Source organism: Oncorhynchus tshawytscha, linkage group LG18, assembly GCF_018296145.1.
Source record: "Oncorhynchus tshawytscha isolate Ot180627B linkage group LG18, Otsh_v2.0, whole genome shotgun sequence".
NCBI lineage: Eukaryota > Metazoa > Chordata > Actinopteri > Salmoniformes > Salmonidae > Oncorhynchus > Oncorhynchus tshawytscha.
This window is the reverse complement of record NC_056446.1, coordinates 28557194-28701372: the sequence shown is the minus strand read 5'-3', so window position 1 is coordinate 28701372 and position 144179 is coordinate 28557194. Positions and strand designations below refer to the sequence as shown.

Genomic DNA, 144179 nt, shown 5'->3' with positions numbered 1-144179 from the left:
GCATACAGTAGAGGCTGAAACACACACCCACACACACACACACACACACACACTCTCTCTCTCTCTGACACATAGGCATACAGTACAGGCTGAAACACACACACTCTCTCTCTCGCTGACACATAGGCATACAGTAGAGGCTGAAACACACACACACACTCTCTCTCTGACACATAGGCATACAGTAGAGGCTGAATCACACACACACTCTCTCTCTGACACATAGGCATACAGTAGAGGCTGAAACACACACACACACTCTCTCTCTCTGACACATAGGCATACAGTAGAGGCTGAAACACACACCCACACACACACACACTCTCTCTCTCTGACACATAGGCATACAGTAGAGGCTGAAACACACACACACTCTCTCTCTCTGACACATAGGCATACAGTAGAGGCTGAAACACACACTCTCTCTCTCTGACACATAGGCATAGAGTAGAGGCTGAAACACACACACACTCTCTCTCTCTGACACATAGGCATACAGTAGAGGCTGAAACACACACACACTCTCTCTCTCTGACACATAGGCATACAGTAGAGGCTGAAACACACACACACACACACTCTCTCTCTGACACATAGGAATACAGTAGAGACTGAATCACACACACACACTCTCTCTCTGACACATAGGCATACAGTAGAGGCTGAAACACACACACACTCTCTCTCTGACACATAGGCATACAGTAGAGGCTGAAATACACACACACTCTCTCTGACACATAGGCATACAGTAGAGGCTGAAATACACACACACTCTCTCTCTGACACATAGGCATAAAGTAGAGGCTGAAACACACACACTCTCTCTCTCTGACACATAGGCATACAGTAGAGGCTGAAATACACACACACTCTCTCTCTCTGACACACAGGCATACAGTAGAGGCTGAAAAACACACACACTCTCTCTCTCTGACACATAGGCATACAGTAGAGGCTGAAAACACACACACACACTCTCTCTCTCTCTGACACATAGGCATACAGTACAGGCTGAATCACACACACTCTCTCTCTCTCTGACACATAGGCATACAGTACAGGCTGAATCACACACACACTCTCTCTCTCTCTGACACATAGGCATACAGTAGAGGCTGAAACACACACACTCTCTCTCTCTCTGACACATAGGCATACAGTACAGGCTGAATCACACACACTCTCTCTCTCTCTCTGACACATAGGCATACAGTACAGGCTGAATCACACACACACTCTCTCTCTCTCTGACACATAGGCATACAGTACAGGCTGAATCACACACACACTCTCTCTCTCTCTGACACATAGGCATACAGTACAGGCTGAATCACACACACACACACTCTCTCTCTCTCTGACACATAGGCATACAGTACAGGCTGAATCACACATGCTGATCTTTTTAATTACCACTCACTGCAGGGAGCTGGCAGAGGGTATGTAGGTAAAGGGTGTGTGTGTATTCTTGGTTTTACAATCCTTTTGGGGACCAGAAGTCCTCACAAGGATAGTAAAAGAAGGACAATTCGGACAAGTGGGGACATTTTGCTGGTCCCCAAAAGGAAAAAGGCTGTTTCAAATCAAGTCCGGGTACCTATTTGGTTACCTACTTAGCAGCCGTATGGCTTAGGGGTAGAAGCTGTACATTAATACAGTTTACATACACTTAGGTTGGAGTCATAAAAACTTGTTTTTATACCACTACACACATTTTTTGATAACAAACTATAATTTTGGCAAGTTGTCTTGTCTGTAGTCAATGAACAGCATTCTCAGCTGGGTGTTCCTCTTGTCCAAGTGGGAGAGGGCAGTGTGGAGTGCAATACAGATTGTGTCATCTGTGGCTTAGGGGTTAGGTTTAGGTTAGGTGGGCAGTTAAGTTTAGTGTTAGGGTTGGATGAAGGGATAGGGTTAGTCAGTTAAGTTTAGGGTTAGGGTTGGATGAAGGGATAGGGTTAGTCAGTTACGTTTAGGGTTAGGGTTGGATGAAGGGATAGGGTTAGTCAGTTAAGTTTAGGGTTAGGGTTGGATGAAGGGATAGGGTTAGTCAGTTACGTTTAGGGTTAGGGTTGGATGAAGGGATAGGGTTAGTCAGTTAAGTTTAGGTTAGGGTTGGATGAAGGGATAGGGTTAGTCAGTTACGTTTAGGGTTAGGGTTGGATGAAGGGATAGGGTTAGTCAGTTACGTTTAGGGTTAGGGTGTGATGGAGGGATAGGGTTAGTCAGTTAAGTTTAGGGTTAGGGTTGTGATGGAGGGATAGGGTTAGTCAGTTAAGTTTAGGGTTAGGGTTGGATGAAGGGATAGGGTTAGTCAGTTATGTTTAGGGTTAGGGTTGGATGAAGGGATAGGGTTAGTCAGTTACGTTTAGGGTTAGGGTGTGATGGAGGGATAGGGTTAGTCAGTTAAGCTTAGGGTTAGGGTGTGATGGAGGGATAGGGTTAGTCAGTTATGTTTAGGGTTAGGGTGTGATGGAGGGATAGGGTTAGTCAGTTAAGCTTAGGGTTAGGGTGTGATGGAGGGATAGGGTTAGTCAGTTATGTTTAGGGTTAGGGTTGGATGAAGGGATAGGGTTAGTCAGTTAAGGAAAATAGGATTTTAAATGAGAATCAAGTGTTAGGTCCCCACAAGGATAGTAAAACAAACATTGTGTGCGCGCTTGTGTGTGTGTGTGTGTGTGTGTGTGTCTGTGTCTGTGTGAGTGTCTGTGTGTGTGTGTGTCTGTGTCTGTGTGTGTGTGTGTAAGAGACAGAGAGAGAGAGAGAGATGGGGGGGTGTAGAGTAAAAGAGGGCACATTTTTTAAATCTAATTCAAAAGACTTGATTACCTCTGGCCCTCTTCTCTGTAGATTATTCTGACACAATACACTGCAACAGCCATCAAGGGCTCTGCATGGTCAATCCGACATCTGCAGTGGCTGTACAGCATTTACTGTGATGCAGCCTCCGCAGAAGTCAGAGCAAACATACTTTTTGCGCTTCTCGGAGCTGAGCAGAGCTGTTGTGAAGGAAGTTGTCAAGGAAGGGAGTTTGTATTTATACCGGACCTCCCACGGCCACCTACCGTCAACCAATCATGTCAATGCGGAGCGCTACAGCGATGTGGTACGTAGCTCAATTTGGCCTCCGCAAGCCTCTAAGAGGCTCCGCAATTGCATCACACCGTCCTTAGTTAAGCAGCCTACGGATCCCATTTTCACAGCACGCATAAATGAGCATTTAGGAAAACAGTAATTTATGACGCTTGATGGTGATGCAGTACAGCTCAAGAGCCCTCCCTCCTTGCTCTCTGTCCTACCTTATCACAGCTTTACGTAACTTCACCAGTTTACAACTAATGTTAACACAGCTTCCATTTCATTATGCAACCAATGTGTGAGGACTTACATTTGCAAAGTGGAGAATAACTAGGAGAAAAAAGTATTTAACATATTTACTAAATAATAAACAGGAGGAAAATCAACATAAACTGGCCAAAGCACTGACCTAAACCCAGACGTCAAATTCAGGCATAGCTGATAGCAATTACATGAGCTACAACAAGTGTTGACAAACCTTCCCTGTCTGGCCACAACAGGAAATTAGGTGTTTAGGCCTACCCACAATGCATTTCACCATGGAAGCATTCCATAGATAAATGATCAATTAACATAAAGGGCACGAATGACAATATAAACATATTCATTCAATAAATATAGGCCAACACACATTTACCAGTAAGATATTCTTTGATCAATCAATGTGCTAAACCATGGCTTATGTTACACATTTCAATGTTCAATTTATCAATGATCTTCCCCCTGGGACCAACAACACAGTTAAAAACATTGCGCTCTCAAACGTACCCCTGTTTGAAGTCACAATCTCCTACCAGGCAACTTGATGAACACCTCTACAATTACAAGGAAAAACAAAGCACCCCTTTACATTTAAATTACCTGAAGAGATGATTCTTAAAACAAGATGACTCTGTCGTTGTATAGAGTATCTTGTGGGGACGCAAAGAAATGTTTGCCACCAAAATCAAATTCATTCTGTGCAACTACAGAAACTCTCATACATTCATTTTTCGTTTCACGTGTTCAACCATCAAACTATCGGAGGAAAATGCTGCAAACATCAAAATGTCTTCTAAAAAAACTGTTTTACTGCCTGAATTCGAAAGATACAAATTCCACAGCTTGGAAGTGTACTGTATCTCTCAGCCATGCCTCTGCCTCATTTCTAGGAGTTAGGATTTTCCAACAATTAACTATAGTTTACTTCAAAGCACGCAGCTGTGGAACTACAAAGCACTCACCTGTGCCAGTTCAAAGTGCACAGTGAATGGATTCCACCTGGAACCAAGCCTTACAGTAAACCTCAAAGGACCAAGAAGATCCATATAATTCAGCCGCAGGGGTTGAGCTACAGGGTTGCTCAGGCTAGGGGTAAAGGCTTGAAAGGTAGGATCATGGTACCCTCATAAGCAAAGGATATTCCAGAAGCAGGGAATATGAGGCTAGGTCCAGCCCCATAGTTTCAGGGTCTCTGTGGTGCATCGAGGAGTGAGGGGGCTGCCATGGAACTGGAGTTACAGTCACTTGAATTATACTTGGTAGTCACCCCTAGCACACACACGCACACACACACACACACACCACTAACCGCACACTCCAATACACATCAACCCAAACCATTACGCTTCGGGCTAGATCGATGGCCCGCATGCTTTCAGTGCTAAATTACATTTCAGAATTCTCTCACAGGGAGGTTTAAGTGCATCAGTTATATATATATATAAATCAACTACAGCTGGCTAGAAGCGTTATGCGATTAATGGGGACTGCTGGAGACAGAGAAATTACCTAAACCTGTCTTTTTCATAGTATGTATACAGACACCAACACTACCTAAACCTGTCTTTTTCATAGTATATATACGGACACCAACACTACCTAAACCTGTCTTTTTCATAGTATGTATACGGACACCAACACTACCTAAACCTGTCTTTTTCATAGTATGTATACGGACACCAACACTACCTAAACCTGTCTTTTTCATAGTATATATACGGACACCAGCACTACCTAAACCTGTCTTTTTCATAGTATATATACGGACACCAGCACTACCTAAACCTGTTTTTTTCATAGTATATATACGGACACCAGCACTACCTAAACCTGTCTTTTTCATAGTATATATACGGACACCAACACTACCTAAACCTGTCTTTTTCATAGTATGTATACAGACACCAACACTACCTAAACCTGTCTTTTTCATAGTATGTATACGGACACCAGCACTACCTAAACCTGTCTTTTTCATAGTATGTATACAGACACCAACACTACCTAAACCTGTCTTTTTCATAGTATGTATACGGACACCAACACTACCTAAACCTGTCTTTTTCATAGTATATATACGGACACCAACACTACCTAAACCTGTCTTTTTCATAGTATATATACGGACACCAGCACTACCTAAACCTGTCAAAGTATTTTTTCATAGTATATATACGGACACCAGCACTACCTAAACCTGTCTTTTTCATAGTATGTATACGGACACCAACACTACCTAAACCTGTCATATTTTTCATAGTATATATACGGACACCAACACTTCCTAAACCTGTCTTTTTCATAGTATATATACGGACACCAACACTACCTAAACCTGTCTTTTTCATAGTATATATACGGACACCAGCACTACCTAAACCTGTCTTTTTCATAGTATATATACGGACACCAACACTACCTAAACCTGTCTTTTCATAGTATATATACGGACACCAGCACTACCTAAACCTGTCTTTTTCATAGTATGTATACGGACACCAACACTACCTAAACCTGTCTTTTTCATAGTATATATACGGACACCAACACTTCCTAAACCTGTCTTTTTCATAGTATGTATACGGACACCAGCACTACCTAAACCTGTCTTTTCTTAGTATATATACGGACACCAACACTACCTAAACCTGTCTTTTTCATAGTATGTATACGGACACCAACACTACCTAAACCTGTCTTTTTCATAGTATATATACGGACACCAACACTACCTAAACCTGTCTTTTTCATAGTATATATACGGACACCAACACTACCTAAACCTGTCTTTTTCATAGTATGTATACGGACACCAGCACTACCTAAACCTGTCTTTTTCATAGTATATATACGGACACCAACACTACCTAAACCTGTCTTTTTCATAGTATATATACGGACACCAACACTACCTAAACCTGTCTTTTTCATAGTATATATACGGACACCAACACTTCCTAAACCTGTCTTTTCATAGTATGTATACGGACACCAACACTACCTAAACCTGTCTTTTTCATAGTATATATACGGACACCAACACTACCTAAACCTGTCTTTTTCTTAGTATATATACGGACACCAACACTACCTAAACCTGTCTTTTCATAGTATATATATACGGACACCAACACTACCTAAACCTGTGTCTTTTTCATAGTATATATACGGACACCAGCACTACCTAAACCTGTCTTTTTCATCTGCATGGAGTATGTATACGGACACCAACACTACCTAAACCTGTCTTTTTCATAGTATATATACGGACACCAGCACTACCTAAACCTGTCTTTTTCATAGTATATATACGGACACCAACACTTCCTAAACCTGTCTTTTTCATAGTATGTATACGGACACCAACACTACCTAAACCTGTCTTTTCATAGTATATATACGGACACCAGCACTACCTAAACCTGTCTTTTTCATAGTATATATACGGACACCAACACTACCTAAACCTGTCTTTTTCATAGTATATATATACGGACACCAACACTACCTAAACCTGTCTTTTTCATAGTATGTATACGGACACCAGCACTACCTAAACCTGTCTTTTTCATAGTATATATACGGACACCAACACTACCTAAACCTGTCTTTTTCATAGTATGTATACGGACACCAACACTACCTAAACCTGTCTTTTTCATAGTATGTATACGGACACCAGCACTACCTAAACCTGTCTTTTTCTAGTATATATACGGACACCAACACTACCTAAACCTGTCTTTTTCATAGTATGTATACGGACACCAGCACTACCTAAACCTGTCTGTTTTCATAGTATATATACGGACACCAGCACTACCTAAACCTGTCTTTTTCATAGTATGTATACGGACACCAGCACTACCTAAACCTGTCTTTTCATAGTATGTATACGGACACCAGCACTACCTAAACCTGTCTTTTTCATAGTATATATACGGACACCAGCACTACCTAAACCTGTCTTTTTCATAGTATGTATACGGACACCAGCACTACCTAAACCTGTCTTTTTCATAGTATATATACGGACACCAACACTACCTAAACCTGTCTTTTTCATAGTATGTATACGGACACCAGCACTACCTAAACCTGTCTTTTTCATAGTATATATACGGACACCAACACTACCTAAACCTGTCTTTTTCATAGTATATATACGGACACCAACACTACCTAAACCTGTCTTTTTCATAGTATATATACGGACACCAGCACTACCTAAACCTGTCTTTTTCATAGTATATATACGGACACCAACACTACCTAAACCTGTCTTTTTCATAGTATATATACGGACACCAACACTACCTAAACCTGTCTTTTTCATAGTATATATACAGACACCAACACTACCTAAACCTGTCTTTTTCATAGTATATATACGGACACCAACACTACCTAAACCTGTCTTTTTCATAGTATATATACGGACACCAACACTACCTAAATATGTCTATACTATACTCCCTTCTATACTTCCCAGCAGTAATGAGTGAGTCTATTCTCACGTTAGTCTGTGGTTAATGGTTGGCTTACTCGTTAAAGAGTTTAACTCACCAGTGTGACAACAGCAGATTAATTCGAGACGACACTGCTGCTCTCTGATCACAGTCACAGTAAAGACTATCAATTAGAGGTCGACCGATTAATCGGAATGGCCAATTAGTTAGGGCCGATTTCAAGTATTCATAACAATCGGTAATCGTCATTTTTGTGGCCGATTACATTGCACTCCACGAGGAGACTGCCTGGCAGGCTGACTACCTGTTACGCGAGTGCAGCAAGGAGCCAAGGTAAGGTGCTAGCTAGCATTAAACGTATCTTATAAGAAACAATCAATCTTAACATAATCACTAGTTAACTACACGTGGTTGATGATATTACTAGTTTATCTAGCTTGTCCTGCGTTGCATATAATCGATGCGGTGCCTGTTAATTTCTCATCGAATCACAGCCTACTTCGCCAAACGGGTGATGATTTAACAAGCGCATTCGTGAAAAAGGACTGTCGTTGCACCAATGTACCTAACCATAAACATCAATGCCTTTCTTTAAAATCAATACACAAGTATATATATTTAAACCTGCATATTTAGTTAATATTGCCTGCTAACATTAATTTATTTTATCTAGGGAAATTGTGTCACTTCTCTTACGTTCTGTGCATGCAGAGTCAGGGTATATGCAGCAGATTGGGCTGCCTGGCTCATTGCGAACTGTGCGAAGAACATTTCTTCCTAACAAAGACCATAATTTATTTGCCAGAATTGTACATAATTATGACATAATATTGAAGGTTGTGCAATGTAACAGCAATATTTAGACTTAGGGATGCCACCTTTTAGATAAAATACGGAACGGTTCCGTATTTCACTGAAATAAACGTTTTGTTTTCGAAATTATAGTTTCCGGATTTGACCATATTAATGACCTAAGGCTCGTATTTCTGTGTGTTATTATGTTATAATTAAGTCTATGATTTGATAGAGCAGTCTGACTGAGCGATGGTAGGCAGCAGCAGGCTCGTTAGCATTCATTCAAACAGCACTTTCCTGCATTTGCCAGCAGCTCTTCGCTGTGCTTCAAGCATTGAGCTGTTTATGACTTCAAGCCTATCAACTCCCGAGATTAGGCTGGTGTAATCGATGTGAAATGGCTAGCTAGTTAGTGCACGCTAAAAGCTTTTCAATTGGTGACATCACTCGCTCTGAGACCTTGGAGTAGTTGTTCCCCTTGCTCTGCATGGGTAACGATGCTTCGAGGGTGGCTGTTGTCGATGTGTCCCTGGTTCGAGCCCAGGTAGGAGTGAGGAGAGGTATGGAAGCTATACTGTTACACTGGTAATACTATAGTTCCTATAAGAACATCCAATAGTCAAAGGTTAATGAAATCCAAATGGTATAGAGATAAATAGTCCTATAATCCCTATAATAACTACAACCTAAAGCTTCTTACCTGGGAATATTGAAGACACATGTTAAAAGGAACCACCAGCTTTCATATGTTCTCATGTTCTGAGTAAGGAACTTAAACGTTAACTTTTTTACATGGCACATTTTGCACTTACTTTCTTCTCCAACACTTTGTTTTTGCATTATTTAAACCAAATTGAGCATGTTTCATTATTTATTTGAGGCTAAATTGACTTTATTGAGATTAAGTAAAAGTGTTCATTCAGTATTGTTGTAATCGTCATTATTACAAATTAATTAATTAATTAATTGTCCGATTATATCGGTATCGGCTTCCTTTGGTCCTCCAATAATCAGTATCGGTTTCGGCGTTGAAAAATTATAATTGGTCGACCTCTACTATCAATCAGCAACTAACAGGAGACAGTAATAACATCACAGAGAGAGAGAGACAAAGAGAGAGAGAGAGAGACAGAGAGACAGACAGACAGAGAGAGAGAGAGACAGAGAGACAGACAGACAGAGAGAGAGAGAGACAGAGAGACAGACAGACAGACAGAGAGAGAGAGACAGAGGAGGTGGGGCCTCTATATTCATAACAATAAGAGAATACTATCTAATACATTGTCTCTATCTTGTGGCTTTGAAGAGCTAAAGAAATGCAAAGAAAAGAAAGTTCACTTGAAACATGAATTGGAACACAAAAAAAACCTACACATACACACCATGACAAGCCAACAGGCTGAAACCGTGAGTGCACACACGTCAACACACAAAACTATGTCCACCACATATCCACACACACACGTCAACACACAAAACTATGTCCACCACATATCCACACACACACACGTCAACACACAAAACTATGTCCACCACATATCCACACACACACGTCAACACACAAAACTATGTCCACCACATATCCACACACACACGTCAACACACAAAACTATGTCCACCACATATCCATACACACACACACACGTCAACACACAAAACTATGTCCACCACATATCCACACACACACACGTCAACACACAAAACTATGTCCACCACATATCCACACACACACACGTCAACACACAAAACTATGTCCACCACATATCCACACACACACACACGTCAACACACAAAACTATGTCCACCACATATCCACACACACACACACACACACACACACACACGTCAACACACAAAACTATGTCCACCACATATCCACACACACACACACACACACGTCAACACACAAAACTATGTCCACCACATATCCACACACACACGTCAACACACAAAACTATGTCCACCACATATCCACACAAAACTATGTCCACCACATATCCACACACACACGTCAACACACAAAACTATGTCCACCACATATCCACACACACACGTCAACACACAAAACTATGTCCACCACATATCCACACACACACGTCAACACACAAAACTATGTCCACCACATATCCACACAAAACTATGTCCACCACATATCCACACACACACGTCAACACACAAAACTATGTCCACCACATATCCACACACACACGTCAACACACAAAACTATGTCCACCACATATCCACACACACACACACACACACACACACACACGTCAACACACAAAACTATGTCCACCACATATCCACACACACACACGTCAACACACAAAACTATGTCCACCACATATCCACACACACACACGTCAACACACAAAACTATGTCCACCACATATCCACACACACACACACGTCAACACACAAAACTATGTCCACCACATATCCACACACACACGTCAACACACAAAACTATGTCCACCACATATCCACACACACCGTCAACACACAAAACTATGTCCACCACATATCCACACACACACGTCAACACACAAAACTATGTCCACCACATATCCACACACACGTCAACACACAAAACTATGTCCACCACATATCCACACACACACACGTCAACACACAAAACTATGTCCACCACATATCCACACACACGTCCTGAGAGAGCCACCTTCTTCAACACGTTCACATCTCACCTTAATACACATAATATTATTACTATAACTGATAAACTGCTAATAAACTTAACATGTAATAACATGCCTCAATCTGGTCACGGAGAATTTCGTATTATTCTGTACGTAAATCCAATCAAGTTTATTTAGTATGATATGTTTGGGGCATCCGGAAAAAAGCTTGTCTGGAGAAGACAAGGTGAGCGCTACCATCAGTCCTGTGTCATGCCAACAGTAAAGCATCCTGAGACCATTCATGTGTGGGGTTGCTTCTCAGCCAAGGGAGTGGGCTCACTCACAATTTTGCCTAAGAACACAGCCATGAATAAAGAATGGTACCAACACATCCTCCGTGAGCAACTTCTCCCAACCATCCAGGAACAGTTGTGACGAACAATGCCTTTTCCAGCATGATGGAGCACCTTTCCATAAGGCAAAAGTGATAACTAAGTGGCTCGGGGAACAAAACATCAATATTTTGGGTCCATGGCCAGGAAACTCCCCAGACCTTTAACCCATTGAGAGCTTGTGGTCAAACCTCAAGAGGCGGGTGGACAAACAAAAACCCACAAATTCTGACAAATTCCAAGCATTGATTATGCAAGAATGGGCTGCCATCAGTCAGGATGTGGCCCAGAAGTTAATTGACAGCATGCCAGGGCGGATTGCAGAGGTCTTGAAAAAGAAGGGTCAACACTGCAAATATTGACTATTTGCATCAACTTCATGTAATTGTCATTAAAAGCCTTTGACACTTATGAAATGCTTGTAATTATACTTCAGTATTCCATAGTAACATCTGACAAAAATATCTAAAGACACTGAAGCAGCAAACTTTGTGGAATTTAATATTTGTGTCATTCTCAAAACTTTTGGCCACGACTGTACGTAGCATGTTAGCTACCCTTTCCTTAACCCTTTTAGCTAACCCTTCACCTAACCCTAACACTTTAACCTAACTCCTAAACTTAAACTTAACCCTAACTTTAACACTAACCCCTAATCCTAACCCCTAGCCTAGCTAACATTAGCCAGCTAGCATGAGTTAGCCAGCTAGCATACGTTAGCCACCTAGTTAGAATTTGTAACATATCATATGTTTTGCAAATTCGTAATGTATAATATGAATTGTAATTCGTAACATATTTTACGAAATGGGGGATGGACATCCACAAATTAATACATACCATACAAAACGTAACATCTACTAAATGGAGTGTCTCTGTAACGGTTTTCTAGGTGTGAAGGAGAGTCGGACCAAAATGCAGCGTGTAGATTGCGATCCATGTTTAATGAACAAACGTAACACGAATCTAAATACAAACACTAAAAAACAATAAACGTAACGAACGAAACGAAAACCGAAACAGCCTAATCTTGTGTAAACTAACAAAAACAAGGACACTAAGGACAATCACCCACGACAAACTCAAAGAATATGGCTGCCTAAATATGGTTCCCAATCAGAGACAACGATAAACACCTGCCTCTGATTGAGAACCACTTCAGACAGCCATAGACTTAACTAGAACACCCCACTAGCTACAATCCCAATACATATACACCACATACAACAAACCCATGCCACACCCTGGCCTGACCAAATAAATAAAGATAAACACAAAATACTTCGACCAGGGCGTGACAGAACCCCGAACGCACCTCAAAACAATAGGGAGGGTCCGGGTGGGCGTCTGTCCATGGTGGCGGCTCCGGCACGGGACGTGGACCCCACTCAATCAATGTCTTAGTCCCCTCTCCTCGCGTCCTTGGATAGTCCACCCTCACCGCCGACCATGGCCTAGTAGTCCTCACCCAGAACCCCACTGGACTGAGGAGCAGATCGGGAGTGAGGGGAAGCTCGGGAGTGAGAGGAAGCTCGGGAGTGAGAGGAAGCTCGGGAGTGAGAGGAAGCTCAGAAGTGAGAGGAAGCTCAGGCAGGTTGATGGATCTACCAGATCCTGGCTGGCTGGTGGCTTTGGCAGATCCTGGCTGACTGGCAGATCTGGCCGACTGGCGGATCCTGGCCGACTGGCGGATCCCGGCCGACTGGCGGATCCCGGCCGACTGGCGGATCCCGGCCGACTGGCGGATCTGGAAGATCCCGGCTGACCTGGAAGAGTCTGGCTGACTGGCAGATCTGGAAGAGTCTGGCTGACTGGCAGATCTGGAAGAGTCTGGCTGACTGGCAGATCTGGAAGAGTCTGGCTGACTGGCAGATCTGGAAGAGTCTGGCTGACTGGCAGATCTGGAAGAGTCTGGCTGACTGGCAGATCCTGGCAGACTGAAAGATCTGGCTGCTCCATGCTGACTGGCGGCTCTGGCTGCTCCACGCTGACTGGCGGCTCTGGCTGCTCCATGTAGGCTGACAGCTCTGGCGGCTTCTTACAGACTGACAGCTCCTTGCAGACTGACAGCTCCGTGCAGACTGGCAGCTCCTTGCAGACTGGCAGCTCCGTGCAGACTGGCAGCTCCGTGCAGACTGGCAGCTCCGTGCAGACTGGCAGCTCCTTGCAGACTGGCAGCTCTGGCTGCTCCATGCAGACTGACATCTCTGGCTGCTTCATGCAGACCGACAGCTCTGGCTGCTCCATGCAGGCTGGCAGCTCTGGCTGCGCTGAACAGGCAGGAGACTCCAGCAGCGCTGTAGAGGAAGAAGGCTCTAGCTGCGCTGAACAGGCGGGAGACTCCGGCAGCGCAGGAGAGGAGAAAGGCTCCGACAGCGCTGGAGAGGCGGGAGACTCCGACAGCGCAGGAGAGGCGAGGCGCACTGTAGGCCTGATGCGTGGTGCTGGTACTGGTGGTACTGGACCTAGGACACGCACAGGAAGCCTGGTGCGGGGAGCTGCTACCGGAGGGCTGGGGTGTGGAGGTGGTACTGGATAGACCGGACCGTGCAGGCGCACTGGAGCTCTTGAGCACCGAGCCTGCCCAACCTTACGTGGCTCGATGCCCACTCTAGCCCGGCCGATACGAGGAGCTGGAATATACCGCACCGGGCTATGCACCCGCACTGGGGACACTGTGCGCACCACTGCATAACACGGTGCCTGCCCGGTAAGCACAGGGAGTTTGCGCCGATCTCCTACCTGGCATAGCCATACTCCCTGTGAGCCCCCCCCCAATACATTTTTGGGGCTGATTCTCGGGCTTCCATCCGCTCTGCCGTGCTAGCTCCTCATAATGCCGCCTCTCTGCTTTTGCTGCCTCCAGCTCGGCTTTGGGGCGACAATAATCTCCAGGCTGTTCCCAGGGTTCTTTCCCGTCTAGAATCTCCTCCCAAGTCCATTTCTCCAAGTAGTGCAGCCTCTCCCACTGTAGTTGCTGCTGCTCCTGCTGCTGCTGCCTCTGTTGCCTCTCCTGCGGCTCCTGCCTGTTGACACGCTGCTTGGTCCGGTTGTGGTGGGTGATTCTGTAACGGTTTTCTAGGTGTGAAGGAGAGTCGGACCAAAATGCAGCGTGTAGATTGCGATCTAAATACAAACACTACAAAACAATAAACGTAACGAACGAAACGAAAACCGAAACAGCCTAATCTTGTGTAAACTAACAAAACCAGGAACAAGGACACTAAGGACAATCACCCACGACAAACTCAAAGAATATGGCTGCCTAAATATGGTTCCCAATCAGAGACAACGATAAACACCTGCCTCTGATTGAGAACCACTTCAGACAGCCATAGACTTAACTAGAACACCCCACTAGCTACAATCCCAATACATATACACCACATACAACAAACCCATGCCACACCCTGGCCTGACCAAATAAATAAAGATAAACACAAAATACTTTGACCAGGGCGTGACAGTCTCGGATTCATATACTGAATAATACGAAATTCTCTGAGACCAGGTTGCATGACTGGGGCACAGACTTAAATATTATCATGCCTTATTTTAATATAATCACCCCACCCCCTCAACACACCCTGTGGGAAGTTTAATTCAGATAATTAATGTATTTGTTCCATTTAAGCAAAACCCCATACACTTGGGGTTAGTCGGATAAAAAAAAACTATATTAGTGATGTGAAATTCACCATGAATGTGACTGAATGCAGGTCAGTGTGTGTGAACCAACAGTGAGAAAAGCTTTTAGTCCAGTATACTGTAGGTTAACTCTGAATGGAAACAGTGTCTACATTCCAAATGGCACCCTATTCCCTATGTAGTGCACTTTATAGGGAATAGGGTGGTAATTGTGATGCAACCAGTGAAGTTCTGAGTCTGTAACCTTGACTAATGTATGTTTGACCTGTAGAGATTACTTCATCTGGTTAAAATCAATGGCCATTTAAGTCACTGTTAGAGAGACCAACAATCACTTACTGGCCTACACACATAGCATGGAGAGGGTCACGTGTTGAACATTTGTCACAATACACAAACACACACAGACACAATCAATCAAGAGCTTGCACACTGACACGCGCAAACAACCACGCGAACACACACTCACACCCTAAAACACCCAAACACATTACTACAGATTAAGAATGGTTGAGCCACAGTCAATGTTGCCACCTACTGTACAGCTCTATAACAGTGTAGGCTACATGAGTTTACATCCCCAGCCAGACATACTGTATATGACGGTCACAGACATTATATAACCATTGAAGTCAGTCAGTTTGTTAGGGTCAGCTCATGGCACAGTAAGCCTACAGGGTTCGAGCATACAAAAACAGTTGATGAAAAGTGTCTTAGGTAGGGTATATGCTATGCTCAATGCCAGGGTGGCAGGGAAGGGGAGAGGGTAAAGGAGAGACAGGGTGCATGGGAGAAAGGGGTGGAGATGGGGATGAGGGAGCAGTGTGATAATGGAGGGGGAAAGAGTAGGCTGGAGGCCTAGGTGAAAGAAGGGGAGACAGAAGGAGAGGTGAGGAGGGAACAGGGAATACTGCCCTGTGGGCATAGATAGAGGGCACTGTCTGGCTGTGGGCATTCTTGGCACACTCCCACTCTGACCTTGGGAGATACAGCCTAGACACACACACGCACACACACACACACACACACACAGAAAGAGAGAGACTGACTGCCCAAACACTGCCAACGACAATTAGCCTCAACCTGGGGTTCCTCTGCCTGCAGCAGACCTGTGCCAAAGGCTGGCAGTCACCACAGAGCGACAGTAAAACCTTGGTGGATTGGCCAGTTCTGATTGGGTTGGTGATCTGATTCGCAGGCAGAACTGTCCCTATTGGTTTAGTATGGCTGTGTTCGGCGTGAGATTTGATAGAACAACTGAGTTCTGGGTAAGGCTCAGTGAGATAATACTGGAACTGGCTCAGTGAGATAATACTGGAACTGACGCAGTGAGATAATACTGGAACTGGCTCAGTGAGATAATACTGGAACTGGCTCAGTGAGATAATACTGGAACTGGCTCAGTGAGATAATACTGGAAATGGCTCAGTGAGATAATACTGGAACTGGCTCAGTGAGATAATACTGGAACTGGCTCAGTGAGATAATACTGGAACTGGCTTGGTGAGATAATACTGGAACTGGCTCAGTGAGATAATACTAGAGGCTCAGTGAGATAATACTGGAACTGGCTCAGTGAGATAATACTGGAACTGGCTCAGTGAGATATTACTGGAACTGGCTCAGTGAGATAATACTAGAGGCTCAGTGAGATAATACTGGACCTGGCTCAGTGAGATAATACTGGAACTGTCTCAGTGAGATAATACTGGAGGCTCAGTGAGATAATACTGGAAATGGCTCAGTGAGATAATACTAGAACTGGCTCAGTGAGATAATACTGGAACTGGCTCAGTGAGATAATACTGGAACTGGCTCACTGAGATAATACTGGAACTGGCTCAGTGAGATAATACTAGAACTGGCTCAGTGAGATAATACTAGAGGCTCAGTGAGATAATACTGGAACTGGCTCAGTGAGATAATACTGGAACTGGCTCAGTGAGATAATACTAGAGGCTCAGTGAGATAATACTGGAACTGGCTCAGTGAGATAATACTGGAACTGGCTCAGTGAGATAATACTGGAACTGGCTCAGTGAGATAATACTGGAACTGGCTCAGTGAGATAATACTGGAACTGGCTCAGTGAGATAATACTGGAGCTCAGTGAGATAATACTGGAACTGGCTCAGTGAGATATTACTGGAACTGGCTCAGTGAGATAATACTAGAGGCTCAGTGAGATAATACTGGACCTGGCTCAGTGAGAAAGTACTGGAACTGGCTCAGTGAGATAATACTGGAACTGTCTCAGTGAGATAATACTGGAGGCTCAGTGAGATAATACTGGAAATGGCTCAGTGAGATAATACTGGAACTGGCTCAGTGAGATAATACTGGAACTGGCTCAGTGAGATAATACTGGAACTGGCTCACTGAGATAATACTGGAACTGGCTCAGTGAGATGATACTAGAGGCTCAGTGAGATAATACTAGAGGCTCAGTGAGATAATACTGGAACTGGCTCAGTGAGATAATACTGGAACTGGCTCAGTGAGATAATACTAGAGGCTCAGTGAGATAATACTGGAACTGGCTCAGTGAGATAATACTGGAACTGGCTCGGTGAGATAATACTGGAACTGGCTCAGTGAGATAATACTAGAGGCTCAGTGAGATAATACTGGAACTGGCTCAGTGAGATAATACTGGAACTGGCTCAGTGAGATATTACTGGAACTGGCTCAGTGAGATAATACTAGAGGCTCAGTGAGATAATACTGGACCTGGCTCAGTGAGATAATACTGGAACTGGCTCAGTGAGATAATACTGGAACTGGCTCAGTGAGATAATACTGGAACTGGCTCAGTGAGATAATACTAGAGGCTCTGTGAGATAATACTGGAACTGGCTCAGTGAGATAATACTGGAACTGGCTCAGTGAGATAATACTGGAACTGGCTCAGTGAGATAATACTGGAACTGGCTCAGTGAGATAATACTGGAACTGGCTCAGTGAGATAATATTGGAACTTGCTCAGTGAGAAAGTACTGGATCTGGCTCAGTGAGATAATACTGGAACTGGCTCAGTGAGATAATACTGGAACTTGCTCAGTGAGATAATACTGGAACTGGCTCAGTGAGATAATATTGGAACTGGCTCAGTGAGAAAGTACTGGAACTGGCTCAGTGAGATCACTGAGATAATACTGGAACTGGCTCAGTGAGATAATACTGGAACTGGCTCAGTGAGATTTTACTGGAACTGGCTCAGTGAGATAATACTGGAACTGGCTCAGTGAGATAATACTGGAACTGGCTCAGTGAGATAATACTGGAACTAGCTCAGTGAGATAATACTGGAACTTGCTCAGTGAGAAAGTACTGGAACATGGTCAATTCTTTTGAACCAGTAGGAGCTGCTGGTCACCAAACGGAGACCACAATCAACACAAGACACAGAGGGGAAAGCATTCCCTCTATTGAAGTAAACACTGATCACAGACCAGTTAACCTCGGTCTGTGTGTCTTGTATGTGTGTTCACCTGAGCATGATGCAGAATCTGATGGCCTGATGAACTGGCTCAGTGAGATAATACTAGAGGCTCAGTGAGATAATATTGGAACTTGCTCAGTGAGATAATACTGGAACTGGCTCAGTGAGATAATACTAGAGGCTCAGTGAGATAATACTGGAACTGGCTCAGTGAGATAATACTGGAACTGGCTCAGTGAGATAATACTAGAGGCTCAGTGAGATAATACTGGAACTGGCTCAGTGAGATAATACTGGAACTGGCTCAGTAAGATAATACTAGAGGCTCTGTGAGATAATACTGGAACTGGCTCAGTGAGATAATACTGGAACTGGCTCAGTGAGATAATACTGGAACTGGCTCAGTGAGATAATACTAGAGGCTCTGTGAGATAATACTGGAACTGGCTCAGTGAGATAATACTGGAACTGGCTCAGTGAGATAATACTGGAACTGGCTCAGTGAGATAATACTAGAGGCTCAGTGAGATAATACTGGAACTGGCTCAGTGAGATAATACTGGAACTGGCTCAGTGAGATAATACTGGAACTGGCTCAGTGAGATAATACTAGAGGCTCAGTGAGATAATACTGGAACTGGCTCAGTGAGATAATACTGGAACTGGCTCAGTGAGATATTACTGGAACTGGCTCAGTGAGATAATACTAGAGGCTCAGTGAGATAATACTGGACCTGGCTCAGTGAGATAATACTGGAACTGGCTCAGTGAGATAATACTGGAACTGGCTCAGTGAGATAATACTGGAACTGGCTCAGTGAGATAATACTGGAAGGCTCTGTGAGATAATACTGGAACTGGCTCAGTGAGATAATACTGGAACTGGCTCAGTGAGATAATACTGGAACTGGCTCAGTGAGATAATACTGGAACTGGCTCAGTGAGATAATACTGGAACTGGCTCAGTGAGATAATATTGGAACTTGCTCAGTGAGAAAGTACTGGATCTGGCTCAGTGAGATAATACTGGAACTGGCTCAGTGAGATAATACTGGAACTTGCTCAGTGAGATAATACTGGAACTGGCTCAGTGAGATAATATTGGAACTTGCTCAGTGAGAAAGTACTGGAACTGTCTCAGTGAGATAATACTGGAACTGGCTCAGTGAGATAATACTGGAACTGGCTCGGTGAGATTTTACTGGAACTGGCTCAGTGAGATAATACTGGAACTGGCTCAGTGAGATAATACTGGAACTGGCTCAGTGAGATAATATTGGAACTAGCTCAGTGAGATAATATTGGAACTTGCTCAGTGAGAAAGTACTGGAACATGGTAAATTCTTTTGAACCAGTAGGAGCTGCTGGTCACCAAACGGAGACCACAATCAAACAAGACACAGAGGGGAAAGCATTCCCTCTATTGGAAGTAAACACTGATCACAGACCAGTTAACCTCGGTCTGTGTGTCTTGTATGTGTGTTCACCTGAGCATGATGCAGAATCTGATGGCCTGATGAACTGGCTCAGTGAGATAATACTAGAGGCTCAGTGAGATAATATTGGAACTTGCTCAGTGAGATAATACTGGAACTGGCTCAGTGAGATAATACTAGAGGCTCAGTGAGATAATACTGGAACTGGCTCAGTGAGATAATACTGGAACTGGCTCAGTGAGATAATACTAGAGGCTCAGTGAGATAATACTGGAACTGGCTCAGTGAGATAATACTGGAACTGGCTCAGTAAGATAATACTAGAGGCTCTGTGAGATAATACTGGAACTGGCTCAGTGAGATAATACTGGAACTGGCTCAGTGAGATAATACTGGAACTGGCTCAGTGAGATAATACTAGAGGCTCTGTGAGATAATACTGGAACTGGCTCAGTGAGATAATACTGGAACTGGCTCAGTGAGATAATACTGGAACTGGCTCAGTGAGATAATACAGTGAGATACTGGAACTGGCTCAGTGAGATAATACTGGAACTGGCTCAGTGAGATAATACTGGAACTGGCTCAGTGAGATAATACTGGAACTGGCTCAGTGAGATAATACTGGAACTGGCTCAGTGAGATAATACTGGAACTGGCTCAGTGAGATAATACTGGAACTGGCTCAGTGAGATAATACTAGACTGGCTCAGATAATACTGAGAGTGAGATAATACTGGAACTGGCTCAGTGAGATAATACTGGAACTGGCTCAGTGAGATAATACTGGAACTGGCTCAGTGAGATAATACTGGAACTGGCTCAGTGAGATAATACTAGAGGCTCAGTGAGATAATACTGGAACTGGCTCAGTGAGATAATACTGGAACTGGCTCAGTGAGATAATACTGGAACTGGCTCAGTGAGATAATACTGGAACTGGCTCAGTGAGATAATACTGGAACTGGCTCAGTGAGATAATATTGGAACTTGCTCAGTGAGAAAGTACTGGATCTGGCTCAGTGAGAAAGTACTGGAACTGTCTCAGTGAGATAATACTGGAACTGGCTCAGTGAGATAATACTGGAACTGGCTCAGTGAGATAATATTGGAACTTGCTCAGTGAGAAAGTACTGGAACTGTCTCAGTGAGATAATACTGGAACTGGCTCAGTGAGATAATACTGGAACTGGCTCAGTGAGATTTTACTGGAACTGGCTCAGTGAGATAATACTGGAACTGGCTCAGTGAGATAATACTGGAACTGGCTCAGTGAGATAATATTGGAACTGGCTCAGTGAGATAATATTGGAACTTGCTCAGTGAGAAAGTACTGGAACATGGTCAATTCTTTTGAACCAGTAGGAGCTGCTGGTCACCAAACGGAGACCACAATCAACACAAGACACAGAGGGGAAAGCATTCCCTCATTGGAAGTAAACACTGATCACAGACCAGTTAACCTCGGTCTGTGTGTCTTGTGTGTGTTCACCTGAGCATGATGCAGAATCTGATGGCCTGATGAACTGGCTCAGTGAGATAATACTAGAGGCTCAGTGAGATAATATTGGAACTTGCTCAGTGAGATAATACTGGAACTGGCTCAGTGAGATAATACTGGAAGGCTCAGTGAGATAATACTGGAACTGGCTCAGTGAGATAATACTGGAACTGGCTCAGTGAGATAATACTGGAAGGCTCAGTGAGATAATACTGGAACTGGCTCAGTGAGATAATACTGGAACTGGCTCAGTAAGATAATACTAGAACTGGCTCTGTGAGATAATACTGGAACTGGCTCAGTGAGATAATACTGGAACTGGCTCAGTGAGATAATACTGGAACTGGCTCAGTGAGATAATACTAGAGGCTCTGGTGAGATAATACTGAGATAAACTGGCTCAGTGAGATAATACTGGAACTGGCTCAGTGAGATAATACTGGAACTGGCTCAGTGAGATAATACTGGAACTGGCTCAGTGAGATAATATGGAACTGGCTCAGTGAGATAATACTGGAACTGGCTCAGTGAGATAATACTGGAACTGGCTCAGTGAGATAATATTGGAACTTGCTCAGTGAGAAAGTACTGGAACTGGCTCAGTGAGATAATACTGGAACTGGCTCAGTGAGATAATACTGGAACTGGCTCAGTGAGATAATACTGGAACTGGCTCAGTGAGATAATATTGGAACTTACTCAGTGAGAAAGTACTGGAACTGGCTCAGTGAGATAATACTGGAACTGGCTCAGTGAGATAATACTGGAACTGGCTCAGTGAGATAATACTGGAACTGGCTCAGTGAGATAATACTGGAACTGGCTCAGTGAGATAATACTGGAACTGTCTCAGTGAGATAATACTGGAACTGGCTCAGTGAGATAATACTGGAACTGGCTCAGTGAGATTTTACTGGAACTGGCTCAGTGAGATAATACTGGAACTGGCTCAGTGAGATAATACTGGAACTGGCTCAGTGAGATAATACTGGAACTGGCTCAGTGAGATAATATTGGAACTTGCTCAGTGAGAAAGTACTGGAACTGGCTCAGTGAGATAATACTGGAACTGGCTCAGTGAGATAATACTGGAACTTGCTCAGTGAGATAATACTGGAACTGGCTCAGTGAGATAATATTGGAACTTGCTCAGTGAGAAAGTACTGGAACTGTCTCAGTGAGATAATACTGGAACTGGCTCAGTGAGATAATACTGGAACTGGCTCGGTGAGATTTTACTGGAACTGGCTCAGTGAGATAATACTGGAACTGGCTCAGTGAGATAATACTGGAACTGGCTCAGTGAGATAATATTGGAACTAGCTCAGTGAGATAATATTGGAACTTGCTCAGTGAGAAAGTACTGGAACATGGTCAATTCTTTTGAACCAGTAGGAGCTGCTGGTCACCAAACGGAGACCACAATCAACACAAGACACAGAGGGGAAAGCATTCCCTCTATTGGAAGTAAACACTGATCACAGACCAGTTAACCTCGGTCTGTGTGTCTTGTATGTGTGTTCACCTGAGCATGATGCAGAATCTGATGGCCTGATGAACTGGCTCAGTGAGATAATACTAGAGGCTCAGTGAGATAATATTGGAACTTGCTCAGTGAGATAATACTGGAACTGGCTCAGTGAGATAATACTAGAGGCTCAGTGAGATAATACTGGAACTGGCTCAGTGAGATAATACTGGAACTGGCTCAGTGAGATAATACTAGAGGCTCAGTGAGATAATACTGGAACTGGCTCAGTGAGATAATACTGGAACTGGCTCAGTAAGATAATACTAGAGGCTCAGTGAGATAATACTGTGGCTCAGTGAGATAATACTGGAACTGGCTCAGTGAGATAATACTGGAACTGGCTCAGTGAGATAATACTAGAGGCTCTGTGAGATAATACTGGAACTGGCTCAGTGAGATAATACTGGAACTGGCTCAGTGAGATAATACTGGAACTGGCTCAGTGAGATAATACTGGAACTGGCTCAGTGAGATAATACTGGAACTGGCTCAGTGAGATAATACTGGAACTGGCTCAGTGAGATAATACTGGAACTGGCTCAGTGAGATAATATTGGAACTTGCTCAGTGAGAAAGTACTGGAACTGGCTCAGTGAGATAATACTGGAACTGGCTCAGTGAGATAATACTGGAACTGGCTCAGTGAGATAATACTGGAACTGGCTCAGTGAGATAATACTGGAACTTACTCAGTGAGAAAGTACTGGAACTGGCTCAGTGAGATAATACTGGAACTGGCTCAGTGAGATAATACTGGAACTGGCTCAGTGAGATAATACTGGAACTGGCTCAGTGAGATAATACTGGAACTGGCTCAGTGAGATAATACTGGAACTGTCTCAGTGAGATAATACTGGAACTGGCTCAGTGAGATAATACTGGAACTGGCTCAGTGAGATTTTACTGGAACTGGCTCAGTGAGATAATACTGGAACTGGCTCAGTGAGATAATACTGGAACTGGCTCAGTGAGATAATATTGGAACTGGCTCAGTGAGATAATATTGGAACTTGCTCAGTGAGAAAGTACTGGAACATGGTCAATTCTTTTGAACCAGTAGGAGCTGCTGGTCACCAAACGGAGACCACAATCAACACAAGACACAGAGGGGAAAGCATTCCCTCTATTGGAAGTAAACACTGATCACAGACCAGTTAACCTCGGTCTGTGTGTCTTGTATGTGTGTTCACCTGAGCATGATGCAGAATCTGATGGCCTGATGAACTGGCTCAGTGAGATAATACTAGAGGCTCAGTGAGATAATACTGGAACTGGCTCAGTGAGATAATATTGGAACTTGCTCAGTGAGAGATAATACTGGAACTGGCTCAGTGAGATAATACTGGAACTGGCTCAGTGAGATAATACTGGAACTGGCTCAGTGAGATAATACTAGAGGCTCAGTGAGATAATACTGGAACTGGCTCAGTGAGATAATACTGGAACTGGCTCAGTGAGATAATACTAGAGGCTCAGTGAGATAATACTGGAACTGGCTCAGTGAGATAATACTGGAACTGGCTCAGTAAGATAATACTAGAGGCTCTGTGAGATAATACTGGAACTGGCTCAGTGAGATAATACTGGAACTGGCTCAGTGAGATAATACTGTAACTGGCTCAGTGAGATAATACTAGACTGGCTCTGTGAGATAATACTGGAACTGGCTCAGTGAGATAATACTGGAACTGGCTCAGTGAGATAATACTGGAACTGGCTCAGTGAGATAATACTGGAACTGGCTCAGTGAGATAATACTGGAACTGGCTCAGTGAGATAATACTGGAACTGGCTCAGTGAGATAATACTGGAACTGGCTCAGTGAGATAATACTGGAACTGGCTCAGTGAGATAATACTGGAACTGGCTCAGTGAGATAATACTGGAACTGGCTCAGTGAGATAATACTGGAACTGGCTCAGTGAGATAATATTGGAACTTGCTCAGTGAGAAAGTACTGGAACTGTCTCAGTGAGATAATACTGGAACTGGCTCAGTGAGATAATACTGGAACTGGCTCAGTGAGATTTTGAACCAGTAGGAGCTGGAACTGGCTCAGTGAGATAATACTGATCTGGAACTGGCTCAGTGAGATAATACTGGAACTGGCTCAGTGAGATTCACTGGCCAGTGAGCATGGAATGCTCAGTGAGAAATACTGGAACTGGCTCAGTGAGATAATACTGGAACTGGCTCAGTGAGATAATACTGGAACTGGCTCAGTGAGATAATATTGGAACTTGGCTCAGTGAGAAATACTGGAACTGGTCTCAGTGAGATAATACTGGAACTGGCTCAGTGAGATAATACTGGAACTGGCTCAGTGAGATTTTACTGGAACTGGCTCAGTGAGATAATACTGGAACTGGCTCAGTGAGATAATACTGGAACTGGCTCAGTGAGATAATATTGGAACTGGCTCAGTGAGATAATATTGGAACTTGCTCAGTGAGAAAGTACTGGAACATGGTCAATTCTTTTGAACCAGTAGGAGCTGCTGGTCACCAAACGGAGACCACAATCAACACAAGACACAGAGGGAAAGCATTCCCTCTATTGGAAGTAAACACTGATCACAGACCAGTTAACCTCGGTCTGTGTGTCTTGTATGTGTGTTCACCTGAGCATGATGCAGAATCTGATGGCCTGATGAACTGGCTCAGTGAGATAATACTAGAGGCTCAGTGAGATAATACTGGAACTGGCTCAGTGAGATAATACTGGAACTGGCTCAGTGAGATAATACTGGAACTGGCTCAGTGAGATAATACTGGAACTGGCTCAGTGAGATAATACTGGAAGGCTCAGTGAGATAATACTGGAACTGGCTCAGTGAGATAATACTAGAGGCTCAGTGAGATAATACTGGAACTGGCTCAGTGAGATAATACTGGAACTGGCTCAGTGAGATAATACTAGGCTCTACTGGAACTGGCTCAGTGAGATAATACTGGAACTGGCTCAGTGAGATAATACTGGAACTGGCTCAGTGAGATAATACTAGAGGCTCTGTGAGATAATACTGGAACTGGCTCAGTGAGATAATACTGGAACTGGCTCAGTGAGATAATACTGGAACTGGCTCAGTGAGATAATACTGGAACTGGCTCAGTGAGATAATACTGGAACTGGCTCAGTGAGATAATACTGGAACTGGCTCAGTGAGATAATACTGGAACTGGCTCAGTGAGATAATACTGGAACTGGCTCAGTGAGATAACTGGCTCAGTGAGGAACTGGAACTGGCTCAGTGAGATAATACTGGAACTGGCTCAGTGAGATAATACTGGAACTGGCTCAGTGAGATAATATGGAATACTCAGTGAGAAAGTACTGGAACTGTCTCAGTGAGATAATACTGGAACTGGCTCAGTGAGATAATACTGGAACTGGCTCAGTGAGATAATACTGGAACTGGCTCAGTGAGATAATACTGGAACTGGCTCAGTGAGATAATACTGGAACTGGCTCAGTGAGATAATATTGGAACTGGCTCAGTGAGATAATATTGGAACTTGCTCAGTGAGAAAGTACTGGAACATGGTCAATTCTTTTGAACCAGTAGGAGCTGCTGGTCACCAAACGGAGACCACAATCAACACAAGACACAGAGGGGAAAGCATTCCCTCTATTGGAAGTAAACACTGATCACAGACCAGTTAACCTCGGTCTGTGTGTCTTGTATGTGTGTTCACCTGAGCATGATGCCGAATCTGATGGCCTGATAAAATTACATTTGTAGGTTATTTTTGGTGATGAGAAATCCTATGAGTTATGAGTTAATGTGTGCACTACAATCCAAAAAGGCCCATAGAATCAAAACCATAGAATCAAAATTCCAATTTCATGGCATTCTGAACCATTTATAACCCAGAATAGAATTAGAATGGATTGAATTATATTTCTATATTAGAGCCACCACTCATAACCATGTTACACATGACGCACGTGTAGTCTGGTTTCTATGACAACAGATCCATCTGCAGACTACTCCCTCGGTGTTGGTGACACATCACAGAGATTGTATGGGAGCACGAGCAAGAGCTGGGTTGAGACGTTTGCTGCTTGTGTGTTTAATCAATGCTTTCTCCCCTGTGTCTATGGCCATGCTCGTTGCTTTTTGACACTGAAGCAGATTCCTTTTCCCCTATTCACATGGAGAATTCACAGCCCCACATCATAGGCTCAAATAAAGGTAGAGTCGCCGGTCATCCTAAAAACAACATTTGACTGTAATAAAAGCCTGGCTTTAAGAGCGGCATATTTGCTAATTGCGTCCTCGACAGCACGAATAAAATGTTATACTATTAATTTGATATTTTCGGTTTATCCGACTCGATCCCTTACAATCCCATAAAATCCGTCCTCGAATCTCATCCAGTCTTGCAGTAGCAGCAGCAGTCTGTGTGTGTGTCGTTCATTGTGCATTAATAACGCGAACGGGCTGTATCAAAAAGCCAGAGCATGCTTTGCTTACCTCATCTTCTTCTCTCCACCGTAATGATAAATGAAGAATGACCTGTATTCAATATGTCACCCTTTCTGGACGATTCTCTCAGTCCAGAATATAGTCGATGTTAATATTATAATATGTATTATCTAGCTATAGCCTAGGCTACGCCAATGCTACGAAGCCTGCCGGCGATATGCAGAGCAAGGCAGACGCTAGAAAGGCGACAGGGTGGGGTAAATGCCACAAAACGATGCCACAGTTTTAGTCTCTTTTAAAGTGAATCTCTAACCAGTCCCTTTCGAGGTCCTGCCAGTGTTTTCGGTGCCATTTCAGAACACTACGGAGAACTGTCCTGGCGAGAGACCGGTCTGTGCGGCTGACAGCGGCTTCTGGGGTGCCATCTTCCCTTCGTCCAGCACACGGAGAGTGGACGTGCAGGAGGGAGAACGGAAGGGAGGGATATGGGGGGGGGGGCTGCTGTAGGCTAAATCTATACCACCCTTCTGTTTCCTCTCCAAACCAATGATATTCAATGGTCGTCGGGTTCAAACTCAGGTTTCTTTTTTGAAGTGTGACCACTAAGCCTGTGACCCTGACAACACCACCAGGTAATAATGTAACATGTCTATCACTTAATGAAAGACAGTAGTAGGCCTACTTAAATCCATGATGAGAGGAATTGGATGTCCATGTGATATCCATCCTTGTTGAACCCATCGTAGTTGGCTACACTACAGGTGTGATGGTCAGCGGTTTGCCGGTTCCCCTCGGCAGGTAAAACAGATGGGATTGTAAGGTCAAAAGTTATTGCACTTTTGTAGGCTAGGTTTTGGGTTAGGACACCTGAAACCTGTTTTTATTTTATTTATTAATTTAACCTTTATTTTACAGGACTAAGATCTTCTGACCTGCATGCAGACAAAGTACAGGGCCAAGGACATAACATCAATGGGACATCGACAGAATCATTGAACATAGCCTGCAAGATGGCAGGTGTGAATGATCTGTACCCAACTAAGATGTGGGTGTGGTCACAGACATTCACTTCCACTGTCTAGCCTTCATTTTCAAGCCACATATTCTTCTGATACCATTAAAGAAGAAATATCCTTGAAGTTGAGCCAACTTAAAGGGGCATTCCAATTAAATTGTGATTTTACAGTTTTTTCTAAAATTATGTTTCCACACTATGAGGTCGAAATAACACAGAAATTATGAAAATTATGATAATGCCTTTTTTGTTTAAGAGCCTGGAATTTCAGCCTGTTCAGGTGGAAGGGAACTTTTGGCCCACATCGTGACATTGACAATGTGATCTGTTTATAATAGGCCAATGACTCTAGACCATCCTATCAGCCAATCAGGTCTGTGCATATAAATATTTTCTATTTTGTTTCGTAATGCCTATACTATCAGACTGAGCGTTTCAAGGGCCAAGGAGGCTCAGGGAAATTAAGTAGTTTTATTAGACATACAGTGAAGATTTAAAAATACAATTACAAAGATTGCATGGGGGCTTTGAAGTGTCTGGGAAAGGAAACAGAGGCCCCAATTATCTTCTGGCCAGCAGAGAGCATCCCTTACCCACTTGAACCCCATGTTGCAAGTGTGAAGGCAACACACTAAGTTCATCTAGCCTTCTGACGCTCACGTACGCTGAGGCCAACAGTTTCTGTGAGCCGAAGGCAGAGATTTCTGCCCCACTATGCATCCCCATAGAGGTTTCTAACAGAACTATGATACTATGTACTAAACACACACACATTCACTCACACATAGTAGAACTCCAAACAAGATAAGATATGGACATATCTTGTAATCATTTGTTATTACATTGTTATTATTACAGCAGGCCATAGGGGGCGCCAGGTAGCCTAACGGTTAAGAGTGTTGGGCCAGTAACCGAAAGGTCACTGGTTTGAATCCCTGAGCCGACTAGGTTAAAAATCTGACAATGTGCCCTTGAGCAAGGCACTAACCCCTAATTTCTCCTGTAAGTCGCTCTGGATGAGAGCGTCTGCTAAATTACTTTTAACATTTGTGTTGTAAGAGAAAGGAGAAAGAAAAAGTAGTCGAAGCAGGTGATCACTGAAATGTTTATTAATGGCTGTCAACAGAGACGGAGATACACACAGACATCGAATAAGAGAATTCACTCATACTGTACATCCCCCTCAAAGTCAGGGAGATTTCAATGAAAACTCATACATCCATATTTTACTGACATAAAGCCACAAAATAAAATAAACTGGATATGAGTGTCTGCTAAATTACTAAAATGTAAAACATAAATGAGACATTAAGACAGAAAGAAACAGCAGAAAAAAATAGAGGCTTCAAGTTGACATAAATATGTAAGAAATGACAGAGAACAAAGTGAAGAGGACTATGGTCACTGATGGTGCTAGGAAATTCAACAAAACAATCAAATAAACTCACTATTCTCTTTTCTGGCCAAACAAAAATCTCAAAACCCAAACTTTGTAACTATCAGTCCATCTCAAACATTACTAAAGACAACCTCCACTTCTACAGTAAATACCTCACTGCTATACATTTTCAAATATCTGGAAAACCGATTTCTCTTACAGGCCTACACTTGTAATAGCCCAAATATAAATTGCCCTTAACTACAGATCTAGGATTAGATTACCCAACCCTAACCATTATGAGGATTAGAACAATATCTGACCCAAGACCTGTGTTTAGGAGCAACTTCTACATCCTCATAGCCTACTCTATTGCCTAGTAACAGATTTGGAAGTAATGGCTTGGTGATTTGAAGGGGCTTTTGTAATTGAACGTGTCCAGAGGAGAATATGTATTCTGATTGGTGCTTTTCTGCATGGGGAGGGTGAAGGCAGGGTGTGTTTTGCGTGTCTTGGGCTTGGTCCGGTCGTAGGTCGGGGGGACTCCTTTGGTCTGAGGGGAGGTGGGGGTTCTGGTTGGTCTGGAGTTGGGGACCGTGGGGGCTGATTTGTCCACTTCAGAAGACCCAGTCCTTTTTGTTTGGGGGCTCAGATAGATCTGCATAGTCACTAAGTGAAGAGGTGAAATGAGGGGTAAAGGTTGAGGGTGAAAGTAGGGGACGAAGTGAGGTATGTTAGTGTGAGCAGATGGTGAGGGGTTGAGTTGGTGAAGTGTTGGGGTGTGAGGAGGTGGTCAAGGGTTGAAGTGTTGAGGTGGGAGGAAAAGGTGTAGATGTGTCGTGGAGAGGGATTGGGAAGGGAAGAGAAGTCATGATGATGCATGGTGAGAAAATGAGAGACAAGGATAAAACAAGTGTTCAAATACAGTGCTTACTTGTACTTTAGAAACCAGAAGATGTATTTGCCACAGATTAGATTTGAGCTTTTAGTAGATATTATTCCATAAACTTGACAAACTTGACAGACGTTGTCTCTTCTGAGATAGATAATGCATGGGATCAGTAACAGGTGGTGGAGAAAACAGTCATAGTATGTAGAACTCAGTGGAGGCCGCTGAGGGAAGACATCTCAAAGTAATGGCTGGAATGGAGTCAATGGAATGGTATCAACACCATGGAGGAAACCATATGCTTGATACCATTCCATTGACTCCATTCAAGCCATTACTAGGAGAGCTAGACTAAGACATATCCAGTTGAGGTTGAGAATGTTATTCCAGGAGGTTGGACTGAGGCCTACCTTTACAGTGCGTCACACGCCTCGACCCTGTAGAAAACAAACACAGAAACAGAGAGCAGGTCACTCGATGTGGGAGTTATAGTAGCCACTCTAACCATTTGTCAGTGGTGTAAATTACTTAAGTAAAAGTACTTTAAAGTACTACTTAAGTTGTTTTGGGGGGTATCTGTACTTTACTATTTATATATTTATTTTTCTCAACTTTTACTTCACTACATTCCTAAAGAAAATAATGTACTTTTTCTCCATACATTTCCCCTGACACCCATAAGTACATTACATTTTCAATGCTTAGCAGGAGAGGAAAATGGTCCAATTCATGCACTTATCAAGAGAACATCCCTGGTCATCCCTACTGACTCTGATCTGGCGGACTCACTAAACACAAATGCTTCATTTGTAAATTATGTCTGACTGTTGGAGTGTTCCCCTGGCTATACGTAAATAAAAAAACAAGAAAATTGTGCTGTCTGGTTTACTTAATATAAAGAATTTGAAATTATTTTTTACTTTTAATACTTAAGTATATATTAGCAATTACATTTACTTTTGATACTTAAGTATATTTAAAACCAAATACTTTTACTCAAGTAATATTTTACTGGGTGACTTTCACTTTTACTTAGTAATGACTGTCATTTTCTATTAAGGTCTCTTTACTTTTACTCAAGTATTACATTTGGGTACTTTTTCCACCACTGCCATTTATCAATGGTATGTTTCAGTAGGATCAATCTAACCAACAGCTTGTTTCCCATTTCATTAACCTTAAATAAAAGGTTAAATCATTTTTTTATTTTTTTATTAAACCTGGCCATTACTCTACCCAAGCCCTGTTGTCCATCTTAGTGCTGCTCCCTGCTAGTGGACAGTAGACATTAAATCATTGTCTTACCTACACTGGCTGCAGGCTCCTTGGTTTTGCTGCAAGCAGAGAGTGAGGAAGGAGAAGTTAGGCCCCATCCCACAAGCATGGAAATGATTCTCAATCACATCTATTGTCAATCTCACGCTCGTCTAGAACAAGGATGGACAACTCCAGTCCACGAGGGCCACAGTTCTGATGCTTTTAGTTTTTACACCAGGTTACCCAGACACAGATATAAACCAGATTGACGAACAAGGATGGAAACCAGCAGACATTCAAGGACCAGAGTTGTGACTCCTGCTCTAGGGATGTATTTGAAACTACGTAATAGCCTTATAGACTCAGTACAGAACAGTTATAGCCACGGGAAGATGTTTGGGCATGGGGCTGCCGCTAATGCAGGACTTATAAACAGTGCACTACTGTTGTGAGAAATCCCAACAAAAATGTGATTTGTTTCAGGGCATGCTACAGCCCCTTCATCACCCTTACTTTCCGCGGCTATGTTCAGAACACATTTAAACACCCCTTCCCTCTTACTGACACAGACGTCTAAGTTCCTGTGCAGTATATGCCTACTAACCTACCTATCGCCTTTCTTACTGCCGGGGGCCGCTGTTGAGCCTGAGGGGCCAGGTCGGGGGCCTGGCCGAGTCTTAGAGGTACAGTCCTTCAGACTGCCTGCTGAACTCTTCACACCACTGAGGGAGAAGGGGGGGGGGGCGTTAGAGAGAGTGGGACAACAGCAAGTGTATGATTAATTTGTTGAAATGTATCTAGCTAGAGTAACAGTAGAGGTTTAGTAATCATACTGTACCTCTCTGTGTTTGCAGGTGACTGTTAGTGATTGTGTAATGTACCTCTTGGCTGATGCTCCTGGTAAGGGGCTGTAGTTCTGTGCGGTGGAGGTAGAGGGCATTGTAGAGCTTGTGGAGCTTTTCTTCAGAGAGGCAAGGCTGTTCATTGATGGTCTGGATGGCAGGGCAAGAGACACAGGCCTAGCTGCTGGTGCATAGGGGAAATGTGGGTGAGGAGGGTGTGTGTGTGTGTAGCATTGCCTCAGAGCTATACAAAACATACTATACACATTTCTGAGCACTTCCAAGACGTAGGATACTGATGTACTAATGATTTTGTTACTTTAGACAGAAACAAAAGTAGGGTGGTTGGTCGTGAAGGATGGGCAGGTGTAATCAACGACTGTCTATCAATCCAAAGGTTGTGTGTTCGAGTCGCGTTGGGGACAACTGTAGCATTTTAGCTAACCCTTATTCTAAACCAAACCCAATTCACTTAACATTTCATGTAAATTCACCTAACCTTTGTCTTAATTTTTTTTAATTAACCTTTATTTAACTAGGTAAGTCAGTTAAGAACAAATTCTTATTTACAATGGACAACCTAGGAACAGTGGGTTAGTTGCCTTGTTCAGGGGCAAAACGACAGATTTTTACCTTGTTAGCTCAGGAATTCGATCTAATTCTCCCCATAATTTTCCTTTGCTGTTATGATGAAACAAGCAACTCGGTCTCAGAGAAAGACGCATAATACTATACATCCTCCAAGATCTATGTAGGTTACATCATCCAATTCGTGCTATTGTACAACTGGGTAAGACGCATGATACTGTACTTCCTGTAATTCATATGCTATTGTGTGACCCCTATTCCATTCATAATGTAACCTAACAATGTAACATACAGTATCATACTATTTATTTATCTTTTATTTCACCTTTATTTAACCAGGTAGGCAAGTTGAGAACAAGTTCTCATTTACAACTGCGACCTGGCCAAGATAAAGCAAAGCAGTTAAACACATTGTCACGTTGTTCGTAATAATGATCGGACCAAGGCGCAGCGTGAGTATAGTTCCACATCTTTAATTACAAAGTGAAACTGGAAACAAAATAACAAGACTTACAAAGACCCGTGACAACATAGTGCTCAAACACACTAACACAAACAATATCCCATAACCCACAGGTGGAAAAAATGCTACTTAAGTATGATCTCCAATTAGAGACAACGATAACCAGCTGCCTCTAATTGGGAATCATACAAATCACAGAGGTAGAAAATCAAACCTAGAACCCCACATAGAAAATATAAACTAGAACAAAAAACCCTAGTCACGCCCTGACCTACTCTACCATAGAAAATACAGGTTTTCTATGATCAGGACGTGACAGTACCCCCCCAAAGGTGCGGACTCCGACCGCAAAACCTGAAACAAAAAGGGAGTGTTAGGGTGGGTGTCTAGTGGCGGTGGCGGCTCTGGTGTGGGGTGAAGTACCCACTCATCCACCAGCATCAGGGTGGCTCTGGTGTGGGACCAAGTACCCGCTTCATCCTCCAGCATCAGGGGCGGCTCAGGTGTGGGACCAAGTACCCGCTCATCCTCCAGCATCAGGGGCGGCTCTGGTGTGGGGTGAAGTACCCGCTCATCCACCAGCATCAGGGGCGGCTCTGGTGTGGGGTGAAGTACCCGCTCATCCACCAGCATCAGGGACGGCTCTGGTGTGGGGTGAAGTACCCGCTCATCCTCCAGCATCGGGGCGGCTCTGGTGTGGGGTGAAGTACCCGCTCATCCACCAGCATCAGGGGCGGCTCTGGTGTGGGGTGAAGTACCCGCTCATCCACCAGCATCAGGGGCGGCTCTGGTGGGGTGAAGTACCCGCTCATCCTCCAGCATCAGGGGCGGCTCTGGTGTGGGGTGAAGTACCCGCTCATCCACCAGCATCAGGGGCGGCTCTGGTGTGGGGTGAAGTACCCGCTCATCCACCAGCATCAGGGCGGCTCTGGTGTGGGGTGAAGTACCCGCTCATCCACCAGCATCAGGGGCGGCTCTGGTGTGGGGTGAAGTACCCGCTCATCCACCAGCATCAGTGGCGGCTCTGGTGTGGGGTGAAGTACCCGCTCATCCACCAGCATCAGGGACGGCTCTGGTGTGGGGTGAAGTACCCGCTCATCCACCAGCATCAGGGACGGCTCTGGTGTGGGGTGAAGTACCCGCTCATCCACCAGCATCAGGGGCGGCTCTGGTGTGGGGTGAAGTACCCGCTCATCCTGCGGATCCAGCCATGGACCTTGAAGTTCCGGGCCTAGGACCGTCGGAGGTTCCGGACCGTGGAACGTCGCCGGAGGCTCCGGAACGGGAACTGTCGCCGGAAGCTCCGGACCGGGAACTGTCGCCAGAAGCTCCGGACAGGTGATCATCGCAGGAAGCCTGGTGCGTGGGGTCGGTACTGGTGGTACCAGGCTGGTGACACGCACCTCAGGGCAAGCGCGAGGAGCAGGAACAGGACGCACTGGACTGTGGAAACGTACTGGAGACCTGGTGCGTATAGCTGGCATCAATGGTATCGGTTCGATAACACACTTCGCACAGAAAGTGCGTGGAGCTGGCACAGGACATACCGGGCTGTGGAGGCGCACTGGAGACACGGTGCGTAGAACCGGCACACATTGTATAGGAACGATGACACTCTTCACGCGTTGAGTACGAGGAGTTGGCACAGGACGTACTGGGTTGGGAAGGTGCACTGGAGACCTGGTGCGTATAGCCGGCATCAATTGTTCCGGAACTTTAACACACTTCTCAGGATGAGTACGGGGAGCTGACTCAGGTGCACCAAACTGACAACACGTTCCTTTGGGCAAAATCCATGCGTCCTCCACCAAATCAACAACTCTCCCATTTCTCTCTCCTCCAAATTCTCACTCTTCTCCCAGACTGGCTCTGGTTCACTCCTCGGCTCCGCCGACTGCTCCATGAGCCCCCCAAAAATGTTTTGTTGGGATTTCTGTGGCCTTCCTCCCTGACTTCGTCACTGTCCCTCCTTCGCTGCTTCCATGGCAGGCTCTTGTCTCCTGCCATTATGTCGTCCCAAGTCCAGGATGTTCTCTCCCTGATCTCCACCAAAGACCAGGATGCCAATACCTCCCGGGCACGCTGCTTGGTCCAACGATAACCAGCTGCCTCTAATTGGGAATCATACATATCACCAACATCGAAAATCAAACCTAGAACTCCACATAGAAAATATAAACTAGATCAAAAACCCCATGTCATGCCCTGACCTACTCTATCATAGAAAATACAAGTTTCTATGGTCAGGACGTGACACACATACAACAACACAGAGTTACACATGGAATAAACAAACTTACAGTCAATAATATAGTAGAAAAAAATCTATATACAGTGTGTGCAAATGAGGTAGGATAAGGGAGGTAAGGCAATAAATAGGCCATGCAGAAGATGAATGTGCAAGTAGACATACTGGTGTGCAAAGGAGAAAGATAAATAAATAAATACAGTATGGGGATGAGGTAGTTGGATGGGTTATTTACAGATGGGCTATGTACAGGTGCAGTTATCTGTGAGCTGCTCTGACAGCTGGTGCTTAAAGCTAGTGAGGGAGATGAGTCTCCAGCTTCAGTGATTTTTGTAGTTTGTTCCAGTCCTTGGCAGCAGAGAACTGGAAGCAAAGGCGGCCAAAGGAAGAATTGGCTTTGGGGGTGACCAGTGAGATATACCTGCTGGAGCGCGTGCTACGGGTGGGTGCTGCTATGGTGACCAGTGAGCTGAGATAAGGCGTGGCATTACCTAGCAGAGACTTGTAGATGACCTGGAGCTAGTGGGTTTGGCGATGAGTATGAAGCGAGGGCCAGCCAATGAGAGCATACAGGTCGCAGTGGTGGGTAGTATATGGGGCTTTGGTGACGACACGGATGGCACTGTGATAGACTGCATCCAATTTGCTGAGTAGAGTGTTGGAGGCTATTTTGTAAATGACATCGCCGAAGTCAAGGATCGGTAGCATAGTCAGTTTTACGAGGGTATGTTTGGCAGCATGAGTGAAGGATGCTTTGTTGCGAAATAGGAAGTCGATTCTAGATTTAATTTTGGATTGGAGATGCTAAATATGAGTCTGTAAAGAGAGTTTGCAGTCTTACCAGACACCTAGATATTTGTAGTTGTCCACATGTTCTAAGTCAGAACCATCCAGAGTAGTGATGCTAGGCGGGCGAGCAGGTGCGGGTAGCGATCCGTTGAATGCGTTTTGTCCAATGAGAGGTCAGATACGTGTGTGCACAACTTGGGTATGTAGTGTTTTTCTCAAAGTTGTCACGTGTCCTACTTATATCAGTACACTCGTAACAACCTAAGCCAGAGACGGGCAACTGATAGGGGTGGGGGCCACAAAAAAACTCATCATGGGGGGTTGCGTACCCACACCATGCCCAACTTGCGAACAAAACATTTGAGTTTTAAAGTTAATTTCCTGAAACACATTTTGCCTTGGGGTGGAGAGAAAATGTTGCAATTTTATAACTAATTTCATGCAATTCTACTTATTTTGCTATGGGAAGGAAAGAAAAATGTGCTGTTTTACAGCTAATTTCTTACAATTCCACACATTTTGCCATAGGTTGGAGGAAAATGTTTGCAGTTTTAATATGATAACTGATGATCAATAGGCCCCAATTCAGTCGGTTTTACTAAAAGTTTACATAGCTGGCCGCTAGACTAACTTACCAATCAAACGTTAAAAATAATTGCTGACATGGGCTAACTGAGTGACTACTGTTGAACAAACAAATGTCAAAATTGCACCATGTGTATTTTAAGTCAACAGTAAATTGAGACCCCAACGGAAGGAGAGTTGTATGGCATTGAAGCTTGTCTGGAGGTTAGTTAACACAGTGTCCAAAGAAGGGCCAGAAGTATACAGAATGGTGTCGTCTGCGTAGAGGTGGATCAGAGAATCACCAGCAGCAAGAGCGACATTATTGATGTATACAGAGAAGAGTCGGCCCGAGAATTGAACCCTGTGGCACCCCCATAGAGACTATATGGAGTGTCACAGAGTTACGTACAGAATAATACAAAGATTCTCTGGTCTGATGAAACCAAGATTGAACTCTTTGGCCTAAATGCCAAGCGTCACGTCCGGAGGAAAGCTGGCACCATCCCTACGGTGAAGCATAGTGGCAGCATCATGCTGTAGGGATGTTTTTCAGTGGCAGGGACTGGGAGACGAGTCAGGATGGAGGGAAATATGAACTGAATAAAGTACAGAGAGATCCTTGATGAAAACCTGCTCTAGAGCACTCAGGACCTCAGACTGGGGCGAAGGACAACAACTCTAAGCACACAGCCAAAACAACGCAGGAGTGGCTTCGGGACAAGTCTCTGAATGTCCTTGAGTGGCCCAGCCAGAGCCCGGACTTGAACCCGATCAAACATCTCTGGAGAGACCTGAAAATAGCTGTGCAGAGACGCTCCTCATCTAACCTGACAGAGCTTGAGAGGATCTGCAGAGAAGAATGGGAGAAACTCCCCAAATACAGGCTTGCCAAGCTTGTACTCTCATACCCAAGAAGACTTGAGGCTGTAATTGCTGCAAAAAGTGTTTCAAGAAAGTACTGAGTAAAGTGTCTGAATAGTTATGTAAATGTGATCTTTCTGTTTTTTATTTTAAATAAATGAGCAAAAATGTCTAAAAACCTGTTTTTGCTTTGTCATAATGGGGTATTGTGTGTAGATTGTTGAGGGAAAAAACTATTTGATCCATTTTAGAATAAGGCTGTAACCTAACAAAATGTGGAAAAAGTCAAGGAGTCTGAATAATTTCCGATGGCCCTGTGTATACTGAACAAAAATATAAACGCAAAATGTAAAGTGTTGGTCCCATGTTTCATGAGCTGAAAAAAATTATCCCAAAAATTTTCCATATGCACAAAAAGCTGATTTTCCCAAATTTGGTGCAGAAATTTGGTTACATCCCTGTTAGTGAGCATTTCTCCTTTGCCAATATAATCCATCCACCTGACAGGTGTGGCATATCAAGAAGCTGATTAAACAGCATGATCACTATACAGATGCACCTTGTGCTGTGGACAATAAAAGGCCACTCCAAAATGTGCAGTTTTGTCACATAACATAATGCCACAGATTTCTCAAGTTTTGAGGGAGCGTGCAACTGGCTTGCTGACTGCAGGAAGGTCCACCAGAGCATTCGCCAGATCATTTTATGTTAATTTCTCTACTATAAGCGACCTCCAATCCTGTTTTAGAGAATTTGGCAGTATGCCCAACCATGTAGCATGTACAAAAATATAAACACAACATTCAACAATTCAAACGATTTTACTGAGTTACAGTTCATATAAGGAAGTCAGTCAATTGAAATAAATTCATTAGGCCCTAGTCTATGGATTTCACATGACCGGGCAGGGGCCATCCATTGGGGAGCAAGGCCTAGCCAATCAGAATTTGTTTTTCCCCACAATATGGCTTTCTTACAAACAGAAATACTCAGCTGTCCGGGTGGCTGGTCTCAGACGATTGTAAATAAGAGTAGAATATCTTTCTAAACACTTCTACATTAATGTGGATGCTAAAATAATTATGGCTAATCATGAATTAATCATGAATAAGGATGAGTGAGAGAGTTACAGAGCATCAGAGATCATACTCCCAAGACATGCTAACCTCCTCTGTTATTGGTAATGGTGAAATGTTAGCATGTCTTGGGGGCATGATCTTTGACGCTCTGTAACTTTCTCACTCATCCTTATTCACGATTCATTAAGGATGACCAGTAATCATGGTAGCATCTACATTCATGTAGATGTCTTCAGAAACACATTCTATTCTGATTTATAGTAAAAGTGAATCCAAAATGACACAATACATGACTTACTAATTGGGCACAAAATAATCTCAAACACAACCAAAACAAACTGCAAATACATTCAACAAGTTTGTAGAGTCACGAGCTTGATGTAGTCATTGCTTGCTAGGAATATGGGACCAAATACTAAACTTTTTAAATGTTTTAAATTTTAGCCCTTTTTCTCCCCAATTTCGTGGTATCCAATTGTTAGTAGCTACTATCTTGTCTCATCGCTACAACTCCCGTACGGACTCGGGAGAGACGAAGGTTGAAAGTCATGCGTCCTCTGATACACAACCCAACCAAGCCACACTGCTTCTTAACACAGCACACATCCAACCAGGAAGCCAGCCGCACCAATGTGTTGGAGGAAACACCGTGCACCTAGTAACCTTGGTTAGCGTGCACTGTGCCCGGCCCGCCACAGGAGTCGCTGGTGCGCGATGAGTCAAGGACATCCCTACCGGCCAAACCCTCCCCAACCCGGACGACAGTAGGCCAATTGTGCGTCGCCCCACGGACCTCCCGGTCGCGGCCGGTTACGACAGAGCCTGGGTGCGAACCCAGGGTCTCTGGTGGTACAGCGCCCTTAACTACTGCACCACCCGGGAGGCCTCAAATACTAAACTTTTGACTACTTTTTTTATAAAGAATCCTTAGGGGTGTCAATCATTTTGACTCCTACCATTTTGAGGGGAAAAAAATATAACTTGTTAAACATAATCTCTTTCTCTGAGCAATTGCATTAGTATAAAATAATATAATTTCCCAAATTCTTTTTGCATACAATATAGCTCATTTTTTGAATTATTTATTTTATACAGTCATTATTGCTCATCTTTATCGAGGATGTCAATCATTTCGGACCCCACTATGTGTGTGTACCTTTCTCAGCAGGTCCTTTCTTGGCGTTGGTGGCCTGGTGTTCCTCTGAGATGTTGAGTCTCTTGAGGACGTCTGCCAGGGCCATCTTCAGAAGCTGGATCTCATCGTCCTGCATCTGCATCCGCTGCTCCAGGTATGTCAGGCGGTCTGCTACATCTATCCCGCTCGCTGCAGAGCTGCGGTCATCTGGGGAGCACAACCACACACAGAGTTAGCCCACTGAGCTAAAGCCACTGCTTCAGGTACGTCAGATGGTCCACTATGTCCATCCCGCATGCCACCAAGCTACGGTAACATAGACAGCTAAAGCCATTTGTACCCAACCAGCGCCACTAACACTGTCTTAGTCCACTGAGCTAAAAAGCCACTGGCCATTGGGCAATTCAAGACCATGTTAACACAAACACACACACACACACACACACACACACACACACACACACACACACAGTTACTTATGCTTCCAGGTGATTGATATAGACTCAAATAGACTCTGAATAGAGTCACAGATTCATTAAAGAAGACTCAAACAGACTGAATATTCACACAGATTCAAACAGACTGACCAGTCACAGACTCAAACAGAATTCTTCACATATCACACAGACACCTTACACAGTAACATAAATACTTTAGACATAAAAGCTGAAACAAACAATAGCACATGCACTATAATTCACACATAACAACCACCACACACACGCCACAAACAACAGACACACACATCACTCGGATAAAAACCAAGACAATAGGTGCCATCCGTGTCCTTTTAGTAGACTCTAATCCCTATGAGAGTGATGCTCGTAAGTGACTGGTGTAATGGTAAAGATCAGAATCTGTCGAATACCTCTGGAAAACCTGTCTAGTGAGGAGATGTCATAAAGATTCCTCATACTGGGTAACCCTTCCTCCACTCTAGAACTCCTCCTCCTCCTCCTCCTCCTCTCTTCCACTGTCTGACAGAGAATATCTTCCTCCATCCTAGTGATCGCCAGCTCTCTCTCTCTCTCTGTGTTCCACTGTCTGACAGAGAATATCTTCCTCCATCCTAGTGATTGCCAGCTCTCTCTCTCTCTCTCTCTCTCTCTCTCTCTCTCTCTCTCTCTCTCTCTCTCTCTCTCTCTCTCTCTCTCTCTCTCTCTCTCTCTCTCTCTCTCTCTCTCTCTCTCTCTCTCTCTCTCTCTCTCTCTCTCTCTCTCTCTCTTTGTGTTCCACTGACTGGTGTTCTCATCTCCACTGTTCCATCCTCTGTTCCAGTTCTGTCACACAGTAGAACACACACGGAGCTCTTCTCCCTTCCTCTCTGCTCCAACCAGCCTCACACCAAGATCACAAAATGTATATCGCAACAACTGTCCTCTCCTCCTGTCCTATTTTCCTCTGCAACAGCATCAAATCCAGGTCACAAAGACTGAGTCCATGGTGAGGTTATGAAACATTATTAAGGGTTTTTTCTCTCGGTCACTCCTTTATCACGCTCCCTCTCTCTCTGGGTAGTGTCTGCTGTTGTGGGGCATGCTGATGTTTACAACATTGCTTCAAGCCTTGATCTGAGATTGCGTGTGCATGTGTGTGTGTGTAGGGGTGTGTGTTAGTGTTTGATCATGCCTATACACTCCTATCCTCTCCAATTCGGCCTAAAGTGAGGGGTGTGGTGTGTGTGTGTGTGTTATACAATAGCACAATGATAATCCCTCAGACTGAGCCTCTTTGGCATGAGAAACCCCACCCCCACCCTGATTAACCTTCTGTCAGACTGACAGACAGAAAGAGGAAGTGATAGAGGGAGAGGTGGGCAGAAAGAGAGAGAGAAAGGAGGAGAGGAAGAGGTGGACAGAAAGAGAGGAGGAGAGGAAGAGCGAGAGAGAGACAGAAAGAGGAGAGGAAGAGAGACAGAAAGAGGAGGAGAGTAAGAGAGAGAGAGAGAGACAGAAAGAGGAGGAGAGTAAGAGAGAGAGAGAGAGAGACAGAAAGAGGATGAGAGGAAGAGAGCGAGAGAGACAGAAAGAGGAGGAGAGTAAGAGAAGAGAGAGACAGAAAGAGGAGGAGAGTAAGAGAGAGAGAGAGAGAGAGACAGAAAGAGGAGGAGAGTAAGAGAGAGAGAGACAGAAAGAGGATGAGAGGAAGAGAGAGAGAGACAGAAAGAGGATGAGAGGAAGAGAGAGAGAGACAGAAAGAGGATGAGGAAGAGAGAGAGAGAGAGCGAGAGAGACAGAAAGAGGATGAGAGGAAGAGAGCGAGAGAGACAGAAAGAGGATGAGAGGAAGAGAGAGAGAGACAGAAAGAGGAGGAGAGGAAGAGAGAGAGAGACAGAAAGAGGAGGAGAGGAAGAGAGAGAGAGACAGAAAGAGGAGGAGAGGAAGAGAGAGAGAGAGAGGAGAGGAAGAGAGAGAGAGAGACAGAAAGAGGAGGAGAGGAAGAGAAAGAGAGGAGGAGAGGAAGAGAGAGAGAGACAGAAAGAGGATGAGAGGAAGAGAGCGAGAGAGACAGAAAGAGGATGAGAGGAAGAGAGAGAGAGACAGAAAGAGGAGGAGAGGAAGAGAGCGAGAGAGAGAAAGAGGATGAGAGGAAGAGAGAGAGAGACAGAAAGAGGAGGAGAGGAAGAGAGAGAGAGACAGAAAGAGGATGAGAGGAAGAGAGAGAGAGACAGAAAGAGGAGGAGAGGAAGAGAGAGAGAGGAGGAGAGGAAGAGAGAGAGAGTGACAGCAAGAGGAGGAGAGGAAGAGAGAGGAGGAGAGGAAGAGAGAGAGACAGAAAGAGGATGAGAGGAAGAGAGAGAGAGAGACAGAAAGAGGATGAGAGGAAGAGAGCGAGAGAGACAGAAAGAGGATGAGAGGAAGAGAGAGAGAGACAGAAAGAGGAGGAGAGGAAGAGAGAGAGAGGAGGAGAGGAAGAGAGAGAGAGACAGAAAGAGAGAGAGAGAGTTAGACACAAATAGAGATGTCAAGTAAGAACAGAGAGAGCGAGAGACAGGTTGCATGGCCTTGTATTGTTCTCCTGTAAGAAACTTGTCCAGCTCATTGATCATCCACTCTTCCAGTCTTTTATTTACAATACTACAGGCCACTGACTGATGGAGGCTGAACGTGACACACAACACATGCTAATACACCAGCAGTGACTGACATACTATGCCAAGTGTCAACACATCTCATTTATTTAGGAGAGTGAATATGTGAGGATATACCATAGCATTTAGCGAATACAGGTTATTTTAGGCATAGTCTAGCCATATATGCAGATAAGTGTAGTCTGCTATATTTGGCATTGTGACCCAGTGTACTCTCTGATTTAGTGTTTCTCTTCCTGTTTTTGGCTGTGACATCAGGCCTGTGCCACCTCCAGAAACCTAATGTGGGATTGGGATTAGAATAGCCTGTAATCCCAGCCCTGGAAAAGGGAATTAGTAGCACCCAGCTCAAATCTCTATTGCTGCACTAACTCACACACACACAGCCTACAAACTCACTACACACATACCCACAGCCTTCACACACATGCGCACAGCCTTCACACATGGGCACAGTCCACACACACGTGCGCGCAGCCTACACACGTGCGCGCAGCCTACACACATGCACGGGCAGCCGCAGCCTACACACACGTGGGCAGCCTACACACATGCGCAGCCTACACACACACACACACACACACACACACACACACACAGAGCCTACAAACACACGCACAGCCTACACGCACAGCCTACACACACACACACACACACACACACACACACACACACAGCCTACAAACACACGCACAGCCTTCACACACGCGCACAGTCCACACACACACACACGCAGCCTACACACACACACGTGCAGCCTACACACACGCTCGCAGCCTACACACATACGCGCAGCCTTCACACACATACGCGCAGCCTTCACACACACGTGCGCGCAGCCTACACACACACGCGCGCAGCCTTCACACACACGCGCGCAGCCTTCACACACACACACACGCGCGCAGCCTTCACACACACACACACACACACACACACACACACACACACACGCGCAGCCTTCACACGCGCGCGCAGCCTTCACACACACGTGCGCGCAGCCTACACACACACGCGCGCAGCCTTCACACAGACACACACACACACACGTGCAACCTACACACACACGTGCAACCTACACACACACGCGCAGCCTTCACACACACACGCAGCCTTCACACACACACGCGCGCAGACTTCACACAGACACACACACACACACACGTGCAGCCTACACACACATGCGCAGCCTTCACACACACACACGCGTGCACAGCCTTCACACGCGCGCGAGCAGCTTTCACACGCGCGCGCAGCCTTCACACACACACGCGCGCAGCCTTCACACACACACGCGCGCAGACTTCACACAGACACACACACACGCGCAGCCTTCACACACACACACGCGCAGCCTTCACACAGACACACACACACACACGTGCAGCCACACACACACGCGCAGCCTTCACACACACACGCAGCCTTCACACACACACACGCGCGCAGACTTCACACAGACACACACACACACACACACGTGCAGCCTACACACTCATGCGCAGCCTACACACACACACACACACACGCGCGCACACACACACACACACACACACACACACGCGCAGCCTACACACACGCACGCAGCCTTCACACGCACACACACGCACGCAGCCTACACGCACAGCCTACACACACACACGCACAGCCTACACACACACACACACACACACACACACACACACACACACACACGCACAGCCTACACACACACACACACAGCCTACACACACACACACGCACAGCCTTCACACAACGCACAGCCTACACGCACAGCCTACACACACACACCACGCAGCATGCACAGCCACACACACACACGCACAGCCTACACACACAGCCACACACACACACACGCACAGCCTACACACACACGCGCAGCCTTCACACACACACACACACACACACACACAGCCTACACACACACACACACCACACACAGCCTACACACACACACAGCCTACACACACACACAGCCTACACACACACAGCCACACACACACACACACACACACACAGCCTACACACACACACACAGCCTACACACACACACACAGCCTACACACACACAGCCTACACACACACACACACACACACACAGCCTCCACACACACACACACAGCCAGACACACACACACACACACACACACACACACACACAGCCTCCACACACACACACAGCCTACACACACACACACAGCCGCACACACACACACACACAGCCTACACACACACACACACAGCCTACACACACAGCCACACACACAGCCTACACACACACACCTACATGCACAGCCTACACACACACACACGCACAGCCTACACGCACAGCCTACACACACACACACGCACAGCCTACACACACACGCACAGCCTACACGCACAGCCACACACACACACACATGCACACCACACACACACACACACACACACACAGCCTACACACACAGCCTACACACACACACAACACACACACAGCCTACACACACAGCCTACACACACACACACACACACACAGCCTACACACACAGCCTACACACACACACAGCCTACACACACACACAGCCTACACACACAGCCTCCACACACACACAGCCACACACACACACACACACAGCCTACACACACACACAGCCTACACACACACACACACAGCCTACACACACACACACACACACACACACACACACACAGCCTCCACACACACACACACAGCCTACACACACACACACACACAGCCTCCACACACACACACACACAGCCTACACACACACACACAGCCTCCACACACACACACAGCCTACACACACACACACACACACACACACAGCCACACACACACACAGCCTACACACACACCCACACACACAGCCTACACACACACACACACACACACACAGCCTACACACACACACACAGCCTACACACACACACACACAGCCTATACACACACACACAGCCTACACACACACACACACAGCCTACACACACACACACACACAGCCTACACACACACACACACACACACACACACACACAGCCTACACACACACACACACAGCCACACACACACACACAGCCACACACACACACACACACACACAGCCTACACACACACACAGCCCACACACACACACACACACACACACACACACACACACAGCCTACACACACACACAGCCTACACACACACACACACACACACACACACACACACACGCTCAAGCTAACAGGATTATGTAATAGAACCACACTACACAACATAGAAACAACCCCCAAAAAAACATTTAGAAAACCATAGGCCTATAGCAATTATGTTGATGTAGAGGGCAGTAATTTGGTATTCTCCTTTCCAAGGTGGTGTGCTTTGAGAATGGCAGAATGAACATGTGTCTATTCATATCCCAAATTCACCACCCTCCTTGCATACCCACACAAACCCTCTGACAGACACCAATACGCCCCCATCACACAATCAGGCCCCCAAATACTAGAGGTAAAGTGACACTTTGTAGCGATTGGAATTGCCCCCTCCCCCCAAAAAATGATGTATGTTCAGAGGAATCTTCCCTTTCGTCACTTTACCTATATGAATTGTACCCCACCCCGCCATCCCCCACACATACAGTACCGGTCATGAAGTCTGTGTCTGGAGCCAGCAGGGAGTCATGGTGGTAGGTCTCCCTAAGAGAGGGCCTCCTCAGTCCCATCTCCTCCATCCCCAACCCCTGGTCCACCAACTCCTCCATGGGACTGTCCTCCATCGACGTCCCAGACGCCATGCCTACCCACCTCTGTGTGTGCGAGTGTGTGAGGCTGTGATCCTACAAAAGGGTTGCTTACACTCCTCCTCTTCCACTGAGCTCAGTCAATCACCTTCCCTTATCCGCTCCCCTCCCTCCCTCTTTCATCCCTGCTTCCAGAGCCATAGAGGAGAGTAGATGGAGCCTAGAGGGAGATGGGTGGGAAGATGATGTCATTAAGAAGAGATTAAAAGGCCCTGGTAAACCATCTCAAGCCCTCAGCCAAGAACGACAGGACAGTGGAGTGATGGAAGAAGAGGGGGAGGAAGGTAGAGGGGTGGAGTGCTGGAAGGGAGAGGGGGGGGGGAGAGGTGAAAGGGCACTTGGTCTCAAACATGTTAACTTCAGCTTCCACCAGAGATGTGGGCAGGGGTTGCTATGGCTACCTGGGTTTGTGTAACAACTCTCAGAGCCAAAGTGAGAATAGTTAACACACAATTCATATTCCTCAACAAAGATGTATTGGTCTTGTACGGATACTGAACTGCTGATGTTTTCAAAATATGTATCCATCCACCCACACTAAAGCAAAGTGCTTGCATCAGACTGCCAGCTGGTCAGGCTGTTGCATCGTAGGGCTGATAAGCTACAGAAGATTAGGAGGAAAACTTGATTCATTAATTAAAGGCATCACAGGGACAATAAGCTGACCATGTTAATTATAATTATGGGGAAGGCAGCTCCGGATAACAGTTACCCACTGATCTACGATCAGCTCAGATCAGATCAACCCTCCCCAATCCTATCCTTAATCATTAGGGTGGAAACACTCAAACATACCTTATAGGGGTAAGTATATCCTACTATGCAGAAACGGAAGAGTTGAACAACAGATGAAAGGGCATTAAGGGTACAGCAAGGGCCTCACAAATGAGGCCTACAGTAAGCTTCTTCCTTTGTCTATTTTGCACTTTACTAGATTGGTATTCAAGCAGATGGTCTGCCATCCCAAGTGTGCTGCACTGCACAGTATCAGTATGTTTGCACTGCCCACTGCTGATGCAGCGTAGTTAGTTTTAGCTAGTATTGCACACACACACGGTGGCATCACCTTCCCTCCATAAGACCTGTGATACCACCGGTACCAGTCACCCTCATAACTACATAACTGTCCCCCATAGAAGCCACCCAGCCTTTCCTCTTCTAATAGCAGGCCTACAGTACTGATGGGAGTACATTGTGGGTGCTCGAGGCCTACAGTACTGATGGGAGTACATTGTGGGTGCTCGAGGCCTACAGTACTGATGGGAGTACATTGTGGGTGCTCGAGGCCTACAGTACTGATGGGAGTGGATTGTGGGTGCTCGAGGCCTACAGTACTGATGGGAGTACATTGTGGGTGCTCGAGGCCTACAGTACTGATGGGAGTACATTGTGGGTGCTCGAGGCCTACAGTACTGATGGGAGTACATTGTGGGTGCTCGAGGCCTACAGTACTGATGGGAGTACATTGTGGGTGCTCGAGGCCTACAGTACTGATGGGAGTACATTGTGGGTGCTCGACAGTACTGATGGGAGTACATTGTGGGTGCTCGAGGCCTACAGTACTGATGGGAGTACATTGTGGGTGCTCGAGGCCTACAGTACTGATGGGAGTACATTGTGGGTGCTCATTGAGGCCTACAGTACTGATGGGGGAGGTACATTGTGGGTGCTCGAGGCCTACAGTACTGATGGGAGTACATTGTGGGTGCTCGAGGCCTACAGTACTGATGGGAGTACATTGTGGGTGCTCGAGGCCTACAGTACTGATGGGAGTACATTGTGGGTGCTCGAGGCCTACAGTACTGATGGGAGTACATTGTGGGTGCTCGAGGCCTACAGTACTGATGGGAGTACATTGTGGGTGCTCGAGGCCTACAGTACTGATGGGAGTACATTGTGGGTGCTCGAGGCCTACAGTACTGATGGGAGTACATTGTGGGTGCTCGAGGCCTACAGTACTGATGTACATTGTGGGGTGCTCGAGGCCTACAGTACTGATAGTGATGGGTGGAGGCCTACAGTACTGATGTGGGTGCTCGAGGCCTACAGTACTGATGGGAGTACATTGTGGGTGCTCGAGGCCTACAGTACTGATGGGAGTACATTGTGGGTGTGCTCAGTACTGATGGGAGTACATTGTGGGTGCTCGAGGCCTACAGTACTGATGGGAGTACATTGTGGGTGCTCGAGGCCTACAGTACTGATGGGAGTACATTGTGGGTGCTCGAGGCCTACAGTACTGATGGGAGTACATTGTGGGTGCTCGAGGCCTACAGTACTGATGGGAGTACATTGTGGGTGCTCGAGGCCTACAGTACTGATGGGAGTACATTGTGGGTGCTCGAGGCCTACAGTACTGATGGGAGTACATTGTGGGTGCTCGAGGCCTACAGTACTGATGGGAGTACATTGTGGGTGCTCGAGGCCTACAGTACTGATGGGAGTACATTGTGGGTGCTCGAGGCCTACAGTACTGATGGGAGTACATTGTGGGTGCTCGAGGCCTACAGTACTGATGGGAGTACATTGTGGGTGCTCGAGGCCTACAGTACTGATGGGAGTACATTGTGGGTGCTCGAGGCCTACAGTACTGATGGGAGTACATTGTGGGTGCTCGAGGCCTACAGTACTGATGGGAGTACATTGTGGGTGCTCGAGGCCTACAGTACTGATGGGGGAGTGGATTGTGGGTGCTCGAGGCCTACAGTACTGATGGGAGTACATTGTGGGTGCTCGAGGCCTACAGTACTGATGGGAGTGGATTGTGGGTGCTCGAGGCCTACAGTACTGATGGGAGTACATTGTGGGTGCTCAAGGCCTACAGTACTGATGGGAGTACATTGTGGGTGCTCGAGGCCTACAGTACTGATGGGAATGGATTGTGGGTGCTCGAGGCCTACAGTACTGATGGGAATGGATTGTGGGTGCTCGAGGCCTACAGTACTGATGGGAATGGATTGTGGGTGCTCGCGGCCTACAGTACTGATGGAAGTGAGGATTGCTGGTGCGTTATGCTAAGACATTAGGTTTATGAGCTGGGTGCTACTCAGAAACAGACTGGCCATAGGGCAGTTCAGGCAAATGCCCACTGGGCTGGTCCACTTTTAGGCCAGTGGGCTGAGCTCATGGGAGAAATACATTTTGGTTGAAAAAAAAGAGAAAAATGACATGTGCCCATTGACCTGTTAAGAAATATTATAATGATTTTGGAGCAGAATGATCAAAATGTAGATAATTGGTTGCTGCCCCATTTCATAAACGCTGGCCCAGAAGAAGAAAAAATGGGCCAGTGTTTCAGAAATGCCCAGGACGATTTCTGGTCCCAGTCCATCCTTACGGCTACTAAATGTTTGAAGTTTGAGATCAAATCGTGAAAGCCTGCTGGAGCTGTTGAGTTGTCAGATCCTCCACTGTAGTGTTCAGTGATCCCGCTCTGCACTGTCTGTGTGTCTACGTCTGTGGGATGGACACCAGTAGCTATGATGTGCTTGTGTCCGGCCACATAGAGCACTGCGCGCATTCCTAGTGCCCTGAGCCCGATTAAGCATTGTACAAAGATGGGCCGAGGGAAATATGTCCCTGAAGAGGAGGCCAAAGTCGGTGTCCTGAACCTGTAGTATATCTACCGACACCTTGTGGTCGTTGGTTGCAACTTACATACCAGTATGCCTTCCGAAAGCCATGATGACACACACTCACACACACACGTGGCCATCTGATTGTTAGTTTTGCATTCAACTTTCAAAGCAACATATGGCAGAATCACAATAAAGAACACGCCAAAGATTTTTCACAAAGGACTTAAACTTTATAAATAGTCTTTCAATGGAACATTAAATCAGCAGGGATTCTAGAATTCTTACCAAAAACCCAAGAGATTTTCAGAGAGCATGACAAAGTGACAGTTATCTGATACACACATCCTTTATCTACTCCAAAAATATCTAGACTTTTAGATCCCTCATTGTTAAATATACCAAAATATATGCTGACACTTAGCAGTAATACAGAAGACCACAAAAAGCAGAGTTTCAGGCATTGGTCGGGTGATTCGTTTCAATTGGTGCAGAGATAAAAACACCTCCTGGGTAAGGGAGAAGTGGAATGGTGGAGATCAGAGGTCAGGAACATTTGACCCATGTTACCATGGAAACCATAGGTACACATGACATATCATGACCATGTCCCAATAGCCCAAACATAATATACCATCTCCTTTCCTCACTTCTCTTGCCATAGGACTTTAAAAGTTTGACAGTTAAATATCACACAACACCTATACTATATCATTCCCCCCTCCTCAGTGACATAAATGAAAGGAGATGAGGAAAGTAAATGTTAAAGAGCTTTGGGACATAGCCAGGGTGTTCTATTCTAAAGTTGTCAGTGGGAAACCCAATTTCCGTTCATGTAGTGCCCTCTACGGGCTCAATGCTGTAAATACATGTCTGGGAGTAAAGCCATGGTGGGTCTGTCTGTGTGCTGATGGTGCAGAACAGCTGATCAGGTCAAGAGTGTATCTTCAACTCTCTCATGTGAATCTACCCATGAAACAATATGACTAAGTCAAAATCCAAAATGACAATTTACCACGTCACAAAAAATATCAGCAGCAAAACCCCACTAGACAGAACACCGCAGAAAGATAAAGTTTATCGTCCTATAGCCAGGCCGTCTCAGGTGTAGAGTGACTCTGTCCTCTAATTGGATAGATCGATGAGGGGAGGGCTCAGGTGACACCCATTACCATGGCAACCTCCCAGACGTCAAACCCTAAGGTCAGACATGTAGACACTTCACTCTCTAAACCACAGATCTTGGATCAGCTTAGATTCACCCTCCAACCACAATTCTAACCTTAACAAACAGGGGGATGAGGACATATCTGATCCTGGATCAGTGGTTAGAGTGTAACATCTACCTCCCCTAACTTTGTGTCAGAATGTGCTTTGGTCTTCTTTACCCCTGATGCCAAGTGGCACCTCCAGATAGAAACCCACTCTGGTGCCAGTCTGTTTCTGCTGCAGCCAACCGGGACTGGCCATTGTCTGGTTGGGCAGTAATATAGCCTTGTTACAGAAACAACCTTCTACACCGCTAGCTATATAAGTACAAACTACTACAACCTCTGTGAATCTCCATTCAATCATTTAATATCCAAACTCATAAATTACTAATAACAAGAAACCAATTGTTTTTCATTATTGACCACGAAAGTCTTAGCAAGAGGACTTTTTTCAATTAAAACACATCATCCAAATAAGTTAAATTGAAATCTTTATATATTGTATTGGTTTACTCCATTTAAATATTTATGTATTCATTTTTAAATATAATCATCAGCTACAGGTCTTGCAAAAAAATACTACTACTGCACTGTGCAATTGCTGTCTACAGAGGGTCAGGGGTCACAGAGTCAGGGTTCAAATATGTACACTTAATAATTTCATAAAACTCTATTTACAGTCCTCTTTTAGCTGGTATTTCTATAGTATTCAGAACGATATTAAGTGGTAACACCACAGCAGAGTACAGAGTAGGTCACGTCTCAAATGGCACCTTCTGCCTTCTGGTCATTATTTCAAACAATTCAACTCAGGTTGGTAACTACTTGGTACCAAGTTATACTTTTTCCAATGAATCCTTAAGAAACTAAAATGTAATTACTTAGTAAATATTAGGTAACTAACTGCCATTTAACCATGCAAATTCAAAGTAAATACCAGGGCTCAGATTCACAAAACCGTCTTAAGACATTTCTTCCTCAAAAAGGTTATTGGAAATTTTCTTGCGCAATTTCTTATGTAAAAAGTTAAATTCTTAAAATAAAAGTTCCTGGAAATGTTAATTCCAAGATGGCTAAACCCTCGTCTTAAACTCAGGGCAGTGAGAGAAAAAGCTCATGAAAGTTACTGAACATGTTTAATTAACACAAACGTATTATTTTAAACCCCAAAACATGTTTTAGAACAGTAATCTCAGGAAGAAATATGCTAACATCATTGGCATACAAGCTAGATAGCTAGTTAAAACGGTTGCCTTGCAACAAACATTTAAAGATGATTTGTAAGAAGATATTTGAGAAGTTCGTAAGAAAATCATTAAATCTTAAGATATTGTTGAGGAATTGTACTTATGACAATCTTATGAAGTGTTTTGTGAATCTGGGCCCAAGTGAATACTGGACTGTAAAATCAAGTGTAACCAACATCTTTTAGGTAGGGACCTCAGATCTTGCACCAACCCTTATAGTCAGAAATTAACCAGAACATAACCTAACCCTTCCCATTTCTCATCTTCCAGGTTTTTGGTCAAATCTCAATTTATGACTTGTGATTCAAATTCAGAACTAAGCTAAAATAAAATGAAAAAGTTTTACTTCCTCGATTTACACATACATTTGTCAAAAATAGTCCCTCTGAAAAATATATTGCATATGCCATCTTAAGAAATTGACATAATAAAATATTTTCGATAAGGAAAAATTGTAAAGTAGGAGAATATATATTATTTTTTTCAAAGAATCTGGGCACCACTAGCAACAAAATACCTATTGATAATATTTAAATTTAAACCTTTATATGATTTATCCGATACAAGCTTTGTTTAGTCGCTATTTTGGGGTATGATTCAAACTGTTATAATGGAAAATGTTTCAGATGGCTTTTGGGTATTATTCAAAACTTTGCAGATTAGGCACAAAGTCCAGCAATAGAACATTTGCACAGTAAGAAAGCAATCCAAGGTAGTGTTTTAAGAAGTACTAACTCAGTCAGACACTGCCGCTTGTCTAGGACTACACGTGACGGACAGACACTTCTGCAGAAGGTTACAAGGCAATGTTGAATGATTGTGGTTAAAAACCAACACATCTCAATAACGCGTATCAAAAGGACATTTTTCAGAGATTCCAAGCCAAACCTCCGGAACATCACATTACGTCATTCCGCACAGCGAGTTACACCAAGATGCCAACTCACCTGAACCCCCTGGACAGCGTGGATGAACAACAATAATACCAGTGTGGATCCACAATCTACAGGAATGATTTTTCATTGTACATATTATTTCATTAGATGATATGATAGGTTGGTTGGATAGCAGGTAACATATAAACCAGAGGTGACCAACACTCCTCCTGGAGATCTACTGAGTATGCAGGTTTTTGCTCCAGCCCTGCTCCAACTAACACACCTGCTTTTACTAATCAGTTCTTAGAGCAGGGCTGGAGCAAAAGCCTGCATACCCAGTAGCTCGCTAGGAGTAAGGTCATTCACCCCTGAAGTAACACATAGATAGTATGCTGGCGGATGTCTCTAATAGTAAAACACATAAAGTAGTTATGCATTGATAAAAGTTGCCATGACACAGCCTTAGTTTCCATTCTCTACTAAGCGCACAGACAGTGATAATACACAGTATTGTCCCCAGTTATAATATAACATATTAGTAGCTTAACATAAATCAGAACACAATCATAGACGTTGTAATTCAGTAATGGATTAGTGCAATCTAACAAGGGAGGGAGGAGACGAGAGGAGGGAAGAGGACAAGAGAAGAAGGAGAGGAGTGGTGGTGCTCTGCTTCGTGACATCCTTTGGTTTATCTTGGAGAGGGCGGAGCTTCGAAGGATGGAAAGGGATGGGGGGATAGAAGTAGAATGAGTAGAATGGACAAAGATCCACAACATGTGGACCAGCAGCCATATTGGATGTACCATGTTGTAATGTTGAATAAAATGCTTATCACTCGGGAATCTCTGAGGAAACCAAGCCTTTCTCAGTGTTATACTCAAACAACAATGGCAAAGTGTTGACCGGGGTGAAATCTATGTGGATTTTGTCTGTGGTTTTGTACTTTTTCCATTCTACTCATCCAATTTCTAATTGGGTGGGACTAGCTGCCTAAAGCTCTACCTGCAAGTCATAAGGCAAGTCATGGGAACAACAGGGTCGCGTTCAGGAGAGTGCAACATTACAGAAAGTTAAGATAGACATGTATAGTAAGCAATGGTCTCTGCAATACGTTACATATCCATTTGAACGTTCTGGAATGTTTCAGACTTCTGAACACTCCAAAGATGTGGGCACTGACATCAACAACCATCCATCTGATAGGCCAATGCAGAGCATGGGAGAGGTTAGCCCTCCACAGTAAGGGGGCTCTCCATTGGACCGTTGGACAAAAGCATGACGACAGTCCTGTTCTTAGGAACAGAAAAAGGGGGTCGGGGGGGATTTAATCTCACATGACCCTATTCTTCATATAGTGCCCTGTCTTTGACCAAAGCCCGATACAGCAGGGGTTCCCAATTACATTCAGCCGGGGACAATTTCTTCTTAACCGGATGGTCGGAGAGCCAGTAGATGGTTATAAATTATTTGTACCCTGCAAATTGACCACAAGTATCCCAAACAGATATAGTATTTGACAAAAACATAATTTCAAACTTTGATTACACTGGGATATGATCATCTCCATTTATGAGTGGGAATACTTGAGGACAGATTTCCTAAATTAAAATCACTTTGAGCTGATTTTACCGTTTTTTTATGTCCCACAACAATCAATATTTAAAAATAAATAAATAAAATAATTTTGTTCAGAAAACTTGGGGGGCTGCCTATTGGGGAACCCTGCTATACAGTAACATTTATCTGCTAAGTAATGCACTTTATGGGGAATAGGGTATGATTAGAGACTCAGCCAGCGCTGAGGGTACTTCAGAATAGTGTGTTCTGTTCGGACAATACAGGAAGGGAAGGTGAGACTTCCACTTCCTTTGTGAACCTGCACCTGTGGTTTCACTGTAGCCAACAGACTGAACACACACACACACACACACACACACACAAAACCTCATTGTGTGTGTGTTCAAGCTGCAAGTGCCCTCTGGATCACAGCTGCCTCAGAGACAAACACAAATGAAGAAGAACGTTGTCATCACATCAGGCTCTAACATCAACGTCATGACGAGCCGTGTGTGTGTGGCTCTGGTAGCGCAGTTCTTCCTCGTTAGGTCACCAACATGGCTGTCCATGCACATGGTGATGAGCCCTGGTATAGCAGGACATGGTTAACCAGGACAGCTAGCAGATCTCTCCCTTCTGTCCAAGCCAGTACAGTTCTAGTTCCAGTTGAGGGGGTCAAAACTTCACCTCCCTAGTAACAGTTGTAAAAGGGGGTAAGGTACTTCAGTACCCACTCCTTCAACGCCATTCTGGGGATTCAGATATCAGTGGTCCCCCTCCAATACTTGATCCTTCAGCAGCCCTCCCTCCAGTTCAGGGGACCCCCAAAACCCTTCAGGGGTTCCCCCTCTCATCCTTCAGTCCCATGTGAAGGAGTGCGTGTGCTCCACTACGGTTGGTCTGTCTGCCTGTCCTCTGCTGTCCCCTACTGCAGGTTCTTCAGGATGCGTCCGTAGCGGAAGTCGTAGACGTGGCGGCAGAGGTACACCAGTTCAGGGTCTATGTCGGCGGGCACCTGGCGGTGGTCGGGGGGGTCGAAGTCTGAGGGGCAGGGGACCACTCTGGCAGCGCCAGGGGGCACACCCTCTGCACGCCGCTTCACCAAGGCACAAAATCTATAGATGGAAAATCAAAGTGAATTTTGAATGCAGTCGCACCTTTTCTTCCCCCTACTTTACATTCCTACCTCCAGACATTTAATCCTCGTAAAAACTCCCTGTTTTAGGTCAGTTAGGATCACCACTTTATTTTAAGAATGTGAAATGTCAGAATAATAGTAGAGAGAATGATTTATTTCAGCTATTTCTTTCATCACATTCCCAGTGGGTCAGAAGTTTACATACACTCAATTAGTATTTGGTAGCATTGCCTTTAAATTATTTAACTTGGGTCAAACATTTTGGGTAGCCTTCCACAAGCTTCCAACAATAAGTTGGGTGAATTTTTGCCCATTCCTCATGACAGAGCTGGTGTAACGGAGTCAGGTTTGTAGGCCTCCTTGCTCACACACGCTTTTTCAGTTCTGCCCACAAATCTTCTACTTGATTGTGGTCAGGGCTTTTTGATGGCCACTCCAATACATTTATTTTGTTGTCCTTAAGCCATTTTGCCACAACTTTGGAAGTATGCTTGGGGCCATTGTCCATTTGAAGACCCATTGCGACCAAGCTTTACCTTCCTGACTGATGTCTTGAGATGTTGCTTCAATACATCCACATAATCTATTTTGTGAAGTACACCAGTCCCTCCAGCAGCAAATCACACCCACCACATGATGCTGCCACCCCCGTGCTTCACGGTTGGGATGGTGTTCTTCAGCTTGCAAGCCTCCCCCGTTTTCCTCCAAACATAACAATGGTCATTATGGCCAAACAGTTCTATTTTTGTTTCATCAGACCAGAGGACATTTCTCCAAAAGGTACGATCTTTGTCCCCATGTGCAGTTGCAAACCGTAGTCTGGCTTTTTTATGGCGGTTTTGGAGCAGTTACTTCTTCCTTGTTGAGGGGCCTTTCAGGTTATGTTGATATTGGACTAATTTTTCTGTGGATATAGATACTTTTGTACCCGTTTCCTCCAACATCTTCACAAGATCCTTTGCTGTTGTTCTGGGATTGATTTGCATTTCTCTCACCAAAGTACGTTCATCTCTAGGAGACAGAACGTGTCTTCTTCCTGTGCGGTATAATGGCTCCGTGGTCCCATGGTTTTATACTTGCATACTATTGTTTGTACAGATGAACGTGGTACCTTCAGGCGTTTGGAAATTGCTCCCAAGGATGAACCAGACTTGTGGAGGTCTACAAGGTCCTTGTACTCTACAGACTTGTGGAGGTCTTGGCTGATTTATTTAGGTTTTCCCATAATGTCAAGCAAAGAGGCACTGAATTTGAAGGTAGGCCTTGAAATACATCCACAGGTGCACCTCCAATTGACTCAAATTATGTCAATCAGAAGCTTCTAAAGCCATGACATCATTTTCTGAAATTTTACAAGCTGTTTAAAGGCATTGTCAACTTAGTGTATGTAAACTTCTGACCCACTGGAATTGTGATGCAGTGAATTATAAGTGAAATAATCCGTCTGTAAACAATTGATGGAAAAATTACTTCTGTCATACACAAAGTAGATGTCCTAAATGACGTTAACAAAATTTGTGGAGTTGTTGAAAAATAAGTGTTAATGACTCCAACCTAAGTGTATGTAAACTTCCGACTTCAACTGTCCAATGGTGTGTGTTAATGATGGATATACAGTCTTTCTCAGTGTGTGTGTGTGTGTGTCTGTGTGTATATATATATATATATATATTTTGTTTCTTACCGACAGTACTGCGCTAATGGGAGAACATAGCATCGGTCTTCGATGCAGGCCACACTGTTCTCGTCTTGATGCCGAGATGCAAAAATCTCATTCTGAAAAGAGAGAAACAGACATAGAAATATCAATCACCACACAATCAAAAAGGGTACAGAGACAAGATGGATGAGAGGCACGGAATCTCATTCTTCTTCTCATCTCTTGCATCTGCACTGATGAAGAAACAGAAGACAGGTGAAAGCAATATGGTGGAAGCCTACTGGAAACCTGCTTCCACCAGTTATGTCAGCACACATCAGTGCAGATGAAGGAAAGGAGACAAGGAGAGGGCTCTAGACTATTGAAATTAAGGAAAGGAGATGAAGAAAGGAGACAAGGAGAGGCCTCTATACTACTGAGAGGAAGGAAAGGAGACGAAGAGAGGAGACAAGGGGAGGCCTCTTTAGACTACTGAGATGCAGTCAGAGTTGAGTAGAGTAGAGTTATCCCGAGTTGTTCTGTGGAGTCAGAGAGTTGTCCTCACCTCACAGTGCATGCTGGGGTCTCGGACTCCCTGTGTGTGTTCAGGTCGATAGTACCAGAACAGGCTCATCATCAGCTCTCCTGAGGAGACACACACCCACACGGTCAAAACACCAGACAGGCAGACACGCATTCGCACGTGCACAAACACAAACAAACACTCACACCCACGTGCACACACAGCAGACAGTGAAACAACTACAGAGGATCAAAGGACCAGCCAGGTCTTTAACCAGCCAGACATAAGCAGCATTTCAGACATAAACAACCATTCACAGCACACAGACACACACACCAGGGATTCCCTTAGCCGGAAATAGACGTTTTTTGGCACCCCAAAAATTTTTAACTGATAAATAAAACTGTTGCAGGCCAAAATGGCTGGTAGAAGAAAACAAATTCCCATTGATTTTTTTTTAAATTTAAATTTATGGAAATACCAGTCGATGTAAATTAATTTGACCGTCATGCTTATCGGTCTATAGTTTAATTTGCATAATGTATTGGAATTAAATTGGCCTGTGTTTATTTTGGTTAGTCATCATGTATCTTATTCATTCAACACAACTATCACACGCGCACAGCATACAGAGCCTATTCTGAACAGGATTTCTCCTGCAGAGCCTCAGCTGGGTGCTACTGGAGTAAAACTTGGGCTTTTACAAGCCCATTCATTGCGCAACAATTCTAAATGCAATCGCGTGTTAAAAACCGTTTTGGTGCACAATTAAAGAGCTACTATTTTTATTTCTCAAATGGTAATTGAAGCGTGCAGGCCATTCCCAAATAGGCATAGGCCTACGAGTTTGTGATTTGAAACAATCCACAGCTATTTATTTAAATAACCTAATGATTCCCAATTCCTCTGTGGCTAAGTCATGCTTTCTGGAGAAGTATTCTGTATAGAATTTATTTTCTTGCCCAGAAGCCAAAGGCACAAACCCCTAGTCATATTTGCAACCCATCCTGCTGCATCTTTAGATTCCCCCTCTTTCTAAGTTTCTAACAGAGATGTTCATCTCTGTTACTTATGGGACCGCTATCAGGTACGTTGTTTAGAACAGTGTTTAAAAAATATTCAATCTTCCCTACCACGCCGGAAACCCTGAGACACACAATTATTATACCCCAACAACAGGTTCAGACATCCTGCTGTCTCTCTCACCAGATTTGGGGTCCTCCCATAGTGCTGATATCTTGGCGACGTAGGGCAGGGACTTCTTCCGGGGACCGGCGCGCAGCAGCACTGTGTCTCGGACACGTATCACTTCGCCGTCTCTCTGTACTCCTTCATAACACTGCCGTAAGGCCGTCTCGTCCTCCCCCTGATACACACACACAGTCAAAACACACTTATCTTTATTCTCCAGTCACTGGCGACATCAGCAGTATTCTATCAGAAAGGTCTCGGAACACATTCTCATTAACAACAATGAGCCAATTGAAAGCTAGGGATGGTTAGGTTACCATGGTAGAATGAGGGAAGTAAACTCTCAGTACCTCAACACACACAAACTTGATCCCACATACCGCAATGAACACTTCTTTCTCTGTGGGCACTCCTACAGGCAGCCACCCGTTGGTGGCCCGTCGGTGGCTGACCCGCTTCTGCTTGGCGGGAGATAGGTTGTGTGTCGGAGCTGGCTGTTTCTGGGACAGCCTGGTTCTCCCCATGGACAGAGAGCCGTTAGGGGGCTTGGAGCCCTGAGGGCACTCCCTGGCCAGCTTCAGCCTGGCCTGGGGCACACTGCGGTCAGACAGGGGGGTGAGGAGACGGGGCTTGGCCTGGGTGGAGGACGGGGTGGTAGGGAGGGGACAGCCTGAGACGGGGAGTGAGGGAGAAACCAGAAGGGAGGGGTTGTGGTCACCCTGGGGGGAGGAGTAACCCTCTGGAGAGAGAGCGAAGGGAGGAAGAATAGACTAGTGTTTACTCCATAAAAAATGCTGCATAGGCCTCACTAGATGTCATGCTACATAGGCCTCACTAGATGTTATGCTACATAGGCCTCACTAGATATTATGCTACATAGGCCTCACTAGATGTTATGCTACATAGGCCTAACTCGAGTCCTATGTCATGCTTTTCTCTGATTCCCTGTAGATACTGTTTGTTTACTGCAATGTACTCAATGTCTGGGACAGAGAGACAAAGATGTCTTCCTCTTGTAAGAAAATAAACATAATTCAGTCATGATCACGCCAAATGGCGAGAACACACAGGTGATAATAACACATCCTCATTTGCAATCTGAGAAGCATAAACAATGGATGTGCCTTTGAGTGTGTGCTCAATGAGTTAAAATTCCCTTATAAATTATATTTACAGTACATGCACTACATAATTCCAAACTACCAGTACTTTTTAAATCAGCATATAGAGGCCTAGTCAGTAGGCCTACATTCCATGTGTCCTCCTCTTACCGGTCTTGATGCTGTGTGTACACCCGGAGCAGCCTGTGGAGAAAGAGCAACCCCTGCTGTTGACCGGCTGCATGGCTCTGTATGTGTAGCCGCTGACCCGACAGGCCTCGCTGTAGCAGGGAGTGCCCACTGAGCCACAGAAGGCAGGATGGGCCAGCGTCGAGGAATGGGACACCGGAGGACCCAGCAGCTTGGAGCCAGACACCCTGCCGGGACACAGTGTCGAGGCGCCAAAGTTCAGAGGTCGCGAGCTGAGGTTGGCTGACGGAGCTCCAGGGTGTGTAGGATGGGCGATGTGGACGTAGTAGCTGGAGAAGCAGGCGGGGTCGGCGGTGCAGAGGCAGGGGTGGGGGCTGAGGGTCAGGGCTGCGTGGGAGTGGGGATGGGAGGGTGACGTCACTAGGCACTCCCGTTTCACAGAGGTTAGGGCAGAGTTTAAAGGTCGTTCTTCAGAGTCGGCGTAGGCCTGCTGACCCAGGAACAAGGCCAGGCGATGGCAGTACTCCACAGAGCCCTCCGGGGGACAGCAGTAGTATGGGCTCAGCTCTGCCTCCACCTGCTCCTCTTTGACGACGGGTTTCAATGGGTAGGCTAGCATGCTGCGCGACTGGTAGCCTGGTTTGGTTAGCCGGTGGGTGCAACCGCCAGACTCCCACTCCACTTTGGGCTTCTTGAAGTTGGACTTCTTGCAGGCAGAACAGCCTACCTCTTCTGGAATCAACTGCCTTCCCTTCTGCTTAGGCTGGCGGCTGCACGTTTTAAAATTCGGTCGCCGTTGCAGTTGCTTCTGCTTCACGTCAACTGATGCGGTGCTCGTAGCCTTGCAGTCCATCGTCGTAGTCGTTGATGTCGTTTTCACTCGCTGTTTGCTAGTCGCCGAGGTGCTCGTTAACTTTAGCAGCGCGGCAGCGTTGAGTCCAGCTAGCCGTCGGGGAGCAGGGGTGTGTAACATTTGTAAAGTCATCATCTCTTTCTTCTGTCTTCTGTCTGGTTTGGCCGGTTTCTTGGAGACCTTCTTAGTCTTCCTGGAGCTTTGGCACGGGTCAGGCTTGTGCGATGCGGAGGCCTTGCTGCTGGCTCTTGGAGCATTAGGACTGCCGGTCACCCCGCGCCTGGCTGCATCTGTCCCCAGGAACGACTCACCGCTGGTAGGCTCATCCTGCTGTCTCCTGGCCTGTTTAGAAGCCGGCTGGGTCTCGTTAGGTCTCTCCAACAGCAGACTGTTCACGGCCTCAGCGTTGAGAGAAGCTAGCCGTCGCTTACGCGGCTCTGGAAATGGTGACCCCTGCTCATCACTGGTGCTTTTTGATTTAGTTTTTGGTATCATCTTCTTTGCCAGGACTTTCCCCTTGGCTTTGTCTTTTCCTTTGTTCAGTTTCTTGCTCCGGGATTCAGGTTTGATGGACGGTTGAGTTGGCGAATCATTCCCCCTCTCACTGGTGTCCTCCTGCTCCTGGATGTCCTTCTCCAGTCGGGTGAGCAAAACGTGACAGCTAAGTCCCTCCTCCTCTGGAGCACCTCCCCTTCCTCGTAAGGGATAAGATTTCCTGCTCCGCCTCCTATTCCGCTCCGGAGTCTTCTCCCTCCTGTCCATCATCTCTTTAACCCCGCCCCTTCCTCGCTTAGTTCCGCCCTTCTTCATGGTCCTGCCGAATCGCAGCGTGCGCTCAGGCCAGGCCCCGCCCATGGTCTCACCATGTGGCCTATCGGGGCAGTGTTCCTGCGTCACTGTGCTACGACTCTGGCTAAGAGAACCTTTGTTCTGGGCGTGGGTCATCACATGCTGCACCACTAGGCCTGGGGAGGAGAGACGCACTGTTAATGTCACTCCTAAAAACAGGGTAATATGGCCCGGGACGTATTCATTAGGCACCAAACGGAAGGAAACAGACAAGCAGGGAGGGACTATCTGAATTTGTCCAATAAAAAAAAGATGGTTTCTTTTCGTATTTCTCATCGTTTCCGTTTTGCTACACTGTGTCCTGAAGAATACAACCCTGGTATCTCTTTAATCCCTAGTTTATCACCTAAACCAGTGCCGAGATCTACCGCACAATTTGTTTTTAAACCAGACTTAAAGAACATACCATTAACCTAAAAAAAACAGTTCTGTAACTGGCCTGCCAATATTGTTCTTCTCGACCATATTATATTCCAAAACTTGAGCTTTGATTACAAAATATATCATTTGGTGTAGCACTTCCGAGGCACAGCTCGCGCTGTTGCGGTGACTGTATTACCGCCACACCAGCGGTCACGAGTCATGAAGGCAGTCAAATTATACATGACCATTTAGTGACGGTAATTAGGCTTCTCCAAGCTCTGATAGTGCTGCTGGTCATTAGTAACCTACCAAACATGCTAACTGCCTGGTACTCAGCATTCTATTTTCTCACTAATCACTAACATCAATGCAAACATATTGGATAATCTAATCAAACACTTCATGAGAGCCCATGAGTTCATGTTGCACAACATTTCTATAGGCTATGCAATTGCAGGAGAAAACGGAGTGATGGCTGCTAATAAAAAGACGAGGATCCCATCATCTTTCTATAGGCTAGACCTACTGTCTATTTCTCAACTCTCCTAATACTAAGCACATTGCTTATATTTACAACGGGAGTATATCCTACCTGGCTGGCATGAAAATATACCACAGGGAAAAGCGTCCTCCATTCGCCATTTAAGTGCATAGATGACATGTATTTTTCCCCTGCCTCTGTTTCGAGACAGGTGCATGATGGTCTATTCTAAATCAAAACAAATGTCACACATATATTATATTCATGTGTTCTTCGGCTTGCAAGCATCCCCCTTTTTCCTCCAAACATTATTGGCAAACAGTTCTATTTTTGTTTCATCAGACTAGAGGACATTTCTCCAAAAAGTACCATCTTTGTCCCTATATGCAGTTGCAAACCGTAGTCTGGCGTTCTTATGACGGTTTTGGAGCAGTGTCTTCTTCCTCGCTGAGCGGCCTTTCAGGTTATGTCGCTATAGGACTCGTTTTACTGTGGATATAGATACTTTTGTACCTGTTTCCACCCGCATCTTCTCAAGGTCCTTTGCTGTTGTTCTGGGATTGATTTGCACTTTTCGCACCAAAGTACGCTCATCTCTAGGTGACAGAAGGCGTCTCCTTCCTAAGCGGTATGACGGCTGCGTGGTCCCATGGTGTTTATACTTGCGTACTATTGTTTGTACAGATGAACGTGGTACCTTCAGGGATTTGGAAATTGCTCCCAAGGATGAACCAGACTTGTGGAGGTCTACAATATTTTTTCTGAGGTCTTAGCTGATTTCTTTTGATTTTCCCATAATGTCAAGAAAAGAGGCACTGAGTTTGAAGGTAGGCCTTGAAATATATCCACAGGTACACCTCCAATTGACTCAAATTATGTCAATTAGCCTATCAGAAGCTTTTAAAGCCATGACAGCATTTTCTGGAATTTTCCAAGCTGTTTAAAGGCACAATCAACTTAGTGTATGTAAACTTCTGACCCACTGGAATTGTGATACAGTGAATTATGAGTGAAATAATCTGTCTGTAAACAATTGTTGGAAAAATTACTTGCACCATGCACAAAATAGATGTCCTAAACAACTTGCCAAAACTATAGGTTTGTTAACAAGAAATTTGTGGAGTGGTTGAAAAACGAGTTTTAATGACTCCAACCTAAGTGTATGTAAACTTCCGACTTCAACTGTATAAATGCCTCATGAGCTTCATTCAACTGTCCCACTTGTTTATCTCCAATGTTTGTAAACATAAAAAAAAAAAACTGTAACCTTATAACATGGTTAAAACTATAATTGATATCAGTGATGGTAAGTCCTTGCATCCATAGCTGTCTATTAATCTGAGTGGTTATATTTCTCCAGGCCCAGCCCTCAGCTTTTTACCAAAACAGAGGCAGTAAGGCCCTTTTGTTATTATTTCATACGTAGATTTGCCCTTTAAATATCTGTATATTATCAAGATATCAAAGTGCCACCAACAAAAAGGTAAACAATAGGCCCATAGCAAATGCAGCATATGGCATTCATTTTTCACATGTAAATATCACTTTTCAATAGTGCTCAAAGCCATTCAATGAGAGCAGCATTTAATTTTCATTTTAACTCAAATCAATGAGCCCAATCAGTCCTCCATGACAACTAAATCATAAACAACAGAGTAGGGCTGGCTAAGAAATCATTCATTTTGGGGTTACACTCAGGTAAAACCATTTGGCTAGTCTATACTTCCATACTTTCAAATCCTATTCTTGAAGATCAAGGTGTATAACATTTATTGGAATAACTGGAATTCTGATACTTTGGGTTTTAATGTAAAGATACAATTTAATTGTATTATTATATGTAGCAGAAAGCGATGGGTTAGAAGAAGTATACATAACCAACCCATAAAGTCAAATTTAACATCCATATGGCCAGCTATGTAAAGTTTAACATTGATTTATCCTGCAATAGATGTTGTTCAATTGGTAACATCCATTTTTGTCTTCATCTAATGCCTCTTAAGGGGAAAGTAATCTAAAAGTAACTGAATGTAATTAGTTTACGTTACTGAGTTTGGGTTATCCAAAAGTTACGTTACTGATTACAATTTTGGACAGGTAAATAGTAACTGTAACGGATTACATTTATAAAGTAACCTACCCAACCCTGACAATGTATTAAAAATCAAAACATATAGCCCAATGTTTGTAGAACAACTAAAGTTACATTAATAACTCTAAATTGAGCAAATAGGAGTACTTATTTTTTTGTTAACCGCTCAACGCAGAATAGCCGCATGTGCGCAGTCCTTCCAATCGTTTGGAGAAAATATTTAGATTTTAATTCAGCTTTGTTCAATTGTATTCTTCATACTATAAAATAATACCACAAAATTATAAGCACATCTTGTCTGCTAGATGAACTAGTGTAGCCCACAGCCATTTTGCATAGCCACATCAGGACAACTAAGAATACGCTATTGTTTTCTTCTGAAATAGACTACATTTTCTTCATATCATGCTTCTTTAGACATGTCTAAAATAAATAATGTACTTATTGTGAAGGTGTAGGCCATATTACATGGATTTATTAGACTTTTTAAAATGGCTTGCAGGCTGTGTGGAAGCCAGGAGATGCTAAATGTGTTTATGTTAGTTAACGGTCAATTACTGTGAGACCGACAGTTATTTGCTTGACAATCACCGGCTGAAGAAACTGTGTGACCACCACAGCCCTAGGCACAGCTGAGCATAAACTGCAATAATTCCCTTTTTTATTTTATTTTTACTGGACTGATGATACCTGCACCTAATGGTCATGGTACTGAACAGGACTACTGGGAACTCAAATCATGATGTCAGTGATCCTCAGGTCGGAAAGTCGGAGGTCTAGAAAAATAGAATTCTGAGTTGGATGACCATTCAAAGCCATTTTTCCCCAGTCGGACAGCAGCTCTTTGCTTTACTCTTTGACAGTCACTCTCTAGTCATGGTTTTAAAAGTTATTCGATCTCACGTAGGCCAGAATCAAACTTTGCTGTGGCAGGGGTCAGGGAAGCGCTGTAGGAGCGGGTTTTGAACTATCCGATTGGCCAGTGCAGTAAGCCTCGATTTAGCCACAGATTTCCCGGTCCACCAGGTAGCCAGAGTTGGTCTTTTCAGACAAATGAAATGGTTCAAAATGGGAAAACTTTGCTTACCTGGTGCACAAGGCTTCTGAATCAAGTGCACCTAACGGCAACGCCATTTTCAAGGCATTCCTAGTTGATTGACCGGTTGGCGACCACTGGCATAAACCCTTCCACATCTATTCTGTATACACATATACTTGAAGTTTTCACTGATATAAAAGTACTGCCCAGTTCCATTTTGATCTCTAGTCCCTTATCCTAGCCCTCCTCCTACCCATTTGAAAAGACTGGACAGATGAAAGCCCTATAGAAGCTCCACTTATGGAGCTAAGGGTCTTGAAGAGCTAGATGGAAAATCATTACAGTGTATTTGGGAAAGTATTCAGACCCCTTCACTTTTTCCACATTTTGTTACATTACAGACTTATCCTAAAATGGATTTAATTAATTGTTTTGATCATCAATCTAAAACAAAATACCCCATAATGACAAAGTGAAAACAGGTTTTTAGAAAAGACCTTATCCACATAATTATTCCGACCCTTTGCTATGAGACTCGAAATTGGGATCAGTTACATCCTGTTTCCATTGATAATCCTTGAGATGTTTCTACAACTTGATTGAAGTCCACCCGTGGTAAACACAATTGACTGGACATGATTTGGAAAGACACACACACACCTATCTATGTAAGGTCTCACAGTTGACAGTGCATGTCAGAGCAAAAACTAAGCCATGAGGTCGAAGGAATTGTCCGTAGAGCTCTGGGACAGGATTGTGTTAAGGCACAGATCTGGGGAAGGGTACCAAAACATGTCTGCCGCATTGAAGGTCCCCAAGAACACACTGGCCTCCATCATTCTTAAAGGGAAGAAGTTTGGAACCACCAAGACTCTTCCTAGAGCTGGCCGCCCGGGCAAAACTGAGAAATCGGTTAGAAGGGCATTGGTCCGTGAGATGACCAAGAACCCAAATGGTCACTCTGATAGAGCTCCAGAGTTCCTCTGTGGATATGGGAGAAGCATCTCTGCAGCACTCCACCAATAAGGCCTTTATGGTAGAGTGGTTAGACAGAAGCCACTCCTCAGTAAAAGGCACATGACAGCCCACTTGGAGTTTGCCAAAAAGCACCTAAAGGACTCAGACCATGAGAATCAAGATTCTCTAGTCTGATGAAACCAATATTGAACTCTTTGGCCTGAATGCCAAGCGTCACGTCTAGAGGAAACCTGGCATCATCCCTACGGTGAAGCATGGTGGTGGCTACATCAAGCTGTGGGGATGTTTTTCAGGGGCAGGGACTGTGAGACTTGTCAGGATCGAGGGAAAAAAAACAGAGCAAAGTACAGAGAGATCCTTGATGAAAACCTGCTCCAGAGCGCTCAGGACTTCAGAATGGGGCAAAGGTTCACCTTCCAACCGGACACCGACCCTAAGCACACAGCCAAGACAACACAGGAGTGGCTTCGGGACAAGTCTCAATGTCCTTGAGTGGCCAAGCCAGAAACTGGACTTGAACCAGATCTAACATCTCTGGAGAGACCTGAAAATATCTGTGAAGCGACGCTCCCCATCCAACCTGACAGAACTTGAGAGGATCTGCAGAGAAGAATGTGAGAAACTCCCCAAATACAGGTGTGCCAAATCTTGTAGCGTCATACAAGATTTGAGGCTGTAATCGCTGCCAAAAGGTTCTTCAACAAAGGGTCTGAAGACTTATGTAAATGTGATATTTCAGTTTAAGTTTTTATGAATATGCAAACATTCCTAAAAATCCTGTTTTTGCTTTGTCATTATTGGGTATTGCATGTAGATTGATGTTGGGGGAAAACGATTTAATCCATTTTAGAATAAGGCTGTAACATAACAAAACTAATAAAAAGTGGTCTGATACTTTTCGAATGCACTGTATACTGATTACTCATTCTCTGCTATCCATTTCTTACAGTGAAGTGGTAGGGGCCCTAGGGGAAGGGCTTAGGGGCCGAAATTAAACCATGCCAACAGGAGCCACATACCACAAAGAAGGTGGGTATCTATATCCACAAGACATTTCTCACAGAATGAACTGTGTATTCAAAAGTTGCCAAAAATGAATTCTACCATCTTATCCATTACCTTCACTTGAAGTCAAAAATGATCATATGTATCAATCAATAGTCTGGTAGAATCAGGAGTATTATTTTTTATAAGGAAACTCACGAAAAGGGATGAATAAAATGCAATGTGCTTTACGAAGAATCCAAACAGCCATTATTCTTAACATCCAACAGTATGGCAATTGATGGTTATTGACGCTGTCTTAAGTGTTTGGAATATTATACTGAAGCTGAAAGTAGTCATTATGTCTACATTATGAGCAACACAATTAAATACCCTATAATTTGTAGGTATGCACAATATATATCGGTGAGTATATCGGAATCGGACGATATTAACTAAAATGCCAACATCGGCATGATGTCTAGTTTAGCGCTGATGTCCAAAACTGATGTCAAAGCTGACGTGCATACCTATATAACGTAGGTAGATGACGTGCATACCTATATAACGTAGGTAGATGACGTGCATACCTATATAACGTAGGTAGATGACGTGCATACCTATATAACGTAGGTAGATGACGTGCATACCTATATAACGTAGGTAGATGACGTGCATACCTATATAACGTAGGTAGATGACGTGCATACCTATATAACGTAGGTAGATGACGTGCATACCTATATAACGTAGGTAGATGATGTGCATACCTATATAACGTAGGTAGATGACGTGCATACCTATATAACGTAGGTAGATGACGTGCTACCTATATAACGTAGGTGGATGACGTGCATACCTATATAACGTAGGTAGATGACGTGCATACCTATATAACGTAGGTAGATGACGTGCATACCTATATAACGTAGGTAGATGACGTGCATACCTATATAACGTAGGTAGATGACGTGCATACCTATATAACGTAGGTAGATGACGGGCATACCTATATAACGTAGGTAGATGACGTGCATACCTATATAACGTAGGTAGATGACGGGCATACCTATATAACGTAGGTAGATGACGTAATGACGCCACAAAAAATACAGCGTTACACAGAACAAAAGCAGAAAAATACTAAGTGCACACGTCCAACAACTAAACAAGTTCAAGTCGAGCAGTCATTTGAAAGAGTAAGAACATTTCAGCGAGACAACTCAAAAGGTGAAATCCATTAACGCCAAGATAATGGAATTCATTGCCCTTGACAATCAACCGTTCTCTGTTGTGGATGATGTTGGCTTTTGTCGACCAAGAAGGCACTCTTTTTCAGATGTTGCCCTACCGGAGTTACACAGTATTGTTGACACACATCCATGAGCTACTTGCTATGGGCGTCACTGCTATTAGCTTCACGACTGACATTTGGACCAACGATGTCAGCCCCATGAGCATGCTGTCTGACAGCACAGTGGGTCAACAAGGAATTTGTACTGAGGAAAGCCGTATTGCATGCTCAAGAATGTGCCGGTTCTCATATCACTGCTTCCATTTCAAATGGCACTTGAGAACATGTTTGAAACTTGGAAACATGAACACACACCTAGGGCCATTTTCTCTGAGCCTCTATACTGTGTCTCCACCATGGTCGATGCTAGGTACAAGGACCGCTACTTCGATACAGACAAGAAACAGGGTTTACGTGAAATGTTAGACACAGCTGGACAAGATGGAAACGGACACAGTGACAGTGAAGCTCCGAGGAAGAGAGGCCACGGACAGACAGAGTTGAAACTTCACTGCTTGACATGTATGATGAAATCCTTGAGAATGAGAATGAAACAACTGAACAAATTAACAATGAAACAGCAAGTAAATGAAAAATAGGTTCCGATTATATTTTACTGGTAATGGGGAGATACATACATGCCAACAAAATAACTTTGGTCAGTGTGTGTGTAACCTTTATTTAACTAGGCAAGTCAGTTAGGAACAAATTATTATTTACAATGACAGCCTAGGAACAGTGGGTTTACTGCCTTGTTCAGGGACAGAACAACAGACTTTTACTTTGTCAGCTCAGGGAATCGATCTAGCAACCTTTCGGTTACTGGCCCAACACTCTAACCACTAGGCTACTTGCCGCCATAATGTAGAATGTTCATTTAAATTAACTGATGTAGCTCATGCAATGGAATGTATTTTTTTATGCCAATTGAGCTGAATCAACAGATCACAGCCCATATTGGGGCGGCAGGGTAGCCTAGTGGTTAGAGTGTTGGACTAGTAACCGGAAGGTTGCAAGCTCAAACCTCTGAGCTGACAAGGTAAAAATCTGTCATTCTGCCCTTGAACAGGCAAACCCACTGTTCCTAGGCCATCATTGAAAATAAGAATTTGTTCATAACTGACTTGCCTAGTTAGATAAAGGCTAAAAAAATAATAAACATTTTTTTTTTAAATCCTGCTTAAACTGGGAACACTCGCAATGGCCGCCACCCATTATGCCATCATTCATTTGAATGAGGATTCCTGTTCTATTCATTATATTTCTATGGCAGTACATGCAGTCACGACACTTTTTAATTTATTTTTTAAATGTGTTCATTAAAAAAAATATAGATAACCAATGCGATTCAAAACGGTTATGACCGAGACCACTGCCGAGACCAATGGCTGGCCATTTTACAGTCATCCAAAATTCCATGACTGTCACAGCACTACCTTTTAATTCACAAATGTATATTTTAGTCAATAACATCAATACTAATCTACGAAATAATCCAATAAATCATAAAAATAGAGGTGTGTGTCAAAATATGACTAATCTATTTATGCTGAGCTGCGAATGATATCAATTTGGCCTTAAGTAGTCATAAAAAAGAGATTCCTTGAAATTCACTTTACATCTTCAGCAGAGATCATTGACCCTTCCACAGCACGATCATGTATAATTGTGTCGAACTGCACTTTACACCCGCTTGAGAAAATGTTGCTCCTGGTGGGTTTCTTTTTCATTTACTACCAAGAAGCAGTAAACTTTCCACAATGTAGTCTATTCCATATGCTTCTTCTGAAAGAACGTTCTAGAATTTCTGATTCTCTGTAAAAATGAAAAAATGCGGAGATGCTAAACAATACTTAATAAAAGGATTGAAGCGCATGCCGACGCACTCAAAGCAAACAATATTGAAGAGATGAAAATAGTCTAAACATGATTGGACCGTTATCGAGTACGTGAGAGGTCGGGGAGATTTCCATATGCATGAAGACAATCTGACACATCTGGGCATTTTAAACATTCAATGAAATTCACCAGACATTCTAATCCAGCAGACATTACATTTCAGCAAACATTCTAAAATCAGCAGAAACCAATTAGGCAATTACATATTATTTGTATGAAATAATTGTTACATGACTGTAGAGCCCACTGCCTCTGGTTTCATTCGGTAAACAAGTTAGAAAACAAACAGTCATGTCCTGTGTTGCCTAGCCTACAGTCTATACAGACACCTAATAAGTATGTATCTATTTTGCCTACCATTTCTCAGTGCAAGCTACTCCACATTTACACACAATTATTTCCATAACCAGGCATTCACGCTGACATTAATCTATGTAATTACACCTTAACACCGTGTGAGATATGGGGGCAATGACAAGGGGACCCAGAACTTCCCCAAAATAACCCACAGGGTAAGGTGTTTTGAACTGATACAGGGGGGTATTTTGAACACTTTCGATGCCCGAACAAAAACAATAAACACGAGGCGTCGGCTTGTTTGTCATGAAATGGTTTTCAGAGGGTCTAATCTACAGTTCATCTAAATCGATTCAAGCGCCACATATAACACCTGAGTTTCGCCCTGGTGACCTATTTGACTTGCTCAAACATACACAACGTCCTATAGCCTACTTGAGGACATCGGGGCCGACATAACGTTACAGTAGGCAGGCTGCGCCTCGCTCGCTAGACGTCTGTGAGTAGCCTGCCATCTGAAGTAACTGCTATCTATGGGCGACCCGAACACAAACCGCAGCCAAAATAATGGTGCCACAAACACTTTTTCCATGTTATTTATGAAAATAACATCGAAATAATTAGCTATTATACCACTACTTAGTCTGAAACCCCAAGGATATCGTATGCTAGCAAGCTACAGCTATCGATTTTGCATGGCAGAAGGGGTTTCGTTCTCCGAAGCGAAAATAGGTTCTGCACTCCTTTTTGGACGGGCTCCGAACGCAACTTCAACACTCGGCACTCGAAAATCGTTACGGAAGAAATATTTGAGAGATATTAACTTACACACTCCGACGACTCCGTCATACTATGCCTGGAGAAGCGTCGAAATAGTGCTGGACTGGTGTGATGGCTGAACTGATCTCTGTACTGACTGGGGGAGAGCTGGGGAGTGGAGAGAGAGAGGACGGTGGCTGCCTGCGCGATGTGCTTTGCTCTTCCTGGTTCGGCTTCACGGATTTGCAGAAAACTTCATTTTAACCAATTGCTATACAGACAAGCCTCGCTGACATCCCAGTCTTCCAATAGCGAAAAGGCCTGGCGGTTAATTTCAAGACTAAAACCCAAAATATTTGTCGAATATGCGTCCCCCTGCGAAGTGGCTCGGATTAACTTGATTCAACTCGGTTAATTGCACCGGCTATGGAGCGATGTTGTCCGCCCTCAACGCCAGCCTCACCCTGTCATTTTGTCGTGACCAGACCACATTGAGTAAACCACTAGCTATATTTCCACACGTCTTCTGGTGTGTACAGCTATCACAACATTGTAATGTACACCCAAGAGAATGTAAAACATGCAGGGAAACACCAGTTCATTCTCATTGCCTGTGGTGGAATAAAATGAGAATGCTTTTCAAGTAATAACCCTCCATTTCATTGGCCTAATTGATTTCTTAGCGTGCCTAAACAGTTAATTGGATATGGAAATAATTATAATTTCAATCAATATATTACAAAGCCTCTCACTAGTATAGGGTCCAAATGATTGAACCTTTGGACCAGGCATACGCTGCTTCATGTGCATTAGGCTACCGCTATTACCGGTTTTATTAATCGCTTTATTACAGTATCTATTGCTGTATTATGGGTACATGCAAACACCACTCAGTCATATTGCAGAGGAAATGAATCGAGCGCATTAATAATATGCGGGCCTCTACACTCCGTGTAATAACGGGCAAATTAATATGATAAATTATAGTGATCAGGTCCTAGTTTTGTGTAGGTGTCAGTTGATTACAATGTAATAATGCATACGCAGCCATTCTCAATAGTCTGGAGTTGCTTCCTCTCATTGTCTCCTTTCCTTCAGCAGCACAGATATGAAGGAACTGGACAGCTGAAAGCAAATCCCCAGTGGGTATCCACCATATTGCTTTTCCTTGGTATGGGTTTTCAGATATAAGCAGATGAATGAGAGGAAGCTCCTTTAGACTATCGAGATTAAGGAGAGGAGACAAGTAGAGGAAGCTGTTGAACACTATTAAGATTAACCCTATACGATTTTAAATCCCCCACAACACCATGTGCATTAAGGTGAAAAATGTGTGATTTCAAGGCCGAGACATCTGGCCACGCGACCACCAATCGTCGCTCTTTCAGATGTAGGCTGTTTCCAGACTATCCATATTGAAGCCACGGCAATCTTTGTTAAAGAAAACGTAGTTGAATGTCTGTCAATTGCATCATTTCGGTCAGAAAATCGGTTGAGGAAAAGGATTTGGGCTGCAGACTGAACAGAATGTAAATTATCAGATGACTTGAAGGCTTCAACTGAGACAACTGACTGATTGTTTCTGTATGCCATTTCTATAGATAGAGCCATCTCGATATGTGCAACATCTGTCCTATATACAAGTTAAACATTTCACTTTAAATCACACAGCAGCCATACATGGATAATAATAACCAGTTCATAAACATTTTACACAGCCATTCATATGACTGACAATTTGACATATTTCATTGATATGTCAATAACTGAGGGCACAATCAGTAGTCACTTCAGCTAAGCTAAACGCACCACCGTTTTTCAGTTTCACACTGCACGTCACAACAGTCCCAAGCCAGTAGCCTATCAGGAGTCCACTGCATTATAGGCTGATGACACCTCTGTGACACAACCAAATTAAACATGATGCAAACAAGAACAAATATCCTATTGTCACATACACAGATAGATGCAGTGAAATGTGTTGTTTTACAGGGTCAGTCATAGTAGTACTGCACCCCTGGAGCAAATTAGGGTTATTTGATTTTTCACCTTAACCACTAGGCTACCGGCTGCTTCCCTACAAAACTACAGCTAGTGACTGAATAACTTTTATATACTATAGCCAACTACAGTACCCTCTACCCCAGAGATTAATGTCTAATCGGCAATAAACCAGGACGTCAAAGAGTAACTTTATCTGTTCACCCAAAGCCTTATAATCCTGCAAAATGGAGACAAAAAAATCACTTTAATAATATTAAAACAAAAACATAGAACCAAAAATCCTTGCATTGACTAGATTTAAACTACACTGTTTTAAGGTGATATATTAATCAAACTCTATCCGTGGGCTGTTCACAAACAACAAAGTCATGGAATTGTTTTTCAGCTATGGTAATATGTAGCAGGAAGGAGAGAAAGAGCAGAGTGACTAATACAAAGTGGTAATTTCCCAAACCATTTATCTGATGACACTTCCATGCTGTACCATCTTCCCCACCTAATGGCAAGGGAACATTTCTGTGCTGTTGTTTCCAGGGGAGTTTTATCACAGTCAGTGACACCCTTTAGTTTAGAATGACAAATACTTCCCATTCTCCTGTCCTCCATACAGGTCTGACGGGACTTGTTGTAATGATGTTGCACCCCAAACTTAATCTAGACCTGTGAGAGATGGGCTCTACTGTGTGAGGGGAACATCTGTAGAAGGGCGGTTTTGTGTAAAAGTCAACCTGAGCATGTGTAGCTCATGGGGATGTGAAACGTATTCCTCAGCCCAAGTGTCGCCACCTGCGCCAACAAATAGCTAGCTTTTTGCGTGGCGCCGACTGGTAACATGCTTCAGGAGGGTGGCCACGTGTGCTAGCAAGGCAGGGGTCCTGGGTCCGAGCCTCGTTGTGAGCCGAATCAGGAGGAAGCGGTACTGACTAAGCAAGAAGTGTGACGTCTTTTACACATGCACATTAAAGTTAGTAAATCCCATAATTATGCTTAAGGTCTACAGTATATGTTGGAGTTCAGGCTTTAATTATCCTTAAGGTCTACAGTATATGTTGGAGTTCAGGCTTTAATTATCCTTAAGGTCTACAGTATATGTTGGAGTTCAGGCTTTAATTATCCTTAAGGTCTACAGTATATGTTGGAGTTCAGGCTTTAATTATCCTTAAGGTCTACAGTATATGTTGGAGTTCAGGATTTAATTATGCTTTAGGTCTACAGTATATGTTGGAGTTCAGGCTTTATTTGAAAAGGACGATTTTTACTAAATTTTAACCATTACAGAGTAGGTGTCCAAGGCTATTAGAATGGGCTCAAATAGCTTGTTTTTCCACTCACAGCTGTCCCCCAGTGTTAGTTATGAAGATGAGATGTTAATGAAGCAATACAAACCAAATTGAAGTGTCTTGAGTTTGTTTGTGCAGTCTACAGTCTTATAAAGATAGCAGGTGACTGGGACAGGCGATGTTACAAAACATTTGTATGATATTTTGGGGTAAAACATGCACCTTACATCAGATCTTGAAATGTTCTCTGTGAAGCTAACTTTCGTCAAGGTTATATATGGTCTATAATTGGTTACTACCTTTTCATTGTCAGTATCCTTTTTCAGCATGTTGATATCTGTAACATCCGTAACAGCTGTGGATGTGATGGCTATTGAGATACATATATTACACACATATCATACACACAGTGCATCCGGAAAGTATTCAGACCCCTTGACTTTTTCCACATTTTGTTACGTTACAACCCTATTCTAAAATTGATGGGAAAAAAAAGCAATTTAATCAATCTACACACAATACCCCATAATGACATAGCAAAAACAGGTTTAGCATTTTTTGCTCATTTATTAAAAATAAAAAAAACGTACGTTTTCAGACCCTTTACTCAGTACTTTGTTGAAACACCTTTGGCAGTGATTACAGCCTCGAGTCTTCTTGGGTATGACGCTGCAAGCTTGGCACACCTGTATTTGGAGAGTTTCTCCCATTCTTCTTTGCAGATCCTCTCAAACTCTGTCAGGTTGGATGGGGAGCGTCGCTGCACAGCTATTTCCAGGTTGGATGGGGAGCGTCGCTGCACATCTATTTTCAGGTCTCTCCAGATATGTTAGATCGGGTTCAAGTCCGGGCTCTGGCTTGGCCACTGAAGGACATTCAGAGACTTGTCCCGAAGCCACTTCTGCGTTGTCTTGGCTGTGTGCTTTGTGTCATTGTCCTGTTGGAAGGTGAACCTTCACCCCGTTCTGAGGTCCTGAGCAGGTTTTCATCAAGGATCTCTGTACTTCGCTTCGTTCATCTTTCCCTTGATCCTGATTAGTAAATCAGTCCCTGCCGCTGAAAAACATCCCCACAGCATGATGCCACCACCACCATGCTTCACCGTAGGGATGGTGCCAGGTTTCCTCCAGACGTGACACTTGGCATTCCAACCAAATAGTTCAATATTGTTTCTGAATGGTCTGAAATTCCTTTAGGTGCCTTTTGGAAGTAAGGGCAACCATCTCTGCAGCACTCCACCAATCAGGTCTTTATGGTAGAGAAGCCAGACGGATGCCACTCCTCAGTAGAAGGCACATGACAGCCCACTTGGAGATTGCCAAAAGGCACCTAAAGACTCAGACCATGAGAAACAAGATTATCTGGTCTGATGAAACCAAGATTGAACTCTTTGGCCTGAATGCAAGTGTCACGTCTGGAGGAAAACTGGCACCATCCCTACGGTGAAGCATAGTGGTGGCAACATCATGCTGTGGGGATGTTTTTCAGTGGCAGGGACTGGAAGACTAGTCAGGATCGAGGGAAAGATGAACAGAGCTAAGTACAGAGACATCCTTGATGAAAACCTGCTCTAGAGCGCTCAGGACCTCAGACTGGGGTGAAGGACAACAACCCTAAGATTCCAAGAACACAGGATGAGATGTTACTATCCTTTGTGCAAGCACTTCCAAGAGTTAATGAACAGTGAGCGTGGTGAAATTTGGGGAGCGCATCGTCAGTAGTGTACCTTTGGTTCCTAGGGTGTTTTGGCCTTTCACACTATACACCCTCCCCAAAGGCGGCCAGCGACAGGGTGATCAATCCTACGCTTGCGTCCCATTCCCAATTAGTCATAGGAGTTGCCTTGTTGTTGATAGCCAACATCCCATGGGACTATGCATGGCAGGGGCGTCCTCCTCCCTGAGTCAAGCATTGTTGACCGCATACCTCCTGGCCCTCTTACTTCGGGGCCCAGCTGGGGTCTTTCCTCTTCATCCAGAGCCACTGACTGCTGCCTTCTGCCGCCTCCGATACAGCTTTGATTGCCGAACGCTGGCTCTGGCCCTTAATTCCCAGGTCTCTAAGCAGTCTGGTTGTAGATGTTGCCACAAAACCTCTGCAGCCCACCTCCACTGGTCGGACTTCTGTGTTCCAGCCATGATGCCGTGCTTCGGCAGCTAGATCAGCATAGCGCAGATGTTTTCGCTCATAAGCCTCATCTACTGAGTCCTCCCAGGGTACTGTGAGCTCAATGATGAAGACCTTATTGAGCGAACGGGACCAGAGCACCATGTCAGGTCTTAGGGTGGTGGTTGCGATCTCCGGAGGAAACACAAGTTGCCGGCCAATGTCAGCTAGCATTTTCCAGTCGCGGGCCAAGCACAGCTGGTCTCGCTCTAATGGTGTAGAGCCGCTCTTCGGTGGTTTAGCCCCTTCGCGGACAAAGTTTGTCCGTAAGGAGTGTGATGCTGCTGTGGGTGGTAGGGAGTTGGTGGCAGCTCGCTTGTCCTCCAGGGCGGACGCAAGGTTTTTAAGGACTTGGTTGTGACGCCAAGTGTAGCGTCCTTGGGTGAGGCTTGTTTTACACCCTGTGAGAATGTGCCTGAGGTTGGCTGGCATGGAACAGAGGGCACAGTCCGGATCTTCACCATACCATTGGTGAAGATTAACTGGTGTTGGAAGGACGTCATATGTTGCTCTGATGGAAAAGCTCAACCGCCTCGCTTCCATGGCCCACAGATCCTTCCAGCTGATCTTCCTCTTCTCCACACTGTCCCATCGAGTCCACTGTCCCTGTTTGGCAAGAGAGACTGCCTTGGCCCACCTTGCAGCCTCCTCCTGATGGCGTACTTCCTGCACTACCATCTTCCGCCGCTTGGGTGCAGTGGCCTTACTCCAAGCAGCACGGCTAGTTAGCCCAATCCCTCTTCTCCCTTGCTGAACATGACCCTCAATGTCAGCATGCCTGAGGGCTGCTGTTGCCTCCTGGACTGCTTTTCCTGGCCTCCATTTTCGCCCAGTTGCCAAGGTCGGCGCGTTGTTGCTCACCACTGGGTCTCGAGATTCATTCAGTGTCATCTGGAGCCTGGTTTTTGCACACTTGAATTCCTCTGTTAGACTGGTGAGGGGCAGCTTGAGGACACCATCTCCATAGAGGCCTATGGTGGTAAGGCATCGTGGAACTCCGAGCCACTTCTTTAAGTAGCCTGTGACTCCTCTTTCCATCTTCTCCACTGTTGAGATTGGAACCTCATACAGTGCTAAGGGCCACAACACCCGGGGTAGGAGACCAAACTGCAGACACCAGGCCTTTAACTTTCCAGGTAGCTGGGTGTTGTCGATGGACTGTAGGCTACTACTGATGTCTAAGCACACAGCCAACAACGCAGAAGTGGCTTCGGGACAAGTCTCTGAATGTCCTTGAGTGGCCCAGCCAGAGCCCGGACTTGAACCCAATCAAACATCTCTGGAGACCTGAAAATAGCTGTGCAGAGACGCTCCTCATCAAACCTGACAGAGCTTGAGAGGATCAGAAGAGAAGAATGGGAGAAACTCCCCAAATACAAGTGTGCTAAGCTTGTAGCATCATACCCAAGAAGACTCGAGGCTGTAATCGCTTGCAAAAGTGCTTCAACAAAGAACTGAGTAAAGGGTCTGAATACTTATGTAAATGTAATATTTGTTTTTTTTATATACACACTACCGTTCAAAAGTTGGTCACTTAGAAATGTCCTTGTTTTCCATGAAAAGCATGCATGTAATTAGTTGCAAAATAATAGGAAATATAGTAAAAATGTTGACAAGGTTATAAATAAAGATTTGTAATTTAAATAGTGTTCTTCAAACTTTGCTTACTTCAAAGAATCCTCCATTTGCAGCAATTTCAACCTTGCAGACCTTTAGCATTCTAGTTGTCAATTTTTTGAGGTAATCTGAAGAGATTTCACCCCATGCTTCCTGAAGCACCTCCCACAAATTGGATTGGCTTGATAGGCACTTATGTACCATACGGTCAAGCTGCTCCCACAACAGCTCAATAGGGTTGAGATCCGGTGACTGTGCTGGCCACTCCATTATAGACAGAATACCAACGGACTGCTTCTTACCTAAATAGTTCTTGCATAGTTTAGAGCTGTGCTTAGGGTCATTGTCCTGTTGTTGGAGGAAATTGGCTCAAATTAAGTGCCGTTCACAGGGTATGGCATGGAGTTGCAAAATTGAGTGATAGAGCTTGAAGAAGGAAGGCTCTTTTACCCTGTACAAATCTTCCACTTTACCACCACCAAAGCCCCCACCAGACCATCACATTGCCTCCACCATGCTTGACAGATGGCGTCAAGCACTCCTCCAGCATCTTTTCATTTTTCTGCATCTCACAAATGTTCTTCTTTGTGATCCAAACACCTCGAACTTAGATTTGTCTGACCATAGCACTTTTTCCAATCTGTGTTATTCTGCCCATCTAAATATTTTATTTTTATTGGCCAGTCTGCGATATGGCTTTTTCTTTGCAACTCTGCCTAGAAGGCCAACATCCCGGAGTCGCCTCTTCACTGTTGACGTTGAGATTGGTGTTTTGCGGGTATGATTTGATGAAGCTGCTAGTTGAGGACTTGTGAAGCGTCTGTTTCTCAAAGTAGACACTAATGTACATGTCCTCTTGCTCAGTTGTGCACCGGGGCCTCCCACTCTTTCTATTCTGGTTAGAGGCAGTTTGCGCTGTTCTGTGAAGGGAGTAGTGCACAGCGTTGTACGAGATCTTCAGTTTCTTGGCAATTTATCGCATGGAATAGCCTTAATTTCTCAGAACAAGAATAGACTGACGAGTTTCAGAAATGTTCTTGTTTCTGGCCATTTTGAGCCTGTAATCGAACCCACAAATGTTGATGCTCCAGATACTCAACTAGTCTAAAGAAAGCCAGTTTTATTGCTTCTTTAATCAGAACAACAGTTTTCAGCCGTGCTAATAATTGCAAAAGGCTTTTTGTAATGATCAATTAGCCTTTTAAAATTATAAACTTAGCTAATCTAACACAACGTGCAATTGGAACACAGGAGTGATTGTTGCTGATAATGGGCCTCTGTACATCTATGCCGTTTCCAGCTACGCTAGTCATTTACAACATTAACAATGTCTACACTATATTTCTGATCAATTTAATGTTATTTTAAATTTACACTTTTTTACATTTCAAACACAAGGACATTTCTAAGTGACCACTAACTTTTGAACGGTAGTGTATACATTTGCAAAAATGTCTACAAACTTGTTTTTTCTTTGTCATTATGAGGTATTGTGTTTAAATTGAAGAGGGGAGGAAAAATATTTAATCCATTTTAGAATAAATCTGTAATATAACAAAATGTGGAAAAAGTATAGGGGTCTGAATACTTTCCGAATGCACTGTATACCTCATCTTCAGAAGCTTGTGCAGTCACCACTTTGTGTGCTTATATTCTTCAGACGCTTACTGAAGCAATTGCCGATATCTCTAACATTGTGTTCTGTCAATACTGTTTTTTGGGGGGGTTTTTTGAATCTGTGAAGAGTCCTGGGGCCTCATTTATCAAAGGTGCATGCGCACCCAAAAGTGTGCATACCTCAAGGTACAGCTCAGACCACTCGTACACAATTTATGGTAGTTGATCAGTTGTATTGCAAGCAAATATTGTTCTTACGGGGAATTTGAAGTGTTTGATGCACAGGAAGTATAACTATGGTAGGCTAACAAAAACTTCAAAACATGGTAAAGCATGATAAAACAGATGCATTTGTGGTTGGTTAGGAGATCGCATAGCAGCATGTAACCTAATGTGTTTATTTTGCAGCACTCTCATTTTCTGACATGACTGGGTTATTCCAGCTGCACAACAAATATTAGGCTACTATTTATCCATTGCTCATTCAATAGCCAAGTATGCGCGAAAGTCAATAAACCGGTAGCCTTTTGACAGTATAGGCTAGTATTGCTGTGTGGTAGGAGCACAAAATCATAGCCTAATTCATCTCAGAGCCTATTTTTATTTTATTTGACCTTTATTTAACTAGGCAAGTCAGTTAAGAACTCTTTCTTATTTTCAATGATGGCCTAGGAACAGTGGGTTACCTGCCTTGTTCAGGGGCAGAATGACAGAAGATCAAATCCAGCTCAGGGATTTGATCTTGCAACCTTACAGTTGCTAGTCCAACACTCTAACCACTAGGCTACCTGCCGCCCAAAGGCAGGAGATAGAAACACAATCATGTCCTGAAACAAAATATTGAACAACAATTTGTCTTTTGCATAGAAGTGTGGGCTGAAGCATTTACTTTTAAATAGTTGAAAAGACAATCTTGCAGAATGCGCGGCCAGTGTTTAGCACTCGCTATAGGCGGCATGCATTTTAAGTTGGAAAAAGTCACTGCAAAATACCACTACAGAACTGTAATACATTTTGCCATTGCGCTTTAGAAACCATCATGGCCCAGTTCCAACATCTCAAAATCATACAGCAAATGAGAGCGTTGTTGTTAGCATGCAAGGTGAATAGAGGGCGTTTTCCAGGCTGGGTTGTAACCAATGATTTAAATATACACTAGATCACTGACAGGGGGCGCTTTATTATGAATATCTACATTTGTTTTTGCCACGTTTATTCTATTACAGAAACCTTAAATGCATACTTTTAAATTATGTGAGCTAAACATACAAAGAAAAAATATAAACGTATAAAACATTTTCCTTAAAGTGTACTTTTAAAAAAAAGTTCTAATGTTACCTTCCCCCACCACAACAACAAAAATACATGTCATTTTGTCCTTGAAACATTTAATTGAAATACTGTAGAATTCAATTAATTCCTATGGAGGACTGCTCCTTCTGGGGAGTGCCAGTAAGGCCTATCGGTAGCTTCAAAGCCTCTCACTGGCCAAAACACAGCAACAACCCTTCAAATGAGTGGATTCAGCTATTTCAGCCACACCCATTGCTGACAGGTGTAATCTCCATAGACAAACATAGGCAGTAGAATGGTCTTACTGAAGAGCTCAGTGACTTTCAACGTTGCACCATCATAGGATGCCACCTTTCTAACAAGTCAGTTCGTCAAATGTTTGCCCTGCTAGAGCTGCCCCGGTCAACTGTAAGTGCTGTTATTGTGAAGTGGAAATGTCTAGGAGCAACAACCTCTAAGCCACAAAGTGGTAGGCCACACAAGCTCACAGAACGGGACCGCCGAGTGCTGAAACGCGTAGCGCTTAAAAATCGTCTGTTCTCGGATGCAACACTCAAACCAAGTTTCAAACGGGCTCTGGAAGCAACGTCAGCACAAGAACTGTTCGTCAGGATCCTCATGAAATGGGTTTCCACGGCCGAGCAGCCTCACAAAAGCCTAAGATCACCATGCGCAATGCCAAGTGTCGGCTGGAGTGGTATAAAGCTTGCCACCATTGGACTGGGGCAGTGGAAATGCATTCTCTGGAGTGATGAATCACGCTTCACCATCTGGCAGTCCGACAGATGAATGTGGGTTTGGCGGATGTCAGGAGAACACTACCTACCCGAATGCATAGTGCCAACTAAAGTTTGGTGGAGGAGGAATAATGGTCTGGGGCTGTTTTTCATGGATCGGGATAGGCCCCTTAGTTCCAGTGAAGGGAAATCTTAACGCTACAACATACAATGACATTGTAGACAATTCTGTGCTTCCAACTTTATGGCAACAGTTTGGGGAAGGCGCTTTCCTGTTTCATAATGACAATGCCCCCGTGCACAAAGCGAGGTCCATACAGAAATGGTTTGTCGAGATCAGTGTGGAGGAACTTGACTGTCCTGCACAGAGCACTGACCTCAACCCCATCGAACACCTTTGGGATGAATTGGAACACCGACTGCGAGCCAGGCCTAATCACACAACATCAGTGCCCTCCCTCACTAATGCTCTTGTGGCTGAATGGAAGTAATTCCCCTGCAACAATGTTCCAACATCTAGTGGAAAGCCTTCTCAGAAGAGTGGAGGCTGTTATAGCTGCAAAGGAGGGACCAACTCCATATTAATGCCCATGATTTTGAAATGGTATGTTCGGTGTCATATGCACACACACCATGATACTGACTCTGAGAGAAACATGTGACAAAGAACATAATAACAATATAAGTTAAAGAAGAACAAAGCTTAATACATGTGTTATAAGGGATCGTAAGAAGGATATAGTTTTAAACTAAACTAAATGTTATGCTAGTTGTTGAGTCATGCATCCAGGTGGCTTAGCAAGCTAATAATAATTTGATGTGTGAAATAGGACAAATAAGCACATATGTGCATGTTTGTATTCACAAGCATGTGATGAATTTGAAATATGTTTTTGTGCATATCCCACTCTCCCTAGGCAGAGTGGGGTCACGGCCTGGTTCTATCAATGACGACCCTGGAGCAATTAGGGTTTAGTGCCTTGCTCAGGCGCACGTCGACATTTTTCACCTTGTCGGATCGGGGATTCGAACTAGCGACATTTCGTCTACTGGCCCAACGCTCTAACTGCTAGTCTACCTGCCACCATATAAAATAATATATTAGGCTGTAACATTGCCTAATTGTTGTATTTATTGAAGGCTAAACATCAATTTATTGGTAACTACACCAGATTTCAAAACTAATTGCACGCTTTTGAATCACAACATCGACTCTATTGCTCCGAATGCTCACTTCTTGGCTAGCACGAGTAGCAGTGACACAGTAGCATAGTGGTCTCCAACCAGGGGTACTAGGACTCCTGGGGGTACTTGGCCTATCCACAGGGGGTACTTGAGTAGACTCATGAGACCATAGACTTACTGGTAAAATGCACATGAGTGGTTACTTCAGGGGTACTCCGAGCAGAGCAAAGTTCAGATGGTGGTACAGTAACCGAAAGGGGTTGGGAACCACTGCAGTAGCATACACGGTCTGGAGTGGATGACCACTATACATCGCGCACGCTTTTAGGCTAGCAGCACAGCCAAGTACCACTCCCCGAAACAATTTCCTATTTTCATGGCTACTTGACTCGTTAATGCACACACACACACACACACGACTCGAAACATACACAGCAAACGCAATCGCCATCACTGGAAGAACAGCGAAATAGTATGGGCTAGTTTAGTGGCATTATCCAGCTAGCTAGCTACCTAGCTACTCCACGAACGAACCCATGAGAAAAGAGGCAGCAACGCAAGCTACTCACCCGTATGGGTCTCCGTATGGGTCTCCGTGGCACTCCTGTCCTAATTGGCACGCTAACAATCTGCAATCTTGGTATAATACTCTCCAGGACACCTTGTTGTTTAACGGAGGTGGATAGCTAACAACTACGAACTATCTAGCTAGCTAGTTGTCCGATGCTGGGGCTGCTGGATTCTGCTCTTTACTTGAAGTGCTTGTCTCAGCGAACGTCAATGTCGCCGAATTAGATGTGGCTTCCTCTAGCCTTTCCACACTCTTTTCGAGGACCCCCCAAAAACAATCGACGAAAGAAGTAAACAACTCCAAGCATCATCCTATTCGCCGAAAGGTACTCCCTAGTTTTAGCTACATCAACTCAAACACGGACCTATTTCCACACACGAGTTGATACCGTTGATTGGGGCGGGCTAAAGTGTAGAGATACACGTCGCTTTATCCGTTATGGCACTGTACAACCTAACTGCACTGTGTGGCAGTTTTCAGTTGCGCACCAGTGACAAATAAGGCTGCTCGCCAGAAACCCAAGTGCTGTAGCTAAGCTACTCTGTTGCACTGGCTGTGAAAAGTACCAATCCTCAGCAGACCAGGGCTTCAAAGCAGGTAAAACATCTCAGAACTGTTTTCTTCGCATGTAAAAAAAAATATATATACGTTCTTTGGCAGTGTAGCGTATTTTACATAACAGCATCACCCAGGAGGTGTGTGTGTCCGATCACATTTGAGGACAACATGGAGATGCTTTTAAAAGGGGCATCCAGCGCTTGGTCGGAAATCTTTCAACAGCAATATAGGGGGGTATTGGGCCTTTACGAGTCCTTCCTTCAGGATGCAACTTTTTATATAGCATAGCCTAAACTTGAGTTCATGAACATGCATCCATTTTAGACAAGGCTACCACAAAATTAACAGGTGGAGACACTCAAACACAGGCTATCCTCCTGCAAATGTTTCTATTATTTAGCATATTTGAGGAACCACAGGCCTAAATAACCACGGATCTGAGCATCTTTGTATATGAGATCTGGAGACTACCACTGCAGACGACATAGTAAATGGCCCAACAGCATTTCAATTAGTTCATTCATGCACGGCTACCTACTCAATTGTCTTCACAATCCTTTTGGGGAAAATAGAGGCTGGACTTAGCTCTAATATTGCCTTTGATATTGGGTGCGTTCGTAAATTCAATCTGGAGTGCCAGAGAGCGCTCAGAGTGAGCTCTGGACGTTCGTAAATTCAGAGCGTTTCTCACAATGGCAGTCAAGCACCCAAGCTAACTGGCTAAAGTTAACTAGCTTGCTAGCTATTTCCAGATATTAACGAGAGAACTCCTCACTCTGACCATTTTACTCGCCCTAGCAGAGCTGTTTATAAGTTTTCATGTTATCCAGAGCGTTGGTGACTGTAACTGTGCTGCCGGCAACAATTTAATTAAGCTTTTTTGCCGATTTTTACAACACCCGCCATATTCAACTGGTGTTGCGCGCCCTTAGTCAGCAACTATTGTTGCAGAATGTGAGAATGTGAAATGCATTGGTTGCCATGGTTTTCAACCACCCCTAACCAACCCTAATCACCTAAATCAAGATTGGGTATTGAAAAATCATTAGTGACCCTTAACTCAGCAAAGTGGCACAAACCTCCCTGAATACAAGAAATTGCTTTCTTTCCCTAGCAGTAAGGAGCGTGAGACTGTAGCCTAAATGTGTTACTCTCCAGCAGCATTTGATTTAATAAGTGGAGTTATGGTGCATTCTATATTATAGAATGAAATCAACATCAGTGTGCTAGCTTAGCAGTATTAGCTTCTTCCCTCTCCGAATACAACTCGGGGTAAACGGTCTGTACCACAGTTCAAACCCAGTGCCCTCTCCCTCACTAAAAGAGGTGACTGCCCTCCTTGACAACATACTAACCAGTTGAGCTATGGAAAAGGATCCAATTCAGCAGCTACATTGGCAACATTTCCAGCAAGCTGTGGAGTAGAGCTTTTCACGGGTCCTGGTGGGATCTAATTACCCGGGACCCGACCCGGACCCCATTGGGTTTGAGTCCAAAACTCAAACTTTTCCCTCAGGTCTGGGTCGGGTCCTGTTTTATTGTCATCGGGTCTATGTAACCTAAGCTGATAGACCTGAGTGGACTCGAATGGACCTGACCATGGCTCTGCATAGCCTATAGCATATTTATTTTCTAATAAGGGGAATTTACCGACTTCTAGAAGACCTAGCACACATATAAAGACCTATTTGTTTATCAGAAGAGCTACTTGGCTGATAAACAATTTTTTTGTCACTCTGGTCCAATCGGTTTTGATCTAGACACGGACCAATTAGGGTACGGGTTGGGTCTAGATCTGGTCGTCCTCCGGTCCATTCGGGTTTGGGTCCCCATTTAATAAAAAATATCGGGTCCGTTCATATCCGGGTGTGATTGTCCTCGGGTCTGTTCGAACCAACTTTTGGACCCGAGAAGACCTTGTCTCCGTTACACAGTGACATGCCCCTGGTCACTTTATATTCCGCTGTGTTTTTCATATTGGTTTATTTTCCATTTTTTCGTGTTTTCGGTATCCTCTTTACCCGGAGCAACAACAATGTCACAATGCATATGATGTAGGCCTTTGTAGGCCAATCTGGAAAATGTAGAATGTCTACATTACCCACAATTCCATCTGCTTCCATGTCATTATGTGATGTCATTTAAATGCATCATAGTGGATGCATCATAATGCTTTGGTAAAAACCTCAATGACCAGACTGTATGACTCTGCAAAACAGGTGTTGTAGGGAAAAGGTTTCCACTCCTATATCAACAACTGCATATCCCATTTCTCTGTAGCTGCCCTGTTTTCCCCAATTTTTAAAGGCTGAATACAGCTGTTTTTATATCAATATCAAATCATTTCTGGGTAACAAATAAGTACCTTATTGTAATAGTGTTCTATTGAAATAATCAAAAATACTCAAAAATAGCTTTTTAGCAACAACATTTTTTTCTCAAGGAAGAATTTAGCTGGGGTGGTCTGAGTGAGAAGGAGAAGTTTGGAACTCTCTTTTTGTTATTGCTCTATTAACTAATTTACCGCCTTGTGATGTCACCAGTCAAGCCATAACTTAAACCATGCCAAACCTGCTGATTAGAAGGTCCTGTGTAGATTGTATTTTCAACCAGCAACTATCAGGAAATAACGCTGATCAATTGTTTTCCACTGTTGTGCAATATTATACAAAACACAGGAAATCAAATCCTTACGAATAAAGTAATGTTCATAATGAGTCAAATAAGCACTAGGCCAAAAACATAGGCCACAAATGTAAACTGGTAGATTACTCGCCCCACACTGGAGAGGGGGAAAATTGATTAGAAACATTACTTTTTCTTTCAAATGCAAGTGCCATGATCCCACATGAAATATGGGAGTTTTTTTAAATGCTCCAGATTTAAGAATATTAGCATCATATTCAGAGACCAAAAAACTTAACAGATCAACATATTTTTGAGGGAATCAAATGATACATTTCCAATTATTTACTTTTATCTAAGGCTCATAAGAAGTGCATTGTCCGGATACATGCCATAGGCCACTTTATATTCCACTAGGTTTTGTATTTTTGTTTATTTGTCCATTTTTTTTATTTTTTATCTTAGTAACCAGAGCAACAACAATGTCACAATGCATATGATGGAAAATTATTTAATTACCCATAATGCTTATTGACTTAACATTCCATTGTAATTCCAATTACCATGGCAATTATGTGTCACAATACTAATTATATTTACATGCTGTATGGCAGGCCAGTGACTTTTGCAACCAAATTATATTACTTTGTCCAATCACACACAGGCTTTTATGGTCACACAAGGTGCCACCTGTGGATTCAAAATGAGTAGCCTTACAATTATTTACATAGCCCCAGTTCCATTTGCAACCAAATACGTTTTTAGAAAAATAACCATAATATTTCAAATAGATACTAAATTGTAGTTCTCAAAGATGCAATTGCAAATTAATTAATCAAATCCAATGATTTACCAACAACTAGATGGGAAACTATTGAGAATGGTAGCAGACTGTATTGCCACCCTTATTTGCCACGTCTTTAACCAAAGCCCAAAGGAGTGTGTATGTCCACAGGCGTGGAAGGAAGCTAAAGTAATTCCACTTCCTAAAAATAGTAAAGCACTCTTTCCTGGCTCAAACAGCCACCCAATCAGTTTGCTGCCTGTTCTTCGTAAACTGATGGTGAAAATTGTGTTTACGGTATCCCTCAAGGAAGTTACCTTGGGCCGATTCCACGATGACTTTATACATACAGTGCCTTCAGAAAGCATTCACACAAAATGTTGTTGTGTTACAGCCTGAATTTAAATTGGATTAAATTGAGATGTTTGTCACTGGCCTACACACAATACCCCATAATGTCAGTTATTTTTTATTTGACAAATTAATAAAAAATGTAAATCTGAAATTTCTTGAATCAATAAGTATTTAACCCCTTTGTTATGGCAAGCCTAAATAAATTCAGGAGTAAACATTTGCTTAACAAGTCAGACAATAAGTTGCATTGACTCACTCTGTGTGCAATAATAGTGTTTAGCATGATTTTTCAATGACTACCTCATCTCTGTACCACTAACATACAATTATCTGTAAGATCCCTCAGTTGAGCAGTGAATTTCAAACACAAAGACCAGGGAGGTTTTGCAATGCCTCGCAAAGAAAGGCACCTATTGGTAGATGGATACAAATGTAAAAGCAGACATTGAATATCCCTTTGAGCATGGTGAAATTATTAACTATACTTTGGATGTGTATCAATACACCCAGTCACTAAAAAGATACAGGTGTCCTTCCTAACTCTGTTGCTGGAAAGGAAGGAAACAGCTCAGGGATTTCACCATGAGGCCAATTGTGACTTTAAATCAGTTACTGAATTTAATTGCTGTGATAGGAGAAAACTGAGGATCGATCAACAACATTTTAGTTACTCCACAATACTAACATAATTGACAGAGTGAAAAGAAGGAAGCCTTTACAGAATAAAAATATTCCAAAACATGCATCCTGTTTGCAACAAGGCACTGAAGTAATACTGAAAAAAAGGTGGCAAAGCAATTCACGTTTTGGCCTGAATACAAAGTGTTATGTTTGGGGCAAATCCAATACAACACAATACTGAGTACCTCTCTCAATATTTTCAAGCATAGTGGTGGCTGCATCATGTTATAGGTATGCTTGTAATCATCAAGGACTGGGGAGCTTTTCAGGATAAAAAATAAATAAACTAACTGAACCTAAGCACAGGCAAAATCTAAAACGCAAGGCTAAATCTACACTGGAGTTGCTTAGCATGAAGACAGTAAATGTTCCTGAGTGGCAGAGTTATAGTTTTTCTTGAAAATCTATATCAAGACCTGCAAATGGTTGTCTAGCAATGATCATCAACCAATTTGACAGAGCTTGAAGACATTTTAAAAGAATCATGGGCAAATGTTGCACAATCCAGGTGTGGAAAACTCTTTGAGTCTTGCCTCTCCGAGTAAACATGAGATTTACATGAGTAAACATTTAAATCTGTAGAAATAAAAACATTGGTAAGTATCAACAGAAAAACAGCAACGTAATAATAACATTTCCTACAAAGCTTTTTTCTACAATATGGTCTCTAGTATTTTTGAAATGTAATTTCTTACCCAGAAAGACTCACAGCTGTAATCTCTGCCAAAGGTGATTCTAACATATTGATGGAGTGAATACTTATCTAATCAAGATATATTATGTTATGTTTTATGATATGTTGTGTTTTTCATACATTTTGCAAATGTAACACTTTTTCTTCCACTTTGACAGAGTATTTTGTGTAGATTGTTGACAAAAAAAACTGACAATTAAATCCATTTTAATCCCACTTTGTAACGCAACTAAATGTGGGAAAAGTCAAGGGGTTTCATACTCTCTGAAGGCACTGTAAAAAGCTAACCAAAGTCCTTTGTAGAATTTGTATGAAGCCATATCATATCTCTATTAAAACATTCAGTTCTAACAGCAGCATTAGGTAAAGCCACTGGAGCATGTTCAATTTTTTGGCCCATGCAGTCTGGCGTGCTACTGTTAGAACACTTACTATATGTGGCGGTCAGTCAAGTGGCCATTTTGTCCTGTTTAGGTCAAAAAAGATAATGGCAAATGGCCAACAGCGAGGGCACAAGAAGCATAGCATAGTAGTCTCTATTACGCAACGAATGACTCGTCTTTATGATTCTTGTTTGAGGTACTGTATTTGAAGGCATTAAAAGCCCCTTGGAAGCAACCAGTTTTATTCAGATAAAATAAAAGCACACACTTGGAGGACGAAGGGGGAATTCAATGTTCCAAAGCGTTATTGTCCATTTCAGGGTAAACATTTCTATTCCATTTTGACATGGTTTCCACAGTAGACACATAATACAATTGATGATTAAAAGCTGATGCAGGAGGGAAGTGGGTCTGTTTGTAAGAGAGTAGAGGAGAAGTAACGGGTTTAAACAAGGCTGTGTGGTGGTAGCTGGAGACCTCGTTTGGAGACTGTTGGAACAAACAGACAAGATGGGACATGATCTAATGTGCTATGGTGTTAGAACAGCAGGGCTGAGGACATTTTATCTCTTCACTCACGCACCAGCAGACACTCACTTACCATTCTGGATTGCTGGGGATGCATCTCAGTAGTCTAAAGTGGTTTCCTTTCCTTGTCTTCTTTTCCTCAGTTACACTTTAAGGCCACTTAAAGGAAAACTCCACCAAAAAACTATCTTTTGGTATTTGTTTGGTATTAGTCCATTGTTGATATAGTCCCAAAATGCTTTGCATGACAGAAATCAAGTATTCAAGACACAGTTTATAACTTTCAAAATACAGAAATACAGCAGGCATTCCTCCCATCATCTCCTGTCCTCACCACCAGGCACTCACTCACTCTCTGTATGCATCTCAATCCACAAATTGTTTCTTCTCCTTGTCCCTTGTCCACACTCATAACCACTAGGCACTCTCTCTCTCTCTCTCTCTCTCTCTCTCTCTCTCTCTCTCTTTCTCTCTTTTTCTCTCTCTCTGGTCTGACTGCATCTCAATCTCGTTCTAGTAAATTGACCCTTCCCTTCTGCTCTCGTTCACTCCCCTTTGCAGATCTCAAATGAGACCGGGTAAGTGTTAAAGACAGACTTGTCAGTGCTGATGGAGGAAAAGAGATGTGCCGTGAAATAACACTGTCTACCTGTGAATCATAGACTGCCTGCTGAAATTGGCAAAAGCTTTTCATCACGATTTTACACTCCTCCCTCACAATCCACCAGTGTAGTGATATTGTGTTATTACAGATTTCCGCACTCTGTACTATCCACTGAGAATCAATCCCCACATCTTTACTCACTGTCCTATTTTGCTGAGTGTGTCTTGCTTCATGAAGGCTTCCTTACAAACAAGAGAAATGAGAGAGGGGGTGAAGAGATGAGATAGAGAGGGTGAGGGGTTAGAGGAGTGAAAGATGGAGAGAGTATTACAGTAAGAGAGTGAAAGTAAGGGAATGAGAATTAGGACAGGGAGTGAAGACTTGAGGGAGTGAGCATGAGGTATTAAAGGAAAGAATAAAGAGATGGTGAGATAGAAAGGGTGAGAGTCTGAGGGATTGAAAGATTGATGAGAGGAACGCGGAAGAGTGTGAAAGGATGAGTGAACTTTTTGATTTTGAAATAGGTGTGTTTTACATGCACCAAATACCTGTATGCTGTACTAATTATAATTGTACCTACATTTTATGCTCTCGCTCCATTTCCTGTTAATCTCTCTATTAATCTACACTGTGTAACCGCTGACAACCTAGAAACTTAACCCATTTTCTATTTGTTGTCCTTACAGGAAGGGCCTTATATGGAACTTGTCTGACTTCGGAGTAATTCTAAGTGGGAGGAGAGGTTTTGTTTAGGCACTTTTACATGTCTGAATTAAACCCATATTATGATCGTCAGAATTGAATTAAATTAAATTCTTAGAGGTACTGATTTTTTGCTTCCATGTGATTTTAGGTGACACATGTTTGCAATGGAAGTAATAACTCAGAGGAAGATTGTGTGAGTTGAGTTCAATGGGTAGAAATCAACCTCTACCTCCTTCCGCAACAACCCAATTTAATTATGCCAGCTAATTTATTTGTGCCATGCAGTGGTATAAATGTTGAAAGTTGAGGCTGTCCAAACGAAGCTCCAAGGTGCAATTTAAGAGACTCCTAGTCCCAGGCCTCCGCTTTTCCAGCATCCTCTGCTTCCTTGTCACCTAATGAGCTCAACCAATCAGCGGTCTGGGTTCAGATGCCTTTGAAGGCATGACAACAGAGCTTGAGGTCACTGAGGCGGAAAAGTAGAAAGAAATGGAGAACAGATCAACTATAAGCTCACACACACACACGCACAAGAAGTGTATTGGTGTGTGGAGAAGGACAGAACAATGATTCTTCAATCAATCAAATTTCATGTGTATATTTATTTTTGCAAATAATCTGAGCCTATAGATTCCCAACAAGCAAGCAGAGGCGACAGTGGCAAGGAAAAACCTGCAGAGGCACCAGGCTCGAGAGGCAGTCCATCTTCTTCTGGCTTGCCAAGGCAAGGGGTTCTTACAAGCACATTGGCCAAGTTTCCAACAGATCACCATCTTGGGCATTATGGGTAATGTAGTCCTGATCCTGTCTTTAATAAAGAACCAGATCTCCCATCTGAAAACCTTTGAGGTGTTTCTCCTGAGCCTCGCTGCCTCCAACCTGTAAGAGCTCCTTGTCGTAAACATCTACAACGTCATCATGTTCTGTGTCTGTCCTCACACCCTTGTCCTGCCGGACGCTCAAGTTCCTCATGGTGAGAGTAAAGTAGAGTGCAGTATATGTAGCAGTGGATGGCTAAAGTGCTACTGCCTTCCCAAAACCTACAAGTACTGTCACCCTGGATCTCGAAATTGCTTTTCTGACTCAGTGGTAGGCTTTTGACAGTGCTTTTTGTTGTGTTACAGTGTGGAGGGTTATATGAGTTTGTGGTCAGGTGGAATTTACGTACAAATGTACTTATAAATCATTCCTGTCAGAAACAAGTTGACAGCAGCTGAGATAATTGTATAATGTGATAATGTATTGATCTATTTGTTTGGAATGTAGGTGTTCGTGAAATCGGCAGCATCCTCTTCACATTCCTCATCAGCATCTTCTGGTACCAGACAACATCTGGTTGGCCTGGGCTGTGAGTGGGCTGTGTGTGATGCTAGCCATGTTCCTGGGAGCTCCTACCTATCTCATGAACGTAGATGGTCATATGGATAACTATACGCAAGACGGAGGCTGCCCTCCAGACTTCATCCAGTGGCCCAAGGAGAACTGCCCGACCATTAACGGTGTCTTCAGGTATATTTTCATCTTGCTCTGCAACCTGCTGCCTCTATTCATCGTCATTGTCACCAGCTGTCTCATTGTAAAGGTCTGTAACCACCTTGGAGTCGGTAGAGGTTGCCCCTAACCACATCCCTCTAATAGTTAATAAGGTTATTTTTGAGGGTGGAGTGATCGGATTCTAGATATGTGGATAGTAGCAATGCTCTGTCTGTGACCACTTGTTTGCTTAGGGTTGTCCAGTTGACAGACGCATTGTCAACAACATTAGTTGAACATACCTACCGTATTATAACTCATTATGTATAGAAGTTTTACTGAATGACTAAAATGTTGGTGCACCAGGTGCTGCTGGTTCAGAGGAGGGTGGTGGTGCCAGCGCTGAGTGCAGCAGGGGCGCCAGTGGAGCAGCCTCCCAGGAAGAAGGTCTCTACCTGGGGATCGAAAGGAACACAGTGGGCATCCTGGCTGCCATGGGGGTGTTCCAGGTGGAATGGATCCTTCAGTCCCTACGACTTCCCCTTTTGGACCGAGGTGGAGTTCTTCATCACAACGTCCTATATCACAATCAGCCCTTATGTGTATGGGATAGGGAGTAACCTGTTTTCTGTGAAACACTTTAAGAAGTAATGGAAGAAAGACTTTTTAGGCCTTAGGTGTCAGGTGTAAGCAATTTTCTGTGCAGTATGATTATGGGATAAGGGAATAACCTCTTCTCTGAAACATGTAACAAAGTAATTGTGGTATATTTATAAACCCTCTGTGTTAGATGTAGGTGATTCTCTATTTTCTCTGAAGTAATTTTAAGAAGTCAAAGCACGGTTTTTAGACGTAAACTACCGGTCAAACGTTTTAGAAATCCTACTCATTCCAGGGTTTTTCTTTATCTTTTACTATTTTCTACATTGTGGAATAATAGTGAAGACATCAAAACTATTAAATAAAACATATGGAATAATGTAGTAACCAAAAGTGTTAAACGAATCAAAATATATTTTATATTTGAGATTCTTCAAATAGCCACCCTTTGCCTTGATGAAAGCTTTGCAAACTCCTGGCATTCTCAACCAGCTTCATGAGGTAGTTACATAGAATGTATTTCAATTAACAGGTGTGCCTTAAAAGTGAATTTGTGAAATGTATTTCCTTCTTAATGCATTTGAGCCAATCAGTTGTGTTGTGACAAGGTAGGGGTGGTATACAGAAGATAGTCCTATTTGGTAAAAGACCGAGTCCATATTATGGCAAGAACAGCTCAAATAAGCAGAGAAACGACAGTCCATCATTAATTTAAGACATGAAGGTCAGTCAATACGGAAAATGTCTAGAACTTTGAACGTTTCTTAAAGTGCATTTGCAAAAATCATCAAGCGCTTTGATGAAACTGGCTCTCACGAGGACTGCCACAGGAAAGGAAGACCCAGAGTTACCTCTGCTGCAGAGGATAAGTTCATTAGAGTTACCAGCCTCAGAAATGGCAGCCCAAATAAATGGTTTGCAGAGTTCAAGTAACAGACACATCTCAACATCAACTGTTCAGAGGAGACTGCGTGAATCCTGTCTTCATGGTTGAATTACTGCAAAGAAACCACTACTAAAGAACACCAATAAGAAGAAAAGACTTGCTTGGGTCAAGAAACACGAGCAATGGACATTAGACCAGTGGAAATCTGTCTTTTGGTCTGATGAATCCAAATTCGAGATTTTTGGTTCAAACCGCTGTGTCTTTTGAGACGCAGAGTGAACGGATGATCTCCGCATGTGTGAAGCATGGAGGAGGAGGTGTGATGGTGTGGAGGGGCTTTGCTGGTGACACTGCCTGTGATTTATTCAAGGCACACTTAACCAGCATGGCTACCACAGCATTCTGCAGTGATACGTCATCCCATCTGGTTTGCGCTTAGTGGGACTATCATTTTTTCCCCAAAAGAACAATGACCCAAAACAAACATCCGGGGTGTGTAAGGGCTATTTGACCAAGAAGGAGAGTGATGGAGTGCTGCATCAGATGACCTGGCCTCCACAATCATCTGACCTCAACCCAATTGAGATGGTTTGGGATGAGTTGGACCACAGAGTAAAGGAAAAGCAGCCAACAAGTACTCCGCATATGTGAGAACTCCTTCAAGACTGCTGGAAAAGCATTCCTCATGAAGTTGGTTGAGAGAATTTCAAGAGTGTGCAAAGCTGTCATCAAGGCAAAGGGTGGCTACTTTGAAGAATCTAAAATATATTTTTAATTGTTTAACACATTTTTTTTTGTTACTACATGATTCCGTATGTGTTATTTCTTAGTTTTGATGTCTTCACTATTATTCTACAATGTAGAAAATAGTGAAAATAAATGTAAAAAACCTTGAATGAGTAGGTGTGTCCAAACTTTTGACTGGTACTGTGTGTGTGTGTGTGTGTGTGTGTGTGTGTGTGTGTGTGTGTGTGTGTGTGTGTACAGTTGAAGTCTTAAGTTTACATACACCTCAGCCAAATACATTTAAATTGTGTTTTTTGCAATTCCTGACATTTAATCCTAGTAAAAATTCCCTGTCTTAGGTCAGTTAGGATCACCACTTTATTTTAAGAATGTGAAATGTCAGAATAATAGTAGAGAGAATGATTTATTTCAGCTTTTATTTCATTCATCACATACCTAGTGGGTTAGAAGTTTACATACACTCAATTAGTATTTGGTAGCATTGCCTTTAAATTGTTTAACTTGGGTCAAACGTTTCAGGTAGCCTTCCACAAGATTCCCACCATAAATTTGATTAATTTTGGCCCATTTCTCCTGACAGAGCTGGTGTAACTGAGTCAGGTTTGTAGCCCTCCTTGCTCGCACACGCTTTTTCAGTTCTACCCACAAATGTTCTATAGGGTTGAGGTCAGGGCTTTGTGATGACCACTCCAATACCTTGACTTTGTATACCCATTTTGCCACAACTTTGGAAATATGCTTGGGGTCATTGTCCATTTGAAGATCCAAGCATTAACTTCCTGACTGATGTCTAGATATGTTGCTTGAATATATCCGCATCATTTTCCTTCCTCATGCAGCTATCTATTTTGTGAAGTGCTCCAGCCCCTCCTGCAGCAAAGCACGCCCACAACATGATGCTGCCACCCCTGTGCTTAATGGTTGGGATGGTGTTCTTCGGCTTGCAAGCCTCCCCCTTTTTCCTCCAAATATAACGATGGTCATTGTGGCCAAACAGTTCTATTTTTGTTTCATCAGACCAGAGGACATTTCTCCAAAAAGTACAATCTTTGTCCCCATGTGCAGTTGCAAACCGTAGTCTGGCTTTTTTTATGGAGGTTTTGGAGCAGTGGCTTCTTCCTTGTTGAGCGGCCTTTCAGGTTATGTCGATATAGGACTCGTTGTACTGTGGATATAGATACTTTTGTACCTGTTTCCTCCAGCATCTTCACAAGGTCCTTTGCTGTTGTTCTGGGATTGATTTGCACCTTTCGCACCAAAGTACGTTAATCTCTAGGAGACAGAACGCGTCTCCTTCCTGTGTGGTATAACGGCTGCGTGGCCCCATGGTATTTATACTTGCATACTATTGTTTGTACAGATGAACGTGGTACCTTCAGGCGTTTGGAAATTTCTCCCAAGGATGAACCAGACTTGTGGAGGTCCACAATTTAGCTGATTTGTTTTTATTTTCCCATGATGTCAAGCAAAGAGGCACTGAGTTTGAAGGTAGGCCTTGAAATACATCCACAAGTACACCTCCAATTGACTCAAATGATGTCAATTAGCCTATCAGAAGCTTCTAAAGCCATGACATAATTTTCAGGTATTTTCCAAGCTGTTTATAAGCACAGTCAACTTCGTGTATGTAAACTTCTGACTCACTGGAATTGTGATACAGTGAATTATAAGTGAAATAATCTGTCTGTAAACAATTGTTGGAAAAGTGACTTGTGTCATGTACAAAGTAGATGTCCTAACCGACTTGCCAAAACTATAGTTTCTTAACAAGAAATTTGTGGAGTGGTTGAAAAACGAGTTTTAATCACTCCAACCTAAGTGTATGTAAACTTCCGACTTCAACTGTATATATAACATTGAACTCTGTCTATGATTGAATGTATGACACAGAGTGCCCATGACACAGAGTGCCCATGACACTTGACAACAATGAAAATAAGTCTTGACTTTTTGTTTATGTAACCTCAACAGGTTTGGTATATGTATCTGTTGCCTGGTGCAACATTTTGTGTATTTTAAATTGTCAAATAAAATCATACTGGGAACTATCCACCATGGTGTGTTAGGATTACAATAACTGTATGGAATGGGGAATGTTCTATACTTGTCTAAAACATTTTCAAAGTATTTAGGAAATGGATCTTTCAAATTGTTTGTGTGGAAACCAGGGTCAAAATGTTTGTAAGAGGATAGCTTACTAGCAACACATTTTTATGTTTGTTTGAAACCAAATCTGATCAGTAGCACACTTGGAGGAACAACTGACCATACTCATTGTGTAAATATAAATATTTGACATGCATGTTGTTACATTCTAAGCAATTTTAACTGGTATTGAATTGCATCTCAAATAAATAAGGAATAGAGTGATTTAGATCCATTGATCTGTCAATAGTTACAGGTTGCAATGTGCAGAAAGGGTAAAGGCTCAAGCCATCTCATTTCTCACTCCACTCACAATAGGTGTTCAATTCAACATGATAATCTAAACCACATCACAGTCATATAAGATCTATTGTCAGACACGGAATTTTAATTAACAAAAAAAACGTATGTTGGCTTCAGACTCGATTTAACTCAAAATAACTGCTCAAATCCTGTTGAAATAATCAGTGATTAATCATCAATAGTAGTGATGATTATTGATTGATAATCATGAACGATGGATTTCAATTGACAAATTTAATTAGTTCAATGCCGAATTACAATAGAATAGACTATCCTAGTCTACTTGTATTTCCCAAATGCGTCTTGATGCTGTTATTGTTGTTGTGAGATTTATGCCATACACAAGTCGCCACCATTATAAGACCACTCATTCGTTTTTGCTTCTCGTGATTACTCATTCACGATATAATTTAGTTGCAAATATTATTTGGATATTTCGTAGATCTGAAATGTCGTTTTTGTCTTTTAAAACATTCATCAAACGTGCGAGTGAGGCCTGTATGTGAGTCTAACTCCTGACTGGGTAGAAACAGCGAGACAACAGCACATCATTAGGGAAGTGTTTAAGCATGCTTATACCGACACTCGAAATGTTATAAACGATTGACTATTCGAAGCATTCACAAAATAGCCCGAAAAGTGTTTCCCGGCTATTTATTTTAGGATGACAGGATGTAGATGTTTGAGGCAGGATTTTGTCTCTAATTCATTTTAGTGTTCTAACCTAGAAAGAAAATTGTTGCGGCCCTCACAGCCTGTCGAAGGCGGCAATAGGTTGCAATACTCTGCTGGCCCTGGAGTCCTGTATCTGGGCTCCTTGTCCTTCACTCTCCCCCCGAGGTGGGCTGAGGAGTCAGGAATCACGTTGCTGATGTTATTCCAGTGCGAAAAAATGACAACAATGGCGCATATAAGAGCATAGGAAATTTGGCCATTTATAGGATAGAAGTTACAAATTGAACACAAACTATGAACCATTGTCACTCGCGCTGAAATAGCATTCACAAAATGTCCTATATGGTACTGATATAAAAATACGGGGCATAAACCATGCAGACTAACGCGTTTACACAGGGCTACAATTGTGGCTAACAGTTTGGGTGGTTTAAGTTGTAACATTTTGCGCTGTGAGCTTTTATATTTCACAGCAGTAACCATGGACATGATTGATAGACTGGATGGTCAATATTGACTTTTAATAACTAGGCTATTTTACAAATCGCATCATTTCTATCACACTTGCCTAGCCTACTGTAACATTGTATTTGGCTACATTTGGAACTTTCTGACATTGCAGTTTGGCTGCAACAATGTAACAACTTAAACACTTTGACATGGGAAAATAATAGCATAGGCTGTCTATTGGCTCCTGTCCCATATGGTAAATATGTTTATATGTATTATTCAGTGTATTGATGGCATAGTCTATGGTTTATGGTTATAACCACAGCCTATAGGCCTATCAAGTTGTGGGTAGACTATAGCATACTACTGTTAGTGAAAATATAACTTGTAACTCAGCTGTTGACAGACAGACATACCATCATCAGACAGACAGATCAAGACAGAGATCATAAGTCAGACAGGCAGACCAAATCTCAGGCAGACGTCCAACCATCAGAAAGACAGGCAGATAAACGCACATTCACACACAGATAGGCTACAGCAGGAATACAGGCTAAAATTGCCATTTCCCCCAATGGAGGTGTTCAAAACAGAGCAGATAGGCTAAACGTTTTTTTCCGCGTTATCAGCTGTACTAAAGATTGAATCGTATTTTATGCTTTTTTTGTGGCGGCTGCACGGAAGAAATAACTGCCCGCTAAACCTCTGGAGGGAGCCTGCGCAACACACACCGACCGAACCTGAGTGTGTGTGCCGCCATGGTGACTTACGTCACACCCCGAGCACGGATGTGTGTGTGTGTCTCCGTGGAGTGAGAATGTGTAGATAGATGTTCGAAAGGAGTGAGAGATAGCCTGGAAGTGGACGGACATGCACAAGATTCGAAGAGAGTCACAACAGACAGTTCGCTATCCGATTCCTGCACGATTCACAAAGGTAGAGTCAATTTGTGTATTTGTTATTTATTGCACAGACTTTTCGCCGGAGTTGTTCGAGGCCACGAATTAGACTCGAGGTGGCAGAGATCCCCGGGATGGACTCCCGCTTTTCCTCGCGCTGGCGTGGGAAATCACGCGCCATTGAGGGTTGATGTTGTGCATGCGCCTTGGTAGCCTGTGTGCATGGTCGATGCTAGGCTACATTGCGTGGCTTCGGCGGCCTCCATTTGCGATTTTATGTGCACGCTCGAAGATTATTTCGAGGCCTTTTGTTTCGACGACGGCACGCAACAGTTGGAGTTTGCTCTGTTATTATTGCTCTCCAAAAAGCGCAACACGCCATACGGTGGTGGAAGGTAGGCGTCAGTGAATGTCCAACTTTTTAACTTGCTGGCTAAATATCTGGAGGCCTACAACAAGGCTTGGGGAGGAGAGGACGAGGGGTGTTGTCAAGCAACTTTTATACTCGACACTGGCATGTGTTTTTGAAGAAATACACGATTTAAAGCTCATGGAAAAATAATACTGGTTTGATAGTTGAGATGGAAATATAATTTGGAATAACCATATTTAACAAATAATAACGGTAACACCTCCAATAAGCTCTTCTATAGGCTACATGAAAGGAAGTCGTGGTATTTGTATTGTTTCTGAACTTAAATTGACAAGGACATTCCAGTTAATGTCATAATTGCATTTTAACCTGCACAGGAAAATATTGTTGTAACGTTAGCCTAAACGTTTAGCTAGGCTAATTTAACCTAATCAGTTTAGATAAGGTTTTGTAATATAGGCCTAGCATCTATGTAACTTAAGCTAGTAACTAGGCTAATCAATGTAGTTCCATAGGACCCAACTCAAGATTGTGTTATCCATCTGAACTAAAGCCTTATGGCAACTTACCAATGAAGAGAGCCTAGTGAGCTGACCAACCTCATCTGCTACACTTGAATGACACATTACATGAATACAATGCCATTGTTCAAGAAAATTCCAAAAACAACTACGAGCTGATAAACATAAAATTGATGTAACGTGTGGTCTCTGATAAAGTCCAAGCTTTAGGGATCTGCCTACTGCTTTTGGGTGACACTAAACTTCACATGAAAGGTCACACATCTAAAAACAATGTATTTTTGGATAAATTTAAATCTTATTTAATCTCCATGTTTTTCTTACAATTTTCACAATGTATATATTATGCTGTAATAAGTCATTTAGACATGTCCTTACATGTTGTTAGTTGGTTTACTATCTGGCCATTCACATGAGACATTTTTCTAACATAACATTATTTTTTCATTATTCCAGGATGTCAACTGAAAATAACCATAGTTCAACTTGAGGTGCTTTTTTTTTTAAGTGAAGAAGAATAGTATACAACGTATACTCTGTCCCATCTATGGAGGATCCTACTGTAATGGAGGAGAGGGTAGAGGATTCGGCCATTACTACCTCTATCACCACATCAATCCCATTTGACAGCGTCACCATGGAGCCAGGCCTGGCCAACGAGGATGTGGTGGAGGACCAAGCTGTAGCCATGACAGACAAGGATGCAAGCTTAACCATCATAGCCATGGCTTCATCCACTGACACCATAACAAACACTGAAGTCAACCTAGCTATGGCATCATCCACACACAGTGAAGTGAACTTAGCAATAGCTTTATCCACTGATGTCATTACAAACAAAGAAGCGAGTGGAACCATAGCCGTACCCATGGACAGTGGGATAAACTCTGATGCTAAGCCAGCTAACACACCCATAGTATCAGCATCTTTATCACCAGCTGCCACTGTGACAAACACTGGTGCCAACCCAGCCCTCCCCTCACCATTTTCATCATCTACTGCCAGTGGCCCAGCCCCCGGAGGCCTGCATCCCGAGGAGGAAGGCCTCTCAGCGATAAGCTCATGTGGTAGTGTGGGGGTCACTCTGGAGAACAGCAATGTCTGGAGGGAGTTCCACTGCTGTGGAACCGAGATGATCCTCACCAAACAGGGCCGGCGCATGTTTCCCTACTGCCGCTACCGCCTGACGGGTTTGGAACCAACACGTCGTTACTGCTTGGTCCTGTCAATCACCCCCGTCGACACGTACCGCCATCGCTGGAACCTGAAGGAGTGGGAACCCAGTGGTCCTGGAGAACCACACACCCAGGCCTCATGCCGACTCTTTCCCCACCAGGACTCATCAGCCCTGGGGAAGGTCTGGATGGCCAGCCTGGTCTCCTTCTATAAACTCAAACTGACTAACCACTGCCTGGACCAGGAGGGACATGTGTTGCTGCACTCCATGCACCGCTACAGGCCCAGTTTACACGTGATCCCCGTCGCAGATGGAGATGACCTTGGCTTTGACCCTAAGCTGCTTGACCTCCAGCTCCTCGGCCCGGAGGTCATGACCTTCACGTTCCCGCAGACCGAGTTCTATGCGGTGACGTCGTACCAGAACACCAGGATCACCCAGCTGAAGATAGATTATAACCCCTTTGCTAAGGGCTTCCGGGAGGACAGCGGCAGCCCGCGCCTCGCAAAGCCCAGGCCGGAGCACCCTCAGGCGGGGAAGGGAGATATCCGCTCCCCTGGTCGTAGCACTGCTAGGTCCAATGGTGGTGAGGGGACTGAGCATATTGTTACTGTAAACGATGTTGTGGCTGATATCAGGTGAGTGAAGCTTTCTGTTATCGTGTTGTACTATAATTCCAGTGTTTTCCTTACAATTTACTGAATGTTAGTGTTTTACTGTTGCTATTCAGTTTTCCATTTGTTCTTGATACACCGCTAATATATTTTTTTCACCTGCACCCCTCATTGTCTTGTAGCATGAGGAAACGTTCTCTCCCTACAACTCACCCTGTGGGGGAAGTCTCAGGGAAGTTGAGGAAAGTAGCTCCTGGTACAGCAGATTCAGATGCCAATCAGACTGATGTGTCTGCCAGTGAAGAGGGGATGGATCTGGACTACAGTGACCATGTCTTCCACAGGCAGTACCTCCGAGCCCAGCTAGCCCTGCCCTCAGGAGCCTCCAGGCCAGAGAACAGCCCGGGGGCTGCGGGGGAGAGACTGGGTGCTGGGATGGACCACTCCAGACAGGCCGGCCTGACTGCTAACCCTCAGAATACTACACAGTCTACTGTGTTACACACAAACCTATGTTCAAAGGCTTTAAAACGTTCCACTGTAGAACCAATGGACTCTGAGGTTCCGCTTGTAGAGCCAACCATGACTCAGGAGGACAAGGTTGCGAGCTTAACCCCTAAAACATCCAAACCTCAAAAGATTGCACCCAAGCCTTCTCCTACCCCCTCACCTCTGACCCCCACTGCCTCCCCCTTTGCTGTTCCTAAGCCATGGAAGAAGGGGCGTAAACCGGGGGGCAATCGGTGGGGCAGTGTCGGAAAAGTCTCTAAGGGTACCAAGGTGGCGACAGTGGCTGTCACTGCAACTAGCAGCCCGATACCTGTTGCTATGCAACCGGAACTGGATGACGTGGAGGGTCTACTTTTTGTGTCCTTCACTTCCAAGGTAAAACACGACACTTGTGTGAGGTCAGAATTATGGGAAATAGGAATTTCAGACATCCGGAAATGTTAATTTAGAAACCCCAGAGTCGGAAATATAGGAGGGAAACTTTGTTTAACTTTGCTGAAGGTGCAGACAGTATTGACACGGTTATCTCTTCCTCTGTGTCACAGGAAGCTCTTGGTGTCCATGTGGAGGACATGCCATCCAATAACACATCATCAGTCACTCAGGAACAGCCAGAGAAAACTGGTAAGTGGGAGCGAAGAAGTTATATTCTACTGGGGCTTGTCAATTACAGTGTACTTGGCAACAAGACCTGCTGGAGACACAAAATAGAACATCAACACCCACTACTGTTTTCACTGATTGACATTCACAATACCACATGCATTTCTGAAAGTCTCCAATAATGATGACACTGGTCTATTCTATTATTTTCTAACTAACCTAAGTGTGTGTGTGTGCAGTACTGGAGAGTGTTGAGGAGAAGATTGCAGGTCTGCAGACTATCTTACTGCAAGACTTGAACACACTCAAACACAGACAGGTCATCCACCCTGTCCTACAGGAGGGTGAGTGGACAACACACTCACGCATGCACTCTCTGTATTTCTCTCTCTTCCTCCCTCTCCATCTCTCACCACACAAACCTACCAGTCTCTGCCCTAAGAGAGTTAGATATTTCACAGTAATGTTCACCATTGATAACCCTAACGTGTGTGTTATTCCCTTACCTATAGTTGGGCTGAAGTTGAGCTCCCTGGACCAAGGCCTGGCCATCGATCTACAGTATTTGGGGGTGCGTCTACCGCTGTCTCCGCCTGTGTTCACTGGGCTGGGCAGCGCTACCTCCACTGGTGAGTTACACTTAAGTGATGGATCATTTGCTAGCCATTGTAGGCCACATACAGTAGCAATAAGACCAGCAAAACAGCAGTGAGATTATTGGTTGTTTCTAAAAATGGTTGAAACTCATATCTCAAAGCTCTCCAGTGATCATTATATGGGACACCAACACAATACGTATTATTTACTTTCACTGTTTTATTATTGGTTTTTCAGTAGAGCCATAGGTAGAGGCCGTAGGGATGTTGTCGTAGCGGCCGTAGGGAAGTTGTTGTGGCGGCCGTAGGGAAGTTGTCGTGGCGGCCGTAGGGAAGTTGTCGTGGCGGCCGTAGGCATGTTGTCGTGGCGGCCGTAGGGATGTTGTCGTGGCGGCCGTAGGGAAGTTGTCGTGGCGGTCGTAGGCATGTTGTCGTGGCGGCCGTAGGGAAGTTGTCGTGGCGGCCGTAGGGAAGTTGTCGTGGCGGCCGTAGGGATGTTGTCGTGGCGGCCGTAGGGATGTTGTCGTGGCGGCCGTAGGGATGTTGTCGTGGCGGCCGTAGGGAAGTTGTCGTGGCGGCCGTAGGGAAGTTGTCGTGGCGGCCGTGGGCACGTTGTCGTGGCGGCCGTGGGCACGTTGTCGTGGCGGCCGTGGGCACGTTGTCGTGGTTGCCAACAAGGGGACGTATTAATAGACATGTTATTATTTCCTGATTGAGAAATGTGACTGCCTAGTAGTAAATGAATTACACTTGAAAGATGATAGCGCTTTTTCAATTGCATGGCTCAGCTAGTTTAATACATCAGAGTCACTGAGCACTTCATACCCAGTTTACTGTCATCATCCTCATTGAACCCCCTCGTCAGTCAGGCAGATAATAAGGCAAGGCAATTATGGGATTTACACCAACTTAAACACTCAGAATTAGCCCTAGTAATGTGACTCCCACCACTGTGGTAGAATGGGGGAGTGGTAATGGGCGAGGTTATTATTTGGTCTGATGATAACCCACAAGCCCCAATCCTGTCAGTATTTGCAAATCTGAAGGGACTGGATAAGTGCAACATAATGATGGCTCTACTTAGTCTCCAAACAACAGAGAGGAAGAGGCTAGGTGAAGGGTCTAGAGGTTGATTTGGAATTGGGCCCGTATCTCTTCTCAAACGGCCTTGTCTCTTCGCTGTGCAGATGGAAGCAGGTCCTTTGTCTCCAGGACGGGGAAGACCAGTGACCTGACCAAGATCAAGGGCTGGAGGGACAAGTTCATCAGGACCAAAGAGACCTCTAAGAACCACAACCCCAACCGCTCGGCCTTCTGCAGCGAAATGCTCGACCAATACCTGGAGAGCGAGGCCCAGCGAATCAGCGACCGCGCTGCTGCCTTCTCCCACAACCCCCTGGGCTCAGTGGCCTATCAGCTGCCTGTGACCAGCACCAGCTATGTGCGGACCCTCGACAGTGTTCTGAAGACACGTGCCCCCCCGCCCCCCGCCTTCTGTAGACCCTGCCCCCTCTCTCGGAAACCCCTCCTCTACGCAGCTCTAAAGAAACCCCCTCCACCCATCAACAACCACAGGACCCCTCCTAAAGCAGCCAAACCCAAACCCACACCAGCACAGGGTAAACAGCACCATATAACACCAGCCCAGGGCAAAGCCAGATCTGCCTCTGTGCTACGGCCCATCCAGGTCACCAACAGTAACAAAACTACTGCTGCTAAAGCTACAGCTGGGGTTAAAGTCACCAGCCCTCCTACTGCACAGCGGTAAGGAAATGCTGCTAAAGACATGCTATACCCATGCCAAAGCATATAGTTTACACATCTATATTTGTTGTTGTCCCAAAGCAATATGAAATGGGTCTGAAATGCCAGTAATGTCAATTGTTTTCATAGTTTGGATGTTATGTAGATATTTGGGATTGAGCCTGTAACAAGTTTCCTTTTTTACCCTAAAATGGACACTAAAGCCTTTCATTAAACATTTTACTCGTACCTCCAGGTCTCCTCCAGGCCAGGGGGCCGTGAGGAGGGACTCCAGCCCAGGGAGAGGCCTCTCCAGCGGGTTGACTGGCCTCTCTAAGAACCAGCTCAGACTGGTCGGTCTCTCTAAGATCCAGCTGAGAATGATGGAGATGGAAGATGCCACCTTCTACCAAGGACACGATAGAACACACATCACTACTGAGAGGGTGGAGAGAGCCCTGATGGCACTGCTCACTGCGCAGGTAGGACTTAGATTATAGACACACACACACATAATGCGCACACACATTTTCTGATGGTCTATCTCTTCTCTGTTGTCTGTGCCCTCCAGGGTCTCCCTAAGAGCCGTGCCCCCCAGGCCAGTCCAGTGGACAGTCCAGAGTGTGGTTCTGAGTTCTGCAGGCTGGGGTGTGTGTGTTCCAGCTTGGCCCGGGTGTCCAGGGGTCCGCTCCACTGTTACAGGCCTGACTGTATGCTGGGCTGCTCCTGCTTTAAACGCAGGATCACCAAACAGACCACAGCAGCAGAGAATGGCCAGCACCAGACACTGCCTGTTTACAGTAAGTTCATACCCAGGGTGCATTTGGGTACTTGTGAGAGTTGTATTATATTCTATATTGACCAAATGAATGACACATCAACTTAAACAAGCTAATGAACGTGTCTTCTCTCCCTGCCCAGCTGTGTCTAATGTGGAGCATGAGGTTCAGCCCAATCGAGGCGTCCGTGTCTCAACCCTGTGGGACTGCACCTCAGGGGTGGACCCCGAACCCCTCTTCAGCCCGAAACCTGCCCCAAACATACCCATCAAGCCTCTAACCAGGATCTACAACCCTGGTCCAAAGCGTTACGTACCTCGTCTCACCCCCGAGGTAAATTCCTCTGTCATAGTATACTGTGGGCCCTGGTAGTGCACTATGCAGGGAATGGGGGAACATTTGAGATGCATCCTATGTTGTCAAACTACCACCCCAAATTACTCAACTGTAGTGATATGATGGAAACCTCGATTTGACAAAAATTGTATATGAAAAAGTTATGAGGGAGTGTGTGTGTGTGTGTGTGTGTGTGTGTGTGTGCAGCTGCGAGAGGAGGACAAGGACCCAGTCTACAAGTACTTTGAGAGCATGATGACGTGCGCCCGTGTCAGAGAGTTTAACAGTAAACCGCCGCCCCAGGTGCTGCCGCCACAGGTCCACCTCTTTAAGGACAATAATAGTTCCATCATCCCCAGCAGCAGAAAGGTGAGGCACAGGACACACACACACACTAAACATTTATTGTCGGAGTAGATGCATTAAGGAGTGCAATCGACTGGTCAATCTTCAAGTCATTCCTAGTCAGTCATCGAACATTTCTATAGAAAAAGCCAATGATAAAGCCTTGTGCTCCTATAATTTGTTTTCCTGTCTTGCGCTGTTGGCCGTAGGTAGACTTGATTCAGAAGCCCTGTGAGCTGGGTAGGCAAAGTGTTCCCATTGTGAACCATTTTAATTTGTCTGAAGGAACAAACTCCGCCTACCCGGCGGACCAGGAGCACTGTGACTAATTCAAGTGTGCCTACTGTGCTGGCCAATCATATAGCTCAAATCATCATGCCTACAGCTTCCATGACCCCACACCGAAGTTTGATACTAGCCTACGTGAGATTTCAGAACTTTTAAAACCATGACCAGAGAGAGATTGTCAAAGACTACAGCAAACAGCTGCTGTTTTTTTGTGAGTTCATGTTTTTATTCAGCTCTGTCAACACTGTTTTTATTGAACACTATTATAAAACATAAAACACGCTTCTCCCTACTTCTACTCACGCTGCAGCCAAGTGTATCGATAGGACTGTGTTTTTATTATTAGCAGCTCGTCGTGTCTATTTAAATATTGAGGAATATTTCACTTTCTCTGGTCATAGGAACAACATGAATTTGTGTATGAGACGGATGCCGTGAGACTCGATCATCAGGTGGAAGACGGTATCCCCTCTGTCTGGTCAGTCTCACTGGAGGAAAGAGGAGAGCAGGGACTGTGAGAGGTGGTCCCTCTGTCTGGTCAGTCTCACTGGAGGAAAGAGGAGAGCAGGGACTGTGAGAGGTGGACCCTCTGTCTGGTCAGTCTCACTAGAGGAAAGAGGAGAGCAGGGACTGTGAGAGGTGGTCCCTCTGTCTGGTCAGTCTCACTGGAGGAAAGAGGAGAGCAGGGACTGTGAGAGGTGGACCCTCTGTCTGGTCAGTCTCACTGGAGGAAAGAGGAGAGCAGGGACCGTGAGAGGTGGTCCCTCTGTCTGGTCAGTCTCACTGGAGGAAAGAGGAGAGCAGGGACTGTGAGAGGTGGACCCTCTGTCTGGTCAGTCTCACTGGAGGAAAGAGGAGAGCAGGGACTGTGAGAGGTGGACCCTCTGTCTGGTCAGTCTCACTGGAGGAAAGAGGAGAGCAGGGACTGTGAGAGGTGGACCCTCTGTCTGGTCAGTCTCACTGGAGGAAAGAGGAGAGCAGGGACTGTGAGAGGTGGACCCTCTGCTGCTCTCTCTCTCTACCTCCACTGAGACTGACCATCAGATGCAGGTACCATCAGTCCAGTAAAATAAAAAAGCTTATTATTTGCTCCGCTGTGCCTCACCAACCGATCTATTTTGTTATCAAAGCTTGCGTTTTGAAATATAATATGTTTGAGAAGAACATTATTGGCAGGCCAGGCATAAAGCTGATATGCTGTGATAATGTATTAGACCTACTGCACAAACCTCATTCCTACCTAAGTGTTTTATTAGGTTAATGTTGCACAGGCTTACATTTTTTAAAGTCATGTATAAAATAAATTCTGAGCGGTAGATCTCGGCTTGCTTTTTGACTGCGAAAATGATTGTGACTCAGAAAAGGTTGGTGATCACTGATTTATGAAGTTAATCTAGCCACTAGGGGCAGACAAACATTTTTCAATGGCTATGGAAGAGGAGTAACCAAGCTAGTCTATCTTGGTGATGTAAGACTGAGTCCCTCTCAGTTAATGTCATTTATAAATGTTCTTGTCTTTGCAGAAAATGATCGCTGCCATCCTCTCACCTCCAAATAAACCAGGTAAGATGGAACACAGAATCACTGCTCACCACAGTTCTTAAGAGGCTGTTCAAGATGTTATGTTTTAATCTGTTTACCCCTAAACCCTTAACCTGTGACATCTGACCTTTCCCCCTGTAGTAGTACGAGTGAAAAGTCCCTCCACCCAGGCCAAGAAGCCTAAAGTTCCTGAGCCCACTAGGCAGCTGGAGATCCAGTCAGAGTGTAACTGGGACCAGCACCGGAAACTGGTCCTGGGGGTTCTGTGCCGACGCATGACCCAGAACCGTCTGTCCGAACCCTTCAACATTGGCCCCTACCACGTCCGCCTCCTCTCAAACACACACAAACGCAAGGCTGAGAGCACCATCATCATATTCAAGGTAGGGGGGATAATGACCATTTAGAATGAAGCAATAAACATGCCATTTCCGTTCCTGTCTTAAAGAAGCAGTTATTTGGACCAACTCATGCTGTCATACATAATGTTCAGAATTGCGCCATGTTTCAGATTTAAAATGCATAACTTGATCAGTGACAAATTAATGCTCATGAGTGTGATTTATCATCATCCACTTCCTTACTTCAAGGTCTGCATCAGTAAGTCTGAAGACGGTGATACCGATGATAGTGATGAATCTGATAGTGAAATCACAGACAACAGTAGTGACGACAGTGATGAAGACGACGAGGAAGAGGGCATCCCTAAGCCTGAGGAGCCGGAGATGCAGGTTGGAGTGACTCCCTTCCTGACAGGAGTAGTGCCAGCAGGCAGACTGAAAGCCAGGAAGAAACAACCAACCTGCCCTGCTGTAGGACTAATCCAGGTGGGTTTATTAGGTTCACTTTACCTCCATTTTGGACATTTTTTAAATCCATTTTTGAAAAGAGACCTAGCCATAAAGTGTAGTTTAATGTTTTTTTATATTGAGGAGCTCCGAGTTATTTCTAATTGAACAATTATACCTAGATTTTGTGAAAAGCTTTATCCTCCACAGGGAACCTGTTCTTTATGTTAATCTGTTCTGCCTATATCTTCATTCTTTCTCTTTCTTTTTCTTCCTCCCCAGGTGAACGGTAAATCCTACTCCCAGGCCAGATTGCTGCTGGGGCAGATGGGAGCTCTGCACCCGGCCAATCGGCTAGCTGCGTTCGTCACCGGCAGGTTGCGCTCTGTAGCCAAGGCCTCTCAGAAGGCCCCTCAGAAGCCTCTAAACTGCTTCCCCAGGGCGAAGAAAACATCTGTGGGTGCTGGGCACTTGAAGACCGCAGTCACTGCTGTTGCTCCTCAAGGCAGTAGTAGCGTTACAGCTATGGCTAAGAAAGGAGCTTTGGCCCAGAAAGTATTCCAGACACCAGCAGGTAAGATCCTTTCACTGCTCTTCAATAGAGGCTTGAAGTAGAAGTTATCAACTTAACCTTTACATTTTGTTGTACTGTATTAGTTATGATGTAATTAGACAGTTGAGTAACCGAAGCCTGATGGTTCAAGGATGGCGATAGTTCTGTATTCTCAGAAAAGGCCTCTCTTTCTTACACTGTCACTGCGGTCTGTTTCCAGGGAAGAACAGGCCTCCTCCGTACAGACCACCATGGTCCCTAGGTGTCACCAAATCTAAAGGCAAAACTTCCACCAGTCAAAGCACCACAAACCCTAAAGACCCAGTCGGCTCTCCCCTGCTCCTGGTACCCATGGCCCCTCCTCCTGCCCCAGGCACCTCCCAAGGCTCGCCCCCTGCTGGAAAGATGCTACTACAGACAGTCTCCTCCTCCCAGGGCTGTAAAATGTATCGTCAGCCCAACGGACAGTTGATCAAGCTGGTACCTCTGAATCGTATGCGTCACATAAAGGCCAAGAATCAAGACAAGCTCACTCGTGAGTTCATGTACTGATGAATGTACACACGCACATGCACAACAACATCCTCAACACCCTCTAATGTCTTGTGTTGTCCCAACAGGTTTTGCTACCAAGCCGTCCACTCCCAAGACATTCCCACCTCCCCCCCCTCTCACCTCCTCCCACCCCCCGCAGCCCCCTCCCCACGCTCCCCTCATCAAATTCATCATGGGCCAGTTGGGTGCCATTACCCCATCCCAGACCTCTTCCTCTTCCTCCCCCTTGTCTCTCACTGTCTCCTCCTCCCTGAAGACCCCCAGCTTCCTGGGCCAGACTGGGACCTACTCCTTCAGGATCTGTCCTCCGACTGCAGGGGACCAGGGCTCTAGGGGTCCAGGCCAGGGCACTGTGGGAGGCCCAGCTGGAGTGTCCCTGCCTGGGGGCTTCACCCTCATCCAGCTCCCTAAGCCTGGAGCTACTGGAGGAGGTGCTCCCAGGCTACCTGAACTAATCAGAACCACAGCTGTGGGTTCTGCTGGACCTGGAGAGGTAAAGGCACAGAAGAACCCAAGAGGAACCTCTTCTTCCTCTCCCTTGCCTCTGGCATTGACACCAGTTAAAACCGAAGACCACTCCTACACCCCAGGGTTAAATACCAATACATCTGACTCCAGATCAGCTCTAGTCCAGAAAAAGCAGAGTTTGACTCAATCAAAGGACGTTAAATCTGACCGTAGATCAGCCAAAGTCAACACCTCTTGTCCCGTCGAGCCCAATGAGCTGACCTGTGATGAGAAGATGCTGTCGGACGAGAGTGATGCAGAGAGAGGGGAGGTAGGGGAGAGGGAGGGACTATGGAGCCCAGAATCATGGAAGAAAGATACTGAGTTCAGTCAGTTTACCACTCTAAGAATGCATGAGAACGGACATCCTGATTTTAAGGTTGAGGACTCTGATTCGGACAACTCCTCAGACGACTCCTCGGATGACTCGGATTCCGACAGTGAAGAATATGCCAACGTAAGCGAGCTTGATTTTTGATGGTTTGATTTTAGTAATTTTTGTATTCTGTGTGTAAACGTTCACTGCAGTTGCACATGGTTGGGTTGTGGTGTAGTGTTTTGTAAAGCCAGATTGTTGTCTCTCACCCCAGGAGGACGAGGAGGAAGCAGTGGACATCGAGACGGTGGAGGAGAGGAGACAGGGAATCACCATCGCTCAGATGAGGGCCGCTGTCAAACACACACAGTAAGACTGGAGTGTGTGTGTGTGTGTAGGCTATTTAGCTGTATGATTTTGTATGACTGTCTCAAGGAACCTGGGGTTAATACAATTAATATTTTGTCCTAACAGAAAAACTAGTCAGGATGGGGAAACGGCACCAAAAGACAAGGTAAGACTTCTCCCATCTGTCCATTATAACTGCAGAGCAACATCTTGTTTTGTAGTGTTCTTAGGCCCTCTTACGGAGCTGTCTAGTTAAGGTCTTAGCTCTCATGTATTGCAAAAAACATTGTTTAAAAGGGAATGAAAGCACTAGGCTTTAGAACACCAGCTAACTGGAATTGTAAATTGGCATTGTTGCATAACTGGCAGGATTTTCCTAAAATGGCTGAATCCCAAAACTGTCTGAAAGACCATGAACACTGCGTGCGTTAATGAGCTAAATTGACTGGTTTCCAACCATAAATGAAAACATCACAGCGACGGTGGCTGAATGTCTGGGACGGAAGTTGGTTGGAGTTGTCAACAAAGCAGCATGACAGAAAATATGATGCCAAGTTTTCGAACTACTGATAGTTTCTTTAAGATATGTAATGCGATCTGTGCATTTTTTCAAATCAAATTTTATTGGTCAACACACACATGATTAGCAGATGTTAATGCGAGTGTAGCGAAATGCTTGTGCTTCTAGTTCCGACCATGCAGTAATATCTAAAAGTAATCTAACAAGTGGCATTGTTTAAAGTGAATAGTGATACATTTATTACATCAATTCCCATTATTAAAGTGGCTGGAGTTGAGTCAGTGTGTTGGCAGCAGCCACTCAATGTTAGTGATGGCTGTTTAACAGTCTGATGGCCTTGAGATAGAAGCTGTTTTTCAGTCTCTCGGTCCCCACTTTGATGCACCTGTACTGACCTCGCCTTCTGGATGATAGCGGGGTGAACAGGCAGTGGCTCGGGTGGTTGATGTCCTTGATGATCTTTATGGCCTTCCTGTGACATCGGGTGGTGTAGGTGTCCTGGAGGGCAGGTAGTTTTCCCCCGGTGATGCGTTGTGCAGACCTCACTACCCTCTGGAGAGCCTTACGGTTGTGGGCGGAGCAGTTGCCGTTTAACAGCATAAATACACCTGTTTCACTTTTGCATGTTGAAAACCAAATGACCAGTGCTGCACATGCTGCCACTGTTTTGAAGAGATTAGATCATACTATTTAGAACAAGCAGCCAGCTCACAAAAGAATGTCAATGTCAAATGTTTTACTGAGTTACAGTTCATATAAGGAAATCAGTCAATTGAAATACACTGCTCAAAAAAATAAAGGCAACACTTAAACAACACAATGTAACTCCACGTCAATCACACTTCTGTGAAATCAAACTGTCCACTTAGGAAGCAACACTGATTGACAATTAATTTCACATGCTGTTGTGCAAATGGAATAGACAACAGGTGGAAATTATAGACAATTAGCAAGACATAAAGGAGTGGTTCTGCAGGTGGTGACCACAGACCACTTCTCAGTTCCTATGCTTCCTGGCTGATGTTTTGGTCACTTTTGAATGCTGGTGATGCTTTCACTCTAGTGGTAGCATGAGACGGTGTCTACAACCCACACAAGTGGCTCAGGTAGTGCAGCTCATCCAGGATGGCACATCAATGCGAGTTGTGGCAAGAAGGTTTGCTGTGTCTGTCAGCGTAGTGTCCAGAGCATGGAGGCGATACCAGGTGACAGGCCAGTACATCAGGAGACATGGAGGAGGCCGTAGGAGGGCAAAAACCCAGCAGCAGGACCGCTACCTCCGTATTTGTGCAAGGAGGAGGAGGAGGAGCACTGCCAGAGCCCTGCAAAATGACCTCCAGCAGGCCACAAATGTGCATGTGTCTGCTCAAACGGTCAGAAACAGACTCCATGAGGGTGGTATGAGGGCCCGACGTCCACAGGTGGGGGTTGTGCTTACAGCCCAACACCGTGCAGGACGTTTGGCATTTGCCAGAGAACACCAAGATTGGCAAATTTGCCACTGGCGCCCTGTGCTCTTCACAGATGAAAGCAGGTTCACACTGAGCACATGTGACAGACATGACAATCTGGAGACGCCGTGGAGAACATTCTGCTGCCTGCAACATCCTCCAGCATGACTGGTTTAGCGGTTGGCCAGTCATGGTGTGGGGTGGCATTTCTTTGGGGGGCCGCACAGCCCTCCATGTGCTCGCCAGAGGTAGCCTGACTGCCATTAGGTACCGAGATGAGATCCTCAGACCCCTTGTGAGACCATATGCTGGTGCGGTTGGTCCTGGGTTCCTCCTAATGCAAGACAATGCTAGACCTCATGTGGCTGGAGTGTGTCAGCAGTTCCTGCAAGAGGAAGGCATTGATGCTATGGACTGGCCCGCCCGTTCCCCAGACCTGAATCCAATTGAGCACATCTGGGACATCATGTCTTGCTCCATCCACCAACGCCACGTTGCACCACAGACTGTCCAGGAGTTGGCGGATGCTTTAGTCCAGGTCTGGGAGGAGATCCCTCAGGAGACCATCCGCCATCTCATCAGGAGCATGCCCAGGTGTTGTAGGGAGGTCATACAGGCACGTGGAGGCCACACACACTACTGAGCCTAATTTTGACTTGTTTTAAGGACATTACATCAAAGTTGGATCAGCCTGTAGTGTGGTTTTCCACTTTAATTTTGAGTGTGACTCCAAATCCAGACCTCCATGGGTTGAAAATGTCATTTCCATTTATCATTTTTGTGTGATTTTTGTTGTCAGCACATTCAACTATGTAAAGAAAAAAGTATTTAATAAGAATATTTCATTCATTCAGATCTAGGATGTGTTATTTTAGTGTTTCCTTAATTTTTTTGAACAGTGTATATTCATTAGGCCCTAATCTATGGATTTCACATGAACGGAAATACAGATATGCATCTGTTGGTCACAGAACTGTTTTTGTTAAAGTAGGGGCGTGGATCAGAAAACCAGTCAGTATTTAGTGTGACCACCATTTGCCTCATGCAGCGTAACACATCTCCTTCACATAGTTGACCAGGCTGTTGATTGTGGCCTGTGGAATGCTGTCCCACTCCTCTTCAATGGCTATGCGAAGTTGCTGGATATTGGCGGGAACTGGAATAACCTGTCGGTCCAGAGCATCCCAAACATGCTCAATGGGTGACATGTCTGAGTATGCAGGCTATGGAAGAACTGTGGACATTCTCAGCTTCCAGTAATTGTGTACAGATGTAGACATGGGACCATGCATTATCATGCTAAAACATGGTGATGGTTTTGGATGAATGGCACGACAATGGGCTTCAGGATCTCCTCACAGTATCTCTGTGCATTCAAATTGCCATCGATAAAATGCAGATGTGTTCGTTGTCCGTAGCTTATGCCTGCCCATACCATAACCCCACCATGGGGCACTCTGTTCACAACGTTGACACCAGCAAACCGCTCGCCCACACAACACCATACACGCTTTCAGCCTGGTATTGTTGAAAAAGGGATGAATCCGTGAAGAACACACTTCTCCAGCGTGCCAGTGGCCATCGCAGGTAAGCATTTGCCCACTGAAGTCAGTTACAGCGCCAAACTACAGGTCAAGACCCTGGTGAGCATCCCTGAGACGGTTTCTGAAAGTTTGTGCAGAAATTCTTCATTTGTGCAAACCCAGTTTCATCAGCTGTCCGGGTGGCTGGTCTCAGACGATCCCACAGGTGACAAAGCCGAATGTGGAGGTCCTGGGCTGGCGTGGTTACAAATTGTCAATATGATAATTTTATTTTGTACAGGTACATCAAAACGACAAGACAAGATAGGAGCTAAATCAACTAGCTTGCTACCTTGCTTCATTTTAGCTGACTGTCTACTTGGCTTTTTGGCAAGTCACATACTCATTCATTGGGGGGAAAAAATACTCTAAAATGTACAAATTATCACATAGTTTCTTACCTTAATATTGTTGTCCTGATCTCAATGACAAATCTGTCAAAAGTTGTGAGAAACCTTTCAGGTCCAGTGGGGCGAGTCGCCTCCTGGTGGCAACATTCACTTTCAGTCCCATGCCAAAACTCACAATTTGCTCCAATGACGCATTGGCATCAGTCGCTACTATGGCGATTCAAGATGGCGCTACCCATAACTCTAATAAATGTTGTTCAATATCAAAATCCTAAAAATAGAGGTGTATATGTTAAATGCACATGTTTAATATGTGGATGGAATAAATCTCTTTTCTTAGTTTGACTTCCTAAAGTGTTTCCATTCCCCTTTAAGAGGTCTAAGAATACCTTGGAATACCCTTTAGCATGCTCAATAACTCTCAACCCTTAACCTTTGACTCCTGTTCCCTGCAGCATCAGAGGGATATGAGAGAGGAGGAGGGGTCTGGTGAGGGAGGGGGTCGTAAGAACCGCACCCTGACGGAGAGGCTGCGTCGTGGCGAGCACCAGAAGCTCTTCACCAGACTCAAACAGGTGCTGTTCATGGAAGAACTGGACCCCAAGGTCTCCAAGCTACACCTCCTCTCACAGGTACGGGACAGTATGTTATGTGGCTGTGTAACCGGCTATTTGTTATGGTTAATTTTGTGCTGTACTGTGGTAGACACAAGAACTATACGTTATTTTCATATCCTTTTAATGAATAAAGTCAACTTTTTCATGGTCACATTTTTTGGTATAGATGGTTAAAAATACAGGTGTATATAAAAGGGATTTTAACATGTATTATTTCATCAGGCTCTGAAGGAGATTCGTACCCTTTCAGTGGACTCTGAGTCTCTGGAGGAGAAGAAGAGGATGCTGACTGAGATCCAGACTGTCTATGTCAAGGAGATCGCATACATGTCTGGTGCGTCTGACTGTAGCTACTTATCACTTATTTAATCCCTTTCTTACTTAAACATGACTTACTTCACACGGACTTACTTGAGATACTTTTATTATGTGATTGCAAGAAGCATATTAATGTGAACTCGGGTGTGTTTTTTCATTTGTATTGTAGGAAAGCCAGAGGAGCTGATCAAGGCCAAGCTGAAGGAGATCTGGGAGAAGAAACGGACTCTAGCTGCCCAGAGGAGAGCAACTGTCCCCCCTACCTCTAGCCCCACCTCCTCTACTTCCACCCCTAGTCCCAACACCATGACAGGTAATTATAACCTGCTTCTTATGTCTGACAACAGGAGGTATAGCACTAAGCTGGATCAATAAATTAGCCAGCTCACTTAAATAAACATTCAGATGTGACACCTTTTAATAATGATCCTTTTACTGCAGTGGGCTAAATCAGGGTCACAGAGTGCTTCTTGGTAGTCTTAAACAAATCTACTTTGAAATTAAAGTATACACATCACACACATGGTTATGGTCTTAAAACAAAGAAGACACCTTCAGAGGTTTCATCCCAATATTACACTTTCTATACATCACAGAATACAAAATATAACAAAACCGGGTTGACACAGAAACACCAGATTTTCTGCACGTTTTTTTTAAATAATGTTGATTAATAATGTTCCACCCATGAGGCCACTTTGGTCATTTGACTGCAAGAAAGGCTATGAGGTATGGCCATGCCAGCCCCCCTAGATAGCTAGTGTCTGCATGCTTTTGTACCATTCCTACACCTATGCACCTGATTCACCTTTTTCTGTGTCCCAAGGGAGTATGGACACTAAGCAGGATCAATGGGTTAGCCAGCTAACTTTGATAAACCATTTAGATACAGCTCTTATTTATAAGTATATTTATCTGTATATCCCAGTGTCCCAGGTGTCTCAAGCTAGCTCTCTGCGTCAGGCAGGAGCAGCTAGTGGCTCTGTGAAACCAGTGGCTGCTGTTTTACGCACCAAGAGCGGCAAGATCATACTTCCTGCTTCCATGCTTCCCCCTTCCATGTTTCGTGCTTCCAAACCAGGTGAGTTCATACAGGAACAGGACACCCATATTTGGTCTCACACTCTTGTTTAATTGGTTATGCAAGTTCTATATCTCGATATGAAATATCAACGATGCTGATTTGGAAGAGCGTAATAACTCTTGAGGTCCACTATATGGGTAAAATGTGCCAAGGGTTATGATCGTTAGACTGGCATTCTGACTAGAATATGTTGTTGAGTCTCATTCTAACAGTTGAGTATTTCCTTTATCCACAGCAGGAAGGTCGGTCTACACAGTGAAAGTTATGAAGAGACCAACAGTCACCTCCCTCTTAACCCCCACCTCCTCAGCAGCCAAGGAGGTTGTGGAAAAGGAGAGAACTGCCTCTGGCCCTGAGAAGGACCAGGAGAGAGTGTCTGGGGAGGCTGAGCAGCCCTCCGAAAGCCCAGCAGCAGAGAGGCCAGAACTAGGTAAGGAGGAACCACAGGCCCCTGTCTGTAATGGATCCATGGAAGGAGAGACTTCCACAGAGAAGGATAACGGCTCAACTCCCAAAAAGAAGAAGTCACTAATCAATAAAAACTCAATCAAGAGGCTTTCTGGTATGAAGTGTCCCCTTGTGGAGATCGCTCCCCTAAACAGTGCCATCTGGAGGCCGTTGGAGGAACCACAGATGGGGGGTGAGAGTGATGCTGGAGGCTGGGGCCTGTCTCTGACCAAGGGAGAGGCAGCCATACTGGTGAAGGCGCTCTCTGAACACCAGGGCATAGTAGTGGGGCGGAAGGGCAAGGATAGCCCGGTACAACACAATGGAAAGAAGAGCTCTGTGACACTAAAGGGCAAGGATAGCTCAGAACTACAAAAAGAACAGGATAGCACGGTGTCACAGAAAGAAACTGATAGCTTGGTCCCACAAAAAGGAGAGGATAGCTCAGTCACACCAAAGGAAAAGGCAGAGGTTGGCTTGGTGACATCAAAGGAAAAGGATTGTTTGTTGACACAAAAGGGAGAGGGAGGCTCGACAGACAGCTCAGAGGCTCAACTACTGAAGAGAAAACGTGGAAGGCCTCGCTTGGACATCAAAACACCATCAACTGGAGATATCACTACTAACCCTGCGCCGCGGGGTCGGCCCCGTAAAGTCTCACGGATCGGGGTGAATATCCCTGTGGTAACGACCGGTGGCAACGACCAGGCCAACGTGACACAAACCGCAGGTAGTGCTTGTAACCCTACCTTAGTCACAAGAATACCCCCAGGTCGAGACACTAATACTGGGGGTGGTGAAATCCAACTAACACCAAGGGAACGTAGCCTAAGCCCTACGAGGCGGGGTAGAAGGCCTAAAGTGTCACAGGTTGGGGTTACTACTAGCCCTGTGGTGACGACTGGGCCTGGGGGTAGCCCAGCCAGGGTGACTCAGGCTGGGGGTAGTACCCCTACCCCAGTGACTCAGGCTGGGGGTAGGCCTGTGAAGAGTGCTGCCGTTAGCCCTGCAACTTGGGGTAGGGCACCAAAGGTGCGGAGAGCTGGAGATAGTTCTAGTCCGGCCAAGGTGACTAGGGATGCGGTTACTAGCCCTGTAACTCGGGCTGGGTTAAACCCGGCGAGATGGACTCGTGCTGGGGGGGGTATCCCTGTGGTGAAGACTGAGGGCAGCCCAACCAAACCTCCACGAGGAGGGGCTGAGGTTACTAGCCCTGTAGCGACGACTAAAGGAAGCCCAGGTAAAACGCCACAGGCTGTGGGTCGGCCTGGAACACGACATGTGACCCGCGCTGTATCGGTGAAGGGCCTTGTCAGTGGGAAGAGAACAACAAGGTCTGATAAGGCCTAGTGAAACTGAGACTAAGGCTGCATTTCCACACTGTTTCCATTGGTGCATCTCAATACTGTAGTAGTCTAAAATGGCGTCCACAACTTGTTTTCTCTCCTTCCACTCTGATGATGCTGCATTTCAGCCTAGCTCTAACCAGAGGATCAAGAGAATCGTACTCCTGACAGACCTGCCATTAACTGTCATTTAAAGCTAGAATCCTTAGTTGCTGCATCCATTGATTCTTGAAGAATATAACTTTATAATTAAATGCCTCATGAGCTTAGTTCAACTGTCGTACCTCATCAGAACCCAAAATATAAGCTTGTTTTACTCCAATGTTTGTAAACAAAGTAAATGTAAACAAACACTGTATAGCCTCAACACGGTTAACATTTTTTATGTCTTGGATGGTTAGTCATTGCATCCATAGTTTTTTCTATGAATTTGAGTGGTTCCATTTCTCCAGGCCTGTCCCTCAGCTGTTTTTTGTGTTGTTGTTTTTTACAAAAACAGAGGCGGGGAATCGCTTTGTTATTGTTTCAATTAAGGATTCAAGCTTTAATTTGTGGAAAGAGGTCCTGAAATCCCATTGAGACCACCGCATGTGCCTGTTCACAAATCCAAAGGACCCTGGACAGTTATGCCTGTGTGAGTTGACCCTCTCTTAGCTTTAGCACTCATCTGCCTTCTCTGGAACACAACAAAGTAGACAATAACTTACACCTAAGGAACAGTCCGTTTTCCCAACATCCTAAATCTTTGAGCAAAACATTAAATGAATGTACTGTATGAATGTACTGCAGGTTTGACTGCCGTTTGAGCCGTTGTACAGGTACATAGGACGTTAGCCCCATATTGGGGTGAATGTGACACGTCATGCATTTTTGATGAAGACTATTGTTATTATGTTCTAGAAAGTTGATTTCTTATTTAATCATCAAACCACTACTTTTTGAAGATTACGGTATAGGGAAGGTCTGTATTTTTTTCTCTTCAGTATCACAGTTTGTTCATGACTTCACTCCCTGTGTCTTTATTAATGTAGGGGTGTGTTGTCTTCGATTTAACCTACAAAATAATGGACATGCATGAACATGACAACAAAACAGATCAATCACTTTCTGGCCCAATTAGACATTATCAATAGGCCCTGAAAATCATTAATTTGAGATGTACAGCATTCATGTTTGTTCATGTCAAAAACACTGTAAATGTTCTTTCTATGCCACTGTAAAGACTTTTTGAATTTTAGCTGTGGTTGGTGCGTCCAGTCTTTCAAATACACTCTTGGTTCCCAGGCCTATGAATTTAAAAAACATCTGAATCAGCACTTTAAATCTTCTGTAACTTCTACACTGTCACAACCATGTTGAATATTTTGGTTTGCCTTATGGATTGCTTCCCCATCTGTTTTTCAATGATTCCTATGTCTGATTTTTGAGGAACTTATGTATAACATGTAAAAAAAAAAAACACAAAAAAACCCATTATTTGTAGTCGAGACATTTGTATTTCAACCTTGTGTGTGACTCATCATGACTCAATCTAAGCTATACTGTAATCTATGAAAATAACCTTTTGTAAATGTTTTATTTTGTATAAGTCTGTCTTGTTGTATAATGTTCCTCTTTCCTTTTTTTGTAAAGAAATGACCGTTTTACTTCAGTCACTCAGATGTGCTGGCAAGATACTGTGGCCTTGAAAATAAATAAACCTGTACATGTGTTTCTGCTGTGGCAGTTGTCTTAACCTCCATGAAACTCAACCAATTCACAATGTGATGGTGTAGAATATTATAGAATAATCATAATTTGACTAGTCATTCTAGCTGTAATTGGCAAGTAATTATTGCAGCTATCATAGGAATGAATTATTGTGGTTTTGTTATTGGTTCTAATGGCACAAAGCTTAAACTGATGTTTTAAACATCTGTTACACTGGCGAATACGGGTAATGATTGCATTATAGCACAGATTATCCATTATATTGACCAGGTACTCAAGTGGCTCTGACAATGTCTTAAAAAATGAAAATCAGTCAGGAGGAGGCAAGATCAGGTGGGACCATTCTAGCCAATTTTTTATTTCACCTTTATTTAACCAGGTAGGCCAGTTGAAAAAAAGTTCTCATTTACAACTGTGACCTGGCCAAGATAAAGAAAAGCAGTGTGACAGAGTTACACATGGAATAAACAAACGTACAGTCAATAACACAATAGAAAAGTCTACAGTGTGTGCAAATGAAGGAAGATTAGGGAGGTAAGGCAATAAATAAGCCGTAGTGGTAATAATTACAATTTAGCAAATAAACACTGGAGTGATAGATGTGCAAGTATAGATATTGGGGTGCAAAGGATCAAAAAAATATATAAAAAATATGGGGATGAGGAAGTTGGATGGGCTATGTACAGATGGGCTATGTATAGGTGCAATGATCTGTAAGCTGATGCTTCAAGTTAGTGAGGGAGATATGAGGCTTCAGTGATTTTTGCAATTCGTTCCAGTCATTGGCAGCAGAAAACTGGAAGGAAAGGCTGCCAAACGAGGAATTGGCTTTGGGGGTGACCAGTGAAATATACCTGCTGGAGCGCGTGCTACGGGTGGGTGCTGCTATGGTGACCATTGATCTGAGATAAGGCAGAGCTTTACCTAGCAAAGACTTATAGATGACCTGGAGCCAGTGGGTTTGGTGATGAATATGAAGCGAGGGCCAGCCAACGAGAGCATACAGGTCGCAGTGGTGGGTAGTATATGGGGCTTTGGTGACGAAATGGATAGCACTGTGAGTTGCTGAGTAGAGTGTTGGAGGCTATTTTGTAAATGACATCGCCGAAGTCAAGGATCGGTAGAATAGTCAGTTTTATGAGGGTATGTTTGGCAGCATGAGTGAAGGATGCTTTGTTGTGAAATAGGAGGCCGATTCTAGATTTAATTTTGGATTGGAGATGCTTAATGTGAGTCTGGAAGAGTTTGCAGTCTTACCAGACACCTAGATATTTGTAGTTGTCCACATATTCTAAGTCAGAACCATCCAGAGTAGTGATGCTAGGTGGGTGGGTAGCGATCCGTTGAATGCGTTTAGTTTTACTTGCATTTAAGAGCAGTTGGAGGCCACGGAAGGAGAGTTGCATAGCATTGAAGCTCGTCTGGAGGTTAGTTAACACAATGTCCAATGAGAGGTCAGATACGTGTGTGCACAACTTGGGTATAAAGTGTTTTTCTCAAAGTTGTCACGTGTCCTATTTATATCAGTACACTCGTAACAACCTAAGCCAGAGACGGGCAACTGATAGGGGTGGGGGCCACAAAAAAACATCATACCCACACCATGCCCAACTTGCGAACAAAACATTTGAGTTTTAAAGTTAATTTCCTGAAATTCTACACATTTTGCCTTGGGGTAGATAGAGAATGTTGCAATTCTACTTATTTTGCTATGAGAAGGAAAGAAAAATGTGCTGTTTTACAGCGAATTTCTTGCAATTCTACACATATTGCCATAAGGTGGAAGAAAATGTTTGCAGTTTTTAATATGATAACTGATGATCATTGGGCCCCAATTCAGTCGGTTTTACTAAAGTTTACATAGCTGGCCGCTAGACTAACTTACCAATCAAACGTTAAAAATAATTGCTGAGTGACTGCTGTTGAACAAACAAATGTCGAAATTGCACCATGTGTATTCTATTATTCTAAGTCAACAGTAAATTGAGACCTGAGTGAAATTGGTCCGCAGGCCTACAAAACGGGGTCTGCGAGGCAGCCTGGATCTTTAACTTAAAGACCCTTGCTCCCTTCGGTCTCAACGTAGACTTTGATCTGAAGCCATTCTTGTGATTATTGTGACTTTGCCATTGTAATTGTTTGTAAGCTTGTGTAGTCGAAAATGAATTTATGCTCGTATGCTATCCATTTGTTGTTTGTATGCTGTTCTTTGTATGCCATTTTAATATTTGATAAATAACCAATGATATTAGGCCACTCTTGGCCGTGATTACAGACACCTGTGTCTTTTGACACTATATAAAACGAGTCATCCCGCAGTGTTTGTGATTATACCCTGATGAAGACAGCTTGGCTGTCGAAACGTTGGTAATTACATTTCTGCATCTAAGCTCCTAGAGTGTGCGGCTCTCTTTTATTTTCAAGTTTTCTACTCCGCTAGCCAGCACCTCGCCTAAATAGGTGTGCGTTTCTTTTTCTTCTAGATTCGTCAGGACTTCCAACAGCCGAAGCTAAGTAGTAACATTAACATGAGGCCTTCTAATTGCAGTCGCTGTACTCATAATATACAGGAGAACGATCGCCTTACGGCAAGGATAGCTCAGCTTCAGACACAATCTTTAGGCAAGGGTAAGTTAAGAGTAGGAAAGGATGAAACAGCATCTGTGCCACCAGTAAGTACAGATAGTAGTATAAATGACCTCGCACAGTCACCGCAGCCAGACAATTTTCTCATGGCTTCTGGAAGGATTCAGCTGACAGAAACTTTCAAACGGTTTTCCTCATTAAGCAGCAAGTCTGAGGCCGAGCCTTCTCTGGACTCTAGTCCTCCCGTTACGGGGTCTGAGATGCCGAAGCCTCCCACCATTAGCTCTGACAAATTGAAAACACTAGTCATTGGCGACTCCATTACATGCAGTATTAGCCTTAACACGAATCATCCAGCACTCATACAGTCGTGGCCAAAAGTTTTGAGAATGACACAAATATTAATTTTCAAAGTCTGCTACCTCAGTTTGTATGATGGCAATTTGCATATACTCCCGAATGTTATGAAGAGTGATCAGATGAATTGCAATTAATTGCAAAGTCCCTCTTTGCCATGCAAATTAACTGAATCCCCAAAAAAACATTTCCACTGCATTTCAGTCCTGCCACAAAAGGACCGGCTGACATCATGTCAGTGACTCTCTCGTTAACACAGGTGTGAGTGTTGATGAGGACACGGCTGGAGACCACTCTGTCATACTGATTGAGTTCGAATAACAGACTGGAAGCCTCAAAAGAAGGGTGGTGCTTGGAATCATTGTTCTTCCTCTGTCAACCATGGTTACCTGCAAGGAAACATGTGCCGTCATCATTGCTTTGCACAAAAAGGGCTTCACAGGCAAGGATATTGCTGCTAGTAAGATTTCACCTAAATCAACCATTTATCGGATCATCAAGAACTTCAAGGAGAGCGGTTCAATTGTTGTGAAGAAGGCTTCAGGGCGCTCAAGAAAGTCCAGCAAGCGCCAGGACCGACCGTCTCCTAAAGTTGATTCAGCTGCAGAATCGGGGCACCACCAGTACAGAGTTTGATCAGGAATGGCAGTAGGCAGGTGTGCGTGCATCTGCGCGCACAGTGAGGCGAAGACTTTTGGAGGATGGCCTGGTGTCAAGAAGGTCAGTAAAGAAGCCACTTCTCTCCAGGAAAAACATCAGGGACAGACTGATATTCTGCAAAAGGTACAGGGATTGGACTGCTGAGGACTGGGGTAAAGTCATTTTCTCTGATGAATCCTCTTTCCGATTGTTTGGGGCATCCGGTATAAAGCTTGTCCGGAGAAGACAATGTGAGCTCTACCATCAGTCCTGTGTCATGCCAACAGTAAAGCATCCTGAGACCATTCATGTGTGGGGTTGCTTCTCAGCCTAGGGAGTGGGCTCACTCACAATTTTGCCAAAGAACACAGCCATGAATAAAGAATGGTACCAACACATCCTCCTAGAGCAACTTCTCCCAACCATCCAGGAACAGTTTGGTGATGAACAATGCCTTTTCCAGCATGATGGAGCACCTTGCCATAAGGCAAAAGTGATAACTTTTTTGGCTCTGGGAACAAAACAGATATTTTGGGTCCATGGCCAGGAAACTCCCCAGACCTTAATCCCATTGATAACTTGTGGTCAATCCTCAAGAGGCGGGAGGACAAACAAACAAAAAATTTATTCTGACAAACTCCAAGCATTGATTATGTAAGAATTGACTGCCATCAGTCAGGATGTGGCCCAGAAGTTAATTGACAGCATGCCAGGGCGGATTGTAGAGGTCTTGAAAAAGAAGGGTCAACAAAGCAAATATTGACTCTTCATCAACTTCATGTAATTGTCAATAAAATTATTTGAAACTTATTAAATGCTTGTAATTATACTTCAGTATACCACAGTAACATCTGACAAAAATATCTAAAGACACTGAAGCAGCAAACTTTGTGGAAATTAATATTTGTGTCATTCTCAAAACTTTTGGCCACGACTGTACACTGTTTACCAGGGGGCAGGGCTACTGACGTTAAATCTAATCTGAAGATGGTGCTGGCTAAAGCTAAAACTGGCGAGTATAGGGATATTGTTATCCACGTCGGCACCAAAGATGTTAGTATGAAATAGTCAGGAGGACACCAAGCGCAACATAGCTTCAGCCTGTAAATCAGATAGAAAGATGTCGGCATCGAGTAATTGTCTCTGGCCCCCTCCCAGTTAGGGGGAGTGATGAGCTCTGCAGCAGTCTCACAACTCAATTGCTGGTTGAAAACTGTTTTCTGCCCCTCCCAAAAGACAGAATTTGTAGATAATTGGCCCTCTTTCTGGGACTCACCCACAAACAGGACCAAGCCTGGCCTGTTGAGGAGTGACGACTCCAAAATCGAATCAAAATAAAATGTATTTATATAGCCCTTCGTACATCAGTTGATATCTCAAAGTGCTGTAGATCAAATCAGCCTAAAACCCCAAACAGCAAGCAATGCAGGTGTTGAAGCACGTTGGCTAGGAAAAACTCCCTAGAAAGGCCAGAACCTAGGAAGAAACCTAGAGAGGAACCAGGCTATGAGGGGTGGCCAGTCCTCTTCTGGCTGTGCCGGGTGGAGACTATAACAGAACATGGCCAAGATGTTCAAATGTTCATAAAGGACCAGCATGGTCAAATAATAGGTCTGGGACAGGTAGCACATCCGGTGAACAGGTCAAGATTCCATAGCCGCAGGCAGAACAGTTGAAACTGGAGCAGCAGCACGGCCAGGTGGACTGGGGACAGCAGGGAGTCATCATGCCAGGCATGGTCCTAGGGCTCAGGGTCTCCGAGTGAGAGAAAGAAAGAGAGAATTAGAGAGAGCATACTTAAATTCACACAGGACACCGGATAAGACAGGAGAAGTACTCCAGATATAACAAACTGACCCTAGGCCCCCGAAACATAAACTACTGCAGCATAAATACTGGAGGCTGAGACAGGAGGGGTCAGGAGACACTGTGGCCCCATCCGACGATACCCGCGGACAGGGCCAAACAGGAAGGATATAACCCCACCCACTTTGCCAAAGCACAGCCCCCACACCACTAGAGGAATATCTTCAACCACCAACTTACCATCCTGAGACAAGGCCGAGTATAGCCCACAAAGATCTCCACCACGGCACAACCCAAGGGGGGGCGCCAACCCAGACAGGAAGATCACATCAGTGACTCAACCCACTCAAGTGACGCACCCCTCCTAGGGACGGCATGAAAGAGCACCAGTAAGCCAGTGACTCAGCCCCTGTAATAGGGTTAGAGGCAGAGAATCCCAGTGGAAAGAGGGAAACCGGCCAGGCAGAGACAGTAAGGGCGGTTTGTTGCTCCAGCGCCTTTCCGTTCACCTTCACACTCCTGGGCCAGACTACACTCAATCATATGACCCACTGAAGAGATGCGTCTTCAGTAAAGACTTAAAGGTTGAGACTGAGTTTGCGTCTCTCACATAGGTAGGCAGACCATTCCATAAAAATGGAGCTCTATAGGAGAAAGCCCTGCCTCCAGCTGTTTGCTTAGAAATTCTAGGGACAATTAGGAGGCCTGCGTCTTGTGACCGTAGCGTACGTGTAGGTATGTACGGCAGGACCAAATCCGAGAGATAGGTAGGAGCAAGCCCATGTAATGCTTTGTAGGTTAGCAGTAAAACCTTAATCAGCCCTTGCCTTGACAGGAAGCCAGTGTAGGGAGGCTAGCACTGGAGTAATATGATCAAATCTTTTGGTTCTAGTCAGGATTCTAGCATCCGTATTTAGCACTAACTGACGTTTATTTAGTGCTTTATCCGGGTAGCCGGAATGTTGAGCATTGCAGTAGTCTAACCTAGAAGTGACAAAAGCATGGATTCATTTTTCTGCATCATTTTTGGACAGAAAGTTTCTGATTTTTGCAATGTTACATAGATGGAAAAAAGCTGTCCTTGAAACAGTCTTGATATGTTCGTCAAAAGAGAGATCAGGGTCCAGAGTAACGACGAGGTCCTTCACAGTTTTATTTGAGACGACTGTACAACCATTAAGATTAATTGTCAGATTCAACAGAATATCTCTTTGTTTCTTGGGACCTAGAACAAGCATCTCTGTTTTGTCCGAGTTTAAAAGCAGCCATCCACTTCCTTATGTCTGAAACACAGGCTTCTAGCGAGGGCAATTTTGGGGCTTCACCATGTTTCATTGAAATGTACAGCTGTGTGTCATCCGCATAGCAGTGAAAGTTAACATGATGTTTTCAAATGACATCCCCAAGAGGTAAAATATATAGTGGAAACAATAGTGGTCCTAAAACAGAACCTTGAGGAACACCGAAATTTACAGTTGATTTGTCAGAGGACAAAGCATTCACAGAGACAAACTGATATCTTTCCGACAGATAAGCTCTAAACCAGGCCAGAACTTGTCCGTGTCGACCATTTTGGGTTTCCAATCTCTCCAAAATAATGTGGGAATCGATGGTATCAAAAGCAGCACAAAGGTCTAGGAGCACGAGGACAGATGCGGGGCCTTGGTCTGATGCCATTAAAAGGTAATTTACCACCTTCACAAGTGCAGTCTCAGTGCTATGATGGGGTCTAAAACCAGACTGAAGCATTTCGTATACATTGTTTGTCTCCAGGAAGGCAGTGAGTTGCTGTGCCACAGCCTTTTCTAAAATTGAGAGGAATGGAAGATTCGATATAGGCCAATAGTTTTTAAAATATTTTCTGGGTCAAGGTTTGGCTTTTTCAAGAGAGGCTTTATTACTGCCACTTTTAGTGCGTATGGTACACATCCGGTGGATAGAGAGCAGTTTATTATGTTCAACATAGGAGGGCCAAGCACAGGAAGCAGCTCTTTCAGTAGTTTAGTTGGAATATCATGATCTTTTTCTCAAAGAAGTTCATGAATTTATTACTGCTGAAGGCAAAAGCCATCCTCTCTTGGGGAATGCTGCTTTTTAGTTAGCTTTGTGACAGTATCAAAAATACATTTCGGATTGTTCTTATTTTCCTTGGAAAAATAGGATGATCGAGCAGCAGTGAGGGCTCTTCGATACTGCACGGTACTGTCTTTCTAAGCTAGTCGGAAGACTTCCAGTTTGGTTTGGCGCCATTTCCGTTCCAATTTTCTGGAAGCTTGCTTCAGAGCTCGGGTATTTTCTGTATACCCGGGAGCTAGTTTCTTATGAGAAATGTTTTTAGTTTTTAGAGGTGCAACTGCATCTAGGGTATTGTGCAAGGTTAAATTGAGTTCCTCAGTTAGGTGGTTAATGGATTTTTCTCCTCTGACGTCCTTGGATAGGCAAAGGGAGTCTGAAAGGGCATCAAGGAATCTTTGTCTTGTCTGTGAATTTATAGCACGACTTTTGATGCTCCTTGGTTGGGGTCTGAGCAGAGTATTTGTTACAATTGCAAACGTAATAAAATGGTGGTCCAATAGTCCAGGATTATGAGGAAAAACATTAAGATCCACAATATTTATTCCATGGGACAAAACTAGGCCCAGAGTATGACGGTGACAGTGAGTAGGTCCAGAGACATGTTGGACAAAACCCACTGAGTCGATGATGGCTCCGAAAGCCTTTTGGAGTTGGTCTGTGGACTTTTCCATGTGAATATTAAAGTCACCAAAAATGTGAATATTATCTGCCATGTCTACAAGGTCCAATAGGAATTCAGGGAACTCAATGAGGAATGCTGTATATGGCCCAGGAGGCCTGTAAACAGTAGCCATGAAAAATGATTGAGTAGGTTGCATCGATTTCATGACTAGAAGCTCAAAAGATGAAAATGTGGGGTTTTTTTGTAAATTGAAATTTGCTATCGTAAATGTTAGCAACACCTCTGCCTTTGCGGGATGCTCAGGGGATATGGTCACTAGTGTAACCAGGAGGTGAGGCCTCATTTAACACAGTAAATTCATCAGGCTTAAGCCATGTTTCAGTCAGGCCAATCACATCAAGATTATGATCAGTGATTAGTTCATTGACTATAATTGCCTTTGAAGTAAAGGATCTAACATTAAGTAGCCCTATTTTGAGATGTGAGGTATCACGATCTCTTTCAATAATGACAGGAATGGAGGAGGTCTTTATTCTAGTGAGATTGCTAAGGCGAACACCGCCATGTTTAATTTTGCCCAACCCAGGTCGAGGCACAGACACGGTCTCAATGGGGATAGCTGAGCTGACTACACTGACTGTGCTAGTGGCAGACTCCACTAAACTGGCAGGCTGGCTAACAGCCTGCTGCCTGGCCTGCACCCTATCTCATTGTGGAGCTAGAGGAGTTAGAGCCCTGTCTATGTTTGTAGATAAGATGAGAGCATCCCTCCATCCTAGCTGGAGGGGTGCTCTCATCTTATCAACGAACATAGACAGGGCTCTAACTCCCCTAGCTCCACAATGAGATAGGGTGCAGGCTGTTAGCAGCCTCACATCTCAAAATAGGGCTACTAATGTTAGATCCCTCACTTCCAAGGCAGTTATAGTCAATGAACTAATCACTGATCATAATATTGACGCGATTGGCCTGACTGAAACATGGCTTAAGCCTGATGAATTTACTGTTTACAGTAGTGACCATATCCCCCTGAATCCCGCAAAGGCGGAGGTGTTACCAACATTTACAATAGCAAATTTCAATTTACAAAAAAAAAAAAAAAAAACTGACGTTTTTGTCTTCTGAGCTTCTAGTCATGAAATCTATGCAGCTTACTCAAACAATTTTATAGCTACTGTTTACAGGCCTCCTGGGCCATATACAGCATTCCTCACTGGTGCATTACTTCCAGGAAAGCACATGACAACAGACGCTAATCTAGCAAGGTTAGTGTTAGTGAGCGGTGTCTCAGATGTTTTCCATTCTTCAAGCGATCCCCCCTTTAGGAACTCTTGCAGGCCAGTAACCTCGTCAAACAATGCATCCTCATTGATGGTCACATTGGGGCATTTTTCCTGCAGTGTGCCTGCTTCCTGAGCGGTATGACATCTGCGTGGTCCCATGGTGTTTATACTTGCGTACTATTGTTTGTACAGATGAATGTGGTGCCTTCAGGTGTTTGGAAATTGCTCCCAATGATGAACCAGACTTGTGGAGGTCTACAAAAAAAATTCTGAGGTCTTGGCTGATTCTTTTTGATTTTCCCATGATGTCAAGCAAAAAGGCACTGAGTTTGAAGGTAGGCCTTGAAATACATCCACAGGTACACCTCCAATTTACTCAAATGATGTCAATTAGCCTATCAGGAGCTTCTAAAGCCATGACATAATTTTCTGGAATTTTCCAAGCTGTTTAAAGGCACAGTCAACTTAGTGTATCTAAACATCTGACCCACTGGAATTGTGATACAGTGAATTATAAGTGAAATAATCTGTCTGTAAACATTTGTTGGAAAAATGACTTGTGTCATGCACAAAGTAGATGTCCTAACCGACTTGCCAAAACTATAGTTTGTTAACAAGAAATGTGTGGAGTGGTTGAAAAACAAGTTTTAATGACCTAAGTGTAACCTAACCTGGTCTAGGTCCTGTGTTACCAAAGTAGTTTCCCATGTTGCTAACACGTTACTCACTATGGCGTCAAATTTTGTCCTAGCACATGTAAACTTCGGCTCATAAAGCTTCCGTGTGAGTTGTGCTGTGCAGTCCATAGATCTGTAACTATGATTGTGTCACATAGTGTGGTATGCAAAGACACCCTCCTGCACAGCTAAACCATATTCTTCTTGGGAAGGCTCTACCTTCTTGAAGAATGTGGTGACAGAGGGCAAACCAACACAGATATCAGAGAGGCTTAATGCTTTTTAGTCTGCTGATGTTCTACCACTGCCGTTCTTCCCCCGCTGCCTATTGAAAGAGAGGAATTACAAAGGGTGCAGTGAACCATTCTATCGTCTTGACCTGAGTGTATAAATGGAAATTCTCTCATCATGTTGTCATAAAAAGTGCATTTCCGTTTCTTGGAAATTGTTCATTGTACCTCTGTCTGCTCTTCTTCACTCTCCTTGTGTCACTCTTCTTCTTCTCCCCTAATCTCTCTCCTCGTCTTTCTTCCTTTCATTCTCTTTATCTTTCCACCTCACTCTTCTACACTCTCCTTGCTTCACTCTTTTTACTCCCTTAAATTTTCCTTCTACTTCCTCTCCAATCTTAAATAATAAATAGTACACTATTAGACAAAATACTTTGGTTAAGAGATTCCCATTGCTTGCCTCATTTTTGTATTTTATCTCAAAAACATTGTTTGGAATAATAAATTGGCAGGCTCTATAATCATATATTTACCTTTCCTCCTCTATCTCCTTCATTCTTCTTCCTATCCAGTCTACCACCTCTCCACTGCTAATGTTATCCATGGAAATTTCAAAATATATTTTCACACTACTTATTATAATGCCAAACCATTAAAATTGTAATCTACAAAAATATTATCATAATTAATTGTGCAATCATTTAAGATAATCATATATTCAAAATAGCCCATCCACTGCATGTTTACATGTGAACGGTTTTTAACCTAGCAACCATAACAGTAGCGAGCTAACCTAGCTAACTAACTTAGTCTACATAGCTAACATAGGCTAGCATAACCTATTTAAAACCCTATAGAGCAGATCATCTATCTATATAATAAATTGTGACATATCATCATCAGCTAGTATCTCAAACGATTGTAATTTACCTGGCTTGAAAAGCCGTTTGTGGTGATGTTGTGGATTCACTTGACACTTGTTAGCTTCTGGCCGAGTTTTCCACAGCAGTTTTCTCTAAAACTAGCGCAAGCAAGTAGTTAGTAGAAGAAGAAGAGTGAATGAAGCGAGCAGCCCCCTCTGTTGGCCAAAACAAGCACAACGCGATTGAGACGTCAACCGGTAGGCTCCGCTGCCCGGTCATTCTTGCCAAGTAAAATATTTCACTTTGCAGTCTGTTTTTAACACACAGTTAAAAACGGGGACATTTCCGGGGACAGCTCCAGCTGGGGACAGGCCACCAAAAACAGGGACTGTCCCCAGAAAACGGGGACATCTGGTCAACCTAGTCCAACATGTCTCTGGACCTACTCACCGCCACAGTCATACTCTGGACCTAGTTTTGTCCCATGGAATAAATGTTGTGGTTTTTAATGTTTTTCCTCATAATCCTGGAATATCAGACCACCATTTTATTATGTTTGCATTCGCAACAAATAATCTGCTCAGACCCCAACCAAGGATCATCAAAAGCCGTGCTATAAATTCTCGGACAACCCAAAGATTCCTAGATGCCCTTCCAGACTCTCTCCACCTACCCAAGGACGTCAGAGTACAAAAATCAGTTAACCACTTAACTGAGGTACTCAAATTAACCTTGAGCAATACCCTAGATGCAGTCGCACCCCTAAAAACAAAAAACATTTGTCATAACAAACTAGCCCCCTGGTATACAGAAAATACCCAAGCTCTGAAGCAAGCTTCCAGAAAATTGCAACTGAAATGGCGCAACACCAAACTGGAAGTCTTCCGACTAGCTTGGAAAGAAAGTACCGTGCAGTATCAAAGAGCTCTCACTGCGGCTCGATCATCCTATTTTTCCAACTTATTAATTGAGAAAAATAAGAACAATCCAAAATGTATTTTTGATACTGTTGCAAAGCTAACTAAAAAGCAGCACTCCCCAAGAGAGGATGGCTTTTACTTCAGCAGTGATAAATTCATTAACTTCTTTGATGAAAAGATCATGATCATTAGAAAGCAAATTACGGACTCTATAAATCTGCGTATTCCTCCAAAGCTCAGTTGTCCTGAGTCTGCACAACTATGCCAGGACCTAGGATTAAGGGAGACACTCAAGTCTTTTAATACTATATCTCTTGACACATTGATGAAAATAGTCATGGCCTCTAAACCTTCAAGCTGCATACTGGACCCTATTCCAACTAAACTACTGAAAGAGCTGCTTTCTGTGCTTGGCCCTCCTATGTTGAACATAATAAACGGCTCTCTATCCACCGGATGTGTACCAAACACACTAAAAGTGGCAATAATAAAGCCTCTCTTGAAAAAGTCCAACCTTGACCCCCAAAATATTTTAAAAACTATTGGCCTATATCGAATTTCCCATTCCGCTCAAAAATTTTAGAAAAAGCTGTTGCGCAGACACTCACTGCCTTCCTGAAGACAAACAATGTTTACGAAACGCTTCAGTCTGGTTTTAGAACACATCGTAGCACTGAGACTGCACTTGTGAAGGTGGTAAATTACCTTTAATTGGCATCAGACCGAGGCTCTGCATCTGTCCTTGTGCTCCTAGACCTTAGTGCTGCTTTTGATACCATCAATCCCCACATTATTTTGGAGAGATTGGAAACCCAAATTGGTCGACACGGACAAGTTCTGGCCTGGTTTAGATCTTATCTGTCGGAAAGATATCAGTTTGTCTTTGTGGATGGTTTGTCCTCTGACAAATCAACTGTAAATGTCAGTGTTCCTCAAGGCTCCGTTTTAGGACCACTATTGTTTCACTATATATTTTACCTCTTGGTGATGTCATTCGGAAACATAATGTTAACTTTCACATCTATGCGGACAACACACAGCTATACATTTCGATGTTGCCCTCCCTGGAAGCCTGTGTTTCAGACATAAGGAAGTGGATGGCGGTAAATGTTCTACTTTTAAACTCGGACAAAACAGAGATGCTAGTTCTATTTCCCAAGAAACAAAGAGATCTTCTGTTGGCTCTGACAATTAATCTTGATGGTTGTACAGTTGTCTCAAATAAAACTGTGAAGGTCCTCGGCGTTACTCTGGACCCTGATCTCTCTTTTGACGAACATATCAAGACTGTTTCAAGGACAGCTTTTTTCCATCTACGTAACATTGCAAAAATCAGAAACTTTCTGTCCAAAAATGATGCAGAAAAATAGGTTAGGCTAGGTTAGACTACTGCAATGCTCTACTTTCCGGCTACCCGGATAAAGCACTAAATAAACTTTAGTTAGTGCTAAATACGTCTGCTAGAATCTTGACTAGATCCAAAAAAAGTGATTCAATTACTCCAGTGCTAGCCTCTCTACACTGGCTTCCTGTTAAAGCAAGGGCTGATTTCAAGGTTTTACTGCTAACCTACAAAGCATTACATGGGCTTGCTCCTACCTATCTCTCTGTTTTGGTCCTGCCGTACATACCTACACGTATGCTCCGGTCACAAGATGTAGGCCTCCTTACTGTCCCTAGAATTTCTAAGCAAACAGCTGGCAGGGCTTTCTCCTGCAGAGCGCCATTTTTATGGATTGGTCTGCCTATCCATGTGAGAGACACAGACTCGGTCTCAACCTTTAAGTCTTAACTGAAGACTCATCTCTTCAGTGGATCATATGATTGAGTGCAGTCTGGCCCAGGGGTGTGAAGGTGAATGGAAAAGCACTGGAGCAACGAACCACCCTTGCTGTCTCTGCCTGGCCAGTTCCCCTCTCTCCACTGGGATTCTCTGCTTCAAACCCTATTACAGGGGCTGAGTCACTGGCTTACTGGTGCTCTTCCATGCCGTCCCTAGGAGGGGACGTCCCCACTTGAGTGGGTTGAGTCACTGACGTGATCTTCCTGTCCGGGTTGGTGCCCCCCTTGGGTTCATGCTGTGGGGGAGATCTTCGTGGGCTATATATACTCGGCCTTGTCTCAGGATGGTAAGTTGGTGAATGAAGATATCCCTCTAATGGTGTGGGGGCTGTGCTTTGGCAAAGTGGGTGGGGTTATATCCTGCCTGTTTGGCCCTGTCCGGGGTATCATCGGACGGGGCCACAGTGTCTCCCGACCCCTCCTTTCTCAGCCTCCAGTATTTATGCTGCAATAGTTTGTGTCTGGGGGCTAGGGTCAGTCTGTTATATCTGGAGTATATCTCCTGTCTTATCCGGTGACCTGTGTGAATTTAAGTATGCTCTCTCTAATCCTCTCTCTCTTTCTTTCTCTCTCTCGGAGGACCTGAGCCCAAGGACCATGCCTCAGGACTTTCTGGCCTGAAGACTCCTTGCTGTCCCCAGTCCACCTGGTCGTGCTGCTGCTCCAGTTTCAACTGTTCTGCCTGTGGTTATGGAACCCTGACCTGTTCACCGGACGTGCTACCTGTCCCAGACCTGTTGTTTTCAACTCTCTAGAGACAGCAGGAGCAGTAGAGATTATCTGAATGATCGGCTATGAAAAGCCAAATAACATTTACTCCTGAGGTGCTGACTTGTTGCACCCTTGACAACTACTGTGATTATTATTATTTGACCATGCTTGTCATCTATGAACATTTGAACATCTTGGCCATGTTCTGCTATAATCTCCACCCGGCACAGCCAAAAGAAGACTGGCCACCCCTTATAGCCTGGTTCCTCTCTATGTTTCTTCCTAGGTTCTGGCCTTTCTAGGGAGTTTTTCCTAGCCACCGTGCTTCTACACCTCCATTGCTTGCTGTTTGGGGTTTTAGGCTGGGTTTCTGTACAGCACTTTGTGACATCAGCTGATGTAAGAAGGGCTTTATAAATACATTTAATTGATTTGTTTTCTCACCCGTCTACACAGTATGTCCCATAATGACATATACCCCATAATTAGAAAACATGCACATTTACTGAAAATAAAATACTGACATTTCAAATTGACATAAGTATTCACACCCCTGAGTCAATACATGTTAGAATCACCTTTGCAGTGATTACAACTGTGTCTTTCTGGGTAAGTCTCTAAGAGCTTTGCACATCTGGATTGTACAATATTTGGCCATTATTATTTAAAAAAATATTCAAGCTCTGTCTGATAATTGATTGCTGATCATTACTAGACAACCATGTTCAGGTCTTGCCATCGATTGTCAAGCAGATTTAAGACAAATGTATAACTCGGCCACTCAGGAACATTCACTGTCTTCTTGGTAAGCAAGAAACAATGGCTGTGATTGGAAATAACTGAAAATGGATCAACAGCATTGTAGTTACTCCACAATACTAACCTTAATGACAGAGTGAAAAGAAGGAAGCCTGTACAGAATACAAATATTCAAAAACATGCATTTGTTTGCAATAAGGCATTACTTCAAGAAATGAGGCAAATAAATGATATTTTTGACCTGAATGTTTGGGGCAAATCCAACGCAACACATTACTGAGTACCACTCTTCATATTTTCAAGCTTGGTGGTCGCTGCATCTTGTTATGTGTATGCTTGGGTCGAAAGAAATGGAATAGAGTTAACCACAGGTAAACTCCTAGAGGAAAAGTTGGTTCAGTCTGCTTTCCAACAGACACATGGAGACAAATTTACCTTTCAGCAAGACAATTACCCTAAACACAAGGCCAAATATACATGTTCCTGAGTGGCGTAGTTACAGTTTTGACTTAAATTGTCTTGAAACCTTGTGGCAAGACTTGAAAATGGCTGTCTAGCAATGATAGCAATGATCAACAACCAACTTGACAGAGCTTGAAAATGTTTTAAAAGAATAATGGGCAAATATTGTACAATCCAGGCGTGCAAAGCTCTTAGAAACGTACCCAGAAAGACTCACAGCTGTAATCGCTGCCAAAAGTGATTCTAACATGTATTGGCTCAGGGGGATGAATACTTATCTAATCAAGATATATTAGTGTTTTATTTTCCCATTAATACAAAACAAATGCCTATTGTGTACTGTAGTCTATATGTCTTTAAATATATTGCTCACCTTTGTGCTGAATATCACATAGTCTATTAGGAAAGAAGACACTAACTGATTCAGTCGTAAGCTCTCAGTTTGACATGCCAAACCAAGCCCGGACAGTGTCAGGTCTCCATCCCTGGCTGCCGTCCCTGACCTAAAGGGCTTGGAGGGGTTAAATCTGTTCAATACACTTTATCTCAGTTTGTTGATCTCTGACAGATGAACAGTACAAAACACCATTTCAGAAAGGTGGCTTTAGGCTTAAAAAATATAAATATATATTTATATTTAAAAAATATATATTTTTTAGGCATTTAGGTGTCTTTCCTCAGCTCAGAGTGTCAGAGATGACTGACACTTTTCCATTACATGAGGTAGAGTCAGTGGATCCTCCATCTATTCATGTGATCTATTGTTCAGAAAAACAAGAACAGAACAGCACACACTAACAGCGTGCTAACTAATCAATCAAGCCTCCTCTCATACTGTATCGATAATAGATGCAATTCAATGTCCAAATGTTCCAGTGAGGTATTAAAGTGTTTATTTACCTGTCCAGACCCCAAAAGCTGTTTAAAGCATCACAATTTGTCCATCAGGACCAATCTTCCTGGATTCATAAACAAACATGCAATACCTACCTATAAAACCCTCTCAGAACTCCACCAGTGCATAACGATTACAGGCTAGGGGCCAGAGACTCTGGGTTCGCGCCCAGGCTCTGTCGTAACCAGCCGCGACCGGGAGGTCCGTGGGGTAACGCACAATTGGCATAGCGTCGTCCGGGTTAGGGAGTGTTTGGCCGGTAGGGATATCCTTGTCTCATCGCGCACCAGCGACTCCTGTGGCGAGGTTGCCAGGTGCACGGTGTTTCCTCCGACACATTGGTGCGGCTGGCTTCCGGGTTGGATGTGCGCTGTGTTAAGAAGCAGTGCGGCTTGGTTTGGTTGTGTTTCGGAGGACGCATGACTTTCATCTTTCGTCTCTCCCGAGTCCGTACGGGAGTTGTAGCGATGAGACAAGATAGTAGCTACTAACAATTGGATACCACGAAATTAGGGAGAAAAAGGGGGTAAAAAAAAAATAGGTCTATTCTCATGTTGCTTTGACTTAATCCTCAAAAGCTGATTAGCGTGTTTGCTTGAATATCTCCCTGTGTTGTACAGTAGATGTGTTAATGTTATCTCTCCATGATGTTGTGTTGATCTTCTGCGGTGCGTTAGCCTAATTCGTTTTGTCACCAAAGCCCCATATACTACCCACCACTGTCACGTTCTGACCACAGAGGCAGGTGTCGTTAGTTGTCTCTGATTGAGAATCATACTTAGGTAGCCTGGGTTTCACTTTTGGTTTGTGGGCGTTTTTTTCCGTGCGAGTGTTTGGGCCACACGGTACTCTTTCGGGTTTTGTAAATTCACGTCATCGTTTATTGTGTGGATTCAGTGTTCAGTGCTTTCTTTAATTAAAATCATCATGAACACTTACCATGCTGCGCTTTCCTCCGATACTTCTCGCTTCTCTTCCTCAGAAGACCTGTATGCTCTTGTTGGCTGGCCCTCGCTTCATATTCGTCCCTGAACACACAGGTCATCTGTAAGTCTTTGCTAGGTAAAGCCCCGCCTTATCTCAGCTCACTGGTCACCATAGCAGCACTCACCTGTAGCAAGCGCCTCAGCAGGTATACCTTACTGGTCATCCCCAAAGCCAACTGTCACGCCCTGACCATAGAGAGCCCTTGGTTCTCTATGGTGTAGTAGGTCAGGGCGTGACTAGGGGGTGTTCTAGCTCAATATTTCTACGTTGGTGTTTTGTATGGTTCCCAATTAGAGGCAGCTGGTAATCATGGCCTCTAATAGGGGATCATATTTAGGTAGACATTTTTCCCACATGTGTTTGTGGGATATTGTTTTGTGTTTGTGCATGTGCACCACTACTTTCACGTTTCATTGTTGGTTTATTGTTTTGTTTTGAAGTTTCACCGAAATAAAGATGTGGAACTCTACACACGCTGCGCCTTGGTCTGTCTTTAATCACGAGCGTGACAGAATATCCCACCAAGCAAGGACCAAGCAGCGTGTGAAGGAGGTAAAGGAGTTTTGGACCTGGGAAGAAATTATGGGAGGTTGTGAGACCCTCCCTTGGAAGGAGACACCAAGGAAGGTGGAAGGACAACAACGATGCCGGGGACTGCGGCCATAGAAACCCCGATTCTTTTGGGGGGGGGAGGCACGAGGGGTGGTCGGCGGAGCAGCGGAGAGTGGAAGAGCGGGTCATCAGTCCGGTGCCATCTGTGCCAGCTCCCCGTACTCACCCTGAAGAGCCAGAGACCGTTAGGGAGGCGATGGACACGTTGGGAGAAAGAGAGATGAGAGAAATGTTATGTAGGTGTGTTCTGCACGGCATCCGACCTGGCGAGCCTGTCAGCAGTCTGGTGAGTCCTGTGCCAGCTCCCCGCACTAGCCCTGAAGTGCGTGTCACCAGTCCGGTGCCACCTTTGCCGGCTCCACACATCAGGCCTCCAGTGCGCCTCCCCAGTCCAGTACGTCCTGTGCCAGCTCCCCGCACTCGCCCTGAAGTGTGTGTCACCAGTCCGGTGCCACCTGTGCCGGCTCCACGCACCAGGCCTCCAGTGCGCCTCCCCAGTCTGGTGAGTCCTGTGCCAGCTCCCTGCACTCTCCCTGAAGTGTGTGTCACCAGTCCGGTGCCACCTGTGCCGGCTCCACGCACCAGGCCTCCAGTGCATCTCCCCAGCCCGGTACTTCCAGTGCCAGCTCCGAGCCGGAGCCTTCCTCTGCGCCGGTGCCCAGTCCGAGCGTGGTGTCCAACCCAGCTCCTAGGCTGGAGCCTTCCTCTGCGCCGGTGCCCAGTCCAGGCACGGCATCCAGTCACGTTCCAAGGCCGGAGCCTTCCTCTGCGCCGGTGCCCAGTCCAGGCACGGCGTCCAACCCAGGGCCGGAGCCCCCCTCTGCGCCGGTTCCCAGTCCGGGCACGGCGTATAGCCCGGCAGCATGGTCGGATCCGGGGTCTGGGGGGAGGGGGGCTACGACCCGCACCGGAGCTGCCACCGACACTAGTCACCCCCCCCCCAACCCGACTCCACACCTTTGGTGGTGGTGGGGGGGGTCGGGGGTACTGTCACGCCCTGACCATAGAGAGCCCTTGGTTCTCTATGGTGTAGTAGGTCAAGTCGTGACTAGGGGGTGTTCTAGCTCAATATTTCTATGTTGGTGTTTAGTATGGTTCCCAATTAGAGGCAGCTGGTAATCGTTGCCTCTAATTGGGGATCATATTTAGGTAGCCTTTTTTCCCACCTGTGTTTGTGGGATATTGTTTTGTGCATGTGCACCACTACTTTCATGTTTTGTTGTTGGTTTATTGTTTTGTTTTGAAGTTTCACCGAAATAAAGATGTGGAACTCTACACACGCTGCGCCTTGGTCTGTCTTTAATCACGAGCGTGACACCAACTTCTCCTTTGGCCGCCTTTCCTTCCAGTTCTCTGCTGCCAATGACTGGAACGAATTGCAAAAATCACTGAAGCTGGAGTCTTATATCTCCCTCACTAACTTTAAGCATTAGCTGTCAGAGCTACCTGCACCTGTACACAGCCCATCTGTAAATAGACCACCCAACTACCTCATCCCCATGTTTGTTTGTTTTTTGCTCCTTTGCACCCCAGTATCTCTACTTGCACATTCATTTTCTGCACTATCCATCACTCCAGTGTTTAATTGCTAAATTGGAAATATTTTGCCACTTTGGCCTATTTATTGCCCCACCTCCCTAATCTTACTACATTT

At 44.2% G+C, this 144179-nt stretch overlaps 3 protein-coding genes and 1 long non-coding RNA gene across 9 annotated transcripts; 2 read left to right on the top strand and 2 right to left on the bottom strand.

Moving 5' to 3' along the window:
* Positions 1 to 29726: 29726 nt before the first annotated feature.
* Positions 29727 to 47692, bottom strand: LOC112217827 (echinoderm microtubule-associated protein-like 1). 3 transcript variants are annotated; one of them, XM_024378396.2, is made up of 7 exons: positions 47458 to 47692; positions 40757 to 40942; positions 33045 to 33189; positions 32772 to 32885; positions 32212 to 32240; positions 31317 to 31343; positions 29727 to 30686 (listed from the first exon to the last, which is right to left on the bottom strand). In XM_024378396.2, exons 1-7 carry the CDS (start codon positions 47606 to 47608, stop codon positions 30394 to 30396), a joined length of 945 nt encoding a protein of 314 aa, XP_024234164.1. In that variant the 5' UTR covers positions 47609 to 47692; the 3' UTR covers positions 29727 to 30393. The 3 variants fall into 3 exon arrangements, with proteins under 3 accessions (XP_024234164.1, XP_024234165.1, XP_024234162.2); XM_024378397.1 differs by having other exon boundaries at positions 33045 to 33186; positions 47458 to 47689; XM_024378394.2 differs by lacking the exon at positions 47458 to 47692 and adding an exon at positions 41604 to 41852.
* Positions 47693 to 51398: 3706 nt separating this feature from the next.
* On the bottom strand, positions 51399 to 86312 carry LOC112217825 (bromo adjacent homology domain-containing 1 protein). 2 transcript variants are annotated; one of them, XM_024378393.2, is made up of 7 exons: positions 86183 to 86312; positions 61848 to 63644; positions 60957 to 61315; positions 60592 to 60751; positions 59428 to 59507; positions 58908 to 58999; positions 51399 to 57200 (listed from the first exon to the last, which is right to left on the bottom strand). In XM_024378393.2, exons 2-7 carry the CDS (start codon positions 63622 to 63624, stop codon positions 57011 to 57013), a joined length of 2658 nt encoding a protein of 885 aa, XP_024234161.1. In that variant the 5' UTR covers positions 63625 to 63644; positions 86183 to 86312; the 3' UTR covers positions 51399 to 57010. The 2 variants fall into 2 exon arrangements, with proteins under 2 accessions (XP_024234161.1, XP_024234160.1); XM_024378392.2 differs by lacking the exon at positions 86183 to 86312 and adding an exon at positions 73784 to 74159.
* Positions 86313 to 86661: 349 nt separating this feature from the next.
* On the top strand, positions 86662 to 96500 carry LOC112217826. Its single transcript, XR_002948517.2, has 3 exons — positions 86662 to 86781; positions 95367 to 95609; positions 95940 to 96500. It is a non-coding gene; the product is annotated as an uncharacterized LOC112217826 (long non-coding RNA).
* Positions 96501 to 102110: 5610 nt separating this feature from the next.
* LOC112217824 (MAX gene-associated protein) lies at positions 102111 to 124206 on the top strand. Of its 3 annotated transcripts, none has more exons than XM_024378391.2 (24): positions 102111 to 102315; positions 103681 to 104987; positions 105146 to 105848; positions 106019 to 106097; positions 106316 to 106420; positions 106589 to 106705; positions 107860 to 108436; positions 108672 to 108897; positions 108987 to 109215; positions 109337 to 109527; positions 109738 to 109899; positions 111687 to 111726; positions 111847 to 112088; positions 112296 to 112532; positions 112776 to 113067; positions 113267 to 113581; positions 113667 to 114565; positions 114699 to 114793; positions 114899 to 114938; positions 119132 to 119308; positions 119516 to 119627; positions 119781 to 119924; positions 120540 to 120692; positions 120931 to 124206. In XM_024378391.2, exons 2-24 carry the CDS (start codon positions 103720 to 103722, stop codon positions 122490 to 122492), a joined length of 7965 nt encoding a protein of 2654 aa, XP_024234159.2. In that variant the 5' UTR covers positions 102111 to 102315; positions 103681 to 103719; the 3' UTR covers positions 122493 to 124206. The 3 variants fall into 3 exon arrangements, with proteins under 3 accessions (XP_024234159.2, XP_024234156.2, XP_024234157.2); XM_024378388.2 differs by having other exon boundaries at positions 103629 to 104987; XM_024378389.2 differs by lacking the exon at positions 102111 to 102315 and adding an exon at positions 102395 to 102673 and having other exon boundaries at positions 103629 to 104987.
* Positions 124207 to 144179: the final 19973 nt, after the last annotated feature.

Coding starts and splice junctions, on each gene's coding strand:
- LOC112217827 (XM_024378396.2), bottom strand. CDS start 47,608: ATGGCGTCTGGGACGTCGATGGAGGACAGTCCCATGGAGGAGTTGGTG. Junction 40,943..47,457: donor AGACACAGACTTCATGACCG/GTACTGTATGTG, acceptor TGTGCTCCCCAG/ATGACCGCAGCTCTGCAGCG. Junction 32,886..33,044: donor CCAGGAGCATCAGCCAAGAG/GTACATTACACA, acceptor CTTCTCCCTCAG/TGGTGTGAAGAGTTCAGCAG.
- LOC112217824 (XM_024378391.2), top strand. CDS start 103,720: ATGGAGGATCCTACTGTAATGGAGGAGAGGGTAGAGGATTCGGCCATT. Junction 106,706..107,859: donor GGGCAGCGCTACCTCCACTG/GTGAGTTACACT, acceptor TTCGCTGTGCAG/ATGGAAGCAGGTCCTTTGTC. Junction 109,216..109,336: donor CCAGACACTGCCTGTTTACA/GTAAGTTCATAC, acceptor CTCCCTGCCCAG/CTGTGTCTAATGTGGAGCAT.
- LOC112217825 (XM_024378393.2), bottom strand. CDS start 63,624: ATGACCCACGCCCAGAACAAAGGTTCTCTTAGCCAGAGTCGTAGCACA. Junction 60,752..60,956: donor AGAAAGAAGTGTTCATTGCG/GTATGTGGGATC, acceptor TGTGTGTATCAG/GGGGAGGACGAGACGGCCTT. Junction 57,201..58,907: donor CCATTAGCGCAGTACTGTCG/GTAAGAAACAAA, acceptor TTCCATCTATAG/ATTTTGTGCCTTGGTGAAGC.